Source organism: Copadichromis virginalis, linkage group LG17 (genome assembly GCF_057382275.1).
Source record: "Copadichromis virginalis isolate Kocher_CV1m ecotype Utaka linkage group LG17, C_Virginalis_male_GT1.1, whole genome shotgun sequence".
NCBI classification, from domain to species: Eukaryota; Metazoa; Chordata; class Actinopteri; order Cichliformes; family Cichlidae; genus Copadichromis; species Copadichromis virginalis.
This window is the reverse complement of record NC_140634.1, coordinates 4,900,869-5,044,023: the sequence shown is the minus strand read 5'-3', so window position 1 is coordinate 5,044,023 and position 143,155 is coordinate 4,900,869. Positions and strand designations below refer to the sequence as shown.

The 143,155-nt window shown below is 39.8% G+C and overlaps 8 protein-coding genes across 11 annotated transcripts in view; 4 read left to right on the top strand and 4 right to left on the bottom strand.

Moving 5' to 3' along the window:
- Positions 1-10,707, bottom strand: part of tm7sf3 (transmembrane 7 superfamily member 3) — a 13,145-nt gene extending 2,438 nt beyond the window's left edge. Inside the window, exons 1-8 of the mRNA XM_085436765.1 lie at positions 10,443-10,707; positions 8,328-8,482; positions 2,813-2,963; positions 2,342-2,462; positions 1,416-1,587; positions 1,135-1,312; positions 943-1,029; positions 33-113 (exon numbers count right to left, since the gene is read on the bottom strand). Coding sequence (XP_085292891.1) covers positions 33-113; positions 943-1,029; positions 1,135-1,312; positions 1,416-1,587; positions 2,342-2,462; positions 2,813-2,963; positions 8,328-8,482; positions 10,443-10,521 — 1,024 coding nt within the window. The 5' untranslated portion in view covers positions 10,522-10,707. The remainder of the gene's footprint in view (positions 1-32; positions 114-942; positions 1,030-1,134; positions 1,313-1,415; positions 1,588-2,341; positions 2,463-2,812; positions 2,964-8,327; positions 8,483-10,442) is intronic.
- A 1,053-nt stretch (positions 10,708-11,760) lies between these two features.
- Positions 11,761-16,993, bottom strand: fgfr1op2 (FGFR1 oncogene partner 2). Its single transcript, XM_085436482.1, has 6 exons — positions 16,934-16,993; positions 14,274-14,410; positions 13,980-14,097; positions 13,713-13,855; positions 13,517-13,630; positions 11,761-12,242 (listed from the first exon to the last, which is right to left on the bottom strand). The coding sequence occupies exons 1-6, from the start codon at positions 16,956-16,958 to the stop codon at positions 12,105-12,107; spliced, it is 675 nt and encodes a 224-aa protein (XP_085292608.1). The 5' UTR covers positions 16,959-16,993; the 3' UTR covers positions 11,761-12,104.
- A 230-nt stretch (positions 16,994-17,223) lies between these two features.
- On the top strand, positions 17,224-24,398 carry med21 (mediator complex subunit 21). The gene is made up of 4 exons (XM_085436483.1): positions 17,224-17,308; positions 18,611-18,725; positions 21,445-21,545; positions 23,237-24,398. Exons 1-4 carry the CDS (start codon positions 17,225-17,227, stop codon positions 23,414-23,416), a joined length of 480 nt encoding a protein of 159 aa, XP_085292609.1. The 5' UTR covers position 17,224; the 3' UTR covers positions 23,417-24,398.
- Positions 24,399-25,676: 1,278 nt separating this feature from the next.
- Positions 25,677-43,042, top strand: LOC146688839 (serine/threonine-protein kinase 38-like). The gene is made up of 14 exons (XM_085436450.1): positions 25,677-26,054; positions 33,084-33,223; positions 33,669-33,720; positions 33,808-33,930; positions 34,036-34,119; positions 34,212-34,335; positions 34,419-34,573; positions 34,685-34,787; positions 34,905-34,966; positions 35,730-35,847; positions 36,351-36,474; positions 36,894-36,989; positions 37,083-37,174; positions 39,062-43,042. Exons 2-14 carry the CDS (start codon positions 33,090-33,092, stop codon positions 39,184-39,186), a joined length of 1,392 nt encoding a protein of 463 aa, XP_085292576.1. The 5' UTR covers positions 25,677-26,054; positions 33,084-33,089; the 3' UTR covers positions 39,187-43,042.
- Positions 43,043-47,303: 4,261 nt separating this feature from the next.
- On the top strand, positions 47,304-70,634 carry LOC146688838 (basic helix-loop-helix ARNT-like protein 2). Of its 2 annotated transcripts, none has more exons than XM_085435881.1 (17): positions 47,304-47,512; positions 53,639-53,732; positions 53,889-53,927; positions 54,010-54,051; positions 54,311-54,468; positions 54,547-54,629; positions 54,702-54,794; positions 56,527-56,644; positions 59,695-59,844; positions 61,949-62,186; positions 64,941-65,047; positions 65,203-65,353; positions 65,481-65,536; positions 65,624-65,735; positions 65,966-66,056; positions 66,879-66,969; positions 67,939-70,634. In XM_085435881.1, the coding sequence occupies exons 1-17, from the start codon at positions 47,470-47,472 to the stop codon at positions 68,094-68,096; spliced, it is 1,824 nt and encodes a 607-aa protein (XP_085292007.1). In that variant the 5' UTR covers positions 47,304-47,469; the 3' UTR covers positions 68,097-70,634. The 2 variants fall into 2 exon arrangements, with proteins under 2 accessions (XP_085292007.1, XP_085292006.1); XM_085435880.1 differs by having other exon boundaries at positions 53,639-53,750.
- Positions 70,635-73,376: 2,742 nt separating this feature from the next.
- Positions 73,377-112,081, bottom strand: LOC146688837 (uncharacterized). 2 transcript variants are annotated; one of them, XM_085437761.1, is made up of 6 exons: positions 112,019-112,081; positions 92,190-92,700; positions 76,212-76,403; positions 75,801-75,954; positions 75,534-75,719; positions 73,377-74,981 (listed from the first exon to the last, which is right to left on the bottom strand). In XM_085437761.1, the coding sequence occupies exons 2-6, from the start codon at positions 92,473-92,475 to the stop codon at positions 74,648-74,650; spliced, it is 1,152 nt and encodes a 383-aa protein (XP_085293887.1). In that variant the 5' UTR covers positions 92,476-92,700; positions 112,019-112,081; the 3' UTR covers positions 73,377-74,647. The 2 variants fall into 2 exon arrangements, with proteins under 2 accessions (XP_085293887.1, XP_085293888.1); XM_085437762.1 differs by having other exon boundaries at positions 92,190-92,695; positions 112,019-112,080.
- A 262-nt stretch (positions 112,082-112,343) lies between these two features.
- Positions 112,344-138,000, top strand: slc13a4 (solute carrier family 13 member 4). 2 transcript variants are annotated; one of them, XM_085437760.1, is made up of 16 exons: positions 112,344-112,468; positions 119,031-119,159; positions 125,990-126,126; positions 126,249-126,424; positions 126,597-126,660; positions 126,904-126,943; positions 127,129-127,215; positions 127,338-127,522; positions 132,680-132,799; positions 133,041-133,142; positions 133,366-133,467; positions 133,685-133,791; positions 134,080-134,201; positions 134,462-134,623; positions 136,478-136,615; positions 136,785-138,000. In XM_085437760.1, exons 1-16 carry the CDS (start codon positions 112,346-112,348, stop codon positions 136,920-136,922), a joined length of 1,932 nt encoding a protein of 643 aa, XP_085293886.1. In that variant the 5' UTR covers positions 112,344-112,345; the 3' UTR covers positions 136,923-138,000. The 2 variants fall into 2 exon arrangements, with proteins under 2 accessions (XP_085293886.1, XP_085293885.1); XM_085437759.1 differs by having other exon boundaries at positions 126,904-126,952.
- Positions 138,001-139,523: 1,523 nt separating this feature from the next.
- coa6 (cytochrome c oxidase assembly factor 6) lies at positions 139,524-141,402 on the bottom strand. Its single transcript, XM_085437764.1, has 3 exons — positions 141,218-141,402; positions 140,438-140,583; positions 139,524-140,223 (listed from the first exon to the last, which is right to left on the bottom strand). Coding segments are annotated over exons 1-3 (246 nt in total). The 5' UTR covers positions 141,219-141,402; the 3' UTR covers positions 139,524-140,124.
- Between the last annotated feature and the right edge of the window lie 1,753 nt (positions 141,403-143,155).

The following is a 143,155-nucleotide window of genomic DNA, read 5'->3' as shown; positions in this document are numbered from 1 at the left end:
TACTGAAAGCCTAGAATCCCCCCCCGACTTACTGTCATAGTCCAGCTCTGTGGTCCTCGTGATGAGGATGAAGAACAAAAAGGCTGCAAAGCTGAATCCCATGCAAAACAGCTCTGTGGGGTTCAGGAGAGGTGGAAACAGGGCCCAAGAAACAAAAGTCAGAGGGAGGAGAGAGAAGAAGAACCACACATAAGATAACAGCAATTCATTCTCTTCACATTTCACACAAACATTGTTAAAGCTACTGAAATTCCAGCTCCTGGGACGTCATGAAGCCTCGTGCTCCGGAATAACAAATTCTCCTCAGACCGAGGAGACATACTGTGTCTGTCATTATCAGATTAATTAGAAGCACTGGCAGCAGGGGCCGATCACAGTGATGGGTTCAGTTTGGAACAAATGCATTTGTTCGTGACAGGCCAGGGAGACCACATGAGAGGCACGCCACTGCTAAAACCCACCGACTGAAGAGTGAAGGGCTGAGAAGATGTTGCAGCAGCTCTGTGTGCAATTGAGGCTTTTTCTTTGTTTAGTTTCTATGATGAAGTTATCTTTTTTTTTTTTTAAAACAGCTTCTGACCCCATAATTCTCTCTGCTGACCATGTAACGACCCGTGATGGGAGGCTCTTGTTTATAAAATAAACAACTGGCAGAGAGCTTCAGAGTCTAGAGAGGAAGCTTTAAAGGCTTAAGACTAAAGAGTGGCTGAAACCTGAAGTTTCATCAGCTACAAAGATGACGATGTGGACCGATCGATACCAATAAAGTTACTGACACAAATCAACAAAAAAATCTGACTCACGCTGGATTAGTATCCTGCATTCAGAGCTATATACTCACAAATGTCCTGACTGTAGTAGTATTAATACTACACAGACTGACCATCATGCACTGGGATACTGTAGCACCAAAGCCACACAAAACAAGAACTAACTACTCACCACATTTAAAGAACCGATGCCCAAAGAAGCAGACAAACAGCCCTGCCAAGCCAGTGATGGTGAAGAAGATTTTTGTAGATATCTTCCCTGAAAAATCATTTACAAACCGCAGTTAAAATAAATCAGTCATTTATACAGTCAGAAATCCGTGCTTCAATAGCATCGAGTTTTCGACAGAGCTCAGAAGCTCACCTAGAGTTTGGCAGCTGTCTAGAGTGGAATTGAAGCTGCAGGCGTAGGTGTGGGCGGGCACGTAAGAGGCCGAGGTGTTCAACAGCGGGTCTCTAACGATCACAGAGTAGATTATGCCCTGACCGGGGATGGAGTTGAAAACCATCGAGCTCACATCTGTCGATTCCAGCGTCATGACCTGCGGGGAGACACAGAGAGGAAAAGGCAGGAGACTTGTAAACACGCAGCTCCGGCACATTCGACTGCTAATCTTCGGCATCCGCTGCGTTCACGTTGCATACCCGTTTGCCGTTCTCCATCATGCCCTGCTTGTCGGCCACGGCCTGAAAGCCGGTGAACAGGCTGCGCTCTGACAGGTCATTCTCAGGCAGGAAGTACTGGTAGATGTCGTACTGCAGCCGCCAGCGCGTGTCGGCTCCTGTGGATTGGCTGCAGGCTGGAGGAGCTCCATCTCTGACGGACAAGAGCAACATACATTTATCTTTGGATCACCACAATTTAGTTTTCATTTTTTCAGAGTATTACATTTTTTCAAAACCTGTAGCACAGCTAAGACCTGAATCTTAGCTTAGAGGGAGTGGTCACCAGGCCGACTGATCACATGATATAATAACACATAACTCCAGTTAGACATGTCAGACAAGAAGAGTTTCTAACGCATCACTAAACCAACCTTTAGTGTTTAAAGTTAAACCACTCTAGCAACTATATCAAAACCATTTACCATGTTACATGCGTGATGCTTGAAATATAAAAAAACCCAACAAAACAAAAACAAAAAAAGTGTGACACTGTCTAACAAACATATTATCTACAAGCAAATAAGATGCATGTTTTCCCCCCGAAACCTTTCACATTAAAATTTGAATAGAGTCTCCACAGACCAAACAGGAAATGACTGTGTGTAAGTGAGCAAAACCATTTCAGGACAACTCTGTGGCACTGATATACAAAGCAAAGCGTGAGAAGGTGAGGCTGTGTGTGTGTGTGTGTGTGTGTGTGTGTGTGTGTGTGTGTGTGTGTGTGTGTGTGTGTGTGAGAGAGAGAGAGAGAGAGAGAGCACGAGATCATTTCAAAGAAAACAAACGGAGGTGGTTTGACGATAGCGCGCGGCAAATGTGATCTCTGTACAGAGCCGCTGATGCCTGTGGCTCAACAGGCTGAACAGGAAGTGAAGAAAACAGTAAGAGTCGGTGTCATGTGCTACCTCTCATATCCCAGGTTGGCAGGTGCAAAACGGATCGTGGTCTCATAGAGATTGTAGTGGATGTAGATGTTTGGGTCAATTTCCAGGTCAAACTCCATATTGCACGCTCCTGGAACTGGATCTGACACAGAACACATTCACTGTTAGACGCTGGACTGGACGTGGTGGGCCAATAGGAGGAAGGCTGAGAGTCATTCTGCTATGTCAACATGACTTATTAAAATAGGTTTCAACACCCAGTGGAGGTAAACCAAATCAGTGCGAATACAAGCTCGTGGTCGGCTCAGGTTTCCTCCAGTGACAATCACACTGTGCTGACATGGTTTGTTTTAGTTAATGTCCAAAGTTTTTGCTTTCTTCTCCTTTTACTTTCCTGTTCTGTGCTTCTCAGGCAACATTCAAAGACAGTGAAACAAGTCAGAAGAGAAGCACACTGGTGTATTTTGTACTGGAGGACAGTTCAAGTGTTACCGGTGCTGGAGTAGGAGAGGATGACCCCGGTCCCTGCCACAGTGTTGCCATCAGGAGAGGACAGGAACAAGGTGAGGGACGTTTGGTCCCGCCGGAGAGCCGACACGAGCCCCGAGTCCACCGCAGTCAGGGAGAGGCCCAGGCCCGGCATCTGATCCGAACAGAGATATCAATTAGTAAGCAGATAATATGCAGAGGCACATGCTGTGCTGTTTAGAAAACATAGAAGTGCTCCCATTCATGGTCTGACCTCATGATGGTGCTTGAGGAAAAAATTCACCAAGCATTCAACTTCATGGTGGTTATAGATGAGAGACTGTGGATTACCAAAGCCATCAGGCCCTCATCTCTGAGGACCATGAAACATTTCCATGCAAACGTGGGTGAGATAGTTCTGTCTTGACCAAAATGATGTACAGTCTGATCTCAAACTAAGGTGGTGACGATCCCCTGCCAGCTTAACCTACATAAACACTTTCTCCTCTGAACGTCTCAACACACTTGGTTCTTTGTTTGGTGGATTAGTGTGAACTTGCCAGCGATTATGATTCACTGCAGACTCAGGTCCTAACAAAGTTAAACACCTTAAATGCTGGTGTCTGTCTCCAAAACAAGAGGAAAGAAAACATTACTCAACTTGTGCTATGAAAAAAAAAGGACATACATTCCAATAATAGAGCTCCTAAGAAGAATGACAAACATTTTATTTTAAGAGTCAGATCTTTAGGCCTAGGAAGCACCGCTACAGTAAAAAAAAAACAACTTCCTTCTGCTCTGATTTCTAGTTGGTACAATGGCTCTGTTCTGTGACTTTCACACTCTTCTGTCAGAGCAGTAAGACCTCCTGTAGAAAACAGAGCAGGCATCAAAGAAAGCAGATATGAGACTGATTGAATCAGCATTAAAACATGTGTCGGGGTGGGCGTGGTCTGCAAAGCAGCTTGCAGATGTCCTGTAGTTTTAGGATAGAGCTACGTTTGTGAACAATACAACAGCTACTTCATTTGGAAATGAAAGCTGCTTGTGATTGAAGAGATTGCTGACATGAAGAAAACTCCCTTTCTCTCCTTTAACTTTGCATTAAATTGACTTCTTACTGTAAATGTTTTTTTGTTGTTAAAACGTCATTAATTTGAATTTCACTGCCTTTGAGAGCAGGACGAATCAAACACAGGCGTGTGCTACATGGTATACCACATCCTGACCTGGTGAGCGCTGCGTTCACATGAACAAGCTGGTTTAGCGTTAGAGAATATGTTGTATCAAAGCAAAAAATACATTATCGCACGGGTTAGAGCGCGACATTATACGTGCTTCAGCACTGAGCCAGCAGAGTCTAATGAAAACCGAGAGACTTTACATTATCTGTACTGTGTTTCACGTGGAAAGATTTTTGCTTGTGACAGACAACAAATGGAAAAAGCTCATACTCAGGCAATGATCTGAATTACTATTGTGTGACAGGCCTGGCGGCATAGAAGATCTGCGCCCCCATGACATGGCTCTCAGTCCCACTGCTGTATAATAACTGCATTGTATCACCATCTCTTGTGGACACAGACGCTGCTGGAGTATGTAGAGATTCTCAAGACAGCACAGGCTCAACTTCAGTTGTGTCATCAGCCGCAGAGGTGGGGTCGCTTCAAACCCAACTATCACAAGTGAGTTAAAGTTTCAACACTTAAGTCACCAACAGGAAGTGGGTAAAACAGTGATATAATTAAGTGTAGGTTTGGTTTATGAAAGCATTTCCTTTAAAAATGATTAGTTTATCTGTTTTTATGCTTCTAATTGAAATAGTCAGTCACCAAAAACACTGACAGCTGATAAACAACGACAAATATAAATCAGGATCTTGTGGTTATCATGTCAAACAAGCCAGAGTTATAAAAAGGAAGAAAAAAAAGGAAACTGACAAAAGAGATAAGAATATAAAGGAAACTGATGTGCACAATCTGCATATTCACTTTTCATTAAGCTTTATCTGATGCTGTGTAAAAGCACACTTCCTGTTTTGTTCTTTCTAAATTTCTCTGTGCTTGTTTTTGGTGATTGCTGGTGATCTTTAAACTTGAGACATGTCTTAATGATAAGGCGAGTCTTCAATCACATGGATTTGTTTTTCTGGCCCTTTCCACTGTTGCCACCACCAGAAACGTAAATAAGGAAAGTTAAGCTAAACTACTTTCCATGCTCCTGTGTGCTGCATGGACCCAAACGGCGCTGTCTCCTCAGACTTCTGGGACTGACGCCAGAAGTTTTTCCCCCTGAGGAACGCCCCGTCTGCCACTCATGACCAGAGGACTGTAGATCAGCTGACTGCGGGTTCTCTCAGAGGGTCAGACGACCTCACTCACAAAGCCTCATTCATTAGCCAGATGTAGAACTAACTGCCCGTGATGCACTATGAAATAAGCCTCTGAGTTTATTTCCGTTTATATTTTAGCTGTGTCATGTGACCACACTTCTGAAGGATCACCCAATTTAGATTACACATCTGATTTGCTGATGTAACAGAAAACATCCCCTCTTTAACTCTTTGTAAAATGCACTTCACACACACACAGATCGAGAAAGAGCTATCACGTTTATTTCTGGGTTTGCTTATTGTGACAGTTCAGGTGGAAAGGTGGCCGGGGCTCCGAACAAGCCGAACGGAAGCGTGACGAATTGGTACAAACCATACGGAGTGGAGAAGGCAGTTTTTTCCTTGGACTCGGCAGACAAGGGAATCTGCCAGCAGCCCTTGGTTAAATCCAGTGTCGTGAAAAAACGGGCCGTGCCCAACCAGTCCAGGAGCCCGTCGACCCGGGCATGGGATAAGCATCAAAGGGTGACACTTCAGTAGGGGTGGGTTTTAATAATCGATTCATTGATTAAAATCGATTCTGGCTTGGATAACGTGATATCGATTCATTAAAATCCTGAATCGATTTTTTTTATATAAATGTATTTTGCCCAAAATTCCAGAATCTCAGGTGAAACGTCACAAAATTTTGACAACCACCGAACAGCTAAAACAGTAAATGAGAGCAGATACACGGCTTCTGCACAAAGACGTAAACACACAGCGCGGAGCCGCGGATCAGAATCAGTGAGATGTGGCCTTTCTCACCGACGGCACGGACACGGTCGGGGCTGAAAGCCGACAGCTCGCTGATTCTGATGTTTCGGCAGGTCCACGCTTTGTGTTTACGCCCTTTTTGCGCCGATTCTAAAGCTGTTAGTTTTATCTCTCTCCAAACAATATTGACTGAACCAGCAGCAAAAGAAGATCCAAACTACGCTTCACATACACATCGTCATGAATTCCCTCTGACTTTTGCTGTTTTGCTTCCACCACAATAAAAATCACACTTCATGCACAGCTCTCTCTCTCTCTCTCTCTCTCAGTGTACTTCAAGAACAGTTTCCTGTCTATCCCCGAAATCTGTGCTTGCTTGTTACGCACAAGACTACTATTATTTACAGGCTGTCGGCCGATGTTTTTTTTCCTTTTACTTACTTCCGAAAAGAAAACCTAATTTCTGCCGTTCAATAGGCTTCTGAACAAATTTAAACTTTTTAAAATTATGCAAAATGCAAAACACTTAGCGTGTCTCTAATAAAACCGCTGTAACTTCAGAGGTAATGTTCATATGTTTATTAATGGTTTTCTTTCGTTTTTGATGTACTGCAGAATATTTTTATAAAATCCAGGCCAGGAAAACCACCTTCATGTTTTTCTGTGTTTTATCTTCAGCTACTTTGACACAAAGGCATCTGCTGTGATGCTCACACCTTTGATAAAGTCTTGCGTGTGTCAGCTTCCTTTTTATAGATACAAAAATATGTAAATGTACTGATCTGAATTATAATATTTCTGACTGTCTGAGGCAAAATTTCCCAGATTCAAATCGAATTGAATCGAATTGAATCGATTCTAGAAATCAGTGACGATACCCAGCCCTACACTTCAGTCACCTTGCGATAGTCGACACAGAACCGTATAGACCCATCCTTCTTCACCACAAGAACTATGGGGCTAACCCAGATGCTGTGCGACTCTTCTATCACTTCCATTTTCAGCATTTCAGCCAATTCCCTCTGAACAATTTGTCGTTTATGTTCAGGAAGCCTGTAGGGCCTTGAACGCACTGTCATGCCAGGCTGAGTTTCAAAATGATGATCAATGAGAAAACAATATTTTCACGGACCAGCCTTTAAGGTGTCGCGGATAAATACAACAAAATAAAATTATAAGACCAAGACAAAAACTGTGGTATTATATATAATAATAAATGCGAATTCACTGTGTGATTGTGTAACTTTATTAGCAGCGTCCTCCTGAAATGCGCCAACAAAATTGAGTGTAACATCCTCCTCTCTGCCCCTTAATGCTCTCTGGTCGTTATGGTAACGCGTAAATATTTCTTTCAAAATCAGACGCACAACTACAACACGGGAAAAGACCCAGGGAGACCGAGTTGACGATAAAAACCCTGAAAACCATAAATTTCACACCTGAGCCTGAACTCTCACGGCCCAGCACACAGCCCGGGGGTCCCCAACCCCCGGGCTGTGAGTCATTTGGTCCGTGGCCCGCAGGTTGGGGACCGCTGGCTTAAAGAAACAGTTAAACAAACATGGAAACTGTACTTTAGCTGCCTTCACTAATTGTCATGACACGTTTCTGGATTCACAAAGGCCTGAGGACAGACCAATGACAGCTCAGCCAGCTGGTTACTAAAATCACTGTAAACTTCTTGTTTGCCACTCACATCCATCTAAATGAACTAATATTTACTTAGCGTCCGAGGAGAACACACTAAAATAAACAAATACCCACTATTACAATTTGTTGTATTTGTGGCTTTGTTAGTTTCAATGTTGTGTCCTAAATATATGCCAAATGTGAAGTATTAACACAATATATCTACACAGTTTTACTGAAGAATGTGGCTGAGTAAGAAATGGCAGCCTCAAAAGCTTTAAAACGATAGTGACAAAGCAAATCATATTAAATTGAATCAAATTAATATTTTTACAGCCATTTACAAAAAAACAGTTTTGATCTTGACAGCTTATCTCTGCTCGAATAGCAGCCGTGCAGGGAAATAATGGTACCCGCCATGAAGCTAAAGTTTAAACTTCAAAGTGTTCAGAAAAACATAACCATGTGACCTACGTGGCATCATCAGTGTGCTGCTGGCTTTCTGTTGAACAAGCAGGTTCATCACTGTACGGTTATTGCAATATTCGAATTTCAAATTTGTCTACTTGCCTACTGACAAAGTGATATTGGTGGCGTTGGTGCGTTTTTAATGGAGGAACAAAACAAAACAAAAAAGTTAAGCCTTTAAAAGGTGATGTCCCTGTGGGTACAGCCAACCTTTATATACAGTCTATTACTGATAACACCAGTTCTTTTTCATTTAATTAAGTAATATTTCAACAGCAGTTCTACTTGAGGGCACACTTTCACTGCTCTTTCCACCTCTTCACACCAGAGGTTAACATCTCAGCATTTCCTCACCCTTGTGTAGGAGATTGTTGCGTTTCGATGCTGCGTGTGGAACTGCAGAGTGATGAAAGCGACCTCTGATGGGATCGTGGACACCACCGCCTGCACCGTCTCATTCTGCGAGATGCTCACGTTCTGGAACCTCCCCGGCAGGAAAATCACCCGGTCTGAGCAAGAAAGGGGAAAGTGTGATTTATGTATTCTGTAAGTCAGGATTTTTGGTTCTCTTTTAGTCACATCACTCACCACCCGGCCTGCTCGCCAAATTTAGACTCATAAAACATGTCTTCTTCTTCTGATCATCTGCTTACATGACTACTGGTTTTCGTTTTGTTTATGTTCTTTCTAACAGATCTGCGTTATTCCATAAAACAAAGTTCCACAATAACTGGAACCAATCAGGCAGCCTATATCTTATCAGTGTCCTCACTTAACATCAAACTACAGGCTGAAGTTTCCTTACTGGCCATTTCTGACTCATTCGCCTGATTATATATAACCCACTGCGGTCTAAGCTCCGGTGAAGACCTCTAATTCTAACCATAACTGAAGGCAATCAGAATGAGGGTTTTTTTTTAATCATAGGCCAGTGTTGATTACACTTAACAGTCGTATTTGAAATATTAAGACAATGAAGCATAATTCAGGCACCAAGACTGACAGCTACAAATGTGGCATCATACGGCCCTTTAAAAAGAACAGATTACACTGGAAAACAACTGTTTTTTTCCCCTCTTTGAAAGGTGATGCAGATACACAGAACAGACAGTGAAATGTGAACATGATTATGCCATTTTTATATTATTGTAGGGTCTTTACCTCACAATATAAAGCGCCTTGTGGCAACTGTTGTTGTGATTTGGCGCCATATAAATAAAAGTGAATCTTGGTAATAATTAAACAAACCAAACCAAAACACTGTGTTGGTAACTGCACTTGTTTTCAGTTAGGCCACACTTCTGGTTTTGTTGCACTCACACACAGCAATCTTCCACACTTCCTTAACTATTACTGCATAGTTCCTCAGCAGGAACTGTGTGGGAAGACTTCAAACATCGAAGACTGTGTGTTATGAGGACGAGAGGCTCACAATGTGTGAGGTAACTTTTTGCAAGATTCATTAAGTTGCTGTGTGAAAATCAAAGAATGTTTTGAAGTTTTCAAAACACACACAGCTCAGGATTATCAGTGCTTTTAGATTTATCATTCCTGACAGATCCTGCTGACCTGGTCAGTGATTTTAATTTAGCGCTTTGAGGTAGGGACAACATGACTGGTTAATTTCAAAGCAGGCTACACACACTGCAAAGGTGCCTACGCACTCCTGACATGCAGAAAGAACTTCAGCCTCAGGGCAGAGTCTGGTGTAACACAAGTTCAATCACTTTGCATCGTGTTGACTGTCATCTTTGCTTTTTGCATCAGCCGAACTGCTTAACTGACAATTATTGAGCCCTTTATATGTAATCATATTATATATATATATATATATATATATATATATATATATATATATATATATATATATATATATTACATTTGGATAAATTGATTTAGATGCACTACTTTCAAAGTAGCACCCCCTGGATGACAGTCTTACTTCTGCAATTTATGCAGAAGCAATTTAAATTCTGATTTCCTTCTTGTGGCTCGTCTAAGGTTCTTCTTATGGTAAGACCTAGCTGCCTCTTCCACCACATCTGAGACAGATTACTGTTTACATTTCCTGTTTGCAGATAAAATATGTAAGTAAGCTACCTGGACCTGTAAATCTCGGCAAACTCGTTAAGGACAGCTTTAAACGCAGAGCTTAACTCACAATAGGGTTAGGCACGACTAACATCCTGTGTACGAGCATCCCCTTATTTCAAACTTTAAACATAACCGAATTAAATTGTGTGGGATAAATAGACAGTTTTAGTCCGTTACATAGAATAACGCGTTAATTAGCTAGCTAATGCCATACAAGAGGGCAACTCTAGTGTCCTGCAGCCCAAACACAACACTACTAGTTTGAATATGATAGCTTTTTGATTATATACCATTTACATTTAAAGGTTTCTAAAACCGAAAGTCACTTTGCATCAGATTAGAAAGAAAAAAAAATCCTCTGGTAAGGCTACTCACTTTCTACCTGCGCTTCAACTTCATACACCAACTGAAGAAGCAGTAGCAGCAGCAGCGGGAACCAAATCCACCGAGACATTTTCCGCCTCTCTATTTTGAATTCTTAACAAACCCTTTTCTATCTGCTCCTCCGTAAAATCATTGGTAATGTGGCAGCGTCCCGTGTTTGGGTTGTAAGAGTCCCTGCAAACTCGAAAGCGACATGCTTGACTGACGTGAAAGCCTGCCTGAGCCGACCTTCTCCCTCTGCAGCTCTGACTGCCTAACGAAGCCACCGCGAGATTCTCGTCCTCCGTCCCGCGATATCCCCACCTCCCTCTGGCGTCACCAACCATCAACACGATCTCGAGTGACTTCGATACATCAAATTAAATGTGTCAATAATTAAATAAAACGTTAAACAATTAATTAACAAAATATATAAATGATGTATTAAATTAATTTCATTTCAAACATTTAAACAATTATTTATTTACAATTTAAATTCGTTTTAATTAATTAATGATGACTTTACCTCATTAGCCGTGTCTCAGTTCGATTAGATCTGTCCATCAGACCGTAACAAATCACAACAGGAGACTAATTGGCAGACACTATTTAATGTGCGCACAAAGCAGCACACGAGCTGCTCTTTACCAGCAGTTACATTTAAATTAAGTTTTCAAATATAAACCATAGAATGGGTGGATGCTTTCTAACATCCCTCTGGTGTGCCTTGCGTCTGCAGTAAAAAAATATGGGGAAAGATAACTTAAAGACTGCACCCAAGTCCAAATATGATGCAGTGTACTTCTACTTTTCAGCTGGTCTAAATTCTATTCCCCCAACACAAGTTGGATTGAAATAATAGCCAATTTATGAAAAGTTCTTATTACAGTCATCTCACTTTGTATGCAATAATACCACAAATATTCTCTTCCATCCTCTAAAATGCACAGACTGACTGCTTTCCAATAATATATATATATATATGTATATTTTTTTTTCTTTTTTTCAAGTAGTGGATAAAATTACTGAAAAATCTAATGATATAAATGTGCAACAGTGAAACAATGAAGCACTTGTTTACAAGCCTTTCAGTGGAGTATAACTACACTGTGGTTTGACAGTGTTGAAATTTTCTATTCCACAGCTAGCAGCAGATGCACCTCACCCTTTGGAGCAGATCCTCTGTGGATATGGTTTCTATTCCCGCCAGTGACAATATTGGTGGGAATAGAAACCACTTTTACTGACACGAGTAGTGAAAGTGAGAAGTTGTGTATCTGCAGGAGCAACCAAAACAGAACAAGAAACGTGTGACATTTGGAAGGTGACACAAACTCTACAGACAAATTTTCTTGCTTATAGATTTATTTGAACTCAAGCCCTTCATTTACTCATTTACACCTTAAAATGTTGCAGGCACTGCGGGCTTGTGCATGCTGCCAAAATGAACAAAACGTTACAGCAGTACCAAGAAACAAGAAAAAGAATAAAGGGAGGTGGTTGGCTCGCTGCTTGTTGCCCGAATCATCAGACAGGGATGCAGGTCTGGAGCAGCGATGTTCTAAATGCACCAGGAGACTCATCATCTGAAGTGGTCACGTGGTAACAGGCTGTAGACTCTGTACCCTACAGCGGCAGCAGTAGGTGGGCGGGTTTGGTGGGCTGCCCTGGGCTCTAACTTTTTCGTAAGCTCACGTCGGCACTGGTGAGCAGTGGCGACAGCGACGTGCTGTCTGATTGGTCGTCTCTCTTCAGAACCAGAAAAGCTTCCCGACTGATTCCCAGCAGCTCTCGGAGTCCATTGTTCTCCAACTGAAATACACAGAGATCTGCTGTGCTTAGTGCTGTGTTTAATGCAAACAAAAACAGAATGATTTGCAAATCCCATAAACCCAAATTTTATTGAGCACAGAGATCTCTCCAGATTCTCAGAATCTTTTGAAGATATTAAGCTGCAGATAATTAGATATTCAAAGTCTTCAGAATTATATGTTGACAAATGTTATTCTGAAATTGTTCCACAAGTTGCAGATGCCTTTTATTTTTTGCAGATTGATGAACCTCAGCACATCTTTACTTCTGAGAAACTCTGCCTCTTTAAAAGGCCTTTTTATACCCAATCATGTTGAGTATTAATCTTTATGCCAGTTAACCTAAAATGTTCCTCCATTTTTCCAGCTTTTTGTTGACCCCATCCCAACTTTTTTTATTTTTTTATTGCTAGTATTAAGTTCAAAATGAGCTACTGTTTTTCTTAAAATGCTACTTTTTCCACTACTGTGAATAAAATATGGGTTTATGATGTTTTAAGAGTTTAAAAGCTCACTGTTGACATCTGGTGGTTAACATGTGGAAACACTACAAATGGTTCTTACTGTCAAAAGCTAAAAGCACATAGCAATGCTAGTTAGCTAAATAGTAACATAAATCTAACTTTTATGGGATTTATGGATAATTTCGATCGATAGATAGATAGATAGATAGATAGATAGAGAGAGATATCTCTCTCTAACCCCCCCCCCCCCCAATTTTTTTTGCACATGTCGAGGAGCGTGTCAGGCTACATTTCACTGTGTGTTATACTTGTATAACTATGCATGTGACAAATAAAGAACCTTGAAAATAGAGAGGCAGGATGTCTAAATAACAAAGTAGGTCAAAGGGACAAAAACAAAGCTAGGAGGAAATGTAAATAAAAAGGCTCATTTTTAATTTAAATGCCCTGTTAAGATCTGCTTTGACATCTCAACTCAACATGAAGCTTTAGTTCATTTTTAAACTCCAAACTCACACTAAATATACTGTTTAAATAAATAAATGAATAAATAACAGAGCACATGAACATTTTTTAACTATGACTTGTGATCCAGTTTTGATTCCACCCCTCAGAGGCTTGATCATTTAAGTTTCTACTGATGACTTTTATTGGCATTTGTGTCAAGTGTCAATTTCTTTGACACTTGTGATCCTCTGTGTCACATGAACAGACATTTTTTTGGGTGGATTTGTAACTTCTGTGGATTTTTTGTACCTTCCCCTGGTCTCAAAGCTTTGGAACAACTGAAGTAATGCTGCTCGGCTTTTACCTCTAGCTGTTTAATCCTCTCCTCATCTTCACATATTCGCTCCTCATCCACCTCTATGGCTTTCCTCATCACGGAGGCCATTTCGTTGATCTTGTCTATGTGTGCTTGCATTTCCTGCAATGATTTTTTTTTAATGCACAAGAAAAGTAAAAAATTGCAGAATAATACATTAAAAGTACTTGCACCAGACACTGACCGTAGTATGCTGCTCCTTCAGCTGGGTAACGATGGCGGGGTCGTCTCTCTTACTGGCCATGAGAAGTCTGAACACCTGCTCCCTGTATTTGGTCATGATGAGCTCTAAGGCAGACTGGTGTTCTTCCAATGATGTACGCAGCTCTACATGAAGTATGAACACAAGTTTGATTTGCAGGAAGGATCAAATTCTAGCTTTATATTCCGCAAATCAAAGCGAAACTAAAAATGCACTGACTGAGAGTTGACATTGAAGGAAACTGCCTACCTTTGTTTTCCTGCTGGAGCTCCCTAATTTGCCGGTTTTCCTGCTGGATTCCCAGGACTAGACTGGAACGAGGCCGATGACGTGCAACCTCATTCAGGGCGTCTATCTCTTCCTGGTACTATCAATAAAAAGAACAAGCACACAAACCTTCAGTCTGAAATATAAAATGATAGATCATAACAATTAGAAATACTTTTTAAAAAAATGTTATTCCAGCTTTTCAAATGAAACTTCACGGATTCTACATCAAATGCTTTAGGCCTCACATTTCCCCAAGTTCATGTGACACCCTACCTGTTTCATGGCCTCTACTCGCTTGTTGAGATGTGTCGTCTGTTCGATTAACATCTCAGCAGCGTTGTCATGGTTGCGAAGCCTTTCCACTAATGATTTGGCATCTGCCAGGACCTTCTCTAAGGTACAGTTCATGCCTGAGGAAATACAAGTGATTCTTAAGAGGAGCTAGGACACGGTTGCTTGCAAACATAGTAGTCATCCACCTTGTCAATCCTTCTTTTCTTCCCTTAAGTATTACATTTGGTTAAAGCAATTATCCATTAGCAAGCTATTCATTATAGTGATGAATGACACTATTGAATTATATCTTATTAAAATAGCTTCTTTATTTAAAGGTAGGCTGACTTTGTATCTTAGTTAGACAATGGGGAAAAACTTTGGTCTATAATCTGTAGATACAGCAGCTGCAGTCAAGTGAAAGTTTTCTGGGAACTCTGAACAGTCCTATAAAAACCTATGTATATACCATGATGCAGTAGCTTTTTGCAAGCTACAGGGAGTGCAGAATTATTAGGCAAGTTGTATTTTTGAGGAATAATTTTATTATAGAACAACAACCATGTTCTCAATGAACCCAAAAAACTCATTAATATCAAAGCTGAATGTTTTTGGAAGTCGTTTTTAGTTTGTTTTTAGTTTTAGCTATTTTAGGGGGATATCTGTGTGTGCAGGTGACTATTACTGTGCATAATTATTAGGCAACTTAACAAAAAGCAAATATATACCCATTTCAATTATTTATTTTTACCAGTGAAACCAATATAACATCTCCACATTCACAAATATACATTTCTGACATTCAAAAACAAAACAAAAACAAATCAGCGACCAATATAGCCACCTTTCTTTGCAAGGACACTAAAAAGCCTGCCATCCATGGATTCTGTCAGTGTTTTGATCTGTTCACCATCAACATTGCGTGCAGCAGCAACCACAGCCTCCCAGACACTGTTCAGAGAGGTGTACTGTTTTCCCTCCTTGTAAATCTCACATTTGATGATGGACCACAGGTTCTCAATGGGGTTCAGATCAGGTGAACAAGGAGGCCATGTCATTAGTTTTTCTTCTTTTATACCCTTTCTTGCCAGCCACGCTGTGGAGTACTTGGACGCGTGTGATGGAGCATTGTCCTGCATGAACATCATGTTTTTCTTGAAGGATGCAGACTTCTTCCTGTACCACTGCTTGAAGAAGGTGTCTTCCAGAAACTGGCAGTAGGACTGGGAGTTGAGCTTGACTCCATCCTCAACCCGAAAAGGCCCCACAAGCTCATCTTTGATGATACCAGCCCAAACCAGTACTCCACCTCCACCTTGCTGGCGTCTGAGTCGGACTGGAGCTCTCTGCCCTTTACCAATCCAGCCACGGGCCCATCCATCTGGCCCATCAAGACTCACTCTCATTTCATCAGTCCATAAAACCTTAGAAAAACCAGTCTTGAGATATTTCTTGGCCCAGTCTTGACGTTTCAGCTTGTGTGTCTTGTTCAGTGGTGGTCGTCTTTCAGCCTTTCTTACCTTGGCCATGTCTCTGAGTATTGCACACCTTGTGCTTTTGGGCACTCCAGTGATGTTGCAGCTCTGAAATATGGCCAAACTGGTGGCAAGTGGCATCTTGGCAGCTGCACGCTTGACTTTTCTCAGTTCATGGGCAGTTATTTTGCGCCTTGGTTTTTCCACACGCTTCTTGCGACCCTGTTGACTATTTTGAATGAAACGCTTGATTGTTTCATGATCACGCTTCAGAAGCTTTGCAATTTTGAGACTGCTGCATCCCTCTGCAAGATATCTCACTATTTTTGACTTTTCTGAGCCTGTCAAGTCCTTCTTTTGACCCGTTTTGCCAAAGGAAAGGACATTGCCTATTAATTATGCACACCTGATATAGGGTGTTGATGTCATTAGACCACATCCCTTCTCATTACAGAGATGCACATCACCTAATATGCTTAATTGGTAGTAGGCTTTCGAGCCTATACAGCTTGGAGTAAGACAACATGCATGAAGAGGATGATGTGGACAAAATACTCATTTGCCTAATAATTCTGCACTCCCTGTATTGCTGCTGTTAAGCAGCAATAGGTTACATCAGTCATTTTCTATAAAAGTAGTCTTTTTTTATATGATGATCACTTTAATATTTTTTTAAACACGACTTAAATCAGAAATGCTTGATCTAGTTCTGTTTTATTTGTTCAAACAACAACACCGCGATATTGGTATTATACAATTTTAAAAATATCTGTAAACCAAGAAGTAACCTCAACTGAAGCGTCAGCTCTGACTTCGAAATACCAGCTAAAAATCATTCATTGACATTGAATCTAGGCTTTCTCCTCCTCGACCTCCCCTTACGTGTTTTAGGTGTCAGATTCACTTTACATGATTACTTTGGAAGCATATTCGTCTCAGCTATATAAAACGTGAAGGGGATTAGTATCTCAGTTTTCCAAATTCAGTTAGCTGACAACGTAAAACATATTTTAACAACACATACATACATACACAAGCTCGGCTCACTTATTAGCCAACTTACTAATCAGAGTTAAGCTTTCATGCAAATCCACTTACATGCTCGCATTATAAACGGGTGCGTATAACAAATCAGTGTTGCCATTCAATTTAGATAATGAATTAAAGAAACAAAAATGATCATACCTGGGGAAGCCACAGTACAAGACATTGGAATTGCGTTAACCCCGCTGCTACTTCCTGTTGATGTTTGGCAGCTAATATTAGCTAAAGGCTAACATTAGTCCTCATAAAGCACCCACAAACAGGCTCTAATAAAGATCCGTTCCTCGTTAAAATAGAAGATAATCTCTGCTGATATGAAAATATCGATTTTAACGCGTTTCAAGTTTGCTGTGAACCCAGTTGTGAGATGATAAAAGTAAGTAACCCAACCTATGACAACCAAGGTTCCCAAAATACCGAATATACCGCGAGATGTTTTATGTTCTCGCGACAGTTACGTCAGAAACAGACAATATGGCGGACCGGCTAACACAACTTCAAGACGCAGTCAATTCGGTAAGGCAAATGTTGAATATTTTAAACATTCTTTGGTAGAAGGAGGTGTTAAAAATATAAAATGCATCGTTATGTCGTTTAGAGTTGGTAGCTAACGCAAACCAGTGGCCCTAATAGTTTAGTAACGTGTCAACAACACGGGGTAGCTAACCATTATAGCAATTATAGCTAAAGGCCTGTGTTACTAAACGACCAAACCAGCTAAGTTATTTTAAACAATGAAGTGTTACAGTGTTAAAACGTCGTTTTGAGTAGCTTCATTGAACAAAATGATACAAAATAAATATATTTGGAAAGAAAACAGTGTTACTACAATACTGTGCAAAGGTAATTTCTTTATATTTGGCTTGCAAGGGACCAAATTTGCTTATTTTTTTTCAGTGGTCTTGAACAGATGTTGAACTTATAGGAATTACGAATGGAGAAAAGTAGGTCAGATTTTGATCCTTCATGTTGTACCAGCTTGCTAGAATACTGCAAAATCTGTTTTTGCCTTACATACTGTATTTCCACGTATTTTCTCCCGTTTCAACTATTTTCAACTCCCGCTGCAACTATTTGCCATTTTCCAAAACAAACAAACAAACAAAATAATAATAATAATTTAAGGGTGGTTCTAGACCAGGGATGTCAAACATCCTTTTACTAGGTGGCCTACATACAACACACTTTGGGCCGATCAGTGACACTCCCCTTTCTGTCACTCTCAGTCAGAACTTTAACTATACATTTAATCCCTGAGACATTGTAATATAAGAAAAAGATGTTGGTTTTAACAGTCCTTCTTAGTTTTTCTGCACAATAAAGAAAAATTTGTCAGTGTGACTCGTTGGGCTTAAATTGTAGGAAATAAATGTGCAAAAATAACAGAAAACGTTCTTTTGGCTTGTTGTGTAGACTGTCCTGTAATAATATATTTTGTAATGTGACCCCATTGTAAAAAGCATAGATTTCTATAGTAGATGGTTTAAAAAATGAACTTTCTCTCATTTAATTATTTGGGGGACGTTTTATCTTCAGGAGAAGCTGTAAAACTTATGAAAATACATTTAAAAGTCCAAAACTTAAGCACGCCTTCACATTTTCACAGTGGGTAAAATTGGATTCTGGCCTCCTTATGGTTGGCACTGGTAAACTATATATTATATTTTATAATTTAAAAAAAAAAAAACATACCTTGATAAAACTGGTAAAAGAAACCTCTTTAAATTTCTTTTGCCTGAAGTTTATGTTCTCATCAGCAGCTATTGTCTTGTTTAAACGACAGCGTAACCTATTACTGGTTTTGTTTTGTGTGTCCAGCTTGCGGATCAGTTTTGTAATGCTATCGGCGTCCTGCAACAGTGTGCACCTCCTGCATCTTTCAGTAACATCCAGACAGCTATCAACAAGGATCAGCCAGCAAACCCAACAGAAGGTTTGTGTGTTTTTTACTATGACATTAATTTTAACCATAGTTTTTATATCAGTTGATATTAGTTATTTGTCTCTCTATTGATATCTGCTTTTTAAAAGCTACTAAATATAAAAAAATAAAAATTCAAGAGGAGATGAGAGAAAAACTCATCAATGACGTTGCATAGCTTCTCCACCAGAGGTCACTGTGCAACTTCCCTATGGACAACATGTGTTTGTTGCCCATGCAATCAGAAACAGATTGCATGTAATTGCCAACTTGACCTATTGAACCTCAGACTGATATCAGTCAGAATGACTCTTATTTTATAGTAACATTTGTGGCAGGTTTTAATAACAGTGATGGGGGATGCTTGACAATCTCATTTTGCAGTGAGATTACTTTATCTCATTGGATAAAACAGATACTGATAAAGTTCAACTTTTAGGACATAAATTGTAGTATATGTTATTGCAATATTTAACATATCATATAATGTTGAAAATGACAGTAATATATTGTAAAAATGTGGTATCAAAGGGTCTCTGGTGATTTCCAGCCCAGTATATAGCTGTGTGTTGGTACATGTTATAGCTGTGTGCTGTCACCAGAGGGCAGTATAACAATTATGCGGAACAGTCTGTGAGCTAGACTTGTTTGCATTTGTTCAGTTTCTCCTTCAACTTCGACCCTGATACAGAAAAGATATGTCATAATATAAAAATAACTTCTTTGCAGTGAAATGAAACACGGTATTGAAAATTGTCTACGTATCCACTGTCTGTGTTTCTCATGCTGCTTTTTTTAATTGTTGATTATTTTTTGCCACTGTTTCCTCTTTGTGGTGAACTCCTCTGTTACTCCCTTTCCTGTTAAAGTGAACTCGTCAGCAAATTAGTTTCCAGTATTATCACTGTCAGCCAGTGCTACATGTGCTGTTGATCTCTTGGTGCACTGCACACAAGCATGTCTGTAGAGGTTGCATACCCAGATTCATCAGGCTACACTAGGGCTGCCACAAACGATTATTTTGATAGTCGACTAGTCACCGATTATTTTTGCGATTAGTTGACTAATCAGATCATGCATCCTTTGGACGTAAACCTTACAGCTTATTGCACCAGCAGCATCTGCTGTCATATAACTATCATTAGCTTACAGCTTTAAATGTGTAAGGTATGTGCTAACTAAAAATAAAGACAAGATGATAGTTTATTACATTTTAATGAAATTTGCAGATTGTTTTGGTGAAGTTTAATAAACTCAGCCGTCTGCTCCTTGCTATCTAAAATATAACAGGACACCGGAGTATATTCTCGAGCATCTCACACTTCTGATAATCAGTTATCTTCTTGACGTTTATTCAGCTGTGTAAAAACTATAACTTTAATTGCAGCCAAACCGATTTACTCAGGAACAAATAAAACACTGAAAAAAGCCAAACAATAACATTTTTAAGTTCTCTAAGTGACTTGTATATCGTGTTTAACCTGAGTAGCGAAAGACGGCGGTGGATTTGAAAACGATTTGCTGGGAGTCCGGTGTTCTCACCGGCTCTAGTGAGCCTTGAACCCTGGCTAGCTATCGAGCTGGTGGGTAACAGACGTCTCTGAAAACGTTGGAGCGCTTTTAAAAATATGTGGTGTCTTGATAAACTGAGCAGATATTTGAGGTTGATACAGTTACAGTCTCGCCTGAAAATATGTTAAATGTTTATTTTGTGACCCAGAAAAAATAATAAGAGTAATATTAACACTAACTAGCTGTTGCCATTGTTGGAAGCTGAGCAGGGCCGCGCTATGAATTCTGGGATAGGTTGGGCCACGAAGTATACACCTGACCCATCCTTCAAATCTGGGGAAATGAAGGGCGCATTTGTCGGCCGCATTTGTCGGAGTCTTCGAATTCGGACAGTCTTCGTCGTATCACTGTAACGTAATCGGCCTACAAATGGGGGCACAGTAGGATGCAGTTCCTGAATTTGGACTCGGCTACGATACCGGACACTACTTCTTCTTCTTCGGGGTTTAACGGCAGCTGGCATCCTTGTACATGCAGTGCTGCCATCTTCTGTTTGTCTGTTATTACACTCTTAAATGCTACTACTTATTCCCGCGTCTTTTGGGATCTTACAAAGCTTCAAACGACGCGCGACTATTAAATTAGTTGTCGACGATTTTGATAGTCGACGTAATCATGACTAGTCGACTAATCATGGCAGCCCTAGGCTACACGGACAAAATCTTATGCAAACTGACATAAATGCAATACAGACTGGCTTACATAATGTGGAACAGCTTGTTAGCTTGAAAAAATTTGTCTGAAACAGGAATGAAAATGTCCACATTGGTGCTTTGTACAGTACTCCCCCCTGATCATACAACACCGGGTCTCCATCACTACACCTACATATCATTCATGATGAGTGTCTCTCTACAACTCAAATGATTTAGTTTCACCACTTTACATTTTACTCAATATTTAGTGACATTTTATCTTTTCACTCTGAATATTATGGTATATAATGATTTTTCTCTTATAAAAAAGGGGGGGGAGGGGGTACTTTCTGTGGTTCAACAGCACGTAGAGTGTGTGTTTGTGTTCTGTTATTATATATATATATATATATATATATATATATATATATATATATATATATTTTTTATTTATTTATTTATTTATTTTTTAATGATATGCAGGATCATTCACCTGTGTTTTGTTTCTCGTGATCTCTGTTTAGAGTATGCCCAGCTGTTTGCAGCCCTTATAGCCCGAACAGCCAAAGATGTGGATGTACTCATAGACTCGCTGCCCAGTGAGGAGTCCACAGCAGCTCTGCAGGTCAGCACATTCATAAGTATCACCGACTATTTCACATGTGTATATATGTATTTCAATGTATTAATTCTATTTTCCCGGACATAAAAAAAAAAAACTAATTCAAGTAGAGGAGCACTGTTAGTATGTCTAGCTATCAGTCAGCAGAGGGAAGTGTGTTTTGTGTGTAAGCAAACTGTTTATAGTCTATAGTGAAATATGTTAAAGACAACAACAGTCATTCTTGTGTTGATCTCTCTCCCGTAAATAGAAAGATACATGGCATCAAGTGTCACTTTCCTGTGCACTGCTTTCTGCTATTAGATTAGACTAGAATAGATTAAAGAACAGAAAATTGAGAATAGGATGTTTCCCAGCAAGCATATTTGAGTGCAATACACAGTACTGCCAGTGAGCATTTGTAACACAAATATCTTTGAATGACATTAGTGGTACTTGGAAAACTTGCTAACTTTTTGATCTGTTTCCAGAGACTTTTATCAGTAGACAAAAAAGCAAAAACATCTCTTTTAATATTTTATGGCCTTCACTCAAGAGAGGAACGATAAACACCACGGCTGGAGTGTTCCGATAACGAGATTATTTTGAGGAACATCCATTAAGTAAATGGTAAAGCTCACTTAAACCAGTTAAAACTGCCAAATTGGTAATGTTTGGGAAACTTAGACTCTGAGTACACAGGGAAGGGGGGAGTTTCCCTGCATAGAGGAAGTTTTAGTCTGAGCCAAAGGAAAATCACCAGCATTGTTGTTAAATGATTTCTCTAAAAGATTCATGGATCTTGGCAGTATGCACATTTTTGCTGATGACGTGACTAATAATTGTATATATTGCTGGAAAATTAGGTATTTAAGAAACAAAAAACAAACTTTCATTGCTTTTAATCTGCATGGACCAATCATGCTTAATGTCATTACAAGCTCCAAATGCCTTTTCTGAGCCGAGTAGGTGCTGCTCTTTCTCAAACAAGTATGATATTTATCTCTAGGTAATGTTATAAGAAAGTAAGCCATCCTTACAGGCAGCTCATGTCATTTCTAGCTTTTTATAAGTCGGAGCAGTAGTCGTCAGTCTTTCTGAAAAACAGCCGAGCAATATTGTATAATCAGTGGTGTTGGTTCTTTGTGCAAGGATACTTCTATCTTCATGCGGACCACAGGGCAGCATTTTTTTTAGATATTAGTGCTGTCAGATGTCAGTGGAATTTTGTGAATGAGACTTGCACAGCCCAGAAGTTCTAGTTTCCCTGTAGCTCTCTGAGGGCCGACAATACACGCAACTGGTTTTAGATATAAAGTAAAAAGACATCTGTCATACAAAGCTGTTAGAAATGATCAGCTGTAAGACCACGTCTCAGGAGACTTTCTGCACACATTGCGAATCATGCATGGAATCTCGTCACAGTCTGATGGCAGCTTTTGAACCGTGAAACAGAACTTGTACAAAGTGGTTCTCATCAACTATTTAAAAGTTGCTCACACACACCACCTGCGTTGTGTGGGGATATTGGGTGTACCAGGTGGGAATTCTTTTATTATTCAGTCAGTTATTGTGAGATCTGATGCTCCCAAGTTATACACAATTAAAGGAAACCTTCACTCAGTTGTTATCAGTTATTTGACGCTCCACAAAAGGGAAAATAAAAACACCAAAGCTGTTTTCATTAAATCTGACTGACTGTGACCTCTCATCAGGCGGCCAGTCTGCGGCAGCTGGAGGAGGAGAACCATGAGGCAGCAGCTCGGCTAGAAGAGGTGGTTTACCGCGGCGATATGCTCCTGGAGAAGATCCAGAGTGCACTGGCTGACATTGCCCAATCTCAGCTCCGCACCCGCAACGGGGCACCCAGCCAGCCATCACCGGCTGAATCCTGACCCGAGGAATGCATAATATGATTCTGGACAATTTTCAGTCTTTTCAGCTATTTTTATTTTCTTTGCCTTCAGCCACAATAGGCCATCGTTGAAACTGCCAAACATGGTGTGTGTTCACATGTCAAATGTGTGAACATGTAGATGCTGAAGCGGTTCTGTGTGGATGAGGTCATCTTTATGTTTTTTGTTTGTTTTCTGCAGCTCAGCTAAAGAAGGATGAAGGATGGTGTCTTTACATGCACACGGATCTTTTTTTTCCTTAAATTTTTATTTTAAAAAAACAAAAACAACTTTTGTGGGCCTGAGGAGACCAATCTGACAGGTGTTATGTGATTTATGTACACTATATGTTATATATTTATGTCAGATTTTGTAGATATTGATAGCTCATCTCTCTGAGGTATTTTCTTTTTTAAATAAACCGTGGACAGCCACATAAGTGTTAATAATATTCCTTTTTTATATAATTTGCAAACTGTTACCACAAGCGTTTTGTACACGAACCATGTGGGTGATGTTAATTGTTGGAGTTTGTTTGTGGCATTGCATCAGTTTCATTTTTTTCATTGGAACTGATACACTAGCAGAAACTGACATGACGTACTGCGAGCCTTTACCAGGAAACAATTACAATTAAAGAATGACCACATTTCAGTTCATGTGACCTTTAAAGGAAATTCTGATGGACACAGCTTTGAGGAACTAAGCTGTGGCTCTTGTATATTTCATAATGTGTTTTGACAAAAACAATAGTGAAAGGAAAAAAAATTTTAAAGGAGGGGAAAAAACAACTCCATAATCTGGTTCTATCGACGGTTTGAAACGTTTCAGTAAAAGGCATGAAAATTTCACATTACAGAAAGTTATGTATATGCGTGTGTTCTGTTCTAACTCCTAGTTAGTCTGATACATCATATTTAAAAAAAACCTAAAGAGCAAAAATCACCTTTGTCACATTTGCAACTAAAATATTTTCACAAGTCATGCAGTGCAATCTTGATTTTTGCAAAACAAATGCTTTCATATTGGCTGAATCCATTTCAGACTGAACTTTGTGAAACCCAGGCTGCAGGCCAGAGACTTTATAGCCCAAATCTAAATATAGGTGCTGTGTCACAGCTCAGTGGGCCCCATTGATGTGAGAAATATAAAAACAGCCTTGTCTGCTGGCCACCACACCCAGACGTGTTAGCGGGACCCACCCGCCTGTCTGCATGTTGACATCATGGTCCTAACAGTAAAAGCACTTAACCCGCCCGAACGAGGAGATTTATGACAGCAAATCTTCACCTGCCCTGGTTTGGTCAACAAAACTTTGTCTGTGCTCAAATTTTGTTATCTGCGTTTTCATTCACATGTGATTAGTGTAGCTTCTCCCTTTAATGTTCTTTGTTTATCCCAAAGGTCTATAGGACAATCTACAAGGAAATGAAAGAGTCCAGATAGGATGAAGACATTTCTAAGCACCACTGATGGGATTATTAAGGAAACAAGTCCGTTCCTTTTTGAAGGGCTCTACTGTAACAATGTTGGAATGCGGACACATTTATTTCGGTTTCTAGTTTAAACAATGAGCACTTTTTAAAGGGTTTGTAGGCAGACAAGCTGTTATCATCTCAAACTGCTATGGCAAAAGTCTCAGATTGTGCCTTAATAGAAAGTGCTATAAATGTGGACTGTGTAACTTTTATCTTATCATACTTTATTACGTTCTATCTGGTTTATTGCCACTAGATAAACGTTGTCCAATAAAATATCCGTGTGGTTTCGATTAGTTCTACTTATATTTTGAATAGCAGTAACATTTCAGTATAACTAACTCCTGCAGCTTTTTCATTTAGTCAACAATTAGAAACCTGATGCTTGTGTATTGATCACCAATGTGACCTTTTATTGGCTTTACATACCCTCTCATTCATACGGTATTTCATAATTATGTGTGAAGAACATTTTGCAATAAAATACCATTTAATACCTGCAAATTATCAGAATAATAAAAGCTATTTTAGTAAGAATTTGCGTTAAGCACAACCAATAAAATTATGTATCAAAGCCTCCAACTGCTGGAAATTCTTTCATCGCTGCAAACGCTTGCTAGCTGGACCCGTCCCCGACTCTTGCAGGGCGGCTTGGATGCTCTTATTGGCCAATCTATCACCCTTATGTAGAGGTCACGTTTTATTGGGCAGAAGAAAACACGGATTCTTTTAGTCATCGCTGATTGGTCGGCGTTAGCGTCATTCAGGCGCTACGCCGTTGCGTTGTCGGAACGTCTGACGAGCCCGACGATCTCAGGAAGCAGCGGAGCTTATTTCATATTTTGTAGCCATAAAGGACCGAAGGGAACAGTGTGTTTTTGGGGGGTCGGTTGCCACATGTACAGACAGTAAAATATTTTCAAATTATTTCGGCGTGGGGTATTTTTGCCGTCAGAGGTCTTTTGTTATGATTTGGGGTCAATAGCGGTGATGTTTACTGTGCAGCCTCTAAGGTTCCTCTAAGGGGTAGCCTATAACCAGAGCCTCTAGCTTCCAACTGCCTAAAAAATTAGGCAGAAACGATATAAGACATTTCATTTCTTCATTTGGGTCGTGGCCTGGCGGCACGCCAATAATTGACTCTGGAGCAGGACACGGAGGTAAGTGAAAAAGATTTATTTAAAAAAATGCTGTCCATTTTTTATCCTGTCCGAATTGAATTTATTAATATAGTTGAACCTGCCACACAGACACGCAAAGGGAATGTAGCAAATAGGTAGCTCGCACAGTATAGCGTCAAACAAGCTAACTACAAGAAAGAAGCGGTGAATATTCTCCCTAGTGTGAGGCATGCAGCAGTGGCGGACCTATGGTAGCTGAGGTCCGACAGGGTGGCGTCAGTGTAGGTGAGCCGGGAAACATTAGCTAAGGCAAACATGTACATGTGTACATACCGGTAACTGGTCAATCGCCACATATAAAGGGTGAAAAGCTTAACAGCTGTGCCTTAAAAAATTGCCATTTTTTGCCATATATTTTGTTCACTTCTAATATGAACTGACTGCTCTCTCTGGTGGATTGGATTTCAGAATGTATTTGAGATAAATGTCCTTTTGTTAAGTTGTTAATATACTTCAGGAATCATTTATTGAGTTTTTAACACACACTTGGCTGTTTAGCTTAAAATAAACTAACTGTTCAGGGGAACATATGCTTTCACAGTTTCTCTGTGCGTAAGCACACATTTGTGTGTTGATTCATGACTGAGTCCTTTCATTCAGGAGGGAAAGGGTTTCCTGTCCACTCACTCCGAGTGCTTTAAGGGTGGAGTGTGTGAAACTGAAGAATTTTTCACACAAAACTGAGAAATCAGTGGTTAACGGGTACACTGAGCTTCATCTGTCCTGATTCTTCTTTCTATTCAAAGTAAAGTATTTCTCCAGAAACACCTGCAGCAGGCTGGATTTTAAAGTTCAGTGGTGCATCCGGGGTTATAGCTTGCCTGCTTGTATGACACTGGCTTCTTCTCGTGCAGATAGTCTCAAACTGATCCACAGATCTCAGAATTCCATTGAGAAATCATTTCTTACTAACTAAAAATCATTCATGTTGTTCTGTTGGAGGTTTTTAGTACTTGAAAGTGTGGTCAAACAATCTGGCAGCTGCCAGTAACACTTTATTTTAAGTGTAAGAAGCTATGTATATATTATGTATTACTTGATTTGTGTAAAATGAATAGATGTTGCCATTGCTGGTGACCCAAGAACAGCCTGTGAACCGTAAAGGAAATGAGTCTGTGTTAGCTTGTTTGACAGAAATCTTCATTATTTTCTGATAATTATGGCTGCTTGATAGACTGGAAATCCTCATTAGAACTGGCTAAAAATAATGTTCCTATGGTTGGACGCTTTCATTGGGACCAAATGCTTTACTGGAGCCACTGGTGTATTTCAGTTCTAGTGGGCTGTTTTAGGCTGCATTCTTAAGTTTCTAAATAGCAAGCCCGAGTTGGTAATGCCTTCCTTATAAGTGCCTGAGTTGCGCAGCCGTGTTTGTTTAGCTGTGGGGTGGATCTGGTTATCTTCAAGCCAACTGAATCCCCTTTAGGCAGAGCTAAGGCCTGGCTGGCTCAGTTATGATGTAACAGTTTAAATGATGCCTCTTTTTCCACCTTGTTTGGAAAACCAGGGAAAAAAAACTCCATGAGGGGAAATTCTGAGTCTCTTTTCGCATATTACGAAAAGCACATCATTCCACTCATTTCCTTTCTATGTGGATAATCCAGGTTATCCAGTTTAGGTTGTGAACATTTCTTCTTCTAAGATGGATAAAAAAATAACAGCGCAATCAAACTAAATGAAAGAACTGAATATACTATTTGACTGTCATCAAGATAATTTAAACCTGGATTAGTTCTGCTCTATTCCAATAGCATGCAGGCTCTAACTAATATTGGTGCTTTTTCTGTCAGCACATTAGTCATGAAACCATGATATTCCCAGCCAAGAACAAATTAAGAATGCACAATCTTTATTTTAAGCATAATAATAATAATAATAATAATAATAATTATTATTATTATTATTATAGATGGATAGCAAACAAGCTCTTTTGTATAACCCATTTATCTTAGTCTGCATGGTAACGTATGTGTAGAAGCCAATTTACTGTAAGTTCATGTCCCTCTCTAATGACTTTAGTCGAACATACAGTGAAACTCCTGCTCCTCGTACACACTGGTGTTTATGTGTGCAAAAGCAACTGTCTAAAATACATAAAATAATACTATGTTACTTTGTGACAATGAGCACTAAAGAAATAGTCAGTATTTCATTGAGCCCTAAATACTTATCCTGTGAAAACTTTATGGGAGACTCAGGATAGATGTCTGCACGGCAGTAGTCATGACCCATGTTGTCTCCTTTAAAAAAATATGCAAACATATAATTTATATAAAATACACAACTCAAGGCCACATAACTTTGGAGGAGGGGTGGGGGCAAACTCTTCTATATTTCAAAATAATGAAATGGAGAGACTGCATAGTAGACAGTAGGGCTGCCACGATTAGTCGACTAGTCACGATTATGTCGACTATTAAAATCGTCGACGACTAATGTAATAGTCGACGCATCGTTTGAAGCTTTGTAAGATCACAAAGGACGCAGGAATGAGTAGTAGGATTTAAGAGTGTAATAACGGACTGAAACAGAAGATGGCAGCACTGCATGTCCAAGGATGCCAGCTGCCGTTAAACCCCGAAGAAGAAGAAGCTGTGTCCCAGAATTCATAGCGCAGCTGTCAACAATGGCGGCAGCTAGTTAGTTTTAACTTTATTCTTTCTGGGTCACAAGATAAACGTTTAACATATTTTCAGGCGAGAATGTAGCTGTGTAAACCTCAAATATCTGCTCAGTTTATCAAGACACCACATATTTTTAAATGCGCTCCGACGTTTTCGACGTCTGTTACCCACTAGCTCGTTAGCTAGGCGGGGGCAAGGCTAACTAGAGCCGTGAGAACACCGGACTCCCCCGGCAAATCGTTTTCAAACCCACCGCCGTCTTCCGCTAGTCAGGTTAAACATATATATAAGTCACTTAGATAACTTAAAAATGTTATTGTTTGGCTTTCTTTAGTATTTTATTTGTTCCTGAGTAAATCGGTTTGGCTGAGATTAAAGTTATAGTTTTTGCACAGCTAAAACTGTCAAGCAGACAGCTGATTATCAGAAGTGTGAGACGCTGGAGAATATACTCTGGTGTCCTGTTATATTTTAGAAAGCAAGGAGTTTATTAAACTTCACCGAAACAATCTGCAAATTTCATTAAAAATTAATAAACTACCATCTTGTCTTTATTTTTAGTTAGCACAAACACTTCAAGCTGTAAGCTAATGATAGTTATATAAGACCAGATGCTGCTGGTGCAATAAGCTGTACGTCCAATGGATGATGATCTGATTAGTCGACTAATCGCAAAAATAATCGGTGACTAGTCGACTATCAAAATAATCGTTTGTGGCAGCCCTAGTAGACAGTGGTATACATACAAGCCCACAGCAAATGAGCAACAGCTTCTGCTGGGTTATTGCAACACCACTTGAACAAACCACCTGCAGATATGAAATACTACACCAGCTCATAATATTACTGGTCATTTGTTTACTTAATACTTATGGTTATAAATCTGTTGATTATTTAAGGCAGTGGTGCATAGTTGTAGTATAGCAATTTTTTTTATTTTTTTATTTCACAATATTTGGATGGACATTTTGACTACATGCAGAGGATGTGACCCCCTTCCTGTTTATGCATTTAAACGATAGCTCCGTGATAACCTACACTTTGGGTTAGCTAATACGGTATCCTTTTTCTCCAGAGTGCTCTTATCGTGTCAATAAAGTCGTCTAATGGTGGGGATAGGGAGGTATATGTCTATAATTCATGCACTTTCTTTTAAGTCCAGTCTTATTAAGTAAGGCCCAGCCATTAGCCGGTGCCTAATCAGCAGTCAAAATCATAAATCTAGTCAGTAACTGAAATATTAGCTGCAGTCACAGAGAAATAAACTTGTCCCAGAGTGAGTGACCTCTAATGTAGTAGTTTGTAGTAGTTGCTGAGGTGGTGTGGTATCCACTTCTTTATGAAGAAAAGTGTGCTTGCAGGTAGAGTACACAGAGGTCCAGTCATAGCTGATGGAAACCTTAAAAAAGTTGCACCACATCTTGCCCACGTGAATGCACAAGTGTAAGTGTGCTTGTTCAGAGTTGCTGAGCTCCCAGCGTGTGCTGTGGTGCAGGTACATCAGCACAGACCTCGCTAACGCAGAAGCCATTGTTTGCTACTGATCCAGTTTTCCTCCCAGTTTGCAGCAGTGATTCAGGACTTTTCTCAGAAGTCAGGAAATGTCTTGTTGTTGTGGGATCGCGGGGCCATAACGGGAAAAAGACCAGTGACTAGACGAAACACGGGTCCTATCTTTTGCCTGCAGGGCTGTTTTATCTCCTTGTGAGCTAATCAAGCCCATTCATACCTTTTCTGATAGTGAACTGCTGAAATGTTTTGATGATATACACGACCCCCCTTCTTCTTCTTCTTCCTTCCTTACTTCCTTTGTTACATAATATGTTCACAGTCTGTTGTTTTTGTGTTTGTTTTTTTTATATTCTATGAATTTCGCTGGGGGAAAATCAAACTTCCTTCTTCTTTTTTCCTTTCTTGTGCTCTTTAGCATGATCATTTGTCTCTGATTATGTTTAAACTACTAGTGGCCTCAGCCTCACGTGCATGTATGTTTCTTTTGCTGCCTGAGCTTTTCATTCCACCCACATGAGGGCTTTGTAGAGAAAACTCTTCCCAAGTAGTTGAACGTTTTCAAGCTCTTTCATCTGGACTTAAGGCTACACTGCTTGGGATCTGTTCCAGAGCTGAACCCTTGGCATGAATGTACATTGTCACTTTTACAACACGCAAGGGTTTGAAACAGTAAAGCCAGTGTTGGTAACGCCTGCTTTTTCTATAAAGTGTGCTGTTGCTGCAGTTACACTAATAAACTGCTTTGGCTGATAAAGTGGACAATATGAGCTACGGTAATTACCAGTAATATTACACTGGTATCTATGGCACATGACACATGGCAAGAATGGCTGAAATGACTTAATTCAAGGATGTCAAACTCTTTTTAGTTTGTGGGCCACGTACAGCCTTCTTTGATTTTAAATGGGCTGGACCACACTCTACTTTCTGTCAGTGTAAACTACACATGTAATCCCTGAGACATCATAATTTAAGAAAAAGAAGTAAAATTTAAATAGTGTTTCCCAGTTTCTATAATGAAAAACTTTTTTTTGTCTATTACTTAATTACTCTGGTGTAGTATGAATGGCCATGGGAGAGGTCTTTATCAGCAGGAAAAGCTGTAAAACTAAAAAATACAGTTAAACGTACAAAACTTATGTCCACCTTCACATTTTATATGAATATATGTTATTTATGTGTTATTTAAACCTCTCTGACTCCAATCCAGACCAGTGGATGGGTATGGAGTCAGAGTTTCGGAGGTTTAAATAATATATCCTCTTTGAAGTAGTGGCTAAACAATACTAGATTTGATGTTGAGAAATCCTTCCTGCATTCTTAAATTTTAAAGTTTGAGCAACATGCCATAAAGGTAACTCTGTCACAGGCAGCATATTAGCAGATGATATGAGTTGGGAAAGCTTGGTAGATACTCACTGTCACAGTATTAGATATGAAAAAGCAGCCTGAGGCATCACTAACATGTGCAAACAGCACAGGCTGTATCAAACAGAATCATGTGGTTCTGCAGCTGTTAGCCCGGCAACGACTGTAAACACTTTCGTGAGTTTCACGTAGTTGCTGGTAGGGAGCAACAGCAGTGGCTGCAGTGGCTCAATACATGCTTGCAAAAGTATGGGTCCAGTTTACTATCTGGAGCACATTGAGCACTTGTGAACATGTTTGTGTGTAAAACTTTAAATTCAAGAAATGTATTGGCCATGTATTTGCCACAAGCTTCCATGTCCATTACTTTAAAAAAGCACAGCCTTTTGAAAACGCCTCTTTGATACACCCTGCCATTGGTTACACATTAAAATACAGTATTGAACAATCTGCTTAGTTACCAATCATGGCGACAACACCTGACTCAGAAACATCATCCAGTCAGCTGCGGTGCTGCAGACAGGGATGAGGCTGTAGTAAACCAGTGAGTCGGAGCTGCTGTGCACAGGCAGGGCTGTTTATTTTGGCGCATATGTGATAACACTTATGTGGATAGTAAAAATAAACTAAAAGTACTGGCTGACTGATGGAACGGTCTGGCTCTATTTTGACATTAGACCTTTTTTGTTTGCTCTAAAGCAGACACTTGGCACGCCAGGAATAATGTTACTGTCATCCTTCTACATGTATTTATGTAGTGTAGTACTTTTATGGTAAGTCTGCCGTGACAGTCATGGTGGTGTGCAATCCCTTTCCAGTTCATAGAGTATGTGTAATCGTACCTCAGATACAGGTGTGTCCACGCCCTCGTCGTTACCTGAGGGCTGCAGTATTTGTGGTGGAAACACTGTCATGGCCGCGCAGAATACAGCACAGTTTGCAAACAGGACGGGCAGAGTGTAGCTTTTATAATCTGCTTATATTCTGTTTCTATGAGAGTTACTTCACAAGCTGAATGCATGGAGTGAAGACTTGCAAGGTCAAATTTTAGCAGAGGACCGAATCAACAGACGTAAGATAATAAACGGAGCATATTATATTGTTGTGTTTGACTGTGTGGAAGCATAAAATTAGTTTAGAAAGCAGTCAGAGTGACAGTTTCAAAGGAAATTCCTTTGAACTCCTTTGTTTCTGTTATCTGTTATAGTTTATTGATTTATGTTAAAATTGAAAGGAAAATAAAACACAGACAAAGAATTTCTGGGTGTGGCCTGTATCCTGGTGATATTTTAAACCTTCCCTGAGGTTACCTGCTGTCAGTCGAGCTCCTACCTGGCAGTGGGGAGAAAACTTTCGCGGCGCTCTGATTATGGAGTTTGCACATGTCTGTCTATATCTTTGGAAACGTTAGTGTGGAGTGGATAGTACAGATACTTCCTGCACATCAGCGGACCGATGTGCACAATCTGATCTTTGTTCTTTTATTGTTTCTGTTGTCTTGCAGGATAGTATGGCCATGACGGGAGGGACTGCAGCTGCCCTTCCCATGAGCAACCACACCCGAGAGAGGGTGACAGTGGCCAAGCTGACACTGGAAAATTTCTACAGCACTCTGCTCACCCAGCACGAAGAGCGTGAGATGAGGTACTGCATAGAACTTTTTATTCCTTTACTAACTGAGCATCATACCATTTAAATGCTTAGGTTATGCACGCATCAAGTGTCCCTCCGACTAACCACTGGAAAAGCTAACAATGCAGACACGTTTCATCCTAGGTGTGAACACAACACAGGGAATCTGACCGCTTCTGTTCTCACGTTACCTGAGAGTCGATCTTTTGTCCAGGCGTCACAGTTCAGTGGCTCCTGTAAAAGAAGGCTGGGTCCCTGTTTACACCCCTCCATAAACAGGGGGGGATTCATTTTCAAGATTTGACACGTCCGAGGTCATCGAATCTCTTCCTGTTTTTGTTTTGTTTTTTCCCCCCTTTTTTCATTTTTCCTCTCCGCTCTAATTTGTGTATCATGAGGAAGCTTGTGTGTTATTTGCATTTTCTTTTTTAAAGGAATCTATTGTTTTTATTCATAGGCAGAAAAAACTGGAGAAGGCCATGGAAGAGGAAGGTTTACCAGATGAGGAGGTACAGTACGCTTTGTACTTTAGTTACATAATTCCTACTTTTCTCTTTTCGTTCTTAGACTTATTCACAAATCTGTTTTCTTTACAGAAAGTAATGCGGCGCTCTCAGCATGCCCGAAAGGAGACAGAGTTTTTACGACTGAAGAGGACACGACTCGGTTTGGATGACTTTGAGTCCCTAAAGGTCATTGGACGAGGTGCTTTTGGAGAGGTACATTTAAACAAAAAACTAAAACAAAACTCGAGCCTCCAGGATTGTGGGACTGTAATCAAAAAGGTGTCTCTTTGTGATTTTGACTGATGCTGTGTCCCTCAGGTGCGTTTGGTACAGAAGAAAGACACAGGCCACATTTATGCCATGAAGATTTTGAGGAAAGCAGACATGCTGGAGAAAGAACAGGTAATGCGTTTGCCTGCGTCACAGTTCTCCAGGATAATAAGCCATACTTGTTCTGCTGCATTCAGGATCCTGTATCTGCGCTCTCCCCGTAGGTCGCTCACATCCGGGCAGAGAGGGATATTCTGGTTGAGGCAGATGGTGCCTGGGTGGTCAAGATGTTCTACAGCTTCCAGGACAAGAGAAACCTCTACCTCATTATGGAGTTCCTGCCTGGAGGTTAGTACTGGCAAAATCCACAGACCATCTCAGGTCACCTGATGTTAGGATCTCAGATCTAAAAGGTCTGACCTTTTTGCCAGGTGACATGATGACACTGCTGATGAAGAAGGACACTCTCTCTGAAGAGGCCACTCAGTTCTACATCGCAGAGACAGTACTGGCCATTGACTCCATCCACCAGCTGGGATTCATCCACAGAGACATCAAACCGGACAACCTGCTGCTGGACTCCAGAGTGAGAACAGAAACACAAAAGCACATGCAGATTCACAGAGACGTTTCCAGATTTCCGATATCATAATCTGTAAGATGCAGACTCCTTAATTAAATGTTCATTTGCTCACAGGGACATGTGAAACTGTCAGATTTTGGCCTGTGTACTGGGCTGAAGAAAGCTCATCGCACAGAATTTTACAGGAACCTGACGCACAACCCGCCCAGTGATTTCTGTGAGTCACGAACATGACATCCTCAACAAAATAACATAACAATAATTCTGGCAAAACTATTAGAAACAAAACTTTTCATGTAATTTTTTTTAATGGTTGTTTTTCTTTATTTTTCAGCCTTTCAAAATATGAACTCCAAGAGGAAAGCAGAGACCTGGAAGAAGAACCGGAGACAGCTGGTATAATTTTGGCATTTTACTAGACAAATTATAGGAGAGAGGAATGGCACTCCTGAATTGAAGTCAGAAAATTGACTGATTGTGTCAGTGACAGAAGTAACTTTTCAAAAATTGTATTATTATTAAAAATTCTATAAAAGCAGAAGTTTTGGCAGCTTGTTTGCCTGTAGAATGGTGAAAACCAGGCACAGCATATCAGCACAAACACCACACGCTAACTGTCATGAATGTTAAAGGAGGTGTGATGTGCAGCCACAGTACCTGCACACCTTGCAGTCAATGAGTGGGACTTGAACTCCTCTGTATACCAGAATGGAGTCCAAGTTTGAGCTAACTGGGTCATATAACAGGATGATGATCCCAAAGGAAAAGAATCAAGGTGTTGCAGTGGCTCAGTCAAAGTCCAGACCTCAGCCTGATTGAAATGCTGTGATGGGATCTAAATAGAGCTGCACATAAATGAACTGAAGCAATGTTATAAAGAGTCAGACAAAATTCCCCTACAACAATGTGAGAGACTGATGAAGTCATACTGAAAATGAGTACTTCAACTTATTGGAGCTAAAGTTGGCTGTTGAATCACAGGGATGTGAAAACATTTTTTTTCACATGACTGTAAATGAGAAGCTTTCAAAGAAAAGAGTAGGTGTACTACAGACAGCAGAATAATAAAGAAAGCATCTCCCTGTTACAGTAAACTTGATGTTATTGTTTCTACGTTTCAAGGTAAAAACCTTCACCTCTCATCTGGTGTGACTTTCAGGCTTATTCCACTGTGGGAACGCCAGACTACATCGCTCCTGAAGTGTTCATGCAGACGGGGTACAACAAACTGTGCGACTGGTGGTCTCTGGGTGTGATCATGTATGAGATGCTCATCGGTAAGCATGACACACACAGAGGGCACCAATATAGGACGATTTGAAGAATTGCATTTACACAAATACAACTGATAGCTTACAATGTTATTATCAAACATCTGCTGTCAATGGCAAAAATGCAGTATATGGAACTTTGTGAGCAGGATTTCCTGAACTTACAGAAAGTACTGGAACCTGAGCAGGGACTTTTTGTGGAAGAAAAAATAATTTCCCTGGAACTTTATTTAGATCCAGGTCCCTGTGATGGAAATGTAGTGATTCTCATAAGTTTCTGGTTCCTTGAAAAAGTTCCTGCTGTGAAAAATAGCCACTGTTGGGTTAATATTTCAAAGACTCTTTCATGCTTTGCAGCTTTTAAATGGATGTAAATGAAAGAAAAACTGAAGTACCCACAGGTTCTTGACAGAAAATCATTAACTCGGCTGGATTATCCTGTCAGAAGAGTCAGTAATATCAACTGCTCTGCCACAGATGTTATAACATACTTGTTGGTTCTCTATCAGGTTATCCGCCCTTCTGCTCAGAGACACCACAGGAGACGTACAGGAAGGTTATGAACTGGAAGGAAACACTTGTCTTCCCACCTGAAGTTCCCATCTCAGAGAGAGCCAAAGACTTGATATTAAGGTATAAACTGTATGTTTGGCTAGACTGAGCCTTTATTCTCAGAGGAGAAACTGCAGCTTGAGCTGCTTTTCTTTCCCTTCATTTCACTGTAGTCGATCTGGCTAACTGTGATGATAATTAGAAGCTAACAAATTTCTGTCATTGAAGCTTCAACACTTTTTTGGGGTCATTTTCCTGCCTGTGTGTTTTAGATATTCAGAAAAAAATTTAAATCTTACACAAACTTGCAGCACAAAGAACAACTTTGGTTCTCGTGATGATGACTCTGATGGAAGCTACAAGCCAACATGTGTGGGTTAAGCAGTTACATTGTTCCTTATTCTACAAGTACTACTGGGGATGTAACCTCTTCAGATCTCTTCTTCGTGAAGCTTGGAAGCAGGTGAAGTTATGCCAAGAAAACCTCTGCTGTGTTTTAGGTTTTGCACAGATGCAGAGAACCGGATCGGAGCTGTGAGCGTGGACGAGATCAAGAGCCACCAGTTTTTTGAGTCGGTGGATTGGGAGCACATCAGGTACAAAAGAGCATATCTGCTGCTTATGAATGCAGTCCCCTCGGGAAAGTGAAAAACGCAACGCATCTTATTTCTATTGATGATTCTCTACAGGGAGCGGCCAGCCGCCATCTCCATAGAAATCAAAAGTATTGACGACACCTCTAACTTTGATGACTTCCCTGAATCGGACATCCTTCAGCCAGGTTTGTTTTCCGAAAGCTTTTCTGTCGCCGCTAGAGGAAAATCCTGATTAGGAACACTAACTAGCCTTTCATCAGATTCAGACATCGCATGACAAACCACAGATGAGTCATTGCAGTTCTCAACAAAAGCAGAAGTTGTAGTCCAATTTAACATTTCATCATTTCTGTAAGCTCTAAGAAACAACTGTGTTATATCTATCTTCCACCTTTCTGTATTTCCTGTCATAAAGCACCCAAGCTACAAAAATGTTGCGATACTGTCTGAAGCGAAAATAAAGACACAATGCAGTAATTTTTTACATTTACTTTATTGATCCTATAACACGGAGTGAATGTGATGGATTGTCCATGATTAGAGCAGTTTGTTCAGTCCCCTCACTGACTTAAATGCCTCCAGATTTTGGCCAATGATGGTGCTGGCTTGGCTAAGTTTGTCAATCCTGCTCGTTAGGAAAACGACACAGTCCTGGTTGGGATGTTGGAATCAGAAGTTTAAATAGTTGATGCCATTGATGTCATCCCCATGTGGATCTCAGTGCACGTGTCAGTCTGTAGTGTCAAAGCAGCCATGCACGGCCTCACCTCGGTAGCTTGTTGACTCCACCGCCCCACAGACTTGGTGACAACAAGGAGTCTTTGAACTGCAGGGACACACTGAGGTGTTAACAGGACCAGCTTGTGGGCTGATCTACATAGTGAGGACCAGGCAGAGTCTTTTTTTTTTTTTATGAGTTTGTGTTGATACACAGACAGTCCAGTTTTATTGTCGTGTGTTTTACAATCGACATACTACTGAGAAGTTGGAAGAGTGGGCACGGTTAGTCATGGTTAGTTGCCACTGATGGTGATGAAAATCTCAGAGTGTAGTAGGAGCTGGTTTGGAAATACAGAACCATTCCTCTCAGTGCATTCATGTGTTTGGAAAAGGACATGGATCAAAGGACTAGGTGTTCATTCTAAACAATTTCAAATTTCAATGGGCTGACCACAACAGCTTTGCACTTTAAATGTGTGTTGGCTCAGGGAGAAGTTCCAGGATCTTGCTCACCTATAGCTTCTTCTTTGAGAGATAGAGCTTTAACCTGTATTTGTGGATGGCATAGTGAACTGTGTTCAGAGAAGATGATTTCTGGAAGTGTTCCTGAGCCCGTGCAGTGATTTCCATGACACAGTAATTTCTGATTTTAATGCAGAGCTCCCTGCGGGCCATGTGCATCCACTGTTGATTGTTAGCCCCGTGCACACAGACATTTCTCCAGATTCTCTGAATCTTGTGGTAATATCATGTACTGTAAGTTAGATATTCAAAGTCTTCACCGTTTTACTGACCTGTAGCCAATTTACTTGCAAAGTGTTCCTCCAACTGTTTCCTTTCAGTGCCATTTATGTTTGTTGCCCCATCCCAAATATTTTGAGTAATGTTGCTGCCATCAAATTTAAAATGCATTAATATTTTTCATGAAACACTAAAACATCTCAGTTTAAACATTTTACGTTTCATATGTTCTAATGTGAGTAAAATGTGGGTATTTTTATATTTGCAAATAATTGCATTCTGTTTTTATTTATATTTTATACAGTTTTTATGAGCCAAAAGCTTAGGCTTGAAGGTATGTCATTCAGAGTGAATATCTCTAAAATGGTCAGCAGCTTCACCCACCTGCTGGTCAGACCTTATGTTTGCAAAGGGCAACCAGTCAGAACACAGCTGGATTAAAAGGAAGAAGAGCTAAAATGGCTTGTTTCAGATACAGACTGAGGGGCTCAGTCTAAATAAGTCATATTTTATATTGTAATGTGTTAAAATATATGAGGGGGGATATCATTGCATAGTCTGTGGTGCCCCCAAGTGGTAAATTGCTTTTGTTGTTTGTCTTTGTGAAACAGCTAACGCAACGGAGCCAGACTTCAAATCAAAGGACTGGGTGTTCCTCAACTACACCTACAAACGCTTTGAGGGCCTGACTCAGCGAGGGACCATCCCCACATACATGAAGGCAGGGAAGGCTTGACGCACTCAAACGGGTGGACGGTGTGGTGGAGAAAAATAGACGTTTACGGACACAGGGTCGGGCCCCGGAGCCCCGCTGGTGCTGAAGGCTGCGCTGTCAGCCTCTCAGTCTAAATTTAACCTTCATCATAAGTTATTTAGGTCTGCTCAGCCGCGGCAAGAAAGCCAAGAACTCGGAAATTAAAGAGCATTACCGCATTACCTCGGTTGTTGATATTGTATACACGTGCCGTCTTTAGCCATAGCACTCAGGCCAGCTCACTAACTAGGACACTAAATCAGCATATCTGCATGTTCAGCGGCATACTGCTTCTGGAGAAGTTGTTTTTTTTTTTTTTTAATTTTATATATATATATACATACATACATACATACATACATACATACATACACGAGAACAAGGCTTGAATTCAAATGACTGCTCAAACTTTTTAACATAAGTTTTTACACTGGTGGCTAGTCAGATGCAAACTGCATTTCTGATATTGAAAATGAGCTCTATACACTGTAGTCAAACTCTGGATGATTGGTAAAATCAGGAACCCCTCACTTATTGTATCCAATACTCTGTTATCAAGTTCCAGCATGATTTCCAGTGTTTTTTTTTGCTGACTTTCCAAAGTGTAATTAAGAGTTAACCCCAACTGAAGAATATAGGAGCCAACTGTCTAGTGGTCAAACAAAAAAAAAGTTTTTTTAGAACTAAAATATTAGCTCACAAAGTTGTAATGGATCCCAATTAAAGGTCAGTTGGTATCAAAACTGTAAAACGGCTTAGGTTAACAGCACAAGCTATGTGTTTGGATAGTTGTAGTTTGGATAATGCTAGCTAAACGGTGCTGCTGGCTCAAGGTATAGTTGGTCCAACAATGATTGGACAGGTGTAACATCGTCTAGTGTCATCATCGGGTCAAAGTTTATGCGACAGAGACCTCTAAAGTTAGCGATAGCTGCAGCATTCTCACAGTCTCAGCTTTGCTGTCTTATGCTAATTAGCAAATGTTAGCATGCTAATACACTAAACCACTGTGGTGAACACGTTAAACATTTTAGCATTGCCACTCTGATGTTAGCATGTAACACCACTGTAGAGCATTCTTTACACTTAAAGTGTAACAAAAAAATTCTCTCTATATATAAAAAGTGACTTTGCATTCACAATCTAGCTATTAGCATTTAGCTGTTAGCCTGGTTCAAAATCAGTAGCATCAAAAGGATAGAAAATCTAAAAGAAATGAGCAAAAAACTCAAATCATGCTGGAACCATCCTCTAACCCTCGTGCTAGTGAAACCGTGTGAGTTTGTGGCAGTTCAGCGAGGGGAACCCAGCCTGCAGCGTTGTCTCAGCACAGTTGCTTTTCTCGCATAAGAACAGCTTGTTGCCAGGAAACAATGAAATGCAGTTTACCCTGTGCTGGACATCAGTTTCTGCAGCGTGTTGCCCTATTTGCATTGCCAAACAAACTGCTGAGCGTGCCCCTTCTGATCTGAGTTTTGGTCAGATCAGTGCTAAAGTACTTGTTATTTCCTCTGATTTATTTGAAATTCTGATCAGTGCACGGGCCAATCGCTTCTTTTTTTCTTAGGTCGACAAAACATGCAAAGTGCCTTTTCATAGAGCTGATAAATATTTAACCAGATATATAGGTGAGACCAATAAGACGGCATTCATTATAACCAACTGTTTTGACTCAAAGTGGAAAGGAGTAAGCGAAAGCACTGATGTTTCGATTTGATGTGTCTGCAGAGTGATAAGGCATATCTGTGGTGATAAAGCAGTAAGAAACAACAGGACTACAGAAAAGCAGGTGGCTTATAGGTTAGGTAATAAACGGGAGACTCATAAAATATGTGTCAAGGAAAACACAATGAACAGTTTGTCTTTGTTTGACAAGTAAGGATGAAAGTTGTAGATTAACACAGTGGATCTTTGTGTATTCAAGTTCCTGCATTTTTTTTTTTTTTTTTAAATGTCTAGAAAAGGATACCTTTTACCATGAACAGCAGATCTGAGGCTGTTTTCTCACTTTCTCAACAAGACATTTAAGCTTCATGTGTGCTCAGAGTTGGGACAAGGCACAGTGCTAAAAAATGCTTACCAAAGAACTCTGACCCTCACAAATTCACATGTAGCTGTCGCTTGCTGCACTTAACTTAAAACTACCTGCAAAGAAGGGAAAAAAAGGGTTCCAGGAGAGCTAAACTTGGTTATGGAATAAATTGCCATTTCTATTTGTACACATGTGAGAAAATGAATGTGCGGGAGATTGATGTTTCTCAATTAGGATATCTATAGGTTCACCCGCAGGGAAGGGAAATCTACTGAGGACTTTACCGCAGTTCAGCCGTAGCCATCACAGGAATGAATCCTTTATGAAACTGAAAGTGTTCCTTATTTCTGAGGGATGACGGAGACAGTGCATCTACAACTGATTGATTTCATTTATATTTTTCCCCTTCCCCTTCAAGCTAGTCCTGCTGAAAATGTGATGACACATATGATGACTAATGAAGGATTTTGAGGGCAGATGCGTGAATATTTTTTCTGTTATTTATTATTTCCTTGTTTTTCATTAAAATGCTGATGAATTGGATTCATTGGGAATGTTCAGTATACTGAAAAAATGATTTTTTTTTTTTTTTTTTTTTTTTAAATGTTGTTTGACCTCAAATGTAAAGGGGTATTAAACTTGATGCCAGGATATACTGTAAACCTGACATATTCTATAATGCAACATATGATGTGGTGTTTTTCTATCTCCCAAAGCTTGTGTCTTCCAAACTCTGTACCGCCTGTTTTTAAAGTTCATAGTCTGGTGACATCACTGTGACATCATCAGAGTAAAGTTTTCAGACTTCTCCCTCTAGAAAAACACCAGACTACACTATACTCCTGTCCATAAAGGGAGGCTAATACTCCCTATGAAAATTGGTGATGCCCTTGAAACACAAGCCAAAACAATCTGCATCATATCACACAGTCAACCCTATGGACTGTTTTTAATTGACACGGATGGGGCTAAGACCTGGGTACAACAGGTCAGGAGCAGGACCCATACATTAGAAGCGGATTGTGTTTGCTGATGGCTACCGCTGCACATTCAAGGTTCTGTCTAATCACTGGAATGCTCTGACACAACCTGGGTATCAGCGCCCGAGTGCTGTATTCAGAGCTTCCTGTTTCACAGCCAAACAGTAGAGGTTGTTCATGGTAAGCTAGTCTGTGAGTGTGTGTGCAACTGCACGAGTGATTAAAAATGCAGTTTTTGTTAAGTAGATACTTTCTGGTGTTCAGTGTCCTAACTCTGTTTTGTGATAGATTTTTTTTTTCTTCATGAAAACTGAGGCTAAATCTTCTATTGGTATCCATACAATTCTTATATATACATACTGACTTGAAATCCATTACTGTGTCACTTTATCTAAAGGGAATAGAATTATTGTGGCTTTTTCACGAGGTCGAGTTCATGAAATGTTTCACTTTTATCGTTCATTAAGCCAGACAATTTACTTCTGATGGACCAAACCAGCCTAGACGACTCAGCCTTGGTGTCAGACACGTCATTGTTGCCCAATGTTTCAAGAAATATATTTAACATTGACTAAGAAAGCTTCCGAGTGATTTGGCAAATAATTTGAAATTTTCCCTTTGATGAGGCAAATTAAGGTTCTCAAACCACCCTCCACAGGCCAATACTGTGTCGTGCGATATTTTGTGTAATGATGTGTACATATTGTTGTAGACACTTGAAGGCAACTGTGTGGAGTTGAAGAGGAAATGCTCATTAATATATTCATTCACATCATTGAGTTTTTATGTTGATAAAATGCTTAAAATAATAAAATTAAACACTTCATGTCTTAAGATTTCTTCAATGTTTGGGGGGGGGGGGGGGGTTCATACTGGATGATAAATGAATGCTTGAACTCTAATCAGACTAAAGTGTGATCACACATTGATAAAAATGGATTGTTAGTGTTTATTTAAACACCTAAGGCGAAACCAGCAGGGCTTCCTGTGTGCCGCCTGTGGAGAAGGCTGCAAAATGACTCTTGAAGAACATAAGGTGTGCTACTGTCCGTGACTGCGAGGACTATAACTTTTGCAGCGCTGACCTGGGTCATCGTTTTAAGTTACAACACTGAGCGGGTCACTGCACAATGGATAATCAGAACTTTCAAAACTTGAACTTCAAAAAGACATTTCCATCAAACTCTTATAATATAGAGAGCAGGCGTAGGCAACTTGAGGCCTTGAGGCCTCAAGTGCTGGTGTCCTGCTGGTGTCCTGCAGGTTTTATATGTCACCCTGGGTCAACTTCAAGACATAGTGAGGAGGTATTTTAACCATTTAAATAAGTTGTGTTGGATCCAGGACACATCTAAAATCTGCAGGACACCAGCCCTTGAGGCCTGGAGTTGCCTACCCCTGATATAGAGGCACAAGCAGTGTCAATCCATTGTCTTCCTGCTATGATTATTGCCGCTACTAGAGGGAGCTCTTGTTGCAGCTTTACTGCTGATCAAAATCTTATGAATGGATGTTGTGGTTTAGCTAGCTAGCTACTGAAGCTACATGTTGTATACACTGTATAGATAGCTGTTTACACTCACTGGGCACTCTGTTCCACCATATTCAAAAGGTGCTCTATTGGATTTAGATCTGGTGACTCTGGACACCTTAAGGGTATAGTAAGCTCCCTTTTATCACCAATAAACCACTTTGAGATGTTCTGAGCTGCTGATGTGTTGCATTGTGCTCAGTTGGTTCTGAGGTACCCAAAGTTTGTCGGTGGAGGAGTGACACCCAGTGTGGTCTTCTGCTGAAGCCCATCTGCTTTACAGTTTGATGTGCAATAGATTCAAATATGCTCGCCTACACACCTCAGTTGTAGCGAGTGGTTGAGTTATTATTGCCTTCCTATCAGCTTGAAGCAGTCTAGCCATTCTCATCTGACCTCTGATATCAAGAAGACACTTTACAATGAGAAATGCTGCTCACTAGACATTTTCTCTCTTTCAGCCCATTCTCTGTAAACCTTACAGATGGCTATGTGGGAAAATTCCCAGCAGAACAGCAGTTTCTGAAATACTCAGACGTCTGGCACCAACAACCACGCCACGTTCATAATCCCCTTTTTCCTCGTTCTGATACTCGCTTTAAACTTCAGCAGGTCGTTGTGACCATGTCTGCATGCCTAAATGCACAGAGTTGCTGCCATGTGTTTGGATATTTAGATATTTGCCACCTTAAAGTTAACTTTAGGGATGTATTGAACAGCTTTTTGATTGCACATTTAAAAGCAATCTTTCTAAATCTGGTCTATTTAGATTATTTTGCAGGTATATTATTCACGAACAGCTTAAAACATAATGATTATTGCTTACTTAACTGTATGGGGACTAAAAATAACATTTGTATTTGCTTCACTGTACATTTTATGTTTTACAACCAGTGATGCAGATCTCTCCTGCCATCCCACCACAGTGCTTTCCCTATTGACTCCTGAACACGAGCCAGGCCTAGAATAAGATAAGCCAAGAATTCACCTTTTTTTCCTCCTCCCTGCAAAAACACAGTTGTGTTAACCGGGTTTTTCTATAATCCCTTACCCCGATTAAGAAACCGGGTTCCTGGTGTCCATGAAGAAATCAGGTTACTGCAGAGAGCTCACAACAACTAGGTTATGTAAGTTCTCGTAAGTGCACCTGATGCAGGGATGATATTGCCATGTCACAACCCAGTTATTATCGTGCATCCATAGTTGTCTACCCGTTAAGTAGCTGCTTTATATTTTTTCTTTTTTTAAATAAATAGAATTTGAAGTTTAAAGTTTAAGACATTTGTATTTTAAATTATTTATGCTGATTATTAAGCATGTTAAGCAAAGTAGGATGGCAAAACCTTGGAAACACATCCTGAATTAGAGGTTAAAGAGCCCTTACCGAAGCAGTGTATCTGCATATGGGCTGATAAGGTTGTTTTACTGCTGCGTGAGGGTAAAATTCACACCACATTACTGGTGGAACATGGCACCATGGTGAGAAAGATGTTTTTTTGTCTTTATGATTATAACACAGAGGGGGTCACAAGCAGGATAGCAAGCCAAGAGCCAACAGAGCCAACAAAATAGCCTGTTATTAATAAATTAAACCTGGAGTACAAGTCACTGCGCCTCGAAAACATACACATCCAGGGCCGAAAACAGACCGCCAGGACTCATATAGGTTTCCATGTGTGACAGGAGTGAATACGATACAAATAAAAAACTGAAAAGCACACCTGCCTGCTTGCAGCGATATCCAACAGAACCTCTCATTACAAACTGGGCCATAAAAAGTCATTTTCGAAGCTGTGCATTTTTGATAGCTTTCCACTTTAACGTCATATAACCGTCACTATCCCTGCCTAAGCGCGTATAATGTCGTGTGTCTCGGCGTCTTAAGGTGTTTCCTGTCCACTTGCGATGTTTCCGGGTGTCTAAAGTGCACGGGACTACTTTCCCTGCCGACGGGCTTTAAATGGGTTAACGAGCCAAGCGCCACGTGACTGTCCAGTTATATAATATATAGGTCAACACGTTTCTCGCTCGCACGTGCAGCCTTCCCCTTTACGTAAAGTCTCGTGCAAAAGTCTCGAATTACACTATGTAGGTGAGAGCCAAAGATCGTCGATATCTGCGATAAAGAATTACTGAAATCTTTTTTTTATCTCAAATTTTGGGGAATTTTGGTGTTAGAATAATTAGACTTTTATATTTAACACCTTGGCCTCTGTCTTTGTTTAAATAAACAAAAATAGATTTATTTAAAGTATTCTTATAAAACAAGGATATGAGGAAACCCCCAAATTACAGACATTTTCACCCAGTCTTAGCCAACTTTCTACCTTAGCTTAATGTTTGCACATATTCTAGCATTAAGATCACAGGTGGGTGACGTGAACAACAGAGACCCCTACTCCATTGAAAGGACACTACCCGACAGCGGTGGGGTGATGTGTTTGCTTCCACATCACCCCAAAACATCTCCCCAAACAATCCCATCAAGCATCCATAAGATGTGCTGGGATAAGCCTGGTCCACAGATACCCCAACCCCCGTGTCCAGCAGCAGGGCAGAAGGGAATCAAATATTACATGGGTGTCAGACTTAAGGCCCAGGGGGCGATGATTTTAACATCCGTGATATAATGGGTATGTTTGTTTTTTTGAAGTTGTTGCTGATGTATGTACATGTGTTTATTGTGTGTACACGTTCATGCTTGGACATAACGGTTTTCGGTTTCTTCTGATGAAAGAGGAAACGACTTTGTAGTTTTCAAAATCTCAGTCTAGCAGGACCACCTTGGTTTAATCCCATATACTCCTTCAATGTTAGCCCATGAACGCGATCGTGTTGGTTCCAGGAAATAAGTTCAGAGTGAGACATCTGTCGCGTGGCAGCTCTGTTTGGAGGAACGCGAGAGAGTAGCAAAGTCAGATCGGTGACGCGCACTTGGTACTTTTTCAGGTCACCAAAACGTGCGCTGCATCGGGTAAACCAATCCCTCACCGGTCCTGTCAAGCCAAGGCCGGCTGTATGAATGAGAGCTCGTTTATTAGCGCCGTCACGGCGTCATCCCACGTTTCCTGGCAGACCATCCACTTCCTGACAGACTTTTAACATATCCAAGGTGTGCCAATGGAAATTCAAGTCTGTGCCACTATTATTCCCAGCATCCAAATGCCAAAACAACGGTTTAAAACGAAGATAAACCCCTTTACAGTAAAAGCTGACATTTTTAAGTGCGTTTTCAAAACAGCAGTACATTCAAATAACCGATTTCCTACGAATGTTATCGTCACGCAGCGAATAGGTTATTTTTGACAGATTTTTTTCTCCATTCCGACTAACGTGACGCTGATTCATGACTTCTAGTCGCGCTGATATGAATGGACTCAGCAGCTTATAACACCGTCGAGTGAACACGGCTGTGAATGAAGCGAGCAGGCGATTAAGGACGAGACAAGTGTGAACTCTTCCCTTGTTTCCTAAAGGACCTGGGTGTTCCACTCTCACCCATCCCTTACGTTTCTACTCCCCCCCCCCCCCCCCCCCCCCTTGTAAAAAAACAGATAGGGGGGAGGAGGAGTCGGGTGAGAGGGAAAAATGAAGTCAATTATACGACACCCCGGCTCTCCTAACCTCCCTCCTCTCCTTCTGCTACTACTACAGCTGGTGGCTCCTCATGCGCCGCGGCGCTGCGAAGCCTTCACCGGGCACACCGGCTGCAGTCCGTAGGCATGTCGGCTGGGGGCTCTGACGGGACGGCGGAGAGGCCAGCAGGTAGGGGCTCCGGCTTGACGTTGTGGTTATTGTGGGTAGCTTAGCTTTGCTTCTTTTTAATATATTCTTTGGGGCAACTACTTTTCTCCTTCAATTAGCTGAAAAAATAAATTAAGCACTAGTGGTATGCCTTCTTCCACGAATTAGTTCTGAACTTCTTTCGTCCCTTGACGTGTTTTTTCTTTAACGGCAAGTTAGGTTATATTGAGTGAAAGTTACTTAAAAAAGAACTTTACAGAGACATTGAGAGCAGACGACCTCACAGCGGCAGTAACGATAACACTTAACCGAGTGGCAGCAGTCGCAGTAGCCTTGCTGGACCAGCCGCTACAGTGCGTCGCACCGGTGTCTCGAGCAGCTGGCACCTGCCTCCTAAAACCGAACGCGTCGGCTGGCAACGCGCGTGACACCCTCTCCATTCATTCCCGTACTATGTGGTGCTCGTTTCCAGGGAGGGGGACGCGAGCGGAGGGGGGAGTTTTGTCGGCGAACTTCACACTCACGATAAAAACACGTCACTGTAACCATGACGACGACTTCATCCCAAAAGCCCAGAAATACTTTTACACTTTGCTAACAAGCGGTTCCTTTGCGAAAACCCGGCGTCTTCTCTAAGCCTGGTGCTGATATTAATATTTGCCTAACCTTCACCAAACTGGCCTCGAGGAGCTTATATTGTCACGTGGTTCCTCGAGATTTGCCCCCCCAACATTCTTTCTCGTTCAGCTTCTTTCAGAAACTGGGTCAGTAGAGCAGTAGAGCAGCTCTGCCTTCGGTGTGCAGCAGAGGGAAGCAGTCGCTCCCTACCGTTTCCGAGCCGTACCAAGAAGCACAGAGGAATGTCAGCTACCAAACCCTTCAGTTCAAATAATGCAGACTAACAGCGGGATATTAAAACACAAAGGGGTTAAACCATCACCGGAACTTTTAAAAAAAAGTTGAACCACGGTGGTCTAAGTGCTAACATTCTGGTAAACACAGTACAATGCACAGGAGTAAATCATTACAGGGCGTAAATACGTCTGAAAAATATGTTTCAGTGCTAGCTACATTCATGGAAGATTAGTTCAAATCTAGGTATTGAAAAGAAATCATACAGTTTATATAAAATGTGCAAAGACACTTGATGTAAACCCCTTACGTTATTTAATTCAAAATACAATCTAAAATTATGACGAGAATATGAAAGCTATTGTCAAATACCACATTAAAAGTACAACTCCTGAAAACGAACAAAAAGTAGCCTCTTGTTTAGATTAAATGGCAGGTCTGTGAATGTATCGCTTTTCCCCAGTATGATATTTTGACAGGAACAGTAGGTAACACAGGTGTTACTAATGACATTAGTGATATTCTGTTTGGGTCAAAGCCCTGGTTAAATGGATTAGTAACACCTGTGTTCACTTGTTATTTTCTCTCAAACTAGCCACTGTGAGTAAGGTGCATTATGTATATGTGAAAACTAAAATTTTCACTTTTCAACAATGAAACTTTAGCACCCAGAATTTCCAGTTGGGTATTTTCTAAAGCATTTTCCTTCAAAGCTGCCTTGCCCTCCTTTTGTCTTTCGTGCTCATGAATATGCATTTGGCCCTTTGTTGTTTTACAAAAGCTAATCTTAAGTACAGCCATTTGGGTTGCAAATGTAACATCACCATGTAAATAGTGTGGATAAACTTATTTCATGGTAGTAAAACTATTAGCTCTGTGCTAAAAGGCTATCACAATGACAACATGCATGAAAATATAAAGCCCTCTTAAGCCATACATAACCCAATTTTCCTCTGTAAATCCATATATTTCAAATGGTCCTGTCAGTATTTTAAAGTACAGCTGTTAGCACTGTAATCATTTACTGTAAATGTTGAAACCATCACATTAACTCTCTACCCTAATCCCACACAATCTAGCCCCTAAAATGTTTAACTGCACACAACTGTTACCAAACTTTTAAATACAAGATTTCATCTTCAAACTGATTGTTACTGTTAGGCAGTTAATTAAGTAAGTATGTTTAAATGGGGTAAATGCAGTTCTTAAAATACATGTTCAAAATACTTTAATACTGTGTGATTTGCTCTATAAATACCTCAATTAAAGAATCATAGACTCAGATATTATTTTGTTGTGAACATTTTTTTGGTAAACTGTACATTGACCTCAGTATAGGTTAAAAAACGCATGCTTTGTAACAGAATAGCCCCTGTGCCACTTGTAAAAGAATATTCTCTTATTGCAAAACATCCTTAGCAATAGCATGTACTGGTTTTAGCGGTTGTAGGAAATTGTAGGTCAGTTGACCAGAAATAACCCAGAACATATTGCACTGTAACTGTAGGATTTAGGGCTTGACCTTTCTGCATCCATCCAAAACTACAACCCTGCTATTATGTTATGTTACCAGAAGTACGCAGAGACACTGAGCCTTGGAATAATGTGACATTTACTTTATTATGCACATTATGAAATGAAATGCAGTCCAGTAAAACACCTCTGCTATCAATTCTGATTCAATAAAGCTTCTACATTTTCAGCTTTTGTCATCTAAATGAATGTAATGGGTGGTTATTGTGTACTGAACTGTATAACATCTAAACATGGTTTTAACAGGGTTAACTAAAAAACAACTGGGGCCCTATTAAATCAAATGGGTTTAATTTCTCAAATGAGTAAAATTGTGTAAAGATACACAAAAGGTCGTATTTATCTGTGCAGTGTAATAAATGAGTGCCTAATAACCAATTTAAACCAATCACCTTGCTCTTTGTTGTGTAAACCAGATAGTTTATAGCAATGGAAAAATTACGAGGCATTGAGCCACAGAACACACCCTTCTTTACAGGTTCAAAAGACCACGACTGATACATTCATGTCCTGCTGCTGGTTGAAAATACTGAAGTTAACCTTCAGTATTCAGCTGAGATAGAAGGTGGTGCTTTTTTCCCCACTTGTCATCATTTTCCATGTTTTTTGTGTCTTTCTGGTCATTTTAAGTCTCACTGCATGTATTTTTGTTGTGTTTTTCTACCTCTTTTTATTAGTTTTGTGTATTTTAGTACTCTTTGTAGTTAACGTTTAACTGGAGTTATTCTGTGTCTTTTGTTTCTTGTCGTAGTGTTGTGTCTCTTAGCAGTCATTTGGTTACTCTTTATAGTTATTTCTGCTTGTTCCTTCTCATTGTATATCTCTTTGTAATTAACGCTTTGTAATTAAATTAATCATTTTGAAGTCCTGTGTCATTGTGTAGTTGTTTAGTGTCTATCTCTACTTAACTTGTGTTTCTTTCTACTTATTTTACATTTCTTTGTAGTTATTTTGTTTCCCTTTTAGTAGCTGTGTCTTTGTGGTAATTCTCATTAAATTTGTGAAATGTCAAGTTCAAATTTGAATGGAATCAGTCTATTGTGAATGAAATGTCATCAACTATTTACAAGTTCAAATAGTGTCAAATATTTTAAGGTAACCAAAGCAACAACAGTTCCTTTCTTTGTTCTTAATAACAGGCAGTCATTCAGTCACTTGGTATGAAACTAAATTGATCAAGATATGCGAGAAGTGATATTTTTAAGTAAATTTTGTTTTCCTTTGGCTGTCCTGTTAGGATTGCCTCCCTTCTGTGTGGATCTCTGTTCATTTTCTGTGTGTACCTTTTTGTCCTGCCTCTCCCATTCATATTTTCTACACTCTAAAAAGATTAAAGTTCCAAACTCGTCACGCTTAGATCCTTATTCTAATGACATAACATTAGCAATTTACCCCCCCCCCCCCCCCCCCACACACACACACACATAGCAGCAAATATTTTAATTTCAGGAACTGCTGAATTTGAAAGTGGCCAAAAAGGAATAAAAAGTGTTCAAACGTGTTTGATTTATTTGTTTTAAAGATATCACGTCCTCTTGTGTGATGTTTTTGACCTCTGGTGTGACAGCCCCTGTACGTCACACTTGTGGACATTTTCTGAAAGCACCTCTATGTTTTTGTGCCAGCATGGTATGGAAAACCTGTCATTACTAGTTGGTAAGATAATTTGTATCATATCTATAATTGTGTTGTTGAAAGCCGCATATTCTGAGCTTAAGTGCAAAATCCCAGTTAGTGTTTGGTGTCAGTATGTTTAGGTAATGGTGTCATCACAACTTAAAAGCCTTCCAGTAGCTAGTTATCTGCAAGCCCCTGCTGTCCACACAATTAGGGCTACATTTATTTTTTGTTTATTTGTCTTATGTGGGAGAGTCATCGTTTTTAGCTTATCAAGAAAATGGCTACGTGTTGGTTTATAATGTATTAAATTAGAGTAACTGTGCTACTTTAAGTGGTGTATTATAGTTTTTTTAGGGTATCAACAAACTAAATCAGGCCATATACAAACTTTTTCCCTCAACCGCAGGTAAGACCCAAATGAAGACTTTGAGAAAAAGTGATCCTTTGGTGTGGGTGGTGTAGAGCCAGAGCATACAAAAATAATAACAAAGAACTCAAACATAAATCACACCCACAAAAAGAAACTGTGAGCTCACAAAAGACCCCAAAACATCCCCACCTCCAAATACCTTGAAGTGATTCAAGTGGTACACTTAAAGGTGGAGAAGTACATGTAGGTCATAACATGCTGACTCTGTTTCATACTGAGTTACACTCCTGTGCATTTCCACCACAGGTGGTGGCCTGTGTTCCTGCGTTTCTGTAATATGGTATGTCATCTGCTACCCTGCAGGCTGGCTTGGCCTCTCATCAGTACTCTAGTCACGACTGGTGCTCTCAGCTTGGGCGTGACTCAGTGTTGACCGTCTAGACGTGCACTTTGCACCGATAAAAGCAAGGGGCATTGCTTTAAATATGACTTGGCAGTGCTGGTGCAGGTGGCAGGAGAACACATTTCTTGACTAACAAAGAAACGGGGAAAAAAAAGTGTGTGGTGCAGCAACTAGCAGTGAAAAGCCATGGTGGGTGGAAGTGAGAGCCTGCAAGTGTCACTCCCACATTTCACTTTTGCGTCAGTGATGACCCACTAAACTCCTCTGGAGGGATTAAAGAAATGATGTCAATATCATTAAAGTTCAGTCGGGCCCTGATCTCATAGTAAGAGTTTTTGTTGATAGTGAAAGCTTGCTGTGCTTGTTAGTGGGACACATGTACGTGAGAAAAGGGTCACTGTGACAACCTCTGGGTTTTCTGTTAAAAATAAACTTTTATTTACAATATATATTATTGTACTTTAAAGATTCAAACATAAAATGGGTTTTTTGTTCAGTTTGAGTATTGTGCTATTTGCTTTTCTTCACCTAGATACGTGTCTGTCACTTTATCAAAACATTTTTCCTCACAAATAGATGTCATACTTTATAGAATGGGATCCCCGAGTAAGAAGTAGGTCAGTGTTACAGTATTATATAAGCATTAGTGAATACAATGGGCCAAACCCTATTTAAACTGCAGGAGTGCATAGCATGGGGGTTTGGCGCCATGTAACGGCAACTTTTAGCCAGTGCATCAAAAGTTTGCCTAGAAACAGAATGTGTGTATGAAAATTGGCAAGAAAACAGGGCAAAATGGGAAAAATAAATGAGCTGTCCAGCTATAAAATTGTTTTTGGGTCAGCCTTTAAAGTGAGCATTCCTGGCTGAGATTTCAGCCTTCAAAAATACTTTCCGCCTGTTAATGCAGAAAAAATTATATGAGTCATTCTGATGGTGCTCGTTTTCAAAAAGACAAACAATTTGTGTATGTTCAAAAATATAATTTGTAAACAGCAAAACACAGTAAAACAGTTGAGTTTGTTAACCTTCAAAACTCAAATTAAGCATTATTTATTCACTCATACATGTAGATGAAAAAAGTCTTTAGCCTACTAAATAAAGTCTCCTCCTTTTAGTCACATACCACTGATATACCAGATACCTGGGTGATGATTTTTGACTGTCAGAATAATCTCAACGTGTTTTTTAAGATCTTTAATGGTATTTTCATTTGATATAAAGTCAACTCATTAAAATCAGAAACCCCAGCCTCCATTCATTCATTCATAGTGTAAACAGAGCAAGCGTTATTAGAAAGATCAAGGTTGTTGTACTGTGTTCATTTGTAGCTTCTCACATCACTGTGGTGATTGTTTTCATGTATCAGATCCTGCTCCAGAGGATGAAGGGCCAAGCCAAGCAGGCTCCTTGCTGCCAGCTGTCGAGCTGCCAAGGAAACGAAAGGGAGATGTGGAGGAGAGGTCAGATGCGCATGTACAGTAAGAGCAGTGTTATGTTGTCTAAGAAGAAAAAACAAACTCTGAGACATTTCACTCTTGTTTATGCCTGTAGCTAAAATTATATGGTACAATGTACACAAACTAAATGACGCACCGTTTGTCCAACCGATCTCACAGGCAAAGCCTTGACATCCAAATGGACGATGACCTCAGCAGGTACGTTGAGTTGTCCGCTGTATCTGCATTGAGTTAGACCGTGCTGAAAAAAGAATTTGATTTTTGATGCTTTCATTTGCAGATCTGAAGGGGAGGATCAGCAAGTCAAAATGAAATGCTTCAGGTGATTCTATTTTTATATCAAACGACTGCGCCGTCTGTGGCTTTAAAAAAAGTCTCATGTAGCTTTCCTTGGTCTCATTTAGTTTAAGATGTCAGCTATTTAAAACCCTAATGACTTAGACAGTCTTAAAATAGCTCCATTACAATTTCCAGGTAATTATTTTTCCCCCCAGAAAAGACACAGCAGGTAGTAATGTAGCTATGCATTCCCCTTTCAAGTTCTAAGATACAGACTGTCTAATGGCTGAATGTGCCTACAGGGAGCCTCACCGTCAAATTGAGAAGCGGCGGAGAGACAAAATGAACAATCTGATTGATGAGCTGGCTGCCATGATCCCTGCCTGTCAGCCCATGGCTCGAAAGCTTGACAAACTCACTGTGCTGCGGAAGGCTGTGCAGCACTTGAAAGCCCTCAAAGGTACTTCTTAACCCACGTGGTGATTTAAGTGGTCAGTGATGTTGATTTTTGTCACTCTAAAAGCTCCCCTGCTTTCAGCTGGGATGGGCAGCGCCTTTTCAGAAACCACCTGCAAGCCTTCCATCCTGCCTCACGATGACCTCAGACACCTTCTGCTGAGGGTATGTCCTCGTACGTCTGTTTCATTCACGCTTTTATGCTTTTATTAACACGTATTTCTGTGTATCTACCAGGCTGCCGATGGTTTCCTTTTAGTCGTAAGTTGTGACCGGGCGAAAATCCTGTTCATCTCCGAATCCGTCTCCAAGATCCTCAACTTTAGCCGGGTGTGTTACCCTCCCACCACACGACTTGCAATATTCATTTACTGGTTGCAGCTCTCTCTTTTTCTGAATGTTAGCAAAATGAAGATGTAAAAGTACAGATCGGTAAAACTGAACAAAGTACCTCACAAAATTTGTAAAATAGCTAGGTCCTATATTATATATATAGGACCTAATTTTATATATATATATATATATGTATATGTATATATATATATATATATATATATATATATATATATATATGAATCAGGAACGGCCTCTGGTATATAATCTACACTGAATATGTGAGGCAAGTGAAGAGAGTCTGGAGCCGTAACAATTTTACACTAATATCAATATTAATCTATCAATATTATATTATTGATAGAATATTAATATTTCACTCTTTAGTTGTCAGTACAGTCAGTGTTGGCTATTGCCAATGCAGTTAGTTGTATATGACAACACCTTCATGGTGACCATTTATATTCACATGTACTGTCAGGAATTGCTTTTTAAAAACAGGTCATTAAATGACCTTAAATTTAAAAAGATGTAGTTTTTAGTTGTGCAGTTGCCCAGCATCAAATGACAGGTATAGTAACATTTAGAAGATGAAGAGCCAGACATTTCCCTCAGGGGATGGTGGAGCCCAAAAACAGAACAAAAGTGGATTGAAGTGGATCTGCATTCATCACCAGATAAAGGCTAATGTTGCTTCCTGTTTGCAGTAAGTGTTAGTAACCAACCTCTTGGCTTTTGTTAAATCAAGGAAACAATATGAAAACTTTTTTTTTAACCTTTTGGACGCTCAGAGTAGAAGTTTTATATTTTTATTATTATTATTATTATTTTTAGAATAAATTCATTTGTAAATGTTCCACACTATCCACAGTCCTTTGTGGCTGAACTAAATCTTTACAACTCAGTGTTCACATAAATTGTTGTTCAGTATGAAGCATTTTATTGATGCTCTGATGAAGACTCAGCACTGCAAGTAAAAGTTAATAATCAAGGCAATGCCCTGATGTTTCTGCACAGCTATTAATCTCTAAGCTTTGATACATTTTTGAAAGTATCTCTGTAGTGCATGCTTTGCTCTACAGTTTCAACTTTAAGACTCACTGTGTGCAAGCAGAGAGGAATGGTGATTAGGAGGGATAGCAAAGAAAAGCTTCTAAGAAACGAGTCCATGTCTGCATGGCAGTGGATTATGTACAAGGAGATAACATCACTGAAAGTGAAAAAAAGGCACAGCATGATTTAGCTGCTAATATACAGTGTATAATGGTTGGCTGTCACTTCCAAACAAAAACATTAGAATAGCAGTTGGGTGGGGATTCTGTGCTCACAGCCAAGGCTGTGTACCAATGATATCAGCCCTTACTTAGACCATACAGAGCAGTGGAAAAAAGTGCATTTAAGACTAAAACTTTATATTTCGCTCTTCTTTTCCAATCACCTCTAAGTGGTCACAGCAGATGGCTGCCCCGCCCTGATCCTGGTTCAACTGGAGGTTTCTTCCTGTTAAAAGGGAGTTTTTCTTTCCCACTGTTGCCAAGTGCTTGCTCAAAGGAACTTGTCTGATTTTTGTTTTTTTTTCTGTATTATCGTAGGGCCTTTACCTTAGTGCAACTAAAGTGCCTTGAGGCGCTGTAGTTGTGACTTAGTGCTTTGTAAAAAATTAAATGAAATTGAATTTACTAAACATTAAAAAGCTGAGTAAATAGATGTACAACATTTGTATTCACAGTTGGAACTGACTGGGCAGAGCTTGTTTGATTTCATCCACCACAAAGACATCAACAAAGTGAAGGAACAGCTGTCTTCGTCAGAGATGTACCCTCGTCAGCGTCTTCTTGATGCAGCAAGTAAGTCCACCGGAGCTCCAGTATTGTGCAAATGTCTTGAGCCACACCTCATTTCCTTATTTCTTCCAAGGAGACAGTCTTTCTTGTGATTTCTTTTCAACATGGTCTTGAGCAACAGTTCCTCTCTTTTTTGCTAAAGCTGATAGTTTGAGCTGGGTCAGGTGACCCTGAACCATCCCTTGGAAATGCTCCCATAGGCACTGTGCACTTCTTCACCACTCGCCTCTTTTCAGTGTCCACTGTTTATGCAATACTGCAGCATGTTATTATATTTTTGTCTTCTTTCTCCCTTTGCACTGGGTCTCTTTTCTCCTCTGTTTCTTTTTTTTGTTTTCCCTTCAATTATAACTGATTGCAGCACATGGCTGCTGTTCCCTAAACCTGCTTCTGCCGGAGGTTTCTTCCAGTTAAAAGGGAGTTTTTCCTCCCACTGTCACCAAGTGATTGTTCATAGGGGGTTGCTTCATTGTTTGAGTCTCACCTAGAGTTTTGTAGGGTCTTAATCTTACAATATAAAACACAGTGAGGTGACTTTTCTTATGATTCTGCACTATATAAATAAAATTGAGTTGAAGCAAAACAAGGAACTCAGTGTGCTTAGGTGAGGTGTACACAGAGTGACAGTGTGTATGCAGACAACTTATCAGTCAAGTTGGAAATTGTATTTTTAGCCACTTTGTTACTAGCACCCTGATGCCAGTAACAGGGTAGGAAAAACCACAAATTCAGTTGGTTTTTTTTTTTATTTATGAAAAATAGCAATGATAACACAATTTAACAGTCATCAAATAGTATGTTTGCACCAACCAAGAGCTATTATTAGGCGTCTCTGACATAATTTCACATATCCTGTCATGGTGTGCAGTGTGCCTTAAAAGAAAACTGAGAAAAACTAAACAAGTGGACAATATGAAGCAATATAAAGGAGTGCCTGTCATGTTTCGGCCGTGTGGCAGGCAGGATGAGGACCCAAATTGCAAACTCACAGACACGGGGGATAAACTCAAAAATGCAGCTTTATTGCTGATAAGTGATAAACAATAATGATGATACAAAAGCAATACAAAACTACACTAAACTGGGAGAAGCTAAAGTAACATATACCGGAAGACACGGGGAGAACCATACACGGCATGAGGGAGAACGCGACGCCGAACAGAGGGAGACGCAGACAGAAATACACAGAGGGTTAACGAGGAAAGTGGGAACACACGGGGAACACAGCTGACACAGATAACCATAACGAGACACTGACGGGAGACGGGCAGAGTCAAACAGGAAGTACAGAGGTTCAGACAGGAGGAGAGAGAGCACGGGGAAAAACACAGACATAACGGGCTGGGGAAACATGGAACAACCACAAAGGGAGACGAGGGCTCATAAATACAGAGAGGGCACACAGGGGGGAGAGAGAGCACGGGGAAAACTTAGACATAACGGGCAGGGGAAACATGGAATAAAACATAAGGAGAGACGAAGGCTCACAGATACACAGAGGGGCACACAGGGGGTGAGAGTCACAAAGGGAACGCACATAAGGAACAAGATACAAAAATACATGGAAACTAAGAATACTGGGCCCACATGGCCCAGGACCATGACAGTGCCAGCCCAAAAAAAACTATCTACAGCAGATGAACAGTATCTAATTGTCATGTCATAAAGAAAGTGATCACAAGATCTTGACATAACTGATCAAATTATGAATATAGACAAGAATCATAAAAAAAAAAACAGAATAGGCCAGATTTTTGTCTGATTAGGAAAATCTGATTGGTTCAGTTTCTAAAATTTGCTATATTTTGTTTAGCATGGTAAAGGCGTCAGTGCAGTAAAAGCATACCTGAACAGAAAAACATACAATAAAACTGAAACAGCGGGGCAGCCGGTGTGTTTGTGACGTGGTCCCAAGTGCAGACATGGAAGGAGACGGTACTGAATCTTAACAAAAAATGTTTATTTGGCCAAAAAACATGATTACAAAACAAGGCAAAAATGAGCAGGGCCAAAATTTAAATTAAAACCTAAACTGGGAAAAGCTAGGCTGTGGAAACTATGACAAACGAGACATGAACATGATTCTGAGCAGGAGTATGGGAGTAACTCAGCTTACGTCATGTTTATTAGTAACTAGTAAACATGACGTAAGCTGAACAGAATCATGAGGTACCTGGAATCAGAGGAGGGAAAACAGACACACCAGCAATGAACAGAGGGAGACAGAGGACTTAAATACACACAGCTGACACAAATAATCATGATGCCACAGGGGAAGCAAAACTTAACACACTGAACATGGAAACAAGACTTTCAAAGAAACATGGAAACATGGAGAGACATGAACTGGGACACGCAAGCTTGACACAAAATACAGAGAGAGGGAGCGAGAGAGAGACACACAAGGGGAACCTACACAGACGAGATGATAACACATGACAAACAGAAAAAGACTCATAAACAAGGAGACATGGATGATAACATAAACTAGACTGAAACTCAACTAAATCCTGACTAATAATAACAACACAAGAACTTAACATTAATGCAATCTAACATAAGAAAAACTAAAATACAAAATAAACTCAAAACCCTGGGTCACAGCCCAAAAATGCTATCAGTCATGGATTGCCTTCCCCTGAACCTGGACTTTATGGAAGCAGTATGGGATCAACCTAAGAGAAAAAGGAACAAAAGGAAACCAACATCTAAAGGAGAGCTTTGAACATCAAGAAGCCTGGAGAAGTGCTCATGAAGACTAAAGACGGTTGACTTCAAAAGAGAGTTCATGCTGTGTTGAAGAATAAAGGTGGCCATGTCAAATATTGACTTTCAGGCTTGTTGGAACTGAACAACCTTTGTTTTTGCCTTATATGCTTTATTTTCATGCAAGTTTCCACATTTCAGTTAATTGCTATTTATTTTCTTAGGAAAATGTAAAGGAATGAGTGGTGGCTTGAGTGTTTTGCACAGTAGTCTGTATGAGATGATGTTTAGAAAAACAGAATAAGCACTACGTGTCCCAGTCACGAATGTGGTCCTTCTGTGTGCAGCTGGGGTTCAGGTCCAGGTGGATGCTCCTGTCAGAGCGACCCACTTAACCACCGGAGCTCGGCGATCCTTCTTCTGCCGCATGAAGCACAGTCGACTGACAGAGAAACACGAGGACAAACACTCGCTGCCTACAGCTTCAAAAAAGAAAGGTGGGTTCAGTCTGGAGGTGGCACGACGTGTAGATATGAAGTATCAATTAATAATCGACGTGCTGTGAATATGCTGGTGAAACATGAAGGCTCAAGCAACTGCACCAGTCTAATATTGTTGCTTATCGAATTTAGATTCAGTGAAGACACACACACACACACACACACTGGCTCTATTCATAGCTTCAGACAGAGCTACTTTGGAGTGTCTTGTTTATCTTGCGCTGCTCTGATGAGAGCGCTTAAGGTGATTCAGCTGCGAGAAACAGCCCGAGTGAGTTATTTATTGAATAGACTGAAACTGTTCCACTTTGTATAAACGCTCAGGTTCAGTCCTGGTCCTGCAGAGCTAAAGAGATGAGGAAGAGGTCTGAAGATGCCTACCAAAAACATTATATATTAAAATAAAATGAATTAAAATATATGATATATATATATATATATATATATATGGCCAAAATTTAGGCAGCTGCAGGAAATCAAGCACATGGAGTGAACTTAGTGTTTGGTGGAGAGTGGATGAGAGTGGCTTTTCTCTTCACATTTTCTCTTGTTCTATGGAGCTGCTTATTAAGCTACTAATTCTCTAGATACTTGTATGTTTTCACATCAACAGTGACTTAAATAAAGAAACAAACATGACTGCATAAAGACTTTTTTTTTCTAGTCTTAGATGCCACAATTTAAAACATGTTGTTTTGCACAGTAAGTAGGTCACTGCTAGCCATTGTGTAATCACCAAATTAGTAGCTGGTCAAACTCTGCTAACTGTGCAGCAGAAAATGAAGCTTTGGTACCACTCAGTGGAAAAACCAAGCAACTGCCTTACAGTCCGTTACAGCAGCGGTCCTCCGGCCTCTTTTGTTTTGTTGTATATATCTGTATATATCTGCGACACCTTAAAGGCCGGTCTGTGAAAATATTTTTGGACATAAATCGGTCTGTGGTGCAAAAAAGGTTGGGGACCGCTGCGTTACAGTCTACAGTACATTGTAGGCTTCAGTATGATTTTCCCACTTACATTCTAAAATAATTAGGAATATTTTAATGTTATTTAGTAGCATTATTTATCCATCAATCTATTTTCTTAACTGACAATCTGATTTACTATCATGAAGATCCTGAAGCACATCACAGCTGTCATAAGGTGAGAGGCAGGGCTCACTTTCACTCCTGCTTTATTTTAAGTGTATACAACTCTGATGTGCTGTATCTTATTCCTGAGTGACATGGATTTGGTTTATGTACCAATATTACTGAAACACAGGCAGTCATGTGAAGAGGAAAGCACACCCTCTTTAACTTTTGTGGTTTTATATATCAGCACATAATGCAAAAAAGCCCATTCGCTCTTTATTGGTTGCCGAAGCAGTGTGTGGAAAAGGAAACACACTCTGTGATTCAGCAGCTTGTAGAAGCACTTTTAGCAGCCAATGGTTTTCTGTGTGACTTCATCCACGTCTCACATTGTTGTGGAGGAATTCTGGCGCACTCTTGTTTCTAACATTACTTTAGTTTACTGAAGTTTGCAGGCATTTGTTTATGCACAGCCACAGCATTTAAGTTGGGTTGAGATCTGGTGATTTTTTAAAATCATATCCTGATACATAAAACCTTTGATATGAAAAGGAGACGGGAGGATTTCTTGTTCACATGACTGTGAGTTACACTGTTAAGCACTGTTCTCATGTTTGCTTTTTCTTGTTTAAAAGAATCCACATGAGAAATTCAGAAGTCAAACCTCTCTTTGACAGGCTTACTGTCTGAAACCAGAGGAACTGGCCAACCCAGTTTCTGGTTTTCTGTAAAAAGCTTAAACAAATATGAACCCACGTGTTGAAACTTAAACAATACCTGTAGATTTTTGTCTTCAGGTAAGCTGTAACGGCAGCTGTGAATTAAAGCATGTTGTTTTTATCTAACATGGAGTGACGTTTGAAGGAGTAGCTGCTTCCTCATGTTGCCTGAAAAATAAGCTGGACTGTTGAAACCAGGTCTGATTTTATGTTCTGTGCCACTAAATATACACAGTTCACCCAAAACACAATCTAACAATACTAGAAAGGATATTATATCATACACACGACTTGTTTTCTACCTGCAGACACTTACAGATTCTGCACACTGCACTGCACCGGGTACATGCGGAGCTGGCCGAGCAGCCAGCTGGACTCGCTGGAGGCCGACGCCGACAAGGAAAGCTCGACCCTGACGTGCCTGGTGACCATGTGCCGCCTCTACTCTCACGCGTCCCATCAGCCTTCCAAAGACATCAACGTCAAGCCCACTGAGTTCGTCACTCGCTGTGCGATTGACGGCAAGTTCACTTTTGTAGATCAACAGTGAGTTTCCCCTTTCTAACTACATTCATGTGCACCATGTATCTTTCCGCCGTGAGTCATGGATTTGTTGTGCGCACGCAGTTCTGCTGAGAAAAGAATGGCAGAGGCGTTGCGTGGTGTGGAGGCCTCTGAGCGCAGCAGTGTGAGATTTGTCGGTCGGACTGTCAGTGGAGATAATCATTTCTGTGTCTGCCGTTGTTTCTCAGAAAGACCTGAGCATCTTGAGGGCATCACGTGAAAATCTCTTCTCATTTTTTGGGAAGTAATTTCACAACACAAGTATAGTGAATCACTTTATTAAATGAATTACCCATGTGTGTGACTGATGAATGTTACATGAGAGGCTTATTTATACTATGCTAACACTTTATGATAAGGGAGGTGAAAACTTTCTTAGTTGCCGAAGAACGAATCAGGAATGCCTTAATGAATACTTACTATAAAACAAGCCAACATCTACTTCAAAGTACCATATCACCCTGGCAGAGCCTTGACTGACTGCTGGCTTACTTGAATACTTACTAGAGTATTTAAAAGTACCCTAGCTTTCAGCTGTCAGGCCTCTCTTCTGTGACACCAGCTCCTAGTTTGGATTCAGAAGACAGACACTGTCTCTCCTTTCAAGATTAGACTTAAAACTATAGTTCAGGCTGGATCAGGTGACCCTTGCTTAGTTATGTTACAATAGGCCTAGACTGCTGTGCCTGTGAGGCACTGACTGCTTCTTCTTTTTACTGTATATGTTTATACACCATCTAATCATTAGTTATTACTAATTACTATTATTAATTACTCTGGCTTGGCTCTCTTCCACAGTGTGTCTTTGATCTGTCTTCCTACCTCCTCTCACCCCCAACCAGATGGCTGCCCCTCCCTGAGCCTGATTCTGCTGGAGGTTTCTTCCTCTTAAAAGGGAGTTTTTCCTTCCTGCTGTCACCAAGTTTTTGCTCATATGGGGTTGTGTGACTGTTGAGGTTTTCTCTGTATTATCGTAGGATCCTAATCGTACTTAAAGGAGCTTAAAGCGACTGTTTTTGAATGAAATGAACATATGCTATTTCAGTGGCGTGTCAAGTATGAATTAGTTCATAACTGTCTGGAAGCTAATCTCCCTGTTTCTTCATTAGCCTTCCTGATCAAAATGTAACCATTTATTTATTACATATTATCCAAAATTCCAATCAATTTCAGTCAGATTTATTTGCAATGTAGCAAATAAACCATCCACAAATATGACATAAACCCATTTGTGTTTAATGGCTAAATATTTTGGTTTCATGAAACATACATTAAATGACATTATTAATAGCATTTTTTAGACATGAAGCAAAGGAAAAGTCATGACCAGAATCACAGTTAGTCTTTTCTCAGATAGTGGGTGACAGATCAGCTTTGCAGGACGGTTATTGGCCCCCTAAGTTTTTCCTGAAAAAAGGATTTAACAGTCTTTGCTCTGTGGTAAGATAAAATGGACTGTATCGCCAACAAACAGCACCACACAGAGGTTCCAGCATCATCTCCTTCACTAATGTGGATTTGTGATTCATCACTGAACATCCACTTCATCCACTCATCCACTATCACCCCGTCTCTGTCGTCACTGTAACCCAGTTTTCTGCAGTTATTTTTTTTAAGCTTTTCTGGATGTAATCACATGTCATTCAGCCCATTTCTTCCAGTTGTGACGCTAACACAGACGCTCGTTTCTCTACTCTGTTTTTCATTTGTTTTGTTGTCCATTTTCGAGGCATATTGCTTAATTTTTCTATTCTGATGCTTTGTTGACCTCCGTCTAACCGTATCTTTTCTTTCTATTATCTTCTAATTTACTTTTACTTGCTCTAAATTTTAGGCACAGGTGAACTGAATATGAGTATCTAAATATGATGATTACAGTCTCAACAAGGCAATAATTGTAAAGACAATCATCGCGTAACTGCATTGTTACCCTGGAATACAAAAGTAGTTGGTAATTTTTGAGTAATGTTTAAGTTGTGTGCTGTTACAGTAGATCCTCCACAGTAACTATGAATCATGACTCTTTTTGGCAGCACAGAAAGAGGAACATGCTAATGAATAAATAGTTAGTGGAGGGGTTTTGTGCAGGGTTTGGATCTGGAGCTATTAGGAAAGTATTAACTACAGCCTGTCCAATAAAGGATTTTTAAGACCAGTGCCTATATTGGTTATAGGTGATTGAGGAATTTAATAGGTTGCTTTTTTTTTTCCGCCCAGATGTACGAAACATAACATTCCCCTAACATCCATCCACACTCTGTCCAGCTCTGATCCGATCAGTTGATCGCTGGATTTGTAGTATTTGAAACACATCTTGGCAACAGGGAAGTGGCACAGTGCCCTCTGGTGGACAAACTGTGTAATGCCAACATTCATATCATAGCTGAAGGTTGTTTTTTTTCCTATTTCTCCTTTTTAAAATGTTAATTTATCGGATATTGCTGATACCACTAGACTGCAAAATACAGTAGCTAATAATTAAATAGAGCAATCTATAAGCTCTAGTCCTAACGAACAACTTTGTTAGCGATCAGATTGCTCCTGATTCGTTCTTTGTTTGTTTGCAGGTGACTAAGCAAATTTTCGTGTCCCTTTTTGTGAAGTGTTATCTATTCTGTATTTGCTTTGGTTCCATTTCCCTCTACTATTTTTAATTGGCACAATCCTGAGAGGCAGTGAAAGAAGCAAGACCAGAATCACTAAACTCCATCTTTTTCCTCTCTTTTTTCCCCTCAGAGCCACAACCGTCATTGGTTATTTGCCGCAGGAAGTTCTCGGCACATCCTGCTATGAGTACTTTCACCAAGATGACCTGCAGCACCTTGCAGGAAAGCACAGGCAAGGTAATTAGCAAAGCCACAACTGATGCCAAACTGAATCTATGCTAAAATAACTGTAGCTCAGTTTGTCTTCAGGTCAGAAGGAAAAGAAAAGGAAAGCGCTTGTAGTGACTTTTTTCACTTTGCTTTGTGATGACATGTGTCAAATCTCTTGGCAGTGCTTCGAAGCAAAGAGAAGATTGAGACACAGTGCTACAAGTTTAAAACAAAATACGGCTCCTACGTTTCCCTCCAAAGTCAGTGGTTTAGTTTCACAAATCCATGGACCAAAGAAGTTGAGTTTATCGTGTCTTTAAATAGGGTTATTTCGTAAGTACCAATTGCTGTCGTTTCAACTTTATTGTTGCTCTTTCATATGCACCGTGCTGCCGTAGTAAAGCTTTTAATACAACTCTGTTCTGGATGAAGCAGTTAAAATACTCCATTGCACCAACAGGGGGCCCGGTCACACAAAAGATGAGGAGGAGGCAGGCAGCTCAAAGGCACTCCAGGGTAAGAGATGCACACAGAGCCGTGTATTCACCGTGCTGTCATGTGTCTTTTTTGTCTGAGCTTTTTTTTGTCCTCCTGCCTTAAAAGACGACATAAAGCAAATACCAGTAATTCCCGGCTTCTCCAGTGGCACCGGCACAATGATCTACGCTGGCAGCATAGGGACCCAAATCGCAAATGAGCTCATCGACTCCTACAGGTACAGTCTGTCAACTCTCTGTTTGTCAAGGCTCGATGAATTTAAAATCATGTTGCTTTTCTTCGTAGAAAGGCGTCATATTTTCTGATAGATGCTCCAATAAATCTGAACATTTGGTACAAAAACATCCAGAATAACACTGAAACCCCGTTTGTGATAAATCCAGTGTTTTACTTACCTGGATGATTGAGCATGCATCAAGACCCAATGTTTTATAATTTTTTTGACAGGGTGAACTCATCTCCATCAAGCGGAGCTTCGAGTCCGTTTGGCCCAGCCCAGGAGAAATGTCCACTGGTGTCCCCACAAACCAGCAGGAGTGTGAGTGACCTAAATAATAGGACAGGCAACTTCCCCACTGTTACTAACAGTAACCATGAAGCACCAACTGGAATCAGTTTGCTTGGTGTGCTGCTGGGGGTTAATTTATTCATAATATTTCATCCTTTAGTTTATAGTTTTTGCCCTTTTTTGAACTTCTGGCACTTTTTTTTTGAAATCCTGAATCTTTACTGTTTGGATTTGGAGGAATGGTGCGATTCGTTTTCCGGTGAAACATTAGGAGTATTTCTCATTCTGGTTGATCATTTTATGGAAATTTGGATAAACATGCCATTTTAATGGGGGCCACCTTACAGCAGGAAGGTTCCTGGTTTGAACCTCGTGGTTGGCTAAGGCCTTTGAGTATGGAGTTTGGACGTACTCGCTGTGCTTCCTCTGGCAACTTCAGCATTTCTCTCAGAGTAAATAAACCTGCATGCTTGGCCACTTAGTGGCCTAAAGTGGGCCTAAATTCAATAAGCAGTTTGTAAAATGGATGAATAGATGGCTGGATGGTGACATGGGGAGGTCCGATATTGTGATTGAATTCACAATAACACTTTTATAATTATCTAAAGTATCAAGATTTGTCAGTATGCCATTACTTTATATAATGCAAAGCTCTGAACTGTACTTCCACCACAGCATCCTCACAAGGTGTATCATCATCCCCGTAGACAAGAAACTCTTCAAATGTAGGAGGAGATGTGTGTGAGAAAGAGGAAAGCAGCTTGTTTTCCTGAGTTTAATTACACACTTCAGTGGAGAAAGGTGAAGCGCAGGGTCCTGCACGCTGTTTTAATGTATAATGGCTTGTTGCAGGAGGACGCAGCAGGCAGTTCATCACAGTCCCAGTCCCAGTCTGACTCAAGGACGGCAGCAGGGACGAGCAGCTCAACTTCTGAAAGCGCAGGTACTGCCAGCAAGACCATCACAAATACACTCTGTTAACAGTTTCTGTCTTTTCTTTTTCCTGTACTGCAGTCTGCAGTGAAGGACGAGAGTAACTGAGCACCACTTTATATTTTGTATTAGTAAATACCTCGGCTGTTTATGGTGTGCATCCCACTCGTGATTTCACAGCTGCAGGCCAAGAAAAGATGTAAGCAAGCAATCCAAATTTAGGCAATACAACAGCAGTTTATGGATAAACTTCATAAAAGCAGAATATACTGTATACACATGCACAAAACTGAGGTAAAGTCAGTGAGTGACACATTTAAAAAATGTAACAGTTTCTGAACTGAAGCTTCATCACTTCACTTCCCAATGATTTTGCCTCTGTCTTTCCTTAGAATAAAAAAGGATGCTAAAGCAGTGAAGCTGAAGCCAGTGTCTTCTGTAACTTTGCCAAAGCAAAAGAAGCTAACTGAAACCAGCTAACCTAGCAGCTCCCACAAGCTAATGGTAAAATGCTACTTTAAAATGAGCATTTTAATTAGCAAAAATGAGCAAACTAAAATTATTGATGAGATTTTTGGTCATTATTCAAAAAGAGTAACATATTATTCATTATTATTATTTTAAAGCTATGCATTATGTTACTTACATCACTTATTAAATTATGTTAGCGTTGCTTAGAGATGCTTTGGCACATAAAAGTACATAAAATAAATAAAAGCTGGACACAGAGCCATGTGCTAGATTGTTGTTGTTGTTTTTTTCATTTTTAAAGACAACAGCAGCGTAAACCAGTCCAGACAGCAAATATTGTTTCCCACAGCAGTTGTACTGTAGGAACATTTCCAGCCCATCACTGCTGAAGCTCAGGCTCCGGCTGCTTGACTTGACGTCACTCTGTTCTTTTCCGCTTACCGGACACTGTTAAAGGTGTTATTTTTTTCTCAGATCTCATTTTTTGTTTTGCTCGTGTTTCACTCAGGCGAGCCTGCCCAGCTGGACCTGGACAGCATGGTGGTGCCAGGCCTGAGCAGCTTCAGCAGCGACGAGGCTGCCATGGCGGTCATCATGAGCTTGCTGGAGACGGACGTGAACATGGGTCAATCAGGGGAGTTGGAGGATTTACACTGGCCTTTCTAGAGGGTGCTCAGACTCTTGGCCTCGTTCTCTCTCACAGCTGAGAACTAGGCAGTTCAGTTAATTCTGATCTGCCTGATACCTGAACTGGCCTTGCACAATTGAACTTACAGGACTTGTACCAAAAGTCACAACATGTCAGACTTGAGGACCGCTGAACAGGAAGTGTACAGGAAGTGTTGTGACTGAGATTAGCCTGCGGGTACTTCGTTTTTGCTTGAAAGAAGGTCTGGTTGAAGATCCCTTGGAGCCTGCGGTGATACAGTGTCTTCCTTAGTAACACTTGTGCATCCTGAATAGGGGTTGGAGACGAGACCTTCAACAGCAGGGAAATCTATTTGCTCTGCTGCCCTTAGTCACCAAGGCCACCAAGGTCTGAAGGAGCATAGAAGTCCTGTAATGTGCAGTAGTGCTGCTACAGAAACCTCAAACACTGACATTTGTGGAACCTTTGGTACAGTTTTAGGAATGACTTGTTTTTCATACATTGTCTGATTGTTCAATTTTTTTATCGTATGTTAAAGATTCCCATCAGACACATTTTAAGTAAAAGTAAAAAAAAAAAGAAAAAAGAAAAAACTAATGAGTAAATTGCTGAAGAAGGTTAAAAAGAATGTGTCCGTTTTAGCTCCTTGATTAAAAACTGCAGCTAAATATGTACAAATCAGGGCACCTCAGTCCTTGAACAACCACTACTGGTTCAGCTAATTTTCATTTTGGACATGCCCAGCACAGCCACGCAGTGTGGGGTGAGTTAAAAACACTGTGTCACATATAAATACTGTTACCTAAAATTCTGCAGTGATTCACAAATGCCAAATTTTTGTAAGATCGTAATTGCAGGAGAAAAAAAGTTAATCACCTTGTAGTTTCTCTATAAAACAAACCCCTACTGCTTAATTAGTATTATTTAAGTATTTTGTGAATTCTTCATTCTCCATCGCACTTCACAAACCTGTAGTGGCAGTAATGGGGTGAAGAAAACAACACAAACTAGACACTAGACAACAGACACTGCTGGGGACATGCAGATCATGGGCTGTATTTGATAATGGACTATCAGAATTGCGAGATTGCCAAAGACACCCAGCGCTTGAATCACACGTACTGTATTATTTAAAAGAAATTGTGTTCATTCCTAATCATTTGTATACACAAATGATCCAGAAGTGTGTCTGATTTTTGCTTCTACTGAGCTAGCCGAGCACTTTTGTCACCTAATCGGACCACATGAGCAAAGATGCTTGGTTTACACTTAGAGACAATCAAAGAATTATAACAATAATGTGGTTAAAAGGTTTCATGTTATTATCTAGCACAATCAACACACAGATTCCAACTTTGACATTTAGCTAGCGATGGGGCTACTAGCAAGGATCGCTAATGCTACGAGGACCTACGAAGGGAATGTGTTTCAAGGAGAACGCTTTACTTCAGGACTGTTTTTATTAAAATAAATACTTGAATATTGAATACTGTTTACAGTTCTGATTGCTGAATGAATGGTAGGAATGGTAGACTCTGTAGTCTTTATAAATTTCTTACATATGTCTGACCACCTGGTTTCTCATTTAACAGGAAGAAGCTAAACCCTAGTAATAAATCAGCTTCACATTTAACAGTTTAACCACACAAAACAAAGTTGTATGGCAAGAATATCATGTGGAAGTGTGACTTTACAAATCACAGTCATGTATTTACAGTTTAGAGAAATGTGATTACGGCCTCCTTGTAAAAATCCATAGATTAAGTAAAAGAGAACACAAAGAAAACAAAATGCAAGGGTGTTTATATTCAGTATGTAACATAAAGCTGGTCAAATCTATGTTTCTATCATGAATTAACACTAAAGGATGAAGTTGAAGTCAGGATGTAGTGTTTGCCCGTTAACAGAGACGTTCTAACATGATGCTAACGTGATCTCTTGTACAATGAACTCCTTTGAGGAGCCAAAGGACTCTGAGGACAGATTTCCTTTGTTTTGGCCCCAGAATATCAGCATAGAAATGAGCTGTGATATTTGTGTAGTAGAGCCACTCGTGAATAATCTCAACATTGTAGGTAGCTCAGATATACTGTCATTAGCTGTCAGAGGTCAGAATGCAAGCGGACGTTTAGATTTGAGCAAGAGCTGTAGCCACAGTCGTTACCGAGCTTACTCTGAGGTTACAAGAGTGAAAGTAAAGGTGAATTTTAGTTTAATTTGCAGTGACTGGCCTCAGTATAGCTCATGTAGAGTCTGGTTATACCACTGGTTCCTCAAATCTTGAAAGTATAATGTGACTCTGTTGCCTTGAATGCATGTCGCATCTGACGGGGTTCAGTTGGAAGTCATGAGTAAGACGCTCTTTTTGGCTTTACAAGGAAAACTCACCACATACTTTTGCCATCTGTGCCATGTGAAATGGACACTGAAGCATGATGAACATGCCCTGCTATCAAAGACAAAGTGTCTGATGTTTGTATGTGATAACTGTTGTCATTGTATCTGCTGTAACAGAGCCGAGGGGGAAGACTTTGTCAGTAAAAGAGCATTTTTAAGTAATTGTCCCAACAGTTTTTTTCATTTTAAAATTAATGTCTTTATTTGATACCAGTGCCAAAATGGTTTTCGCACAGTAATTACATCCATGCTTGAAAGTTTTTAAAGCATGAATTTGCCAATATGGTGAAGACAGTGAACTATTTAATTCATTTTTAAAATAATATTAATATACAACCACTTACAAAAGGAGTCAAATCTCACAAACAACACAGATAATGATGTCATGTTATCCATAGAGTTATTCCATTAGACATTTAAAATAATTGCTTTACAAAGAAGAGGAAGCAAACAACGAAGAAAACAACCAATAAGGAAAAGAGGACGTGAAAATGAAAAATTATGCTCCATTTTTAAGAACAGCTTTTATTTTTAATATAGAGAAATTTTTATGTAACACATTAATTTACAGTTATGTATAACATTTAATTATATAACATGTCAACTACTACTTATAAAAATATTAATTACCAACAACATTATTAACGTATGCTGTGTAGGAGACAACTGGCACCAAATTGAAATGAACTATTAGAAAAAATGTAAAATTTTTGTGTGACATATAGATGTTGTCTCAGAACAAAAGCAGATAATCATTAATATTATACTATTAGGAGCAGTTTTGGCTTACAGGAGCAGATTTAGATATGTTCAACCTTGGTTCAGTTCAATATGAACATCGGACACAAGAAGCCTGCTTCCTTTAACACTGGGATTCTTATAAATGGCAACTATTTTTTTCTGTCAATGCCTAAACTTCAAGATAACCTTAGATTACAATATAGCTAGTTTTGGTTCATTTTTTATGTTCATCTCTGCAATAGATTTATATAATATAATATAATATAATATAATATAATATAAAAATGTATTTATCACGGTGGCACGGTGGTTAGCACTGTTGCCGCACAGCAAGAAGGTCCTGAGTTCAATTCCAACATCAGGCCGGGGTCTTTCTGTGTGGAGTTTGCATGTTCTCCCCGTGTTTGCGTGGGTTCCCTCCGGGTACTCCGGCTTCCTCCCACCGTCCAAAGACATGCAGCTTGTGGGGATAGGTTGATTGGATAATCCAAATTGTCACTAGGTTTGAATGTGCGAGTGAATGTGAGTGCGAATGGTTGTCTGTCCCTGTGTGTTGGCCCTGCGACAGACTGGCGACCTGTCCAGGGTGTTCCCCGCCTCTCGCCCTATGACAGCTGGGATAAGCTCCAGCGCCCCCTGCGACCCTGAAAAAGGATAAGCGAATGGATGGATGGATAATATAAAATATAATAACCACAACACAACCAAAGCTAAGACTCTGCTTTAAATTGAGGCTTTAAACAAAAACACTGGATTGCAGTTGTTACATTTTTTCAGCAGACATTCCTCTTTTCATATGGTATAGGTATAGGTTGATCTTCTATAAGATCAACCTCTGGTATGGGCTGATCTTGTGGTGAACTCTCTCTGCTTGCTCTCTTAAAGTCTTCTTTTTATGGTACACTTGGAAAAATTTGATGTCTCTCTCCTGGTAAGTATTCTTAAATTAGCTGGATGTACATGGATTACATGACATACCCACTTTAGTATGTTTTAGGGCGCCAAGGGACAAAACACTTTTAGGCCTAATTAATATCACCTGTTAGGACACTTTGAAACTTTGCTGTGCATAAGTAGAATGTAAACGGTATAAGTAGCAATGTGACTGTAGTTTCTAACAGTGTCAAAACATACTTTGTGTTTTTGCAGATTTGGAACTTTCTTCATCGCCAAAGCCTTTAGGGAAACAGCTACTTCTTTTTAGTTTCTAAATGCAAGGGTTTCCATAGCAACTTTGCGTTAAACATCACAGTCTTCTATGCTGTGGGTAATTCCCTTGTGCAAAGTCTATATAAATGCAGACTTTTGGAAGGAGTGTATAAAAAGCACTTAATATCTGGGAAAATGTCCCCATGCTCTTGGACATTTTGACAGCAGGACAGCCCTGAGGTCTAAGGGTCTTGTGAGCTTAAAGCTTAGTTGATGGAATAAGCTCAAAATCTTTAAGTTTGTGAGTGCTAAGGTTGTGATTGAGTCATAGACCTTGTTTTTACCTCAGAAAGTATGAGCCACGTTGCACCATGTGCCAGCTCTGTAAAGCTGTTACAGATATCTGAATGTAGTGAAGTAGATTCTGGGGTTGGATTTTACATGATGTCCTAACCTAAGTCACACTTCATCGTGTTGACACAAAAGCCCGGGCGGTGTAATAATCTTGGTCTTGCATTAGTTGCAATCAAATGTCCAGTTAGTGGACTTGTGGCTATGTAAACTTTTACCTTTGCCTTTACCTTTGAGACAGACAGGGTTTCCTTTCCTCCAAAAACACCCAAGGTTGGGAAGATGGTATGAGCGATGTACCAGATTTCATGATGTCATCAGAGATCCCCAGTTATCGTTAGTCGTGGCAGGTGGCTGCCCCTCCCAGATCCTGGTTCTATGGGAGGTTTCTTCCTGTTAAAGGGGAGATTTTCTTCCCACTGTCACAGAGTGTTGCTTATAGGGTTTTTTTAATTGTTGGGTTTTTTCTCTCTATTATTGTGAGGTCTTAACCTTACAACATAAAGTGTCTTGAGGAAACTGTTGTGATTTGCTGAATGTGAAAAACATGCTGAAAATGTAGGCCAGCTTGTCATTTTCAGCTGCCCGGACACAGTGATGAATTGGGTCTGTAATCATCTCTCCATGCATTCCTTTTGAAAAACTCTTAAAACACATACTGAACATATTGAACTCTCTTTATTCAGCATTTATGGCAGTCCTGTTGTTATACAAATAGTTTACAGTAAAAGACTAGCCATTTAAAAAAGGGTTAAAGTGCAGATTTATTAGTGTTCTATTAAAAATAAAAGTAAATGGGCCTTGCACAGTTTATGATTTAAATGCATTTAAACAGTTCAAAGGAACAATAAAGGTTTAGCATCTCCACCCACTGCAGACTCAGTGTGCCTGACTTCCTCATGTTTCACTAACATTGCACAAAAGATCTTCATAAAATTAAATATGTTGTCATAGAATTAATTATAACGTGATGATTTTTTTTAAAATTATAACCCACAAGCGTCCCCAGAATAACCACGCTGGAATGTTTCACCAGCCACAGTGCTGATCACTAAAGCTTTTCTTATTAATTTTCTTATTGTACTACACAAATAGCTGCAAGAAGGAAACATAAACAGACACAGACAGAAGAAAAAGTTAAAAGTAGTTAACAGTGTTGAAAGAAAGAATATGTGAATTAACAATAGCCAGTGTGCTGTTAAATCCACACAAGCTGGCTTTGCTCAGTGGTTGCTACAACGGCGCTTGCTGCCAATAAAAGCCCTCATTACTGTGTTTTACCCATTCATTGTGGGAAAATACCTCAGTGTATTAACAAGAGCTGCTTTCATTACATCACACATGGCTCTGGTAAAAAGATGGTTATGATTCCAAGAAGATATGTCAAAAAATATATATTTGTCAATTTATTTAGCTCAAGAGAATAATATGTGCGATGATGGCTGATTATTTCTAAACAGTTAGCTATTAAAATGTACATTTCTGAGAGCTGCCTAAACAAAGTCTTCCTTCAATGAACAAAATTAGTGGAATCTAAATAACAACTCTTTGTGTCCCTTTGTTGCTAGGCTACATCGGGTTTCAGTAATGACGATCTGGTGGTTGTTAAACAAAAGCAGGGTTTTCTCCACCAGTCTCCCCCTGCTGGTAACATAGCTTCATCTGAGTGAGAATCAAGGGGAAAAAAGTTGTTAGGTTCCCGCTCAGTCCAAACTGAGAAGTCCATCAAGCATGCACAACAAAGGGGAGCTTCTACGCTGGCTGCATGTCCATTTCTACATGTCTGCTTTAGATTATTGGCACTGGCAGACCTCTGTGGGAGAAAACTGGGATAAGAAAGAGTAAAAAGACTTCATGTGTCTCTGAACATGCCCGTTCTTCAGTAGGAGCACCACAGCGCCCAGAAAAAATGGAAGCGGAAGTACGTAGCTTACTGCCATGGCCTCTGTGGTGTTGGATTGGGGTTGGGATAGATGGGCGCCGGTGTTGGGTGGTGGTAGTTTGGCACTACATTGGGTTTTGGAGGATATGTTGGGGTGGGGTACTGTGGCATGCCGTGTGGCTGGCTGTGGGGGATGGTGTGGGCGGGAGAGGAAGCGGCAGAAGAGGAGTCAGGGAGGTGAAGGTAGAGAGGAGCCGAGGGAGCAGTCGGAGCGGACGGTGCAGTCGGCGTTGGGACCCTCTGCAGGACAACATGTGGGTAAAGCTGAGACTCGGAGCGGTAGAGCCCGGGCATGGAGGCCTTCAGCAGACTCTCCTGACTCCTGAAAGACAGAAGCACAATAAGCCATCTGTTATTACAAACAAGAGAACTCATATGAAATGTATCCACGTTAGGCTAAGGCTTCACTTCAAGATTAGATTAAAGTACAGATCGAAACAAACAACTGGTTTATTGAAACATGTCAGGAATTATAGAAATGCTACAACTATAAAATAACCCAAGTTTAACTTGACTCAGCAGATGGTTGTTACACAGAACCGTTAGTGAGTGTTTTCACACCGTAATTGCTCTCAAGTGCAGATCAAAACAACCCCACCAGGACCCTCAAGAGGAAGTGGTCTTGGTCTGGTTCCAAATGATCATGATTCATTTCCCTTTTTTTTTTTTTTTTACATTTATAACACAATACAGGCATGTTCAATTTACTTGTATCAGTCGCATGTATCCAAAATAAAGGTCTAAGGTGTAAACCTTCTTACTTACTATATTTGTCTCGGCACAATTTGGGAGAAATGTTGAGTTTATTTTGTTTTTAGTGACTTTTAAAAAAGATTTTCTGTGTGTTTGGTTCCTGTGAATGTTGCCAGGTTACCTTTGGTATCCTCTGTTCTCGTATCCACTGAGGCCTTCCGTCAGGTAGAGCGGGCTGTCTGGAGCAAGACGGGGGTTCATCCTCTGGGACAGGTGGAAGATCTTAGGTGGAGGGAAGGCTTCCCATTCGCCCTCCTCTCTCTCCAGCCAGCACTCGCTGCGACGGGCGGAGCGCTTGTCTCTGCGTCTGACGAGGTCACAGGAGAGATTTATCAGTTTTTGAGAGTTTGATACCAACATAACTCCGCACCGCCATCCCCATTCCTACCTGATCCGTCCATCTTTCTTGGAACGGTCCCGGCTGGATCGCTCCTGCAGACAGCAGATGAGAAAGGACAGGGACATGGCGAGGATGACAATGCCACTAACAACTGAGGCCAGCACAGCCACTCTCAGTCCACGGTCCTCCGGCCTGGGGATAGCTGTTGGGAGAGCAGAAATGACTCTTCAGGTTCTCTCTTCTTTCCTCTTTGCTTTGATTGCTTGCATGTTGAGAGGAACAGTTAGACTTGTTCCCTGAGCACACAAAAGAACTGTGTACTGTCAATGAGTCTTTTTTTTCTTTCTTTTATAAAAGTAGAAGTTTGAATGGTGAAAACTAAAAAAAAGTAAATGCAGGAGAGAAATCTTTGGGCTAATGTATTTAAGTTTTAGGTTTTCCATACTTAAATCTACACACCTTCACAGACAGGCAGGTAGTTGCTCCACTGCGCTTTACCATTCCTGACATGGCAGTAGATTTTGTCGCTGCCAACCAGCTGGTATCCATCTCTGCACCAAAAGGCCAAAGCACTCCCGATCGACACACCTGTTCCACCTTCCACATAGAAGGAACCCCGACGTGGTGGCAGGACAGGCATACAGGACAGACCTGATGGGATGTGGGACAAAAGTGCTTAGATCAACCAAACACATGGTCATTGTGCTAAAGAAAAAGGGGATTAAGTTAGACAGGGCGCCCTCCAAAAGTCCTCAAGGGGGCACTGAGGTTTAGTGAGTTGAGGAAGGTACACCTTCCTTTAAGCCTTCTTTATTCTGATTGAAAGCCCCTCGCAAACAAAAGGCTGGATGAGTAGGGCTGCTGCACTCACAGCCAGAGGTGTGCCAGAGATAACTATGTTAGGGATATCTACTCTCAGGGACACCGCAGAGCAGGCATCAAGACACCAAGAGCCTAGAATAGAAAAATTATGCTTAGAGCTCATTACAAAGACCTCATTTTAACCTTTATCCATGTGGAATATCAACTTTAGGTCCTATAACAGTATATGTATGCGACCGAGCAAGGAAAAGTATAGTAGAGCCCTCTAAAGGTTTTTTCACTGAGGTCATGAGTTAGTGTGTGTGAGCCAACATTATGCCCTTTCATGGATTAGTGCCATTTGATTTCTGTGGAGTTAATGTCTTTTCCAATAGCTGGACCATCTTTAGCAGAGTTAATGTCCCCCCCCCTCTTTTCCCGCTTCTTTATCCATGTTCGTTTCAGGCATAACCACAGCTTGCTCCCAAGTTTCTGCAATCTGTGGTGGGGCATTTAGATTACCATTTTCACTAGCAGAGAGCGATAGATGGAGAAAAGCAGAGGCATGCAGCACTATTTTTATCTTCCTCATGCTACAATACACAAATACCTCTGAGAGGTCTTGTGATACAGCAGCTATTGTTAGCTTGTGCTGTGGGGATTTTTGAAGCTCTCAGAAAATCTCATGTAAACATACAGCATCACTGATTGCACAAAATGTGCCACATTTTTATACTGCAGCTTACAGAAAAGCAATGCAAGCATTTTTTTGTTTGTTTTTTGCATCGCTGCAAAGAATGATAGAAAAAAATGAACATATGATGCAACACTCCCATTTAGCCAGCTCAGACTTAGTTTTATTTATTTTATGTTTAATTATACACACTCTATTGAGCCTGCACTTTATGATTGCATTTATTTATCTACTTTATATATATATATATATATATATATATATATATATATATATATATATATATATATATATATATATATATATATATATATATTTATTTTTTTTTTTTTACGGATTTGACTTATTACGATGACTAAGCTGACCACTTATTTTAAATCTTAGACCTTTTTGTTTGTTTGTTTGTTTGTTTGTTTGTGCAGGGGTGTGGGTCCACTTTGTATTATTAGCTTGGATCTCTCTCTCTCTCTCTCTCTCTTTATTTATTTATTTTTTTTACATCTACTGGCACTGTTGTAATTATGATGTGGGAATGTATGTCTCATATTGTTTTACGTTCTTCAAAAAGAAAACAGCATACTGTGCAATTTGTCTTTTGTAAAATTGATGCATAAAATTCAACAAAAATATCTGGGGGGAAAAATGAACATGCGATAGGGGCTGACAGGGTTGTGCATACAGTCGATAGTAGTGACGATTCAGCAGTCACCAGGTGTAAATTGAACTGCAGAAATTCTGGGTTTTAAAATTTTTTTGCCAGAATGTTGCATTTGAGTTATATCTGCAGAGTTTTATACTAATAATGGCGGATATCCAGCAGAATGTACAGAAATATGTTTTGACCTCATCATGGAATTGGAAAGCTGCATTATCACTTGAATTATTAACTGAAGAAAACTTTCACAAAGGAAACAAGACACTTGTCACCAATCGGTTTATTGTGTTGGCTGGTCACTAGACAATATTCCAGGCTCTGGTAACCCTCTAATGGATTAATTATCCTGTCATATAATACTTTAGCTAACTACACTAATCAACTAGTTGCTTCAGTTGCCCACGTAGACGCTGAACTTGGTCCACCCATTTTGCGTCACCAGTGTTTATAGCACCCATCGTTACCTGAAGTCTCAGAGTATTGTTGACTTTTAATGTGGTCCAGATTAACTTGGAAATTGGAATTTTTGAGTCCCAGTTGGGATTTTCAACTGGAAAATCATCAGATTCAGCCCAATTTAATCTGTTGGGCATTTTGTTTGGACTTCAGACAACAATTCTGATTGCTTCACTGCCAGACAATGTAAAATTTTAATATGAACTTTTAATCTATACTGCCACTGCTATTTGAGATTTGCTAAAAAAAAACAACCCACGCAAAGCACTGACCAGGATCCACCCATGAAGATGCTGCAGCGGTGGCAAATAAGCATCGTGCTGTATCGATAGTGATGCATGAATGTGTTGACCTTTCTAAAATGCAAAACAAATCCTGTTTTCTGACTTTACTATTGGAACGCACTAACGCAGTTACTAGGGTTTCTATAGTGTCTAGTAGCTAAATGCTATGCTAGCAATCAAATTTTTGCTGCACTTTTTTTTTTTGGCCCAATAATTATAATATAATTATTTTATAATTATATTATTTCATGCCTATGGAAAAATGTAAAAATATGTAATTTCCTTTGGTAAAATTATCCTGGGTCATCCTTGAATATAGGCTAACTTTTTTCTCTTTCTCATCTACTTTTACGATACAGTGTAGGTTCACACTAGATGTGTGGTATGTATAGTGCCATCATGATCCTAATATTTCATGTTTTAAATATCAAATCGGTATATCACAACAGCCCAGAAAGGTTTGCTGAACACAGCAACTGGAAGCAGGTTAGAACATGAATTTCTTAGACTTGAACAGTTAATCTGCACGAGATTAAAGCTAAATGCTAAGTTGAAAGATGCTAATGGAGGATGACCAGGTTGATTCTTTGTGGGTTGGACACCTTTGTTCTATCTATAGTAATATTTTCTATTTTTAGTAAAAAAAAAAAAATCATTTGTGCTTTAAAATGGATTAAAGAATTAAACACAGAAAGTGTTTGCTATTATGGTGTTTTAATGAGTAATGGCCAGAGGAGCGCGTGATACCGTGGAATGCTTTGCTGTGTCACTATTAGTGTAATCTTGTGTGTGTGTGTGTGTGTGTGTGTGTGTGTGTGTGTGTGTGTGTGTGTGTGTGTGTGCATGGGAGAGAGAGAGAGAGAGAGAGAGAGAGAGATCATCCCTATGAACATACAAGCTGCTCTCTGCTGATTAGGAGCGACAGATGGGAGGATTTCTGCTGCGTTAGAGACAGTGAGGGAGAGGATCCCGTGATCCTATGCGAAGATGACAGCATCCTCTCCCTCACACACACACACACACAGAGTTACACAGCACAGCATACACGAGACACGTGCGTGATTGCTACAGTACAGGGAAACAAGGACAAGCTGACTCTGTTCTTTCTTAAACGGGGGACTAAAAGCCTTTCTGTTTCCCTTAAGAGACCTTTTACTCATGCTTTGTGTTTGTATGTAGTATATATCTATCTGGCGACCATCATGTATTTTGTAGAGGGGGCTTTATAGTGTACTTAAAAAAAAAACAAACGCTTGAATTTTTTAGGTCCTGATGTCTGTATTGGCAGAGCATGCACACACGGCACTAAGATAAAGAAATGACATTAAAGGACATCATCTGTTTAAATGATTCAAACAATCTGCTTTACAGTCATGAAATACAGCACACCTTTAACTTATAAAAGACGTTATGTTTAACCTTGTTCAAGAAAAGTTACACACTCAAGATGTCATCAGTGATGTGGATCAGACTCAAGTCAAATTTCTTTTATTTTCCAATACTTTGCTCTTTTCTTTTGCTCCTTTGCAACATTCAATATTCCTGCTGTGGAAATAAAAAGTAATTGCTCATTTGTGTTGTAGTGGGGCAAACCTCTCACAGAAAGAATATTAAAGAGATAAATTTGCATTTGAATGAAAGCTAAATGATCTTTAATTAAAACGAGGTGAATGCAATTATCATCAGAGATTCATCTGGTGAGTTTATCAGACATTATTACGGCACCAGGAGCTCTCAGTTTATGACCTATTAAAAGGCAGCGCACTAAACAACACATTGTTCACTGTCCTCATGGTCATATTGATTATCAACTGGTGGAGATTATCAACCATATGGATTTGCATTTAGCTGCTTTATTTACAGTAGGATTCTAAAGGAACTTGCAGATTTACAGAGAGCCAATGACTGGAGGTCAGTGTTTCCTGACCAGAAAACCACAGCATGCATTAACAGTGTACTATAACAAAACAATGTCACTATCGTTGCTCAGCAATGGACTCATTCTGTTTTAAATCAGCAGGCTATTACAGTATGGATGGATTTGTAGTACTCAGAGAGACAAGATCAATTTTAAATACTTTAATGACTAAAGCAACATTAGCATTCATTTTATTACATTTTTCAAAGGTAACTTTCTTGGTTGTCACTTACTCATAATTACAATTCCTGGCAAGTACCATCTAAACGGTTCACCCTGTTCAACAGCTAGCAGTTAACTTTGGCTATGTGTGATCTGCAGCTAGTGGACACTGGGCTTGAGCTACAGTGTGTTTACAATGAACAACAGGTTCTTGGTGTGATGACAATTGAGACACTGAGGTTTAATGCTAAAATGCTCAGTAAAGCTGAAAGGAACGGACAGGCAGGCTCACAGCCCCTCCTCTCACTAGCAGCTGAACACCTGAACAGTAGTTGTGGTTCACGACGCTAAAAAAGGAGGAACTTAAAGCTCCCATTTCAACAGCACTTAAATTTTAAAGAGTTATCACAAATGCTAAACTGGCTGGCACACATGTTAACCATAGCCATTTAACTATTAGTAGTACCTGATAGCTGCATTAGCTATCTGTTAAGTTACAATTAAGGTAGTGAGTAGTGGCTAGCAGTCATCATTACCAGCCCTGTCCCAGTAGCAGCCCACTTTACCAACTCGATTTAAAAAATAAAAAATACAGCCAACATAAAGTACCTTAAACCTGCCGGAAAATGGCTCTTTGTTTTAACCTCTTTCTTGCTGTGCTTAGTCATTTTGGGTCATATTTTTCCCCGCTGTATTGAAAATTGTAATATTGTGACAAAACTAGTGTTCAACAATAAGAAATAAATAAACATAAAGTAATCCTATTCGCTCTCGAGGTTAAAACACTATACACGAAATAATGGTAAATGGCCTGGCCTGTGTTTATATAGGGCTTTACTAGTCCCTAAGGACCCCAAAGTGCTTTACACAACCAGTCATCCACCCACTGGTGATGGTAAGCTACATTGTAGCCACAGCCACCCTGGGGCGCACTGACAGAGGAGAGGCTGCTCGCCCAAGGACACAACGACTGAGACTGTCCATGCTGCGGCTCGAACCGGCAACCTTCCGATTACAAGGCGAACTCCCAACTCTTGAGCCACGATTGCCCATCAGCCACGATCGCCCATAATGTTAATTGTGTATTGCTGGTGCAAAAATGGTCTCTTTATGTAATTCTGCAGCTCATGACCATAAAAGGGTGTGGCTATTTAAAAGTACTGTTGAATGTCAACTGTCGTTTTTATTTTATTTTAAGCCTGTTTTTCACCAGATATAATTAACCATTAGTTGGCCAGCCAATTATTCATCCAGTTTCAAAAAATCTAAGATTCCACCAGCCAAAAGCTTCAAAATCCAATGAGGTTTATCGTGGTGGCTTTATGTAGTCCTTTGACAAAGTCAGAGTCATCCCATTAACTGATATCCATTTATCAGCAGTGTTTAAAGTGAACTTACTAAGCAACACATTAGGAAACAGGGTGCACTATTTAAGACTCTGAGATGTCTTTTGAGATTCTTAGCTTCTTCCCTCTGGGTTTTTACTGTAGAAAAGGAACAATGAAGACAGTGTAGAGCAAACAAGCATAGTGTCCTCAGTGGTGCTCAGAAGCAATGAAAAGCAAAATTAATGCTGAAAAGATTGAATCTGTGTTGGCTGTGTTGGAGTGTACTTTTTTCTTTATCTGACTTTAACTGAAATGAATGCTCACAGGGGACGTGTGAGCGGGGGACTGACAGCAGCTTCCAAGCACAGACTTCGTTTGCTTCTGTGAGGTATGCTGGTGTTCAGGTATTGTGTGTTTTCCCCAGAGAGAAGACAGTATGAGCGCAGTGAGGGTATGTGTGTGTGTTAGCTCTGTGCTGTGTTTGCCCAGTCGATTTGTTTCAGACCCATTCAGAAAAAAAATATCAAAGAGTTTGGCTGCCAACAGGGTACTAATACAACTCTGCCCCCCACCCCTCCCCACTCCCCAAACCAGGCAACCCCACACTGTCCAACCAAACATCCACTGGGTTGTATTCTTCTTTATCACCTCCCTCACTCGTCTCTGTCATGGAAGCACTCAGAATAGTTTGTGATTAAATAAAGATTAGGTTCTCCACATTAAAGATTCAAACACATTCACACGCAGAGGGAACACATCCAATACACACTATCTGTACCCACAGCATGCACAAATGAAAATGCAGTGAATAAAAAATGCATGCGTGTTTTTATTAACAGCAGGTTTATAGAGCCCTTTACCCATTTTATTTCAATTTCAGCTACTTATAGAAACTCAAATTTATAATCTTACCTAAAAAAGGCAATTGTAATACTTGTCTTATGTATAAAAAAACAAGCATTTCACAGAGTTGGGGGATAGTTCAGGAAAAACATGGCTAGTGTCCACAAAACCTATCCTTGGATACACAATGCTTCCAAATAAACTTCATTTGAGTCACGCAGATGCTAAAACTCTGAACTGATATTAATGAGAGATGGGGTATCTGGCTGACTTGCTGCATCTTGTTTGTCCTCAAGTTCCTATCTTCTTGAGCACTTCTTTTTTTGCTCCATTTGCTCCAGCTGCTCTCTTACATGGTCTGAGCTCAAACAAACATCGTGCTTCCCTGTCCTATCCATTAGTGGATCTATTTCTGTGGCACCTCGCTGATGCGCTGCATCACAGCTGATTACCTAATGCCCGCAGCTCTCTCTGCTTGTGCAGCGTATGCTCCTGTGCAAACCCTTAAAACCTCAGCTGTGAATTAGTGCATGTGTTTATGGCATATGTTTAATCCTTTTTCCTAACATGTGAAATGATCATCACATTTATGAGGGATTATCTCTTGGTTTATGTTTTCCTTTATTCATTGAGTGTGCAAAAACTACAGACGTTAGCCGAAAGCTGCCAGATTTGACCAAGGATAATTTTTCCAGGTAGAGATCTGACAGTAGGACTGAATTTTGAGCATCGATAGTGTCTTTTGAGTTTCTATTAGCCTTGGCGACAGCTCCATGAATTCAGTACATTCTGCACAAAATAAAAAGGGGAAAAAAAGAAGAAAAAAAAGCACACATTTAAGCAAAAAGGCTTCATCAAATTTATATAACAGGACTATTCCCACTTTCTCCACGTGCATGTTCCACCATAGTGCCTGTCACTTTGTTTCAAATGCAGAGAGTCAAGTAAAACTCATGCTTGCCTTTTAAAAATGTAGGAAATGGAAATACTGAGAGGATAAATTAGTATACTTATATCACAAAAGAAAATCAAAGATGACAGAGTGCAAGAGCAGTTGTTCCCCTTCTGCTTCACCCATCAAAGAAGAGAGAAGGCTCATTTCCAGCTCCAGCTTAGTGACTTTGTTGAGCTAGTTTTAAGCTGTGGGAAGGTAATAATGAAGTTGAGTCACTGCCAAACGCCATATTGGATTGACAGGCCGGGTACAGAGGCAAGTCTTTTTTGTCTGAAGCTCACCGAGCTGGACAGCTCTGGAGTGACGACAGTGTTTGTCATTGACAGAAATACCCCTGGATCTACGTGTGTGTGTTTATACATCATCGTGAGGACCAAAAGTAGGAGTGCTACTATACTTGTGGGGACCAACAGTCGCTTATGGGACAAAATGCCCATAGAACGAGTTTGAAGGCATTTTTCAGACTCAAATTTGGTTTTACTTTCAGGGTTACAATTACATTATGGTTAGGGTTAGACATTCATTTTTGATGGTTAGGGTTAGGGTAAGCATTGTGTCAGTTAGATGTCCTCACTAAGATATGAAAACAAGTGTGTGTGTCGTGGCTTGTACCATACTTGTCCCCAAATAAATTCCTGTCAGTCAAACTTCAGAAATCTAGAAACTGCCAACATTATCTTTGCCAAAACGCTCCTCTGTGTATCACCTTTCTTGAGTGTTTCTCGCTGAAGGGAAATTAGCGAACATTATGTGGTAACTGATACTAGAGGTTGGATTGGATGGGCAGTGCTGTTGCCCCACAGCACGTCCATTTATGGCCCATTTTGTGTGGAGCTTGCATGTTATTCCTGTGCCTGTGTGAGTTCCACTCAAAAACATGAGATTAGTGTTTCTAGACTAACCACAGATGGGCTAGCTAAAGGTAGATAAACTGAGTAAAGTGTATTCAATTAAATGGCATATGGAAAAAATGTGCTTTGAGTGGTTAGTAAGACTAAAAACATGCAACAGTATTATACATAAGGGAAGAAGATTAAAATGGTGTGCTAATGGGAGAAACGTATGTTATTTTTAGCTGGTGGAGAAAATTTTTTTATATACAAGTGGACAGAAGTAACTCATGTTAAAATACACTGGACTCTATCTGCTACCAATGAATGCATCTTTATCCGCGTGTGTCAGCGTGTCAGTAACAGGATTTCTTGCACTAGATGTAACCTGGAATAGGCAAAGGTAATAGGCTCTGCCAAGAAGGTAATCAGATTAAAAGCATTAAAACATTTTACGTTTACGTTTTTGGCTGACCTTTTTATTTAAAGCAACTCAGAGTGAATAAAAGCAGCTTACAAGCAACACTTAAGTAGATAATGTGTCTAAAATTGAACTTTATTGTTCTTATTCGCAAAGTTGATTCGCTTTAGAGTATTTAACTTGATTAACTTCATTAAAAACACACTAAAAATATTATCTATCTATCTATATATATATATATATATATATATATATAGATATAGATATATATACATACATATGTTGTCTCATTCAGTCAAACAATTGTAGATTTTTTAATAAAGATTTTTTGGACAGAAATGTCTTTAGAGGGAAAATAAGCAATATCCCAGACAGTCTAAAAAGGATTCGCTGTCAATTTTGGCTTGTTTAGATTAAATAGCCCAAAGGTCTGCCAAGTAACAGATATAGGCCTAATTTAGGGATTAACATTAACTCTTACACTCTGTCGCGGTTAATAGGTTGTGTTATCATGTTAACTTTGAGGCTTACAGCTTTTCTAAAGCTGAAATAACTGCTGCTTATCAGGAGTCTGCCAGTTCCTCCGCAGGAAGTCGATCTGGACATCAACATGCACTGCTGCAGCTTCTCACTCCATCTCCAGCTCAGTCTGCTATTGACCACATATTTAAAGCTATATAAACCTGAGAAAAGTCGTACAAAACAAAGTATTTCTACCAATGATTTCTTTTTATGCTGATATCTAAGTGTGCAGTGTTCAGTTCGTTTCAAGTTCCTACATTCCAAAATTTCCAACCCTAAGACAACTGGTTTCTAACTTTATTCAGGTCTATTGTTTCTATCTGTATGCTAATCTGAAGGGGTGTAGAGCTGCCAATGTCAGTCTACTGGTCAGTTTAACATTTAGGCTTCAAATCCTCATACAATATTTGATGAATCTTATTCCCCTAAAAATTTGTCTTAATCCTTTTTTGATTGTTTTTTTTTTTTACCTTCAGCATCAGCAAGGAAACCACATATTGCATGTTTTAGCTTCATAATTTGCACCTTCCTGGTCGCTTCATGAATCCTAATATTTTAATCATTCATTCAGTTCCAGGATGAATCTTGTGTAGTTTATGACTAAATGTCTCCTTTCATGCAAGGAACATTATGTACAATGTAAGTTCTGTGTGAAAGATACTGCATGGAACGTTTTGGATGGTAGGTGAAATGAAGGCTGTGAATCATAATGATCTGATTTTGATTCTGATCTGATTCGATCTGAGATAAAAATCCATCGATAATTTAATAGTATGAGTAAAAACTCATAAACGTGCATTATTTGAAACATTTCACAAGAAGAGAGGAAAAAGAAGAGAAATGTAAACATAGTCAGATGTAAAAGAAGAATCACTTGATCAATAGAGATCAATTTACTTCCAGGCAGTGGTAAGGATTCCTGGATGAGCTGCATAATGAATCGCAGCTTCTATCGATTCAGTCTGAAAGCTCTGTTTTACCCGACACTCCAAGGATCTTTGAACTAAACTTTAAGACACCTGCTTCGCCAGCCTCATCGATATTAACACTGTGAATTCTGCTAACAGGACATCTCAGTTGTGTTTTCAGACACTAAATCTTGTCTTTAATAGCTATAAATAAATAAAAGAATTGACCTTGCTTATAATAGATGCAGATTTTTTAAAGCATATTATTACAGTACAGTGAACTGATGTGGTTTGATCTTTGGGACATCCTGCTGGAAGCAGCCATAAGAAGATGGGTACACTGTGGTCATTAGAGGATGGACACCCAGTGTGGTCTTCTGCTGCTGCTGCTGCTAATCTGCTTCAGTTTTGATAGGTTACGCATTCAGAGATGCTCTTGGTTGTTATGAGGGATTTTCACCCAGAGAACTGCCTGCTTACTGGAAAATGTTTTCAACCGTTGTCTGTAAACCCTAGAGGTGGTTGTATGTCAGCAGTTTCTCGAATATTCACACCGTCTGGCTCCAGCAATCACCAATTCAAAGTCACTTAAATCACCTTCTTCTCCATTCTGATACTCAGTTTGAAATTCAGCATGATTACTTGAACATGTCTACATGCTTAAAGGCAGTAAATAAATAAAAGAGTTCCTGACATGGCTGGTTAGTTTATAGTCATGTAGTGTTGAATGGTTAAAGCTGTTAGCTGATCGTAACAGCTCAAAAGTAATTGAAAAGTGGTGGAAACAGCTGTAAATAATGCATTAAAGGCTCAATGAAACTGCTCAAAGTGAATGTTAAACGGTCCAAACCAGTTTTTCCAACCGTTTGGAGCCACGGCACATATTTCACCTTAGAAAAATCACACAGCACACCACCAAACAGAAATGTCACAAAAACCATTTTCACCATTTCCCCCCACACACCAGGCGTAGGGGAATTGGCTTAGTTTGTCCCCAGTATACCTTTTTTGCGTTCTTCTGACCACTACTAATGCTAGGGCCTTCATTTGGGTCAGAATTTTCTCCAGGACCCAGGTCAGACTGACTACTTTTTCTTTTCAAATATTTATCTATTGCTAATACACGCTGCATCGGCTCACATCATGTGATTTGTTCTTCCTCTCCTTCTGTTTTACTGGCAGTCGGCAACCCATTTAATTAGGGCAGGTAGTTGTACTGCCCTTCAGTGGAAGAAAATGTTGTTCTGCCTGTTACGCTGATCGTTGGTTAGATAATCTTCCACAGCATACCTGATAATTTCTCATGGCACACCTATGTGCCGTGCCTCAGTGGTTGGGAAACACTTGCCTAAACAAGCTAAAAGCAATGGACAAATAGATAATTTTACTGAAAAATAAATTGAGTTAGCTAAATGTGTTACATTTAGTTAGCCAAATGTAATGTAAAAACTGCAGAATTAGGTTAGAGAAATAGATTTACAGATGGCTGAATTACTTGTTAAAAGCAATGAACAAATGGTTAGCTAAATATCAAGGACTAATGGGTGATATTAGCCGAATGGCCACGTGTGATAAGTTGCAGTAACAGCAGAGGGAGATATTTCATTTCAAGCCTACATGAAAAGAATTATGGGAAAGTGTTTAAACAGACTTTACATGTTAGCTGCCTAGCTGGAGTAGAAGGATGACTTTTTGGCTTTAAATAAATTTTCTCCCCCTACTGGTACTGGAACTTCTGCATGCTGTCTACCACGCTTTGGAGAGGAAATGGGTGACATCCACATGGTGAACCGACTATATGCTTTATCATGCTAGACATTTTTTTTTACTTTTTACTTTATTATTTGACTTTGTTCATTGCCTTTAATTTGGCTGCTGAATCAAAGTGCTCTGCATCTCCTATATTTAACTGAATTAATTTTTGTCACCTGACAGTGGCTTTATACTTACAAAGCCAAAACTAAAACACCTATAATGACTAAACATAAACACTGCATTGCTGCTGTAATCTGGTCCTAAAGTAAAAAAATCAAACAGCTTTAAAGTGATGGGGGTAAGTAAACAGAATCTGGAGAGCAGCTTTTATCTCTTAAAGCTAGCTGATTAGGATTTGATTTTGTCATAAACATAGCTACCACTCACATGTTGCTTTTAGGAGAGTTAACATTAATCACACGTTTAGGATTTAAAATTTTTGGGCACTCTCTTGCATAAAACCTCTGGTCAAGTGAAAACCCTCCATGTGGTGCAGTGTGGCAGGCCAGCTGATTACCTGTATGTGTGTGTGTGTGTTATTAAAGCATGAAGTGCTTATTCCTGCTTGGTCAGACAGATTGCTGCAGTTGTGAAATGAGCAACTGTGTTGTTTATTCTCTAAACCTTTAAGAAGATTGCTGTCGTTTGGGCTGAGTGCGTCCATTTCTAGTGTGTGTGTGTGTGTGTGTGAGAGAGAGAGAGAAAGTGAATTATGTGTGTATTAGCCACGTGAGCTTTGCATTTTGTCATCTGCTGTAGGCTGTTTGTGTGTACACGTGAGGATATGGGCAGTGTGACTGAGAGGAGGGTGGGCGAGGACGTAAGAATAAATGGTGGAAAACCAAAAAGAGAGAGAGACAGTGGGAAAAAGTAAAAGAAAAAATACAAATGATAATAGAATAAAGAAGGGAAATGAGATGAGATGAAGAAAGAAACCAAGTGACAGAGGATAAAAAAAAGCAATTAACTGAGAAACAGAGGAGACAGGGATTGGTGAAACGGAGAGACTTATAGACAGAAAAGCAAAGAGGAATAGCCTAGATGGGCAGTGGGAGAGGAGGAAAAGATAAAGGCAGCTCATGCTCCAGTAGAGATGAAATCATGCGAGTGGCGCTGCAGCTTTCTCTTCAGGCTGAGCTGCTCCAGCGTGGACATAATGAACTTTCTTTAACTGCATCACCTGCCGCCTCACACAGCACCCACTTACACTTCCGCGAGAGTTGAGGCTCGGGTGTGTAATGTATGGTTTTCAGGGTTTTTAGCGTTATTTTGTTATCGTTTTTATCGGTTTTCCTGGGTCTTTTCACATGTGTTATGAATAAATCTTCTTTTTTTCGGTACCGGTACTAGTTTTATTTTGCTGTATTTATCCGCGACACCTTAAAGAAAATATTGTCGGGCATAAACCGGTCCGTGGCGCAAAAAAGGTTGGGGACCGCTGCCAAAGAGGCATCAGAGAGCCAGACATGGAAACCCTCAGTTTGTACTTAAACATGCTGCAAGTGTAGCTGTCTGCCAAATCATAATCCAACTACATCGTATATGAAATGTTGAAACTTGGTATTTTGTGTTTTTTTTTCTTTTATTTAAAATAATATTTTTGGAATACGTGCATACTATGGTTTGATATTATCTTGCTCAAATAGGCAAGCCTTTTCCTGAAAATGGATGGCAACATATTGTCTGCTACTCATTGATAGTGCCTTCGCAGATGTGTGTTGCTCATGCTCGGTGCACTATTAGACCTCACCTCCTTTTTACCACAGAAGCTGTGGCATCCATGAGTTCCAAGTAGAATCACAGGACATGAAACTTTTCCACTTATCTCATAAGACTGTAGTACTGTATATAAAGCTGACAGGAGACAGCAGCATTTATTTTTTGAATGGCTTTGTTTCCTCTTTGCATGACAGAGTTGTTGCTTACATTTACGGATTTGCGTTTACTGATAATATTAAAGTTGTTTCACACCAAACATTTCAGGGATCCCATGGAAGCTACCATTTTTTTTCTCTGTTTGCTTTCCATGTTGCTCATATGAGCTCTGCAGTGATGTAATCCAACAGCATCTCTTGCTGTAGCCTTTTATTTCCTTCTAATGCTGTTTGAGCTTGTTTGTTTTTTCTCTCTAAATTGCTCCATAGTGTGATGGATGCCTAACAAGTTGAAAAAAATGACTGTTATACATTTTTATATTTAGGTCTGCCAAGTCAAAATCACATTGTATTTCCTCTGTTACACATAGGTTTAATAAAGTCAGGTTTTTACTGCTGGTTCATTTTTCTGTCTTTTATTTGGTAAATGTGAGCGCTAACGTTAGAGCTGCCATTTACGTGGCTAACTGGATTGCATTTAAATGACTTATATATAAATTGTGTCACTCAAAACGCCTCGTGTTTTGGAAGCACCTACTAGACCCTAAAAACACAATAGTTTCAGCTTCCTGCACAAAACAAGAGGGTACTATCTGCTTATTGTATACCAGCTCATGCTAATAATCAAACTGAGCACACTGTTAGTTGCAGCAGGCCACAAAGTCCACCCCAAACAATCCGGGCAGATCTGCCAATCTTAATGTCAGCCCACAACTGCTAATGGCTCAGCTGGTACACTACCACGCATCCAATTAACAAATCTCATAGTGGCTGTGGTAATCCTCTGAGACTTAAGCCATCATAGCTGTTAACCCTAACCCGTTCTACGTTTTGGAGAAAGCAATAACAGACTTTCATTGAAAGAAACAGTAGTTTTTGATGTATATGACAATGATTATTTTCTTAACTGGGGAGAACAACTTATCCTGATTGGTTACAGTTGTCACTGATGATAATTTAGACATGAGAGGTTTAGGCTGTTTTATCCTGCCAACATTTGCTGCAAATCTGCAAGCCGCATCTTTCACAGCTTATGTATTGTTTATCTGACTTATTGTCAGATTTCTTGTGACTGAAGCCTGCTCTGTTCTGTACGGGGGTCTTGCTCCTTTTACACGTGTGTCCTTGCATGTACTTGTGCTGCCAAATGTTCGCACGATTACAAAACTGCAAGCTTACTTAACTGCAAACAGAAGGATTTACTATAAATCAAAAGTAAAGGCAGGCCTTCATAAACAGTCCAAATGACTGAGAGGCACACTCATCCACTATAACAGCCAGAGTGATAACATGCCTGTTCTATTTTGTTTTGGTTTCTTTCTGTTTTTTACATCTTTCTTGTGAGTGAACTGAAAGACAAAGTGGAAGCTTTCAGAGCGAGTAAGTTGCTTTTTTTCTATGGGTGCTCAAGCTGAAAATTTCAAACCAGCTTTAAGCAAAGGATAAAACACAAGTAAAGCACTGCATAAAACACAAGTCCACTGGACTTTTAGGTACTTTCAAAGACACTTTTGTAGATAAAATGCAGTGTTGCTTAAATAAAATGATCTTAGAGAATTTTTGTTGCTGTTGTTGTGGTTTTTGTGCTTAGGTTGAGTTCAGGTAAGGAACCAGATAAAACCATAGTGAGGTTGACTGGAGAGGAGGTAGATATGCAAAAATCTTTTTGTAGTGTTTTTGTAAATACCCCATTTACCTGGATTTTTATGCATACTGTGTTATGTTGTTATTGTGGTCCTTTTTTCACAGTTTTTGCAATTTTCCTGGATTATGTGTAAAGGGTTAGACTTTAAAAAAAGACTAAATTGACTTTTTAATACACTGTTTGTTGTTGCTGCTTGTCTTATTTGTATGAATGTTTTATTCAGTGTGGGATTTCAGTCTTTCCATAGATTCAGCTTTGGCACTCAGTCATCCTCCTCAAAATGTTTTGCTAATAAGCAAGAATGACCATTTGCCCCTCATGAACACTGAAATATTGAAGCAGTGAAAACAGTAAAAGTAAAAGTAAAAGTAAGGCATTAGACCAACCTGTATAATTGCTGGTGACACCCTGGGTCTGCATATCTGTCAGAGCCTCTGTCTGTGCTTCTGTCTGTGCCTCTGTTGGTGTCTGGGCTTCAGTCTGCAGGTCTGGCTGGAGTTGTATTGTTGTGCCGGTCAAGTCCTCTGGCAGCAACGTGGCAGCAGTGCTCCGCGAGTCCTCGGGGCTCAGTGTGGAGCCTCCAGCAGGGACCAGAGCACAGAGCAGGGGGCACAGCAGCATCAAGAGGTGGGTGCTGGCACTTTTACTGGTGGCTGCCACTTTTAGAGACATGGGTTCAGCTACTGAAGAAGAGCTATGAGAGAGGAAGAGAATTCAGAGCCTCATGGTAAGTCTCAAAACGTGGAGGAAAGATCCTGTAGAGGAAAGTTTTCTTCTTTCTTTCCTTTTTTCTCTGTCTTGCTTTCTTCAGTCTTCTCCTCTCCTCTCTTCTTTTCCTTACTCCCTTGGTGAAGAGAGGTAAACTCCCTCTGTGTGTCCTCTCATGATGCTGCTGCTCTGCATAGAGGCATGAGACAGAAGAAAGGATCGTGACAGCGTGTATATAAGTGTGTTCGTGTATGCATGTGTAGTAGATCCAGCTGTAATCTGCCTGCTCTCTGCTCACTTGCTGCTGTTTTCTCTCCAGCCTGCTCTTCGCCGTCTCTCGGCTTACTTGCTTGTGCTCTCACTCGGACTGCTGCTGCTCTCTCTCTCTCTCTCTCCCTGATCTCCAGCTGGGCTGACTGAGCTCTTGCATAACAGTAACTCACTCGCTGAGCCGTGCTGAGCTGTAACTCATGCAGCCTTAAGTCCTGATATTCCTGGTGGCTGCTCTTTCCCTCTCTGCCCCTCTCACACTCTTGCAGGTTGCATGCATGGAGCATTGAATATTGGTGTTTACATTAAACGATTCAGACTGATGATTATTCGCTACTCGATGACAGCCAGCTAGGAGATTGCAAGCTGGAGATTAGACTACACCATGCTAAGAGAAGTTAAAGCTTCCAGAGCTTTTGGCAGAAAAAAAGAATGGAAAGCCTGGAACTTTTATCCCATACAGTATGTGGTTAGAAAGTCTGACTGCATAAAACACAAGGTCCTGCAACAAACTCAAACATATCGACTACATAGGCAGTGAAACACACCAAGTGGCACAGAGAACAAATACTTGATTTAGCTCATGGCCCAACATAGAATGGCTGACACCTCAGGTCAAGTCTACCAGTATCTCTGCACAGCAGGTGTTAGCAGACTACTTGACTGACTACGGGACAGATTTACCAACACGTTGCACCGATGGTGTTTGGTGTAAAAAAATACTGTGGGTATTTACAAAGAGAATGAAGTGACAGCACAAAACTGCAGGGAGGAGAATATTTAAATGAAGCCCGCAAAAAGATTTACTAATGTTTGCGACACGCAGTTTGCTGCTGATTGCACCAATCTTTACCACAGAAAAAAAGCAATTCTTATTTTTTGCACTTGATGTTGAAATGAACTGATTGCACCTGTGTTTGGAAAAGAGCACAACTTTTGTAAATCCCCTGTAAAACTAAGCAAACCTATAAGTACTATTTGGTGATTGTGCTAACACACTATTTTGCTGCAATTTTATGCAATTTCTTTGCTTGGTAAATCTGCCGCATTGGCAATTTTAAGTTTGGCCACCTTTTCTTCTTACCTTGTCCTTCAATAATATTAATCCTGGGTTCACTGGACCAACTGTTAGATTTATTAGTGCCTATAGAAACTGGGAGAAGGAAAAACTAGGGGTTATAGAACCACAAAGTCTGCTTAGGGAGGAGGTTGGGGTGGATGTACGGGCTGACAAAACATCTTAAACACAGGAGAACTGAGTTTGTTTTCTGTTTCAAATTTTCTCTTTGCACTTTGAATTTAATTTGAATTTCTTTTTTCCCCATTGTTGTGATTCTGTCACGACGTACGGGGTGGACTCACGCGCTGGACTCCGGGGATGATGCACACAAGGAAATTTATTGCAGAACAATGTCCAAAGAGAGTATATACACAGATATGAGGCAGTGCTATGTACAAAAGGTGAGGGGGGCAGGGCTCCGGGGAAAATCCAGGGGAACACACTCGTCTCACTCCACACAATCCAGACACGAATCCACTCGCACACCCGGGGAACAGTCCAGGGAATCTGTACACAAAGAGACGCTTGTTAAATGCTGAACACATACACTGCATGGGAAAATACTTGCTGGGGCGCTCGACTTTCACTGACGCGATTCTCGCAACGATCCAGCGAAGAACAGCCATTGCTTCCCCTCTTAAATACCACACTGATAAGGCACAAGGCCTTCCTCCGAGGCCGTGGGCCAAGGGCGTGAACCCATAATGAGTTCAGCCCTGGCGAGAAAGCAGAGAAGAGAGAGAGAGAGAGGACTAGAGAAAAAGAGGGGGAGACAGCTGATCAGCGACCAGCTGAACCCCCAGGCCGTGACAGTTTCTGACAGTTTCATCACCTTAAAACAGTTTTAAGAGACAGATGGTCAAATCAGAAGGTGAGATTAGCTATACGAAGATTTGAAGTGAGGTCCAGCTTTTTGTTCAGCAAAGGTCTCATAATGTCAATTCAGATTAAAGAGGGCTCCTGACAGGAAGGGGAGCTGCTATGGTTAGCTGGCTTATGCTGGAGAGACACACATGAATGTGTCAGCAAACCTACAGCAGAAAAGGGAGAGATGAGTAGATCTAAGAAGGCGACCGTGGCTCAGAGGGTTGGGAAGCGTATCTGTAACCGGAAGGTCGCCGGTTCGATCCCTGGGCTCTCTGTCCTGGTCGTTGTGTCCTTGGGCAAGACACTTTACCCTACTTGCCTACTGGTGTTGGCCAGAGGGGCCGATGGCGCGATATGGCAGCCTCGCTTCTGTCAGTCTGCCCCAGGGCAGCTGTGGCTACAACCGTAGCTTGCCTCCACCAGTGTGTGAGAGTGAATGAATAGTGGTATTGTAAAGCGCTTTGGGTGCCTTGAAAAGCGCTATATAAATCCAATCCATTATTATTATTAAGAATGCACACCTTCTAAATTTTGCACCTTCATGTCAAACAGCAAGTCTAGCAGGCTGATTTGCACCCTATTTGATGGATTTTATTCAAAATATTAAAGAGACATTTTATCACATGTTTGTAGCCTTGCAAGATAAGATAAGCCTTTTCTTGTGTTCACTGAAGTCAGGAACTCAGCCCAGCATCCAGCCGTGAAAACTGTCTGTCAATCCAAAAATAGTAGCCCTAGATTACCCCGTGAGGCAGATTTGAAGCTTTGGTGACAGCAGTGTAAGAAATTATCTAGCATGCACTGTGTCTTGCTATCTTCAAGCAAAGTTTGAGAAAGTACACACTTGTTTGGCATTATACTCCCAGGTCAGCCTGTGACTATCTTACAATATGTCACCGTTCCCCAATAACTCACCAGTTGTTGACTCTTTCACAGAAATGAACAGTGAGCATCAGGCATGTTCAAATCACAACAAGGAGGATGTGTTTTGGTGACACAGTGCACAAGGCTTTATTTCAATAAGACACTGAAGCCTGTGAGGTGAGTTTGATGCCTTAGTCCAAAACTGAGTTTCTCTGCTCATTAATTTATCATCACTGTTTCTGATTATCTTTTTTGCTGCATTCATGTGATCAAAAACGTGACTTGAGTACCTGACTGCCTTCTCTTGCGTCACTAAATGTGTGCACTATCGTCCATTTGTGTTTAACTGTATGTGTGTGTGTGTGTGTGTGTGTGTGTGTGTGTGTGTGTGTGTGTGTGTGTGTGTGTGTGTGTGTGCATGCATCCTCATGTGGGACAGCGTATGTCACAGGTGTAACATGATGACCCTGATAGCTCTTGTTGATAGCTCTCAAGTCAGAAAGTCCATGCAAAGATATGAATTATTGATGCAGCTGGGACCAAAAATAGGAGAAGGAGACAGAGAGAGAACAAGATGTGTAGAGCAAGGAAAGGAGGTAGAGTCTGAGAGGATCAAAAAGCAAGAGAGGAGCGGACAGAGTGAGCGATGACATGAGAGCGAGGAGGAAAGCAGTGGGAGAGAGAAAGACGGCAAGAGATTGAAAAAGAAAGAACGATGGAGTGATCTGGCCCTTTTAGCCTGCGAAAACTGCCATCTATCAAATGTTCGGCCAGTAAATGGGGGCTCACTAGGCTCCGCTGCTGCAAACTACATTATTTACAGCTACAGCTTTGCCAAAATGGACACAGGGATGGCTTCAAAGGACTGATCCAAGGTTTTATTTTAAGCCATCAAATTATAGCTGAACAAGACCAGGTTTTTATGGGAAAAGTGCTGCTGGCATAAATCACAAAATGTGGCTAGAACAGAGAAAAGGTGGCTTCAGGTTTGAGCTTTAACCTCTAATGCAAGTGTGAACTAAAATGCTGGCAGAAAACTCAAACACAGTGAATGTTTAAATTCTTCTCAATAGCAGCATGTTATATCATATGTGATATGTGAATTTCTACTTTAAAAATGTAGTCAGCAATATACTTTTGATTTGACATTTTTGTTATCATCTTCATGTAACCCACCAAGGGATGGCAGAGTTAGCTTTAAGCTAACTCTTAAAGCAGAGTTAGCTTTAAGCTAACTCTGGTACAATGCATCCAATGGGGGGCATTTGTGTTAATAATGTACATGGTCTCTTTTCAAATAAATGTCAATAAAAGCAAAAACAAATACTTTATGTGTAACATTAAAGAGGTTTTTCATAGGAAGGGACACTGAGCTCTCATTGTAGTTTCCCCTTAGCTATAAGGAGCGCCTTAAGCCCCTTTTCCAATATTAGCTACTCGGATCGACTGGTTTTCCATTACAATCGAGTACCTCCTAATGTGCGTGGTCATTGTCATAGAAACGTCCTAGCATCCCACGATGTAATTAATGAACGATACAACAAAAGTGGACTTCATGGCAAAGATATACCAGGCGGTTTTGATTTTCCTGAATGAGATGCTCTCACAATCGAGTGAAACTACTGACCAGTCAGTCTGTGGCATGCAGTCTGAGAACGTCACATGTTAGTACCTGCTAGGAACTCTGGCTGAGCAGGTACTATCTTAGTACCTGGTACTGCCATCTAGGGCAGAAGGATTTTTCTTTACTGGTTGTTGCATGCTTTATTGTGTTTGATGATAAGAGTATTTTTCTTTTTTTGCATGCTTTTACTGTATTTATTGGGACTTCTTCTGGAGAGACTCCTCCCCCCCTGCTTTCCCTAACTAATTAGATACACCTGGAGGGCATAGAGGACGGCAATCAATCAGGCCTCCCTTGTTGTTGGTCGGAAAAGGGAAACATAGCTGGCAAAGGCAGTGAGAGCCGTGGGGTGGCAATTGGCGGAAGGGCGCGACAGCAGGAGAAGAGAGAGGGTCCAGTTGATGGCAGCTAAACACTAAAGGCACGGAGCAGTGGCAGGCAGAGTTTGGAGCTTTGCCCTCGCGGGTGGAAGGTGGTGTGGAATGGCGAGGAGACGACGGAGGACGCTGTCAGCCTGGCTCCCACTGGTGGACTCGGCGGACCCTTAACGGCCAAGAAGTGTTGCAGAGCCTGATTGGGACCCTTGGGACTTTAGCTCACTGACTGAGGACCTTTTGGACTTTTATTGTGCTGAGTTTTATGTTTTAAAAAAAATTCTCTTCCCTGGTCAGGGTATTTTTATGCTGTAAATAAAGTGTATTTATTTTTATTTAACTATTTTAACCGGGTTTTTTGTCTTTCTGCTTCCGTGATCATCCCTTGCTGCTCGTCCAGTTTCCCTTCTAGTATACACCCATGACAGTACCAGGTACTATGACCTAATGATAAACCCTGAAAACCGTGGCAAACCATGGCGAGTCGATTCAAGTAGGTAATAATGGAAAAGGGGCTGTTGTGGTATTTAGACACACAGCTCATTTCATTTACCTAATTTTGAGGCTTGAAAAGCTCTTGGGAGCCCACTATATACCACATGCTCAGCACCGAACCAAAAATTAACTGCTAGCTGGAAAACCCTTAAGTTTTACAAGTTAAGAACATAGACAATAAAAAAAACTGATGGAGTCACCCACTGATCCTAGATTGTATATTTTGAAGCTTCAACATTAGCGTTTTGGCCACTACCGTGTTGGCCTTTTGGACTGAGAAGTTCCTTTGTCTGTATCAGTGTTGGTCAACTTACTTGAAAAAAGTAATCAGTAACTAATTACTGATTACTCCCCCCAAAAAGTAATCCCGTTACTTTACTGATTACTTATTTTCAAAAGTAATTAATTACTTAGTTACTTTTTAAAAACACGATTTACAACCTGAATAGGTGATAAAGCGATAGATCTTTCAGCCCAATTCTACTTTTTTTACATAATCCATCATACAAAATGTAATCAAATGGAAAAGTCTCTTTTTTAAACTTGTTTTATTAGTTTTAATCTTTTCACTTCATGCATCAAGCAAAAAAAATTTTTGTGTTTACACTCACTCTTTCAAATAGATGCAAGTAAAACACAGCAGAAAATAAATAAAGTCAAAGACTAGCGGTCCTTTTGCTCTATTTTCACCTGTAAAGCAGGAGTGGCGTAGGCGGAGGTTTACCCTGGTGCAGGTGTGCCGCAGCGGTCAGTTGAAGAATCCGCGAGTTTCTCTGTGAATTTCCCATTACGTCGTTGCGCACTCGGTGCTTGCTTGGAAGTTTAGGGGGGTTTTTCGCTTTAAAAAGAAGTTTCCTTCCCACGCACAACGGATGCTAATGTTTTTAGTAAGGTCAGTACTTCCACGCTTTAAACGCTGCACACTCATACTCTCTCCTGCACTGGATATTGTTGATCTGCACACAGCTGTTGTCACAAACGACGCACTTGCTTACGTCACTGTCATGAGACCTTCTCGCAAAAAAAATCACGGTTTTTGTAACGCAGTAATGCAGCGTTCCTACGGGAAAGTAACGGTAATCTAATTACCGTTTTTGCAATAGTAATCCCTTACTTTACTCGTTACTTGAAAAAAGTAATCGGATTACAGTAACGCGTCTGGATGCTAGCTAGCCTCTGCTAGCTTGCAAGATGCATTGATAAACTGCACTGGTGCAATGAGGATATGTTGATATGCTAAGTAACAGGCTAATAAAATACTTGAAAAACATCCAGTCATAAAATTACATAAATAAAACTACGAGCAAAACTGCATAGCATGCCAGCTCATTATTTATTTAACAAAAAAGAAGACAAAATTCAGTGAAGCAGTATGTAAACCCTTCCAAACAAGTATGGTTTGTTTAAAAAGTTCACACTCAGGTTTCTACTCTCACTGACTTAAGCACAGTTTGATCAGATTATGTATAATGTGCTCCTTGCTGTGTTTTTTGAACATCTATAAATAATTACCACATTAATGCTTAACAAATTCAATAATAAGTGCAATGAGAAAGTATTTTTCAGTACTTTGCATTCCCTCTCCTGATTTCTTGTTTTGCTCACAGTTAAATGCTTCAGAACATCAAACATGTTCTAATATAAGTGACTCATAACCCAAACAAATACAATGTGCAGTTTTTAAACAATTATCTAATTTATGTCAGGAAACAAGCTTAAACCTGCCAGGCCCTAAGTGAAAAAATACTTACTGCCATGTTAAATCACGACTTAACTTAACCACAGCTTGAGTAAAAGGAGTCCAATTGTACTAGCCACACCCAAACCTAATAATCACCAGGCTGTCTAATCAATCAATCAATCAATCAATCAATCAATCAATCAATCAATCAATCACTCAATCAATCAATCAATCAATCAATCACTTGTTTGGTTATTTTAGTTTGGTTAATATTAAAATGTGTTTGACGATCTGAAACAAGTGTGATATATATACAAAAAACTAAGAAATCAGGAAGGGGGGCAAATACTTTTTCACAGCACTGTATATCTCATGCCAACAGCCTGAACAGACTATCAGCATTTACTCAGCATGTTACACTGTGAGTGAGGAGGTTGGATGTTGAATGCAATCAGCTGGATTGCTTTAAAAAGAGGAGAAAAGCACAAAGAGGAAACTGAAAGTCAGCTGGGTTAAGAAGCGACAGACATGGATAGCAAGGGGAGGTGACAGATGTTCACGACATGTTCACACTTTTAAGCCAAACATGTTTATTGGCATGTCTTCTTTCAGCGGTATAGTAAGATTCAGTGACACCTTTGATACGGTTGAATAAAATCACTACTATTCGCCTACTGACTAAGACAATAATCAGTTTAGGATTTTTGATGACAAAGTTTAATGTGCCTTCATACAAATATAATAATGTCAAAAATAATCCAGTGTCAGTAACTATTTAACACTCCAACACAGTGGCTGGAGGTATTGCAAGTTAACACTGTTTGCCATCTGCCATAAAACACAGGGTAGGACACTGTTACTACCCAGCTCTTTCTCATTCCCAGGGCGTCAAATGCTGGTGTTTTGTCAAAGCTGTGTCTCATGACACAAGCTATCCCTTGGCATCACCTGGCTATGTCTCAGTAGTGAGAGCAGTAAATTGGAGCAGAGTCATCAGTAGGATCTTGCTGCTACGTTGTCACATATAGAAGATTACAAAAAAACAACTTGGCATTTTTAAACATGCACAGTTATACTATTATAATCAAACAACAATCTAAGGAAGTAATTCCTTGCATTAAAATCTTACCAATGTGTGAGTGAAAATGAATGGAAAAACTTAGATAAAAACATGCAAAAAACACAAGGCTTCCAAAAGAACCACACTTTACTGGCTGACTTTACTCTGCTGCCACCGTATCACCAACTGTGAACTATATCACACCTCAAAAGAGGAAGATAATCTGCCATGATCTAATATTGGTACTGATGCACTAAAAGCACTGATGCAAAAGGACAGTTTATGTATATAAGTTGCAACACCAAGGGCATTTGACAGAACAGCAGCGTTTGACTCTCTGATTTAGTACATAATAACTAATTTTGGGGAGTTTTGTGATCACAGTTTTTATTTAAATCAAAATCAAAATCAAAAACAAACAAACCAAAAAGTAGCTATAGAAATAGCTAAAAAGCAGCATACTAATTTTAAAGCATTCATCCTCCTCGCACTGGCTGTTTTTCTTAAAAAGCTAGAATATTAACACCAGATTTCCCAGTTTTTGCGAACATCAGTCTTAAGTTTTGATGTCTGGGAGAGCGTGGAACATCACAACATAAAAACTCCAGCTTATCAACCAGAGAGAGAAGCCTCATTTTGCTCTGATGAATAATAAAGCTGCCTGCATGTACAGTGTGGTTAGTATGAGGAATATTAAACATTAGAAGTCTGTCTGTGTGCGTATACACTGAGGCGGAGACAATCTGCAGCACAGTCACTATCAGCCTAATCCCTAATGCGACATCTTAGAGCACATTAAATACTGTTATATAATAGAGAAACAGAACACTCACGTTTTCGTGTTTCTCTGTGTGTTTTCATTTCTGTCTGTCTGTAGCTGTTATGTTCAAGCAGTTGTATACATTCTTATGTATTCTGTCACTGCATCACATGGATATATATTTATAAAAACGTCAGCGTCTGATAGTTTATATTTTATTTTGAATTTAAATGTCAAATAGCTTTATGTGGGAATGTTATGACATCATCTTAAGAGCCACCCAATTTTGCAGCTTTCTCCCACAGTGCAGAGCATTTTTGCTCATTGTTTTGGTTTTATGGCCACGCATTAAAATAGATTTCGAACCAAAAGTAACAGTTAGATTTGGACTTGACTCTTTCTGTTTAATAAAGGACTTAGTGGTTTGAATTACACATATTACTCCATGTTAATCGAATCATTCAGATCTAATGTGCAACACTGTTTCTTGTTTGAGTCTTTTTTTTAACGGTTTTTGTATTTTTTAAACTTAATATTAAAGCCTTCATATGTAAAGTTTGTCTTAATTGTCACAGCTTCTGATAATACTGTTAAAGATTAGACTGCAAAAAAGTTCTAACTTTCAAACAGTGTATGCTGGCAGCACCCACGAGTGAATTCATTCAGCTCATTATTTCCAATGAAAGGAGCAGATTAGTATACCCAGCTGCTTGTACAAAAACAAACACATTGTAGATTGCAGAAACTCAAAATGATTAAAATCTACATTTAAAGTGCTAAAAAATGAAGCTAAAGCTCTTCAAATGTAGGACTCTCCAAAAGCAGGTTAAAAAGCAGAAAAAAAGGTTTTTAAGGGTGGCTATAGCTAATGTCTCAGTTCATGACAACAGTACAGGAGGCGAATTACTATATAGTGTTGAAATTGAATTAGCACCCAAGGTTTAAATTATTAATGCCTGCTTTGAATGTCAGGGGTGCTTACACAAAACTACAGGGTGGGCCATTTATATGGATACACCGTAATAACATGGGAATGGTTGGTGATATTAAAGTCCTGTTTGTGGCACATTAGTATATGTGAGGGGGCAAACTCCTCAAGATGGGTGGTGGCCATTTAGACGTCGGCCATCTTGGATACAACTTTTTTTTTCAACAGGAAGAGGGCCATGTGACACATCAAACTTATTGGTAATGTCACAAGAAAAACAATGGTGTGCTTGGTTTCAACATAACTTTATTCTTTCATGAGTTATTTACAAGTTTCTCTTTGTTCACAGCCATTGACATGTCGAAGAGGTTAACACGTGAGCGGATCAAAATTGTGTTGATATCTGGTGAACACAGTAACTGGGTTATTGCAGCAGATCTCAATGCAAGACACCCAACGAGACCACCCATCTCCCATGCTACAGTTAGCAAACTGCTTGCTAAGTTTCGTGAAGCTGGTTCAGTGTTGAATTTGCCAAAATGTGGACGCAAGAAAACTGTCACTAATGAAGAAACATCAGTGGCTGTCCTAGCTTCATTCAGCAAGAGCCCACAGTGTAGCACTCGCCGCATGTCACTGGAGACTGACATTAGTCGAACATCCCTTCGGAGGATCTCAATGAAAACAAAAATTGGAACAGGACCCTCAGTTCACGCAGAAGATTTTGTTCAGTGATGAGGCAAACTTTTATGTGAATGGTGAAGTTAACAAACAAAACCACCAGTATTGGTCTGACACTAACCCACATTGGATGGATCCCTCCAAGACTGTTGGAACAACAAAAGTGATGGTTTGGTGTGGTATATGGGGTACAATGATAGTGGGTCCATTCTTCATCAATGGAAATCTCAAGGCCACTGGATATTTGAAATTACTACATGATGATGTGTTTCCCTCTTTATGCACTGAAGCTGGCACGTTCCCTGAGTTTTTCCAGCAAGATGGTGCACCACCACATTATGGGTGCCAGGTCCGAGCATTCCTAGATGAACAGTTTCCTGGAAAGTGGATTGGTTGTTGTGGGCCAGTTGAATGGCCCCCAAGGTCTCCCGATCTGACCCCCTTAGACTTTTATCTTTGGGGTTATCTGAAGGCAATTGTCTATGGTGTCAAGATACGAGATGTGCAGCACCTGAAACTACGGATACTGGATCCCTGTGCTGGCCTTTCTCCTGCGGTGTTGCTATCAGTGTCACGGGGTGCCGAGGCAGGCCGTGTGAAAATATAAACGGACCCAAGATGCAGACTGCGTAGTTGTGAGCGAGCTTTAATAACTAAAGGGGTGGAGTACAACACAAAGCAGGGGTGGCGAGAAACAGAACTGAAAATACTCTAAAATGGGAAAAACTAGAACTTAAACAACAGAGAACACAGGGAGATTACACACAGGTGGGGGACACAGCTGGGAGGGATTAACGTGACGAGACTAGGGAGGCGAACTGAAAACACTAAGACGCAGACCTTCACAATAAAACAGGAACTTACACATGCAAGGACACAGACTAAGAAACGCGGACTAGATAGAGGAACACACGGGCAGAACAGAGTAAACACTAAACAGAGGAAGAACAGAACCAAAAATCACACTAATAGAAAACACAAAACCCTGGGTCAAAAGGACCCAGGACCATGACAATCAGTGTGTGAAGAGTGGGAGAAGAGGGTTGCATTGACAATTCCACACAATGGGCAGCACATTGAACACATTTTATAAGCGGTCAGAAACTTGTAAATAACTCATGAAAGAATAAAGTTACATTGAAACCAAGCACACCATTGTTTTTCTTGTGACATTACCAATAAGTTTGATGTGTCACATGGCCCTCTGCCTATTGAAAAAACAAAAGTTGTATCCAAGATGGCCGACTTCTAAATGGCCACCATGGTCACCACCCATCTTGAGGAGTTTGCCCCCTCACATATACTAACGTGCCACAAACAGGACTTTAATATCACCAACCATTCCCATTTTATTACGGTGTATCCATATAAATGGCCCACCCTGTATAACCACAGAACTATAACCACTGGTTGCCTTAGCTTAGCTTAGTTTAGCTTAGCGTCACCTCAGATAATCTGAGTCTTGGAACTTGTTTGTGGTGTTTGTGGTCTTATCAAAGGATTTAACAGATAATGAGCCTCAAATTCTTCCAAGGTGGAAGAAGGTGGAGACCAAACTAGAGCTAAAAGATCTCAAGAGAGAAGTAAATTTTAATATTTGCAGAGTATTCATAAAAACCTACAATAAAGCAGCACCCGGAAAGGAAGCGGACCTTCCTGAAAGTGACAGACACTGTTTACACACTATATTTGACCTTATACTATCATTTAGGTTTTCCTGCAGTTATGTCATTTTGTTGTGACTGTTTTTCTTCCATTTTCATTGAAACCAGACCGACCGATCAGATTTTTTCATTTTCTGTTTTCATTTCAAAAAATGAAATCCAGGTACAAATTTGATGTAGGGATATAAAAGCAGGCACTATTTTCTCAAAGTTTAGCTGCTATCAGCTCCTATACTGAACATTTTTTTCAGCTGACCTCAAGAAGCCAAAATCATCCTTTGCAGCACTGAAAGTTTTGTATATTGGCCAGCATGCTTATGTGCTTTCACCATTGGTATGGGAAAGTGAAGCTGGGATGCCGTGAATAGAAAACAGAGGGTCTTTGTTTGCTATATTTGACTGCTGTTTTCTCAATCCATGCTAGTTTCCTAGTATGTTTCCTTCTGACTTCTCTCCCTCATTTCTTGTCTTCATATTTTTTTGTGTGAGTTATTCCCTCTCTTTTCCTTACTTCCTGTTTTATTTTGACAAGTAATTTGCTCACGCATCTTATTGTGTTTTTACTTCCTGCATGTGTGTTTTGTTTTTTGTTGTTGCCTCCTTTATGATTCACCGCCTGCCTTCTTTTTGTTTTCCTATTCATTCGTTCCCTATTAGTTCCCTGTCTGTTTATGGTCCCGTCTCCCTGTCTGATGTCTGTTTGCATTCCTGTCCTCTGTGCTCTTCAGTTCCTTATGTTTAACATTTTTTTTAGACATCACTTCTCTAAAGTATTACTCAGTGCCTTTTCTTTGACATTAAATCTAATTGAAGATGAAAAAAAGTCTTATTGCTCAGACTGCCTGACTCGTGTCTTTTATTTGGTTCCTAGCTTAGACAGATTGTAAACACTCTTGCAATAAGATTAGGAGTCAGGTGTCGCCAACTGTTGCAAGATTGTGGATCTATGTCACCAAAGGCTTTGTTCATATTTTATACTGATTTTGTTATGATTAAGAATGATATTGTATATATATATATATTGCTCTAGACCTGTCTGCTTCCAAATGAAGCTGCCTCATTACTTTCAGTCTATCTGCACTGCATATAACGCAGACACAACATCATCATACCCAGCGATAAACAGCTTACAGGGTCTTACTGCAGCACAGTGGGAAACTGTAGATTAAAAAAAGATCTGCCCTGATTGGATTCATCTTTCTACGGCATTAATGATGTGTTTCTTGTTTTAGTTTCTTTTTTTTTTTTTCTGATGAGAACCAGTTGTATCTTGAAGCATCTGTTCCTGCTGAGACAAACCACATTTGACCCCAGAGGAAGGAAGCAGTCAAACACGACAGAGGGGATTTGAAGGGCAAAGCTGCTGGTTCAAATCATAGACTGTTCAGAAACTGTGGCCCAGCTGGGGAATAAGTTCCCACAAGAGGTTCCTTGAGCGGTTACTGAAGTATTGTCGTGTGTGACACAAGATTGGGCTTATTTGTTTGGACTAAACAGAAGTGCTTTTAGTTTTATTTGTTATTTTTTATTAATATTTAATGGGGGGAAAATGTACTGCCCACACTGGTTGATTGACTTGTTGAGAGCTGGAGTGTAGCCTGAAAATTCTGCTTTGCCATCACTGAGGTAACTGTGACACATGAGATGAGAAGTCATTGATCTCTGTGGGGGAAACTGCACCATCACAGCATCTGAAGACCAAAGGAGTGTAAAATAGAAGGGAAAGACAAACATGATACACGAGGGAGGAGAAAACACTGAGATTAAATGTAATGTAATGATTAAATGTACACTGTAATCAGAAGTTAAAAGTTAATGCTTCCACTTTGATTCTTCTCTGGTTTCCACACCTGGACACTCAATTTAGTTCTCAGGATTGGAACACTTAACCACTTCCTAATCTGTAGGATGAGGATTTAAGTGAAGATCTGAGCTTTGGGTGACTCCCCACAGCGTTGACGTTAATTTGGGAGGGAAGTAACAGTGGCAGATTAAAAATAAGCAGTCAGATAAACATGTGAACTTGCAGTGACACGTCGAGAGGCTGGGGGACTGGAGTCCTGTAGAGTGTCTGAACTCCTGTCTGATCTACACCGCAGGGTGCAGTAAGAGTCCAGTAATAACTGGTACAAAAAGTGATTAGACGCTGCTGTTTTAAGAAGAGTTAATGACAGTGAGGCATTTTAATTTATAAAAAATGAATAGGAGCACAAATTGATATAAATGTCTTTAAAACTACGTTTATCGTTTTAAAAGAATTGAGTGAAAACTACAAACTATTTCATGTGAACTGAGGTGGATTTGGCTCTCAGTTTCGATTATCATAATATAATATCAACTGTTTCTAATAATAAATTAATTAAAATGTTCAGCCTTAATCTAGATTCCATTTCTGTTTACCTTTTATTTTACAGTGGATGTGTATCTATAAGAGTGCCATCTATAAAACAAACCATGCCAAATGCTCCAAAAACATACCTTGGGGAGGTATACAGCACCATCTTGTAGCAATCAGAGGTTAATGCAGTTCAACGGTGGAAATCAGAGAGCACAAAGCGACAATTGGCAAAGAATTGAAACCTATATTTTGCTGAAAACAGTACAAACACAACGTTTTAAATGTAGAACTTTTTTACATTTTTTTTAAAGTGTATATAATTTACTTTTAAAGCTGATGCCTCCCTCATTAAACATTGGACACGGGTGTGTCACTTAAACACTACCTCTATGCTTGTTAGAGATTATGAAGCAGTGTTTTTCTACTTCTTCTTCAGTGCTATACGAAAGTCTTGAGCTACCCCTCATTTCTTGATATCCTCCAGGCTTTTTTGTAATGTTTAAAGTGCTCTTGAGCTATAGTTTTCCAGTTTTCTGAACTTTTAAAAGATTTTCTTTGGAGTTTCTTTCAGTCCAGTCCTTGTATCTGACCATTATCATAAGAATTTTTTTTAAAATTCTTGTTAAACCACTAAACACCAAAACATTCAAGCATTCAAGCATGCGACCCAAGGTATGAACCATACACATAACAGAGAACCAATTTTAAATGATATCTTTGGGCTGCTTGTTACTTGTAGCCTATCACAGAAATCAACTTGTTCCCATATCTTTAGCAAAATCTATGAAAAATGCCAAAGATGACAGTTTCACTGGCATAAAATAGTATTTTTACACCAAAAACGTTAATCACAAAGCACTACTGACATATTTCAGCATGTTTTGCAGCGTGTCCTTGAAGATATCTGGGGAAACTGGACAAATGGATGACAAAGGAAGAAGTGGCAGACCTAAAAACAAATATCTACAGCAGGTGAACAGTATTTGACCACACCTTTGTGTTTCAAGGGCAAGATATCTCCGCGCTTCCTGCCCATTGATCCTGCGATAACCTCACCTTTTGTTAATCTTCTCATTCCCTCGCTACTACTTAAGATATTCTACATGCTGGAGTCTTATGTGTTGCATTTGTTTTTGATAAAATGTCTTGCTTTAAGTGGCTTACTAGTTAAGGACTAGTGTAGCACTTGACCTTTTTTTTAAAAAAACCACAAATCTGTGCTGATGCCGAATGTGTAGAATGTCTTTGACATCAAAAAGACATCTGGGTGGAAACCTGTGTTCATGTAATCTTCACTTCTATCTTCACTTCATCCTAAAATGAGCTCAGGCCCAGAGAAGATAGCATTGTTTCTGGATCTTGTGTACATATGTATATTTTCTTTGCATGCTACAATTTTCTCTTGCACTGAAGAGTGTACAGAGATTTCTGTGGATTCCCTGAACCCTTCTCCTTTACCGTTACTTCTGAAACCCAGTCATGTTACTAATTAAACTAATTAGCGGTGAGATGGTCCACCAGTTGGTTTTTCAGCATAGAAGAAGTTTTCCAGTTTTTTTTAAAATTGCCCCTGGCTTTTTTTTAATGAATTCAAATTCAACCAGACCTCCTATTTTTTTAAATCCATTTTAAACATTTCATATACTGTCTCTACTCCTATTTTAATTAGAAATATTCTTTACTTTTTAAACATTCTATTATTTTATCATAAATACATAGAAACACAACATTTAACATGTAGTCAGCACAGTTGTGTACTGATCATGCCTCGAACTAATGATGTGTTGAAAGCAAACTGCTGCTAATGAGCAGCCTTCAGCACCACAGAAGGGTGGACAGCTCCCCTTCTCTGGATAAGCAGGATTTCAGAGAAGCTCCGCATAAAACTTTATTATATCTAATAAGTAAAGTGATATAAACATGCAGCAGGTGTGAACAACTGAGAGGTCTCAGAGTATACAAAGCCTGTTGATGTGCAACTGTTTCCTTACTATCATATTTTCTGTTGAATGATTTGTTATGAGGATAATTTTAATTTTAATTCAAATCTATTTTATTTATATATTTTATTTATATTTATATTCTAGGATAGTCTGATCATAAAGAATTATAATAGTGTAGCCTAGAAGTAATCACTCTGAGTGATCAGCATCACTCTGAGACAGGATGTTTCTAATTTTAGAGATATTGTGTCAATGCAAGTAAGCAGTCTTACATATTTGTTTAATGTGCATTGAAGGACATATCCTGGTCAGAAATGACTCCAAGGTTCCTCAGTGTTACTGGAGGCCAAGGTAATGCCACCCAGAACTGGAATCTAGTTAGATACCATTGTTCTAACATTTTCAGGGCCAAATACACTTACCTCAGTTTTATCTGAATTTAGAAGCAGGAAATTAGAGGCCATCCAGGTCTTTATGTCTTTAAGACATTCCTGCAGTTTAAATAATTGGTGTGTGTTATCTGACTTCATGGATAGCTAGAGTTGGGTATCATCAACATACCCATGAAAATGTATGCTATGCCTCTGAATGATACTGCCTAAGGGAAGCGTGCATAATGTAAACAGAACTGGTTCTAACATGGAGCCCTGTGGAACTACATAATGAACCTTTTTGTGTGAAGAAGACTCCTGTTTACATGAATAAATTGGATTCTATTAGAAAGATGTGATTGAAACAACAGCAGGGCAAAACTTTCAATATCGACAGCGTGCTCTAGACTCTACAATAAGATATATATATATATGACAATAAATCACAGATGTGAACTGTTTGGTGCAAGCAATGGAGATGGATCCACAAAGACAATTTCTGTTGTTTTAAGATCATATTCCTAACAATAGGATGATTTCAACAAAATCATGACATTTTCGAAGGCTATTAATAAACATCAGCACCCTTAATAACAGCGTCAGTCTTAGAAAAATACTAAAGGACTGAAAATGGATGGAAAACTGCCATGTTGGGATTAAACATATTCACTGAGAAAAAGCTTTTGTTCTCTGTAGCGTTACTAAAACAGAGATTTAAAAATCCTTTCTGTTAAAAGAGAAAAATGATTTGGGAACCCTTAGTACTAAATTCTTAACATTCATAGAAATATTGTTTTTACTGTTGCAAAGAACTAAAAAAAATTAAACTGTTATTATCTGTCTATAATAGAAGTTACTTTATGAATTACATTTCATTATTTCTTCATATATTAGAAGATACAATAACAGTTACCTTTTGATAACTGTTTAAAGATAAAGGTTGTATTAATCCCAACAGAGTCAAAATTTTCAGCAAAAATAAAAAACATATATATAGTTTTTCTCTACCTGGATTAGCAATAGGCTAAACACTAACATCATTGTCAGGGCCAGCAGGAGTCTGGTGGAGGAAAGCTGTTTAGAAACTTCACTTGATGCCATTAACTCTGTGAATCCTCTAGATGGCAGTGTATGAATGCGGCCACACGTCAATGGTTTCCATACTGGCCTCCTGTGTTATGTTTTTATACCTGCTGGTGTGGTAGGGATTTCTGTTACATACAGAATAACATAGTTTAAACCTATATAAATACATTTTTCTCCATTAACCCCTCATTTATGTTGCAGTTCCAAAAGTTAGGACTATGCACACCCACTGTCCAAAAACAATTTCAAAGCAAAACTCCCAACTTTGCATTTTGAAACTTTAAAGAACAACAGTGACATTTCCACAGAAGGTCAAGAGCTATGCTAACACTTTGATGCTTTATGATGCTTTTAATACAACATGACATTAGCCTGTTGCTTATGTCCCCCGATGACTAATTCATACTAATATATGAGCCACAGATTTTTTCCCTAATTTGTGTGACACTGACCTTTGACCTTGTATGCTATTATCTTTAACCATATGACTTGAGCAGAACTTTCTGAAATCTTTGGCTTCTATAAGCTCTAAAAACTTGATATTTTAAGATATTAATGCAATGTGTGATTTTTTTGTGATGTCATATTGAAAAGATCTAATCAAATACACTGTGTCACTTCTCTGCACAAGTGTTGTGCAGCTGTCTTGATGGCCTTTTGTATGACATATTACGCGATATGGTTCCCTGAATTTTTTCTTCAAGGTCAACTTTGATCTTGGCCATTAACATGAAGGTCAAGGTCAAATGCTTCTTCAGCCTGGGCACTCATGTCGCACAAGGCCAGTATATTGCTGTGAAGTTTGAAGATGATCTATAAAAAACGTTTCTACTGGTTTTCACATTTGGTGTGACCTTGATGTTTCAGCTAAATTAAATCAGCTCGAGCTATTGTTGGTATCTACCGTCACTCAAAGTTTGAAAATGATATCTCAACAACTGTGGACAATAGACTGCTGACAAACAGACAGACAGGCCGATTACTTAGAATAATTGTATAATTATAACAGAATAATGTTTTGTCCTCTTGCTGCGTTCTTGTTTGTTTTATTTGATCGTCATCATTGGATCACTGTTTCGTGATTGTTTGACCTGATTGATTTGTTGCTTCTATGAGGCGCTTTGTTTTATGACTTTAGAAACCTTCTGATAATTGCTATGATTCACTTTCTAAGACAAACAGTTTTTGTGTACGAGCCACTGTTTTTTTTTTTTTACATAATTGATTAAGAAGTATTTCCTTCTCATCCCTTGAACACGTTTTTGTGTGTGTGTATGTGTGCTTTGCACACACACACACACACACACACACGCACACTCTCACCCTTGCGCAAACTTTTTTCACCCGCCCTGATTGGTGGCCTCACAGCCACAGAGGGTGGGGAAACCTTGGGATTAATTAGCATACCTGTGCAGTCCGATAAATGCGCCGGCACGCTCACCTGATGCTTCGGAGAGCGTCACACACAGAGAGGAAGAGGGGGACTTTCGTGTGTAGTGTACGGTGCGAGTGAAAGTCACCGTGGAAGTAAAGCTCAGCCAAGCTCTCTCACCTCACCGAGAACCCGATCAGGCTCCGCCGTCTGTGCGTTAAGGCGCACAGCCCAAACTGAGAACTTTACGCTCTCCCTGGAGGATCGTACCACCCCCTCCTCTTTCCTCCGGCTCTCCCTGCTTGACTGCCTTGAGGCTTTCCGTAGGCCACTTCTGACTCTTACGCCCGGTTCTGCTGAGTTGTGGCCGGTTCCACCCAGAGCCCCGGGTCACCCATGAGGCTGGAGGCCGCAGCCAGGATGGATCTGTTCAGGAAGCTGTGGAGAGCGAGGAAGCTGATCCTTGTGGTGTTCATTCCGCTGTCCCTGCTTCCCTTACCGCTCATCCACCCTACCAGTGTGAGTACGAGAGAGAGAGTGTGAAAAAAATGTGAAGTTTTTATCATTACACGCAGCATATACACGCAACAGAACGCTTACCATAACCAAATGGGTTTCAAAATAAGAGCACGGTAGAGTTTAACTGTATAATTTTCACTATCAATGTATTTGATGGATAGAATATAAAGGTATTAATATTCTATTGGAAATTATTGACATATAAATGCGTCAAATTTATTGAAGTTAATTCGTAGTTCGACAGATACACTTTTTTTTAAATGCACAGATGTGAAACATTTAAAGACGAAATGACGAGAAACTACTTTTAAAGCACCAGAAAATCTCTTCAAAGCATTAAATGTGATGGATATACCAGTGCCTATAAGAAATAAATTAAAGATGTATGTTAAAAATAATCAGTATATGCGAACTTAGGTTAAATCAAACATCATGCGCCAATAAATACTCTTAATAAATACTCTTAATAAATACCTAGCAACCATCCGGCACAGCAGTAAACAAGATATCCAGTTGATCTGTGGGTGGTGATGCTGCTGCTCTTGGCCTCAGTGTCCTGATGGGATCTTGGTGTGTGTGTGTGTGTGTGTGTGTGTGTGTGTGTGTGTGTGTGTGTGTGTGTGTGTGTGTGTGTGTGAGAGGGAGAGAGAGAAAGGCGCACTGTCCTCCGTTTTGATAATCGCTTGTCTCGAGCTCCCCCGATCATCAGCTGAGCCGTGTGTGGAGAGGAGATGTCGCGACATGTTAATGACCTAAACATCATCGTGCTCCTGAAAAATAAAAAAGTGAAGAGGGAAAAGATGGGAATAAAAGGAGAGAGGTCCGTTCCTCTTTTGCGTGTCTTCCCTCCGAATCTGAGATAGCTCTGTTTTCAGTGTCCTCGGATTAGTGAAATCGTAATGAAAAGCACAAAATTACATGAGCCATGTGCAAGCATTCGCCATTCTGAGACTAAAACCTTAAACTTTTGCTGCTGGGGAGTGAGTTTCATGTATTTTTAAAAAAATATTTGAATATTTGTTTTGTTTGTTTCAGACTTTCTGATTGTGGTGTGGTCTCATATTTACCGAGGCTCAGACCAGTGCATTTCTCTGATTTGCAGAGCCTCTCTGGTTAACGTGGTCACCTGTCAGATTCCATGATATCCAGTAGAAAGCACTTTTTTCCCTCTAGTGTAGGTCATACTGAGAACACCTCAATTGGGATTAGGATTCTTTTTCTCCCGTGACCAGTGAAAGACAGTAGCAATCAGCAAACCAAAATTGAAGCTTTAAAACACCCTATCAGAGCACGTCACTGTATTTATGATGCAAATGGTACACATTAGCTCCAGTTTGTGACTTTAATGTATTACAATCTGAGTCACAGAGGTAACAATCAATTTAAAGGGAGTGAGAATGTGTTGGTTTGAAAGGCCCACGTCATTTCAAAACTCACGGCATGCGCAATGCATTTTCAAAATCCTCAAGGTGTTCTGTGATAAAACAGTCGTAAGAGAGGCGATGCGCTTTAGATCATATTCTGGGACATGGCCATAGTGTTTTCTACACATATATCAATTGTAACTACAGGTGTTTCTCTGTGTTTATTTTAATGTCATTCATATTCAAAGAAAGTGTTATGCTCCACAAGTTGACCGTCAGCCAATAAGAGCGATCGCCAAGGAGCCCTGCTGTTATGTCAGTGGTGGTGGATGTTTGGCATGAGTAAGTGGTGCAGGATGAGGCCAAGAAAGAACAAAAGAACAAAAACTTGACTACAAAGAAAAAGAAAGAAACAACCCAAGCAATTAAGTTATATAATCAACCCACAACCACGCTGGATTTGAGCCCCCACGTGGCTTCCTTACGACACCAGGGACCCCAGACTGTGTCGGGAATGTGACGGGTTCAGAGAAACATTGTGTGTGTGTTTGGAGAGGTCCTGTGTCCAGCTGCAGCTGAACAGGACATCTGTAGGATGCAGTCAGGCCAGGTCAGAGAGACTGAGGACAGGAACAAAGAAGCAGAGTCAGTGGCAGATAAGCACAGTGCTTATCAGAGGCGCACGTGTGCAGTTTCACAACTTTCCAGAATTTTTGCTGAGTCCAGACAGCTACGTATACACACACGCAAAGAGATGTTCCCTGGCCTTTGGCTTGGCTGCTGTGATGCACACACTGAAAAATTGCTGCTACTGTTAAAAAACTGGCAGTTAATTACGATTTATATTTGGTGAGCCTCTGAATTTTCCTTTAGCAGAAATCTGGCATTTGTGGTTTTTAGCTGTCTTGTCATGTGGATGGATTGCCAATGAATGTACCCTGTAGGATGATAACTGTGGTGATCAGGACAAATATGTGTATGACTCACCTAAGATGGTCTTTTTAGCTGTGATGTGTACTGATGTTCTTTTAAAAATGCTTTTATTGTCAGAGCAATTTGGATAATTAATTTGTTTGACTGATATGTCATCCATTTGTTACCCAGTTCAGGGTAGTGGGGTCTGTAGGTGTGCACTCTATAACTGATGAGATAGCCGAGGTACACCTTGGACAGGTCAAACTCCAGTCTTAGAAAAGGAAGTTTCATCAGTGTTGTCAGTATCAAGTCAGTTTTCATGTGAGTATTTTTCCATACAAATGGGCACAGGAGTGAACCGTGTGCATGTTATCTATTGAGCCGTTTAGCCTTCTGCTGATTGACTCAGTGAAAAACGTTTGAGCTGTGATCTAATCTGCCTATCAGACATCCTTAGGTAACTGTCTCTTCTTTTTCTAAACTGAATAATATTCCTGTTCATTTCCCAAGCTGATCACGGATAACAGTTAGTTGACGAGGCAATCAGTGGGCTTCTGTTTAGAGAAAAGCTGACCTATCAGCTGTAAAACACTGAGATTTCAAAGAAAAACATCTTTTCTCATCCCAGTAAGCTCACAGTAATCGCTTTGCTCAAAGCTTCTAAAACCACACCGGGCTCCGATGCAAAAGACTCAAGAAGTGTCTAGTGAATAGCTGTAAAGAGAAAACTTTTGCATTCCTCTTTCTTCCTCACAGATCTCACAGGAAAGTAGGAAACAACAAGTCCAGGGCATTGTTACAAACAAATTATGAGTCCTTTTGGTGTCCTGATTGTTAAATGCATTTAAATGGTCTAAAGCATGATCTATTTCACTGTTTTCATTAGCACAAAGAGAGTAATAGGATGCACTGTCACTTATGGATGTTTCTTATGACAAACTGCAGCTAAATACCCAGAATATAAAAACTTATATTTTTCTTCTCTGCAGCATCTTGCTTGAGGAAAGATACGATTGTGCCTGAAGGGTCCATTACAGTTTGTTAAGCCGTTTAACATTTTCCCTCTGGTTCTCCAATATCACATTTTACAACAGAAGCAGAAATCAAGTGAACTCTCACCTAGATGGAATACAAAAAACAGCATCTCACACTTTCATGCCTGTCACAGCCGGGGTGGCCGGTCAGTTGTCCACTTTCCCTCAAAAATGGCCCTGCAGGTGGCACTTTCATAAAATATATGTAGGCTGATTTTAATTTTGTCACCACAGAGAGTTGCTAATTTTGTAGTTGAAATGATTTTTAAGATTAATAACTGGTTACATAACCTTCAGAGAAGCCTGCCTTAAATCAGCACAAGCACAGGTTATCTTTCATGTGATGACTTCGGAACCTCGACACGTCTTAGCGTGAAGTCTTTTCAGCACAAAGGTTGAAGTACAATGGCTTTAAAAACAAGCCAAACAAGGAAGCCAAAGAGTAGGATTTGAGGATCTAACTGAAGCTGCAGTTTCTGTGGGGCAACTGTGCTCTGATAAATAGTGACCAATAATCAATCATGGATTACTGCTGATTTGTCTTTTTTGTTTATCTGTCCATTTGTTTGTTCTTTCCGAAGGTCACATTTCTTTTTCTCTTTACATTCTCATCAGTGTGCTTTCCCCCCCGCAAACCAGACCTTTGGCATGGCTTTAATCCTATCCCCCCCAGGATTAATAAAGCATTCTGATTCTGATCTGGCAGACTTCCAGCACGTCCTCGGTGTGGTGTTGTGTCCGACACAGGCAGGAGCTGTAAAGCTAGCTGTTAAAGTGCAAAAACTCATTATTTGGACACAATGTCTCTCTTTATAATACTGGAATGTTTTCTTCGTGGATTTAAATTGTTGTAATCTTTTCAGTGGCGAAGTTCTCTTTGATTATGAACCCCAAACATCTCATTTGGTCTAATCAGGCAGCTGCACCTAATGCCTGGAAATGCCTCTTAAATCTTTAGGAGCGTTTCCAAAAAGTAAGCACCTGTCTTTAGAGTAAAAACCTGTGTTGTCAACAGCAAATCAAAAACAGAGCAACGTCAGAGCACATTTTATGCTTCTGTTTATTTTCTGTTAGAGTGGTAGATGCTTGTTAAATATGGCCAGTGCTTCATATAATGAGAGCTTTGTATGTGCAAGTAATCCCTGTGAGCCAACAGCTCCGGCTTTAAAATGCTCTAAATGCCCCTTTTGAGACATTTTAACATTTTTGGCTGTCTGTGATATCAGTTAGAGCAGAAATAGGGAGTCGTCTTCACACACTGGGGTTAAGGTTAAGATGTGGAGTTCCACAGGGTTTCGTGCTAGGACCACTTCCGTTTACATTATAGATACTTCCTTTAGGCGGTATTATTAGAAGGCATAGCATACATTTCCATTGCTGTGCAGAGGATACCCAGTTTTATCTACTCACAAAGCTAGATGACCAGTAAATTTAACTGCAGGAACGTCTTATAGACATAAAGACCTTACTCCATCTGTGCAATATGTCTAAAATTAGAAACAGCCTGTCTCGGAGTTATGCTGAAAAACTATTTTACCATCACTCTGCAACATTTATTACTTCTAGACTCAACTACTGTAATTTATTTTTATCAGGCTGTCCTAAAACTGCCTGAGAAGTTTTCATTTGATCCAAAACACAGCAACAGACAAGCTGACATAGACTACAAACAGAAAGCATATTTCTCCCATACTGCCTCTTCATTGGCCCGCTGTTAAATCCAAAATAAATTTAAAATCCTTCATGTCACATAAAATATCTTGAATAATCAGACCCATCAATAGTACTGTAAGGTAGTTTTTTAAATAAATAAATGTGGTAGTTGAAAATAATAATAGGCTTTTAAATATTTACTTGCTTGTTACTGTTTCTATACTACTTCTACAGCTATTAAAACTTTTAATATAGCTATTAAAATGGCTTATTGTAGCTTTATAATAACATTAGTTGCATAGCACGTTTCAAAACACAGAGTTGCAAAGTGGTTCACAGTTTGAATACAAACACATGATAAACACACTGAAGATCAATATGCATATTCAAACATACTGAGCCGCCTTAAAAATGGTCTGCGAGCAGCAGATTACCAACAAGCATTCTCTCATATTTCTTGTCTTCATTGATATGTTGATCGTCAAACTGTAGTTTGGCTATTGTGTTCCTTTTGAACACCATTTTTTTTTCTTTTGCACACTGGCCACATTTGTACAGTCTCTTTGTGGTTGTTGTCACATGCACTGAGGCATCTGTGCTTACCTGTGGATATTTTGAAACTTCAAAGTTTCAGGGTTCTTCTACAATGTCTTTGAATTGTAATAATGTACATGGGTTTTCTTGCAACATAATGTAAACAGCAGGCATGGATAAGCTTGACTTCTGAAAAGGTTTTTTTTTTTTTTTTTTTTTAAATGGGAGTTCAAGCAGGTCTGGACATGGTTCACGCTGAAGTCCTGTGGCTAATTCTCCTCCCTGTGGGTTTATTAACTTGAGATTAAGTGACCTGCTACAAGCGAAATGCTATACTAAGCATTCTTCAGTACAGACTCCAGCAGCGTTTGATAGAAGCTAATATGAAATCTGTGTTCAACAAAAGACTATCCAAGTCTCATATTATAACATAGTGATAACCTGCATATATAATAGCACTATGTGCACCCTGTCTATGACACATTCATTCTGACCTAAATTAAGCTTATTAAGCATTAAGCATAATTCATTTGTGAACAAACTGTATTTTTCTGCGAAGCGAGTGTCAGCTATAAAAGGTCTTAACAAATGTCACGAGATTCAACTTTAGTTTTGAGCGTGTCACTAAGCCCATTGGTGTTGCGACAGAGCGGTATGAGAGGCTGGCATGCTGACATTATATAACCAATAACAAGATTAATGTAATATCAGTGTGTGTGTGTGTGTGTGTGTGTGTGTGTGCTAGAGTTTTGTCAGAAAGAGTGTTAGTGTGTGTCCCAGTTGGATATTAAGTACAAACAACACTCCCCACTGCTGCCACAACAATAAACTCACACAATATTTGTACTTGTACTTGTAATGTATTCTAAAAGACTGTGTGCATCCATGTGAGCACATCCACACACACACATCCATGTGAGCACATCCACACATGGATGTGTGTGTGTGGACAATGTTGCTACCAATCTAAAATAATAATGCAATTGCTATAGAGACCTGTGTCTTTTTTTCTGTATTGCTTATTGTGTGGATGATATAGACAGACTTTTTTGGGGGTTGCAGGAGGCGTGTTGTGCTTATGTGTTGATGGTGACGGCCGTCTACTGGGTGTCTGAAGCTGTTCCCTTGGGTGCTGCTGCTCTGGTCCCAGCCTTCCTCTACCCGCTCTTTGGTGTACTCAAGTCCAGTGAGGTGAGTCCTTCTTTCCAGCTGATTGTCTGGTTTGAGCTTCAGTTCTCTGAAACCTGTCTTATAAACTCTATTTGAGATGCCAAATTAAGAGTGAGTTGTATATTGAAAATTGTAGCATCTATTGTGAGCTAAAAGTTTTGATTTTTCATAACTGCAGAGCCTGGCAGAGAAGGAGAGCAAAGAAAAACAAAGATCCTGTTTTTCAGAATGAACGCGACCGATTGTGGCAGTTTCACATAGTCGGGTTAGAACATGCAGAGCAGAGACACTATGACTATGACCTCATGCTTTAATGCGTTATAAGTGAAATCTTAAACTGATTGGTACAAGGTGCTAAAAGACAGTTCAGTGTCCCACAAAATACCTAAAATTTTGCTTGCATGTTTGAAAATTGGAGGAAGTTTTAGCATCGCCTGCTCTCAATTTCTGAAAAGACAATATCTTAATCTTAGTGTCATTCTGTGCACCAGTGAATGCTGGGTGTGCTGATTCCACTTTTCTGTCTTTGTATGGAGATTTTCACATCATGTTTCTCGGGTTTTCAATGTGTCTTGTGATTAAAATGCCCGTTTGAACATTGAAAAGCACTGTAAAATAGGATAGACAGTCACGCTGAACGAAGCTTCTGACCTTCACAGGACTGAGTGCTTAACTCTTTCATGAGCACATATGCAATGTGTGTAATAACATGATTAAAACTATATGTTCAATAAATTGAATAAATGTTCTCATCAAATGCCACTACTCAAAGCTTAATAAAAAGGATATAGAAGAATAAACATAATATAAAAATGATATAATTCCCACACAGCCATGTGCTGCAAATCCTGCTACAGCACCATGCGTAGCTAAATATTTTCAAGGCAAATTACAGCTTTGACACAGTGCAGTAAATCTAAACGATAACAATTATTCTTTAATTTATTACATCCTAATTCTGGATGTCTTTTGTTAAAACTTTGCCTTATTATGCAAATATCCTCCTCCGTTCTTTCAGTTTGAAAAGGCACCAGGACTGAGACTCCTGTAGCAGTACAAAAGTCTTGGTCAGATTCTTGTTAAGGTTTTTGCTTTTTGCTAATTAAACAAGTGGGGCAGGGATAGCTCAGTAGGTAGAGTGGGTTCCCCATCGTCGGAAGGTCTGGGGTTCGAATCCACTGAAAGGCTACCCTGAGATACCCCTGAGCAAAGTACTGTCCCTACATGCTGCGCCTGCTTAGTGGCTGCCCACTGATTGAATGGGTCCAATGCAGAGAGAGTAATTCCCCTATGGGGATCAATAAAGTATACATTATTATAAGTGTTCTTGTAACTGTACAGTATGAGGCACAGGAGTCCCCAGTAGGTTTTTTTTTATTTTTTACAAATTTCATCAATTTTTAGTGTTTACAGTTTTTATAAAGTAAAAATCTGCTGTACAGATCTCTATATATCTGTTTAAGTAGAGTTATGTCCATGTTAATAGGAAGAGGTTATTGAATAATTAAGAATATTCTCCTTAGAAACTGCATTGTCTTACTTTATTGTGGGTTTGCTACTTTTTTTCTAAAGCAACATTAAAGCAAGAAAAGAAAGAAAAAGGTGGTAGTAAAAATATACGTGCAGATCTATGGAACGCCAGGACTGCCATAATGAATTAATTAAATACACCATTAAATAATTAATTAAATGTGGCAATAATTAATTAAAATTGGAATTAATTAATTAAATAAATAGTTATGACACATGTAATTAATTAATTATTGACACATTTAATTAATTATTTATGTATTTCACATTTTAATTAATTATTGACACATGTAATTAATTAATTATTGACACATTTAATTAATTATTTATGCATTTCACATTTTAATTAATTATTGACACATTTAATTAATTATTGACACATTTAATTAATTATTTAATGATATATTTATTTATTTCATTTTGGCAGTCCTGACGCCTGGCTCTCCTCATGAAATAATTTTATCTGTCAGCCTCACCCATCAAACTCAGGGGGCGGCGTTAACGCTGCCCATGCAGCTTCTCTAACATTTGATTGGTTGCCGTGCAAAGTAAGTCAAAACAGGTCGATCCTAGAAAATCGATTGCTTGTGTAGACTTGGGGCAGCCAGTTATCCCAGAATGCAGATCAAATCACAAGCAGCAATGGTGGTGGTGTAGTTTTAAAATACCCCGTTTTTCTGTCACCAGCTACACTTTTAACAGTGTTTTAGCCGCGAATGTCGCGCCGTATGTCTGGTCAGGTTGTCAACATAGAACATGTTTGCAAAAGTGCTCAGATGTTTTCAGAGATTTCACTAGCTCTGCTAACAATTAGCATGCAGAGTGCACCGAGGGGGTTACGTTAACCGGTTTGTTTACATATTCCACTCTCCGTGTTCCACATGTTGCATTCGCAGATTCTCATTTTCACCGAACGATCGTTTCTTTCCGCCTGGTCTTGTGTCTCTGTGCTTCTGTAACATAAAGAACGAGCTGACATTTTTCTCACGAAACCAGCGATCAGCTCAACAGACCCTCAGTTTACCTGCATGCATCCTCCTCCTCATCTGTCAGCTGTTTAACACCTGCTGCTAATTCAAGAAACACGCCTAGTTACCTGGTGATAGTCACAGTTTAACTGGGCAGCCGGTGCTCGATATAACGCAATGTCAGCGCATTTTTCTGCACAAGATAAGTAAATATAGTGTTTTCCCCGAGCGCAGAGCTGCTGGAGCTCGTTTCCTTACAGAGCACTTTATAGGCTAACAGCTTCATCAGCGGCTGATGTCCAATCACCGGCACACAGCTTTGAAACCTCAGCTGAGTTTTAGCTCTCAGTGGTTAAACGCTGGACTTCATTCACTCAGGTTCTGTCTGTCGGGTCACGTTTACTTCGCTGTTTTATTTACAACTGAGCAAATCGGTTTGGCTGAGGTTAAAGTTACGTTTCATAACTGCATAGTTTCACAGACGTTTAATGAACCACTGGCACATGTGTTAGACTGAACTATCATCTAAATATCATCTGTTTTTTAATAGTTATTCAACTGTATTCTAAGCACCAGCTGTCTGTTAGAATGTGATTTTTTTTCTCTCTCTGTTGGCAGAGGTATAAAAATGCGCAGGAAAATCTGACATGCATGGCGAACTTCACCGACGATATTTAGGGAGGAATAAACACACATCAAACATAAATGAACCATTTGTCTGTCTCCATAATTGAGAGAATTTTCTCTTCTTATGTCAACACTCTCTCTCTTTTTTTTTTCTTTTTTTTTGCTTTTTCGGTCATGTTATGTTTACCTGTCAAAGGCTTGTTACAAACTATGAAACACATTGTGCAGACTTCTGGATGTTAGAAGAAAACTAATACTGCTCATGAATGAGACTAAAGGCAGGAAGGTGTCCTTTAAAACTAAACATGTTAATAGGACCTCCCTGTTTATATCATAGTTTATGATATAGCACGTGTATTTCAGTAATAGCCTGCTGAGGCCACTATACGTGCTGGCCTCATATCAAATGTGAAGGCAGACTGAGTCTATGTTTGACGTTTTTTATATCTAATCTTCCTTTTCAAACATTTAAACAGCAGCGAGTCTGCAGCTGAGGGAACACAAACTCAAATTGTCGGAACAGGTTTGCTCGTTTCTTGGATTCATTTGGTGATTTATTAAATGTATAACTGTTATTCTAATCTGCTGCTGAGTCTCTTACACTTTTCTTTATGCTGTATATTTTCACGTCTCTGGAATAGTTGGCAGTTAGATAGTCAGCTGGGAAACTTTGTGTTAACTCATGGAGCTGAGGATATCGTGGACATGCTGACCTCGCTGCGTGGTGTACAGAGCGAGGTCAGCATGATTAATATTCACAATAAAAATATTAGCCGAACATCATGAAGTCTGTATGTGTTTCATAGTGTCGAACAACCTTTGTACAGTTAAAGCCAGCAGTTACTACATGACGGAAACTCTTTTATGTGTTTATACACAGGTCACGCTGATTACTGAACAAAAACCCAAAGATCAGATGTTAAACAGATTTATTTGCTCTCTCTCCTCCTTAAACATGTTTTTAATGTTAGTTATAATTCAGAATTGGCGACTGAAACACGTAGGACACATAAGAACATCAGGAAATAAAACATCGATAAATATAACCTCAGTAAAAGAAGTCAGCGGGGGTTACTACAGCTGTGTACCGGGGCCTGCGCTTTGTCGGTGGGATTGCTTGCGAGGCGAGCGGGCTTTGCCGTGAGACTGGGCAGACATCTCCGAAATCATCGAAACACTTTTGCAAAGAGGCTGTATCTTGACAAACCGACCAGACACATGAAGATTAAACCACTACATTCTCGGCTAAAAAAATATTAAAACGGTATTTGGTAACACACAAACAGGGTTTTTCAAAGCTCAGTTCTGTTAGCTTCCACATGCCGGTTGTTGTGTGCTAGAAACAATGGCCACCAGGCCAAAGCAATGGTTTTGACTCGATCAGCGTTAACCCCGCCCCCTGAGTTTGATGGGTGAGGCTGACAGATAAAATTATTTCATGATGAGAGCCAGGCGTCAGGACTGCCAAAATGAAATAAATAAATATATCATTAAATAATTAATTAAATGTGTCAATAATTAATTAAATGTGTCAATAATTAATTAAAATGTGAAATACATAAATAATTAATTAAATGTGTCAATAATTAATTAATTACATGTGTCATAACTATTTATTTAATTAATTAATTCCAATTTTAATTAATTATTGCCACATTTAATTAATTATTTAATGGTGTATTTAATTAATTCATTATGGCAGTCCTGGCGTTCCATACAGATCAGACGGTGCATGGTTTTTGTGTTCTGGACTGTGCTATGTATGCTTAAAGAAATTTGGTCCACGTGTGTGCTCCTCAGACATACATCAGTTTTTTGATTTACAGTTCTCTGTTGCTTATCCTATTACACTCCAGTGTAAACCAGAGGCATGGTCAGTCAACTGTGAAGGTTTCATTAGACATGACTGAGTGGAGAGTGCAGATGAACCCGTTAACCCAGCACTCATCATCAGTACCCACTGATGTTCTTCACATGGCCACACCCAGCCTCTTTACGACCATTAACACCACTGCCGATCCTTAATACAGTACGATTGGCGTTACTGATAGTGGTGGCCATTGGCGTCAGTTCCCTTTTTTTTTCTTTAAAAAAAAATAATACCAGTAACAGTTTCCTCTCAATTAAACTCACCTTCATCATCTTTACCTTTGTTATCTGCATTACATAAAAACTGAGTCGTGACCAAAGCGCCTTGACAAACAGTGACAAAAGCTGCCTGTTAACACTGCTGTAAGCCGCTTGTGATGGTGTTCCATAAATATGCCAGCAGAGAGCTTTATGCAACATTTCCAGTCTATTATAGCACTTTCATTTTTTTGTAATCTCCTCATTTTCTGCTGCTTTAATGCTGCTAATTTAGAGATTAGATTCCATCTTCATCTGCTGCCACTCAAGAGTGGAATATAAGAGCATCAACAATGCACAGGATCTTATCTCATCCAGTTAACAGTTAAAGTTTTCTGCGGTCATAAGTGTTCCATAAAAAAGCTAGTATTTAAAGTGATTGGAAAGGACTATGACTTGGATTTGTACCTGCAAATTGAAATGAAAACCGATTAGCCGAGTTTCAGTGCTAAACAGCTGTGGAGGATAATCTGTACACTGTATGTGAATACTGTAGCAATGATTATGTGTCTGTTAAACCTGGAGCTGTCACTACTAAGCTTTGCATTAGCTAACACTGAGATTTTAGCTATTTTAGTCATTCCTTTAACTTAATAAACAGCTTAATAACAGCTGTTATTGTTACTGTGAAGCAGCTGATAGGCTTGGATGCATTCCAGCATCTGTCTGATTCCCATTCAGGCTAAAAGTTGGTTTCTTGTTTTTAAAAGTTCATTTATGGGATTTTGACATCTTATATGACAACAAACAGTGTGGAGAGACATTTTATAGGGCCTACCCTGTGTACTTTTGTTCCCAAGAAGACCAAAGTGTAAACGTTCAGCTGCCTGTATTATTACTAGGACTTCCTCTACCCACCACATCTCCCCAATCCTGAAGCAGCTTCACTGGCTCCCGGTTAAATTTCGCATCCATTTAAAAATAATCCTCTATACATTTAAGGCTATTCATTCTCTCTCTCCACCATACCTCTCCGATTTAGTACAGATGAACTTCCCATCCCGGTGCCTCAGATCTTCATCTTCTCTTTCTCTCTCTGTTCCTTCCGCTCGTCTGATTACAATGGGGGGCAGGACTTTTAGTTGCTCTGCCCCTCGACTTTGGAATTCCTTACCCCCTGACCTCAGAAATATTAGTTCATTCCCTCTTTTTAAGTCCACCCTCAAAACTCATCTGTTTAAAATTGCTTATGTTTAAACCTCTGTATGCTCTAACTTTTATCTGTTATTCTTATTATTGTGTATATTTCCAGTTTCTGTGTTTTTATCTGTTGTACAGTGTCCTTGGGTGCTTTGAAAGGCGCTATTTTTAAATAAAATGTATTATTATTAAGGAAAATTAAAAGATTTTAGGTGAGAGGTGAGTGCACTTGCAGATCTGTGAACGCTGCTGATGGGAAGTAGAGCAAATTAAGAACAACAAACCGTAAGTGCTGATCCTGTACGAGGGAGGGTGGACCGGGTGAAAGGAGGGTCTCGGAACTTCTTCCTGCCTACATCATCTCATTTTGTTTATTTTCCCAGCATCTGTTGAATTAGTTTGAAATGATGTAGACTTATCATTTGAAGTGATAATTTTTGTACCTCTGTGCGTGTTCAGGTAGCAGCAGAGTACTGCAAAGACACAACTCTGCTGCTGATGGGAGTCATTTGCCTGGCGGCCTCCATAGAGAAGTGGAACCTTCATAAACGGATTGCTTTGAGGATGGTGATGATTGCAGGGGCCAAGCCTGGCATGTGAGCATCACACTTTTGTACATTTAAACACTATAATGATGGTAAATGTAGTCATAATGTGCGCCCCCCCCCCCCCCACACACACACACACAAAAGTATAAAATGACCTCCTTCTTGTGCAGGTTGGTACTGGGCTTCATGTGCTGCACCGTATTTCTCTCCATGTGGCTCAGCAACACATCCACCACAGCCATGGTGATGCCCATAGCTGAGGCCGTCCTGCAGCAGCTGATCTGCACCGGTCTGGCAGACAGTCATGTCGACTCTGAAACAGCAGAGGTGCCTGAAGAGGACAGTGGTATGTCTGGGTCTGTCACTACATTTCTGCAAATATAACAACAGTGCTTGCACCAGTGTGGACATTAGCTAGAAGGTGCTGTAGCAGAGAGGGTCTCCTGTTAACAGGCAAACAGTCAAACTTTTCAAACTACTTCTGTCATTGACTTGACGATGCCCGTGTTTCTCTGCAGCTGTGCCAGACAAAGAGGAGAACCTGGACAAGAACCAGCTAGAGCTGCTCTACCGCAACAACTGGTATGTGTCTGTGGACATTTTGGGTCTTTATTTATGCAGTGTACACTCGATGATATGTGAATGTCTGTTTAAGTTGTCTACACAGGGTTCTGTGGTATTTCTGCAAGGATTTTACCTCTTTATCTGTGCTAATAAGTTACATCAAATGACTGTTTTCCTTCAGTCTCACTCATTTTAACCAAAGTAAAGTCAATTTTCTCTCACACAACCATACTGATTTTCTTTCTTCTCTTCTTATTTCAGCAATGACAACAATAAGCAGGAGCTCTCCACACTAAGTGACGTAAGTGACGTGTGTGTGTGTGTGTGTGTGTGTGTGTGTGTGTGTGTGTGTGTGTGTGTGTGTGTGTGTGTGTGTGTGTGTGTGTGTGTGTGTGTGTGTGTGTGTGTGTGAAGTACACAGAATGTGGAAATTAGCCACAGAAAAATCTATATGCTTTCACTGATTCGGTATTCTGTTGTTTTCAGACAAAAACCGCTGAGGTCAACGGTTTGGGTCTCAAGCCCATCTCAAACCAGGAATTCATAAAAAACACCAACGGCCACCTGCCACAGGTGAGCAGTGTGTCAGTGAAGAGGGTGGGCCAGAGCCATGTTGCTGGAAACAAGAGCTAGAAGCAATCTTCCTGATTGCTTCTCATGTTTGCTCTTCGTTTACAACATTTTCATCACTCTAGGTTGAGATTGAAATCCCAAATGTAAAGAGGGTGAAGATGAGAAGAGACTCCCAGTATCCCACCAAAAGGGATCACATGATCTGTAAATGCCTGTCACTAAGCATCACGTATGCAGCGACCATCGGAGGACTCATCACCATCACCGGCACGTCAACCAACCTCATCTTTGCTGAACAGTTTAACACGTAAGTATGCTCACGTATGTGGTATCTACACAAACGCTTGCTTATGTAATGATTTAAATAAGCTTCCAAAATCTGTTGACAGTAATATTAAATCTACTTTACAAACCGTTCAGAACCAGAGAGAGATGCTGGTCTGTAATGGCTTTGGATGACTGCAGACATCTCCTCAGTTCTCAGACATGTTTACAGCTTGGTTGATTTCTTGGCTGCTGTGTTCTCTATTTTGAAAAAGTTTATGTTAGCTGAGTGTCTGGGGCCACAAGAGATCAAACTAATCAGCCTCTACAGTGCTCACAGAGATGATTTCATCTGGCCACTGCCTGACAGAATGGCCTCCTTCATGTCACAGCTTGTGGACAAAGGTCAGGTTTTGATCTGTGTGGGATTGCGTGTGTGCTAGTAGTTGTGATGCTAACAGGGACAGCAACAAATCTAAGCAGTGTAAAGTAAAATCTCATAGATTAGAGATTTAAGCTTGAAATTTGTTGATTGTGTGTACTTGTTCAGTTTAGTTGATCCAAAACTGGAGTCCATGCTCGTACAACAAGTGATAAACTTGACATCAGTTGCTTTGACAAGCATATTTGTACAGATTGTGGATGTGATTTTAGTCAGTGCTGCACAAATACAACCAAACTTATAAAAATAAATTCAAACATACAGACAAATTAAACAAAAAAGCCTTTTTATCTATGCTATGTGCTTTTGACACATTAGTATGTGTCTACACGAAGTGGAGGACTTGTCACTGTCAGTCCCATGATATGTGAATGAGGGCAGAGACGCTAACAAAGCAATGTTAGATTTATCGGAGGGTTATTTTAGTACCCGGCTAACTTTTAGAAGCTGAAAATGAGCTGTTTGTTTGCAGGTTTCTCTTAGCTAGCTACTTGTGGAGTTCCATAGGGTTCTGCCTGGGACCAGTTCTATTCAAATTATTCATTCATCACTTAGGCAGTATTCTGTGTACATTTTCATTGCTATGCAGATGATACCCAGCTTTATATATCCATTAAGCCAGATAACACACTCCAATTAATTAAAGTGCAGGGATTTCTTAAAGACATAATGACCTAGAAGACCTCCAATTGTGAGATTATTGTACTTGGCCCTTAAATATCTTAGAAACATTGTATGTAACCAGATATTTACTCTGGATGGCATTACCTTGGCCTCCAGTGTAATGACTACTTTCCTGCATTTGCATAAAATCTCTAAAATTAGAAACATCCTGTCTCAGAGTGATGCTGGAAAACTATTCCATGCATTTATTACTTCTAGGGTGGACTACTGTAAATATTCCTGAAAAGCTTTCAGTTGATCCTTTTTTTTTTTTTTTTTTTTTTTTGTTTGGCCTGTCCCGTTTGGCTCTTTTGCCATCAGAATTGTTGTCTAAAGGCAAAGAAAGATGCCCAACGGATGGAAAGATGCCCAACGGATTGATCAGTTGATCCTAAATGCTGCAGAAAGAGTACTGGGAAGGACTAGAAAGAGAGAGCAGATTTCTTCCACACTGGCTTCTCTTCATTGGCTCTGTCTGTTAAATCCAGAATTGAGTTTAAAATCTTTATCCTCACATACAATCAGGCTCTGTCTTATCTGTGAAACTCATAGTACTGTATCACCTCAGTAGAGCACTTTGCTCTCAGACTGCTGGCTTACTTGTGGTTCCTATAATATTGAAAATGGAATGGGAGGGAGAATCTTCAGCTTTCAGGCCCCTCTTCTATGGAAGTTCTGATTCAGGAGATAATCTGTCTCCTTTTAAAAGAACGCTTAAAACTTTCCTTTTTAGTAAAGCTTATAGTTGGGTCTAGATCAGGTATCCCTGAATCCTTCCTTAGTTAACCTGCTGTAGACTTAGGCTGCTAGGTTTTCTCTGTTATTGTAGGGTCTTTACCTTACAATATAAAGCACCTTGAGCCAACTATGGTTTGGTGCTATATGAATAAAATAGGATTGAATGGAACTGCAAACATATCATTACTCATAGCTTTCTGAATCAACTCTTTTTATTTTTAACTGATGATTCAGAAATGTAGTATCCTAAAACTGAAATCAGGATATTTGGTTTTATTTTTAAAGTCAGTTTATGTTGAAGTCTCTGACTAATTGCCAACGTTGGCTTGATCTATAATCTCAGTAAACATTTTCCTGATGAGTTTATGGTCTCCAGTCGCTATCTTAATTCTCATTGAATACACTGTAATGCTCATTTGATACATTATGGTCCCCATTAGAGTTAAAAAGGACTATAAAGACAAGTAGAGGCTGGTTACCATAATGACAAATAATACCCATACGAGATCTAGGTTAAAAAAAATCCTGCTAGCAACATCCATCTTTTATGTACGTCTGTGCTGAAGCCTCACATCTTATAACTTTCTTCCACTTTTGTCTGCTGATGAAAGGCTGTTTTTTGTTTTTTTGTTTTTTTAATTTTTTTTTTAAGTGAGATACTTTAAAAATTTAGTTCTGTTTTTTTCTGACAGGACTGCATCTTTGAATTATTACCCCCTCCACTGTACGCTTAATTGTTCTCTGTCTCCATTTGTACATAATTTTGCGGTAATAGAAGCTGGATTTTGTGTTTCAGTGGTGAAAGTTCTGCTCTTATTAAAGATACTCGTGTAAACTGGGTTTCAACTATTTAAACTGTGCAACGAATCCAGTGTTTCATGGCTCCAGAGCCCCACCAGCAGACTGTCAGCGTTTTTAAATGTGTCTCTTTAGTACGGATCATAAAATTTAACCCAGCACAGGAAATCCTGATGGACACTGACACTGATGTTGTCAACATATTATGATTTTTATTACTTTAGTTCTTTTTAAAATGCAATTTGGTGTTAAGATGAAATCTTAAAAGCTCTAGAATAGTTTCATACTTTTATTTAATTTATTGTGTTCTTGTTTTTCATAAATGAAACTTTCTATTTGCCTGAAATATCTCATTTTTTTCTCTCTGCTGTTATTTTATATAGAAACTCATGGTTCCCAGAGGTCTGTTTTCCCTGATTCTTTCTGTCGAGCTATGAGGTTGATGGGGTTTTCCCCTCATATTATCTAGGTGATGGGATCTGTAAAATTTGATGCAGATATCTATGATCCTCAGAGGATGACAAGCAGCCCAGTCATTTTCCCATACTTTTTATTGGCTCGCTTTCACTTTTCCATCCACGATGAGAATGCCCGGAGGTCAGAGAAGGCATGGCAGAGTTGTTTGTGCAGCAGATACGTGATCACCGTATTTGCATGTCACCTTTACTCTGCTTAGCGTCGTTACAGAGCAGTGAAGCATATCAGAGCAAACACACTTTATTACCTATATAGCTTTAAATGAAACAACAGTGGAGACCAACAACTTGTCTTATAGCTTAAAGTGCACTAATCATAAACTACTGATACACTACACAGAGGGCTATTAATGTTGATGATATGGTCTCCTCACAGTTTTCTCAGATTTCTTTTTCTCTGTGGAAAAAAGGGGGAGGTTATCCTCACCTATCCCAGCTGTCACTGGGTGGAATTAGGGTACAGAGATCACCAAGGATACATAGTTAACTGAAAAAACAACAACATTTTAATTAGCTAAAATAAGAATAAAAACTTAATCTTTGAAAAAACAAACAACTGAAACCATTTATGAGCTTAGAAAGCAACAGTGAATGTCATTTAGTTCCAGTGGATTCTAGATTCAAAGTATCTCCAAATCTGAGCAACTAACACCTAAACATTCCACATCAGGGACGTCAAACTACACGGTGGGCCACTTTGATCGTATCAATCGTATCAGCGAATCAACCCTTTCTGTCAGAATAAAGACATTTCACTCAACATTTAATCCCTGATAACTCTTAATATCAGAAAAAGAAGTCCAGTTTCAACAGTACATTTCAACTTTTCTACATGACAAATGTGTTAAATTAAATAGACGTTCTAGTTAATCACAGAAAATATAGTAAATCTTGAAAAACAGGAACATTTTTGTCATTTTCCTGTGTATCTGTTAGTTTCTTGCAGTATGAATGGCAATGGAGAAGGTTTTGTCAGTAGGGAAACCTGGAAAACTTCTCAAAATACAGTCAGAAGTTCCTAATTTATACACATTTTCCAAAACCTTCTAGGATTGGAGGAGTTGCTGGGCTAATTCCGGCCCCCGGGCCTTATGTTTGAAACCACTGTTCTAGATGTATGAACAGCACTACTCTTTAAACATGAATACATTTAATTAGGTGATAAACTTACCTTTCAATAGGTTATCAATAAAGGGTTGTAAATATTAATAGTATATTGCAGAAGTGTGTAGCAACCGTGTGGTTAGAGCAGGTCGTCTACTACAGTAAGGGGAAGGTTGGTAGTTTGATTCCCCCCTGGATGCTCCAGGCTGCATGCTAAAGTATCCCTGAGTTACTCCTCATATGAGTGTGAATGTGAACTTAGATGTAGGGCATTAATGGATACTTTTTGGCTGCTCTCTTATCCACAAGGGGGCGCTACACAAGTCCCTCCACACATTTTTTGTTATAGCAAATGTTACGCCAGATACCTTCCTGATGCAGCCCCAAAGGGATTTGTGTCTCTTCCCGGGATTGAACTAATATCTTCCACTTGTTAGGTGAATGTGTAAAGATATTACAAAGCTTTATATATAAGGCTGAATATTAGAAAGTGGCATCCTTTCTGGCATGTCATGTTGGTTCTCTTCTTTTAAAATAGATAGATGCTGCTGCTTTACTCTGTAACTGCGTTCTGCTCTATAGAAGCTTCTTAAGTGTTTCTTAAGAGAATTTCGGTGACCCATTATGGCTTCTGTCCAGTAGTGTAGTATAGCTCTCTGAGCTGTGATAGTCACAGTCTTATCAGTGTGGACAGTCAGCTGTAATGCTGCACAGATAAGTAAATGAGAATGACAACATCTGTCAGTCAAAGCAAACACACGTGACCGAGGCTGGGTCAATGTGTGTAGCTGATGTGAGTTAATCGGCTATTTTTAAACGTGATAAGGTTCCATTTTTATCGGCCGTGACACATGCCGTCACAAGTCATGAGGCTCAGCCCCTAAAGAGCCAGTGTGTAGCAATGCGTATATTACACATTAAAGTGAAATGAATACCGATGAGTGTGGTTTAAAGCTGCTGTTTCCAACTGTCTTTCCAGCCGTTATCCAGACGCAAAGGTGATCAACTTTGGCACATGGTTCATCTTCAGCTTCCCCATCGCCATCATCATGCTGGTTCTCACCTGGCTGTGGCTGCACTTCCTTTTCCTCGGCTGCAAGTGAGTGCCCGTTCGAGGATCTTTGTGTGTGTGCTGTGTTGCTAGTTGCTGTGCTAATGGTCACAGGCAGGGGTGTGATTACAGAGGTGGGTCTCCTACTTGCCCACATCTCCATGTTGTCATTATGGACTCATGGTAATCCTGCTGCCTGTATGTTGTTGAGGCTACAGCTTGAAAAGCACAAAGCAACCGTATCAGGTCACCGTGTGGTTGATCTTGTTGTTGCTGTCTGTGTGTTCAGCTTCAGAGAAACCTGCTCACTCAGTAAGAAACGCAAAACCAGGAGAGAGATTCTGTCAGAGAGGAGGATCCACGAGGAGTACGCAAAGCTGGGACCCATCAGGTGTGTGCCAGAGCTGAAACGATGCAAAATAATTTCCCGAAATTCCAACTCTGATGTCAACTCTTCCACTTTTTATGTATATTTAAAGGACTAAATTCACCTGTGTGTAAATATAAGCTATGCATTTGCATCTTACTCACGAGCCTAGACGTGACATTTTGTCCCCATCGTGTTGTCACTCATGTAATTGTTGCTGACGCGCTTTTGTGGATTGTGTGTGCAGCTACCCAGAGGTGGTGACAGGTGTTTTCTTCATCCTGATGACACTGCTGTGGTTCACCAGAGAGCCTGGCTTTGTGCCCGGCTGGACGTCGCTCTTTGAAAAGTAAGTACTGATAATGTCGCGCCGGATCACCACAAACGTTCAGAAGTGTTAGTGGTCAGACACTTTAGGGAAGCACTGGTTCTAGAGTAGGTATAATAGACACTTAGTAAGGAGTGCTTATGCTCTTTTCATACACCATATTTTTGATTTTTGGCCTCTGTTAGAGTACTTTTGCATTATCTGTTTTATATCTGTGTATTCTTAATTTCTCTCTCAGGAAAGGCTACAGGACTGATGCAACGGTGTCTGTTCTTCTGGGCTTCCTCCTCTTCCTCATCCCTGCCAGGCGGCCCTTCTCTTCCTCCTCTTGCTGTAAAAACTCAGGTCAGCACTCGAGCACCTTTGGGTTGTCTCATCAGGGCTCCATTTGGTGGCTTTAAAACATATTGAATAATAAAAAAGGGCTCAGTGATGTTGTTCAGCTAGCTTCGTTAACATTCGTATACTACCTCAGATTATTTTAACAGCACATTACAGATGTTGTGAGCCATTCATTTGAGATTTGGTAAAATAAATGACTTTTCAAGTGTTTGTCAACCACAAGTATTACATGATATTATTCCCCCAGATCCTGCTCTATTGACATTTTTTTCTGTCAATTTAAAATATTAGATGATGATTCAGAGTCTGACCCACTGGCTCCCATGATCACCTGGAAGGACTTCCAGAGACTCATGCCGTGGGAGATCGTCATCCTGGTTGGTGGAGGCTATGCACTGGCAGCGGGCTGCAAGGTACTACGAATATATGTCTGTGTGTTCTTGTATTACTCTACTGCTCTGGCATCATAGCATCTGGGTAATCTGAATCTGCGATCCATTTTCACCATTATAAATTTCTTGATTACTTTGATGGAGTTAATGTGATTTCAACACGTATCTACAAGAGACTGTAGCTATAAAAGAGAAGAATCATTTCACATATTATTACATTAGGTAATGGTGGGGATATGAACAGCATGTAGAAAGCTGATTAATGTTGCGTGTGTGTGTAGGTGTCCGGCCTGTCAGTGTGGATTGGCAGACAGCTAGAGCCCATGAGTGGTCTTCCTCCCTGGGCGGTCACCCTGCTAGCCTGCCTGCTGGTTTCTGCGGTCACCGAGTTCGCCTCCAACCCAGCAACTCTCACCGTCTTCCTGCCCATCCTGTCTGCGCTGGTACGACATATTCTCTTTCATATCGCAACACCTGTTCCTCATTAATGATCATAAAAATGTCATAAATCATTAAAAACACTCACATAAATGACCTGGAGGATATTCAGTCTAACAGGTCTGCACTAATGTGCTGCTTGAAAATACTTTTTCATTTTTAAACTGTGCTAATTACTTCTGATGTGGGCCACGAATTTGAATAATCTTTACCAGGTGGTCTAAATAGTACTGGTTACATAACCATTACATAAGTGCGTGCGTGTAACAGTGCAAACAATGTAAAGCTTGAGGCAAGTGGCACTGATTGTGAGGCCGAGTTCTCTTTTTATATACATATAGATATCTAAAACATATGGAAGCCCGTTTCCGCCACTAAATAAAAACAAAGAAGCTAGTATCCATAACTCGAAATTTCGAGTTACTTTTCTCAAAATTTCGAGTTACTTTTCTCAAAATTTCGAGTTAGCTCTGCCAATCAAAAATATACGTGAATGAGGTCACTTTCTTGTTACCCGGAAGCATATGGCGCAGAGGACCGCACACTCAAAAACGGATCCCAACAAATTGGCGCTTTCGCGAGTATGTTTGCTGATAGTAACACCATGTGATTCAGCCAATAACACAGGGATTTCATCATTTGTGAAGCCAGGCTGAAAACACTCAGCAATCTGTGCATTCACGACTGGATGTAATACTGGTAGCTTAGCTGTAGCATTTGTAGCTGAGGGCTTCAGCTTCCGGGTAACAAGGAAATGACGTCATTCACGTAGATTACTGATTGGCAGCGCTAACTCGAAATTTCGAGTTACTTTTCTCAAAATTTTGAGTTAATAAATCGAAATTTCGAGAAAATAACTTGGAATTTTGAGTTATGGATCCTTTTTTTTTTTTTGTATTGGCGGAAACGGGCTTCCATAAAAACAACCTGTGTTATTTATACTCTTATACTATACTGGGATAGCAGCACAAACACATGTAAGAGTAGGGGAAAAATATTTGTGCATCTGCACATTATGACCCTTTTACTCAGAACCCCCCCAAAAACTGCTGTACTGGCAATAATCCATTTTAGCTGTCAGTGGTGACGTTTTCTCACCAGTACGTCACAAGCCATTTTATTGCAGAATGGCGCCTGTTCCTCGTGCACTTACTCATAAAGTGCACATCAAGGCTCTTTTTATTTCACAGCAGGTGCCATAATACTTCACCTCTGTCCAGTTGTTAACTGATGATGTATGAACCCTGCTTCCGGCTCCAAACTACACTGCATTCATTAAGGCTAAAGTCTTTTTTTTTTTAACATGTTTTAATGATTTTTGTCTTGTTCTATGTAATCTCAACCGGCCCTTAAAATATAGTCAGTGATGTCTGTCGGCTTCTGTGGGTTTTTATTACCACTCTTGTTGCATGTTTTAAAGTTCAGTTTAAAAAAAAAACAAAAAAAAAACAACCTTAAAATGCTTACCATTGTAACAGCAGATAAAATTGTACATGTGCAATTTTTTTTTTATTTTTCCCCACATTGCAAAAGTATGACATCATAGCGACAGGATGGGTCAGTTGTGACGTTAATTCTAGACAAACATTTTTATGATTATATTATGTGAAAATGTTGTTTTTAAGTGTCATATCAACTTTTGTAGCAGTTGGTAACTCTGACCTTCTCTTTCTCCCATTTGTTAAATTTTTCTTTATCATCCTTTTTTCTTTTCTCTTCCCTCCTTCTACATTTTTCCGAGTTATCTATAACCTCTGTACTCCCAACCATTTCACCTCTCCTCTTCGCACTTGTCTTTTTTCTTCATTACTCTCTCTTTACCCCCTTTGTTCTTCTTCATTGCGTACTTCTCTGTCCAGTCGGAGACTCTGCACATCAACCCCCTCCACACTTTGATCCCTTCCACCATGTGCGTGTCATTTGGGGTCATGCTTCCAGTGGGGAACCCCCCCAACGCCATCGTCTTCAGTTACGGCCACGTGCAGATCAGGGACATGGTACGACACACAAACACACACTCACTGTCCCACAATCTTCTTGCACCTGCGGAATCAAAAGACTTCCGGGAACAGCGTATCCAATTCGAGGCTCTTTTTATTTCGTACTATGTGGCAAACAGAAACTCTTGATGCTTACTGAAGTAATTTTTCTCCTCCTCATCTCCAGGTCAAAGCAGGTTTTGGGGTGAATCTGATTGGCGTGGCGGTGGTAATGTTGGCCATCACCACCTGGGGGGTTCCACTCTTCAATCTGACTGAGTTCCCAGCCTGGGCACTGGCCAGGAATGTCACTGGGAGCTTATAACTAACAGTGGGCAGGTGCTGGTGGTACAAAGCGGGGATGAACTCAAAAACAGATGAGGAAGAGACTGGGCAAGTGTTGCGATTGCTCAGAATTATACTGATTAAACAGACCTTAAAAGAAGAACATGGATGTGGTGAGAAGGAGAAGAAGTGGAGAAACAACCCTCACCAGCTGCTTAGATATACTATTATATACTGGCCATACTGGTGTGTTACAAGGAATGTTAAACGCCTTTGGCCACTGGAGGACATTAAACTCCAACTGAAACCTTAAAAAATCAAGAACTGATTTAGTTTTTTTGATTTGTAGTAGAAGAAAAATGATAAGTTACAGTTTTACAGTAAACCTGAAATACATTTTCAGATCTACAACATCCTTTCATTTCACTGTTTTTAGATAGAAATAAGCTACATAAGGCCACTGTAGACAAGTCTCTTTTTATTGCATGTTTGCTGAACTTAAACATTTCCAATGAAATATACTTTTTACAACTAAATTGAACACATTTCAGCATTTCTGGAAAAAATCGGTCTTGTCTTTCGTGTAAGAGGGAAGAAGTGGTTGCTGGATTAAAGCGAGAAAAGAGCATGAAAAGAGAAATCTACCGTGGCTGCCAGTGTACTGTATATGTAGAGCTACTGTACTTTTTACATTGAACACCGTGGGCCTTCCTTACACATTTCATGCACATTCTTACCAAAGTTTCTGAAGCTGCTTTTGTGTCCTAAAATGCTGTGAACGTTACAATTCTTGTTGCTACATGTTACTCGAACACTGCAGTGCCTTTTACAGTGCCTTGTGTTAATGAATTTACACACTACTTTAACATGACCTACTATCAAACTTCTTATCCCAACAGTGTTCATGTCTTCCTGTGATGTCAAAGCACACTCCACCCTCATCCTCACCCTGGTTGCGGTAGTTTTAGTCAGTTTTGCTTAGGAAGATTCATAAAATGAATGATGTGCACCTGGCAGCCATAACAAGAGCAGCTTAAATGGTAAATACTAAATAAGGGGGCTTCCTTTAGCATATCTAGAGATGCCCTGGTGGTGACCAGTCGGCAACCCCCTGGGACCCACCGCTAGGAAAAATATTCCCTGACTCCACCAGCCATCTGGCAAATAAAAGTGTGACTCCTAGTGTATCACAGACATGATACGTGAGTTTCTGAAATGTCTTACATCATCAGTGTGACCCCCCCCCCCCCCCCCAAATTGTAAAGAAATTGCACAGTACATTTTTAAGCAAAAAAAGAAAAATCTGATGTAGCAAATATGGCACAATTTAAATCTCAGATATTCAAATGATTATTTTATTAATTAACAATAATTGTCAGAAGGTTCAATAAAGTCCATTTTCAAAAAATCAGGTTAATGTGCCCTTTAAAAGTGTCAGTTTTAATGTTACCTCAGAAGACCAGCTGGAAGCACAGGACCACGGTTCTTTTACTTCCATGAAGGCCAAGGAAAAATGATCAGAAAGGCATAAAAGTTGGGGTTTTTGTGACTACTCGACTGCAACCAGCCTTTTTACCTTTCTCCTTCAATCACATAACATAACGAAGTTTAGAAAAGATGTATTTACGCTAAAGACTTGAGCTGCCTTCAGTTACTTTTTGCTCGACCTATGCCAGAACTTTCTTTTCCTAATTGCAGAAGCTTATAGACCAACTCTGGTCATTACCCAGTGAACCCAGCAGGGTGTTTGTCTTTGTCTCTGCGCTCCTGATTTGCATTCATGTCACATGTTGAAAGGATCTGGAAATTTTTAAAGGTAGATCAAGTCGAACAAGATAATTTACCTACTTATTGAAGTATGAGCTTTAACTGTGGCGCTCATGTTAGTCAAACATTAACAAAGGATCTTTATGAAATACAGAAAGCTTTTTTAGTAACTGCAGAAAAATTGGTTTCACGAAATCGTTCACTTGTCGCACCATAGCGTGACTGCTTTTTGTACTTTTTCATTGTCTCCTGGGAGGAGCAACATTTCTCCTGGCATGTAAAGAAAAAAAATGAAATGCCACTGTGGGAGGCCGCAGACTCCCTCTGGGTACTGGTTCTTTAATGCAGCACGCAAAGAAAGCATTTAAGGAAAAGACTGTGCAAGCAAGGAGTGGAAGGGTGTAGTAGTTTGTTCAATCAACTGTCAAATCACAAAAAAGGTTTGCACAGAACACTCACTGTACTGTGCAAAAATGTAAAATATATGCCTTTATATATTTGTACACAGATTTTAAGTGTCATTAGTCACTTTTTTTTTTTTTAATATCACGGCATTGTAAGTACAGTATGGGTCTTTAGCGTAGCCTCAATCAGAAGCATGTCTTTTTCTTGTGTAATTTATTGACTTCTCCTGAAGGTTTCGTACATCTCAGTCGTGTTACAGCAGTGACCTTTGACCCAGGGGCCACGCTCTTCTGTAAATACTTTAAAGACTTGTAATATAAGCATACTATGTCCTTGCCTGTTTCAAATGAGCTGTAACATTCTTAAGTTTTGTTTGACCCTGATAGTGCATTCATATCCAGCCACAACACAACCTAGGAGTCAAGATGATCCAATATTACTTCATGTGCAACAATAAAACCACTAAAACCACTCTGTTGTTTTGATTTATTCTTGAACGACACAAGTCATTCAAGCTTTCAAGATTTTCAAAAAATGAGAGTAAAGAGTTTAAATCTCCACTATCAGATCAGCTCTTATTTGCAAATCACATATTTTTAAGAAAAACACCAGGCAGACGCAAAAGCAGAACAGATTCTCTGTTCTGCTGAGAGAAATACGTGTTAGGGAAAAAAAATTGTTTTGCTTGAAGAGAACCACAGAAACATTAATATTGGACAGTGTTGTGAGAACTAATGGCAACAGGTTGAATGTGAGACTTCAGAATTCCAGCAGGAGGTAATGATAGTAAAATCTGTCCAAAATGACACGTTACTTTGAGGTGAAATCCTACTGGACTCCATAACTCTGGACTCTTTAGCATTTCTGGGGATGGAAGATATGAGGATTTTCAAACAGGTCCCTTGTGCTGCCACTTGTATTTCCTAAAGCAGCCTTTATTTTTAAAAATAAATAACATTATTAGTTTGATCTTCACGCACTCTGTCCGCAACAAAGCCACAAGCTCCTGTCCAAGTCCTGCACCTCAGCAAACCCAGGCCAACTTGCAGCTCTTGATGGTTTCTAGGTGATTAGGATGCCCCCTGGGGGCCTTCAGCAGGTGTGAATCCCTCTGTCTGCATCTTCTCCTTGTATTTCAGGAAGTCTCTCCTTTTGGTAAAATACTTCACCTGCAGGGGAGAATGAAAAGGAGCAAGAAGCTACTGAAGGCTGACAATCTTGTTGCTGCTTAGGTTCTTTAAAATGTTCTCTAAATGTCTACATTTAACATAAAGTTTCCAAAATTGTCCAATAAACACTGTCGGCTGCTCATCTGTGACACTGCTATCGACACTATCTGCAACCCTAACTTCAACCATTAATAAAAAAGATGGGATATTTTACCCACTGGGCCGGGCATTTGGCCTCAAATTCGCTCTGGAACCTCTGGCACGATGCAACATTGTCATCATTATCATCCAAACACTTCCAGAGATGATCCCTGGCATCCCAGCAGGTCTTCCTTTCTGCTGAGTTTGGAGCTGTCATCACTGCCCCAAACACAAAGAGAAAATTAATCATCAATAAAACAGAAATTTTAATAGCTAATGACTTAGCACAGGTAAACTGTTAAAATATAACAGTTTCTCTACCACAGAAATCTATTCTAGTCAGGAAAGTCCCCTCATCCATATAACAGTTAATCTAAGCTTTGTATATACAGTTGGGTAAACTTTACCTTCACATATTGTCCAGGTTTTCACAACTTTCTGTGTTCACACTGAAAAAACAGCCTCAAAAAGAACTTGCACATCTTCTAAGCCTGCTTTAATACCAGACTGCAACCTTACACAACAACAGGTGCTGTGGCAAAAAGTCAGACAACAATTAATTTCCGGTATTTGCCAAAAATGACTATATTTCATCTGTTGTAAATGACTGGACTAACTGATTGGATATAATGTGGGTGCAAATACAAAGAGTCATAAAAATACTTGCAAAATAATCATTATTTTTTATATATAACACCTTTATAAATCCTCTTGAATACAGTTTATTTACCAATATAAGCAAACATATTGGGCACTAAAAAAGCAGAGAAATATTAGAAATGACTTTTGTGGCACCACACCGGTAGCTGCCAAACCAACTTCACCTGTATAAACTTAGCTAAACGTCACTCACTGAATAAAAACGCGGAAACCTCTCAGAGCACGTCTCCCTTCAGTCTCCCGCGTTCACTCCATAAAGCCCGACCACCCGCACAGAGCTACTTGTACTCCACAAACGACAGACAGACTTTTGTAACCTGCTCGGGTGTTTGTAGCGTAGAGCAAAGTGAAGGACGCTCACAGAGGCGCTTCCTTGTCGCGCCGTGATGACGTTCGGACGTAGCTACTGAAATGTACCAGGTGATGGCGCCATTGTTAAACCAAAGAAGCGCGAGGACGACAGGTTTTGAAGGTTGTTTTTTTTGTATATTAATGTAATATTAAGTAATTCATCCGTTTAATTAAATTGTATTTCTAAACTGTGTTGCTTGTGAGGCAGGTTTTGTCAGGGTGGTATGACATCTCTCTCTCTATATATATTATATTACAGGACGGTATTTTCTAAAGGAAGCAACATGTGAGTGATTGATAGCAAATTTTCCACTGACAGCATTTATTTTTCTATTCTATCCACTGTAAAACGTTCACATCTTTTTTATATTTTTATTTATTTATTTATTTATTTATTTATTTATTACACTGTTACAGTGGTGTCTGGACAGAAGAAATCATTGGACTAGAAAATCGTTAAAGAGAAGTGGACTCTTTGAAACAGGCCACTTGGGTTTTAGAGAAAACCACAGGACAGAGACAGCTGATGAATTATAAGCGCTGTATTTGACACTCTTGGATCGCTAGATTTTCTTTTTGAGTTGTCTCCAACAGTGGGTTGGCATTTCTAGTTTAGGTTTTAAGGTGGTATTATTCTTATTTGCCAGATAAGTCTTTTAGTATTGTTATTGACAAGTCAGTCCTCAGGGAAGAAAGTACCTCCAGTCTAGTTTTATGAAGCTGCCATGCCAGATAAAACCCACACAGACACAGGGAGAACCTGTTGATCGGTTTGGGATTTTTCAAACTGTAGATGATTTCTCTCAATTTCATTTTTTTTCATTTTCTTATGCATTTGTAAAGATATGAGGGGAAAAAGACTCTGTCTCATAATGGCAAAAAAAAAAAAAAAAAAATCCCTCCAAAAAATTCTGTTTCCTGGATCCAGATCCAGATTAACTTCAAAACTTAAACATTTTAAGTGTTAAAGCCATAAGTGTGAGTAATCCTGATAACAAACAGACTGAGCGAGACAACAAAACCTCCTTGGCAAAGGTAGGAATGCTGCTAGTTGCAACTTGGTTTGGAATAGTTTAATGTCAGTAAACACAGGACCACAGGAAACCCCAGCTGTGACCGTGGGTAATTTTGCTAAAACTTTGAGTCTGTTTGTATGGGAGGTCATAAATTTATTCATACCTCCATATTATCCGTGGAAGCCTCAGCAAACGCTAGGTGAATGTAATGATTTTTTGTGTATGTGTGTGCATGTGTGTCTTAGTGGGAAATGCGTGTTGTTGATTAACTCTCCTTTTTCTTTCCTCCCTCAGCCACTGTGATGGAGAATAGCCCCACTGGTTGCCATGGCGCCCAGCAGAAATCCACCCTAGTTGGTGTGTAGACTGAAGGGAATGAAAAACACAAGCACCCCCGATGCAAGGGTGAGAGGCTCACCCTGTTCTGGGGAAAGTAAGTGTTTGTGCGTGTCTTGAGTGCGTTTCTTCAGAGACAGAACTTCATTCACTATTTATGGCACAAACCATTTACTGACCTCACGTCTGGTGTGTTACTTCCTCTGTTAATGAGGGGTTTTCATTTGAGCTTACTTCATTACACAGATTTCAGCAGGTATAGAGCAGCTCTCTGGAAGTGCGTGGAAAGCCAATAAATAAACGAGGGGCTGTGATATTCAAAAAAGTCTTAAAGTGGCTAAAATTGTCTGCAATTACACTACACTACTAAAATTGTTCCATTACAGTGTGATGAGTTCATTGATTGGATTTTTGTTGACACACAAGAT

Excerpts from the sequence above, each read along its gene's own strand:
- fgfr1op2 (XM_085436482.1), bottom strand. The coding sequence starts at position 16,958 with ATGTCTTGTACTGTGGCTTCCCCAG. Across the intron at positions 14,098-14,273 it reads GAGTAGAGGCCATGAAACAG|TACCAGGAAGAGATAGACGC; the intron begins GTAGGGTGTCAC and ends TTTTATTGATAG. Across the intron at positions 12,243-13,516 it reads AGAGGATTAAACAGCTAGAG|TTGGAGAACAATGGACTCCG; the intron begins GTAAAAGCCGAG and ends TGTGTATTTCAG.
- med21 (XM_085436483.1), top strand. The coding sequence starts at position 17,225 with ATGTTTTATGTTCTCGCGACAGTTACGTCAGAAACAGACAATATGGCG. Across the intron at positions 18,726-21,444 it reads GCCAGCAAACCCAACAGAAG|AGTATGCCCAGCTGTTTGCA; the intron begins GTTTGTGTGTTT and ends ATCTCTGTTTAG. Across the intron at positions 21,546-23,236 it reads AGTCCACAGCAGCTCTGCAG|GCGGCCAGTCTGCGGCAGCT; the intron begins GTCAGCACATTC and ends ACCTCTCATCAG.
- LOC146688839 (XM_085436450.1), top strand. The coding sequence starts at position 33,090 with ATGGCCATGACGGGAGGGACTGCAGCTGCCCTTCCCATGAGCAACCAC. Across the intron at positions 34,574-34,684 it reads ACCTGCTGCTGGACTCCAGA|GGACATGTGAAACTGTCAGA; the intron begins GTGAGAACAGAA and ends ATTTGCTCACAG. Across the intron at positions 36,990-37,082 it reads GTGGATTGGGAGCACATCAG|GGAGCGGCCAGCCGCCATCT; the intron begins GTACAAAAGAGC and ends GATTCTCTACAG.
- LOC146688838 (XM_085435880.1), top strand. The coding sequence starts at position 47,470 with ATGTCGGCTGGGGGCTCTGACGGGACGGCGGAGAGGCCAGCAG. Across the intron at positions 47,513-53,638 it reads GACGGCGGAGAGGCCAGCAG|ATCCTGCTCCAGAGGATGAA; the intron begins GTAGGGGCTCCG and ends TTCATGTATCAG. Across the intron at positions 54,630-54,701 it reads TCAGACACCTTCTGCTGAGG|GCTGCCGATGGTTTCCTTTT; the intron begins GTATGTCCTCGT and ends TGTATCTACCAG.
- LOC146688837 (XM_085437761.1), bottom strand. The coding sequence starts at position 92,475 with ATGTCTCTAAAAGTGGCAGCCACCAGTAAAAGTGCCAGCACCCACCTC. Across the intron at positions 75,720-75,800 it reads AAGAAAGATGGACGGATCAG|ACGCAGAGACAAGCGCTCCG; the intron begins GTAGGAATGGGG and ends TGACCTCGTCAG. Across the intron at positions 74,982-75,533 it reads GAGAACAGAGGATACCAAAG|GAGTCAGGAGAGTCTGCTGA; the intron begins GTAACCTGGCAA and ends TCTGTCTTTCAG.
- slc13a4 (XM_085437759.1), top strand. The coding sequence starts at position 112,346 with ATGAGGCTGGAGGCCGCAGCCAGGATGGATCTGTTCAGGAAGCTGTGG. Across the intron at positions 126,661-126,903 it reads CTGCTCTACCGCAACAACTG|CAATGACAACAATAAGCAGG; the intron begins GTATGTGTCTGT and ends TTCTTATTTCAG. Across the intron at positions 126,953-127,128 it reads CACTAAGTGACGTAAGTGAC|ACAAAAACCGCTGAGGTCAA; the intron begins GTGTGTGTGTGT and ends TGTTGTTTTCAG.
- coa6 (XM_085437764.1), bottom strand. Across the intron at positions 140,224-140,437 it reads CCAAATGCCCGGCCCAGTGG|GTGAAGTATTTTACCAAAAG; the intron begins GTAAAATATCCC and ends TCTCCCCTGCAG.